The sequence below is a fragment of the Diadema setosum genome, chromosome 11 (assembly GCF_964275005.1).
Source record: "Diadema setosum chromosome 11, eeDiaSeto1, whole genome shotgun sequence".
In the NCBI taxonomy this organism is placed as follows: Eukaryota; Metazoa; Echinodermata; class Echinoidea; order Diadematoida; family Diadematidae; genus Diadema; species Diadema setosum.
Genome location: NC_092695.1, coordinates 7986740 through 8130918, shown reverse-complemented (window position 1 = coordinate 8130918; position 144179 = coordinate 7986740). Strand labels below are relative to the sequence as shown.

General features: G+C 38.5%; 5 protein-coding genes and 1 pseudogene across 5 annotated transcripts; 3 read left to right on the top strand and 3 right to left on the bottom strand.

Annotated features, from left to right (window-relative positions):
* Positions 1-29341: 29341 nt before the first annotated feature.
* LOC140234850 (PDZ domain-containing protein 8-like) lies at positions 29342-53524 on the bottom strand. The gene is made up of 16 exons (XM_072314896.1): positions 53378-53524; positions 51874-52065; positions 50379-50471; positions 49147-49323; positions 48209-48289; positions 46797-47016; positions 42752-42936; positions 42160-42242; positions 40836-41490; positions 39020-39246; positions 37817-38059; positions 35417-35507; positions 33413-33507; positions 31998-32301; positions 30584-30646; positions 29342-29570 (listed from the first exon to the last, which is right to left on the bottom strand). Exons 1-16 carry the CDS (start codon positions 53522-53524, stop codon positions 29370-29372), a joined length of 3057 nt encoding a protein of 1018 aa, XP_072170997.1. The 3' UTR covers positions 29342-29369.
* A 7351-nt stretch (positions 53525-60875) lies between these two features.
* LOC140234722 (methionine adenosyltransferase 2 subunit beta-like) lies at positions 60876-68276 on the top strand. The gene is made up of 5 exons (XM_072314759.1): positions 60876-61063; positions 63255-63369; positions 64170-64322; positions 64992-65185; positions 67222-68276. The coding sequence occupies exons 1-5, from the start codon at positions 60887-60889 to the stop codon at positions 67486-67488; spliced, it is 906 nt and encodes a 301-aa protein (XP_072170860.1). The 5' UTR covers positions 60876-60886; the 3' UTR covers positions 67489-68276.
* Positions 68277-74354: 6078 nt separating this feature from the next.
* On the top strand, positions 74355-84072 carry LOC140234641 (aminoacyl tRNA synthase complex-interacting multifunctional protein 1-like). Its single transcript, XM_072314673.1, has 7 exons — positions 74355-74604; positions 76764-76906; positions 77783-77884; positions 78899-79066; positions 79742-79956; positions 80803-80971; positions 82373-84072. Coding segments are annotated over exons 1-7 (969 nt in total). The 5' UTR covers positions 74355-74602; the 3' UTR covers positions 82543-84072.
* Positions 84073-87061: 2989 nt separating this feature from the next.
* On the bottom strand, positions 87062-92846 carry LOC140234998 (ubiquitin-fold modifier 1-like; annotated as a pseudogene).
* A 4877-nt stretch (positions 92847-97723) lies between these two features.
* On the top strand, positions 97724-106032 carry LOC140235505 (nucleoside diphosphate kinase B-like). Its single transcript, XM_072315529.1, has 4 exons — positions 97724-97978; positions 101233-101334; positions 102014-102073; positions 104938-106032. The coding sequence occupies exons 1-4, from the start codon at positions 97799-97801 to the stop codon at positions 105106-105108; spliced, it is 513 nt and encodes a 170-aa protein (XP_072171630.1). The 5' UTR covers positions 97724-97798; the 3' UTR covers positions 105109-106032.
* Positions 106033-113644: 7612 nt separating this feature from the next.
* Positions 113645-132423, bottom strand: LOC140235128 (kelch-like protein 12). The gene is made up of 10 exons (XM_072315167.1): positions 132076-132423; positions 127410-127568; positions 126160-126288; positions 125322-125517; positions 124538-124773; positions 123507-123668; positions 117249-117455; positions 116520-116656; positions 115180-115319; positions 113645-114315 (listed from the first exon to the last, which is right to left on the bottom strand). Exons 1-10 carry the CDS (start codon positions 132248-132250, stop codon positions 114090-114092), a joined length of 1767 nt encoding a protein of 588 aa, XP_072171268.1. The 5' UTR covers positions 132251-132423; the 3' UTR covers positions 113645-114089.
* Positions 132424-144179: the final 11756 nt, after the last annotated feature.

Sequence of the window (144179 nt, the reverse complement as noted above, 5' to 3'; positions counted from 1 at the left end):
TATCCTAATGAAACTTGGCATGTATGTGTATTAGGGGGTGAAGTTGTGCCTATCAACTTTTGGGTGCACATGCTCAAGGTCAAAGGTCAAAAGGTCAAGGTCAAATACATAAAATTTCACTATTTCCACCATATCTATTGAATGCCTGAAGATATTTTCTTGAAACTTAGTGTATACATGTATTACCCAATTAAGATTCTCTGGTGAAAGTTTGGGTCATGAGGTCAAAGTTCAAAGGTCAAAAGGTCAGGGTCAAATACATAAAATTTCACTATTTCCACCATATCTATTGAATGCCTGAAGAGATTTTGTTGAACCTTAGTGTATACATGTATTACCCAATTAAGATTCTCTGGTGAAAGTTTGGGTCATGAGGTCAAAGGTCAAAAGTCAAAAGGTCAGGGTCAAATACATAAAATTTCACTATTTCCACCATATCTATTGAATGCCTGAAGATATTTTCTTGAAACTTAGTGTATACATGTATTACCCAATTAAGATTCTCTGGTGAAAGTTTGGGTCATGAGGTCAAAGGTCAAAAGGTCAAGTAAAAATATTAAAACTTCTTTTTTTTCTCTGTACCTTGGAAAATTGTTCAAGGTATCTTCATGGAACATATATACATGTACTGACTGGAAGTGATTATCTAGAGAATGTAGGGTTCATGGGGCCAAAGGTCAGGGGTCAAAGGTCAAGTGCAAGACTTCAAAATTTTACTATTACCCTCATATTTATGCAATGCCAGCAGGGTTATTTTTTTTACACTTGGTGTATGCGTGTGTAACCTAATAGAAATTCTCTGGAAAGTTTTTTTTTTTCTCTTTTTGCCTCAGAGGTCAAAAGGTCAAAGATCAAGTGAAAGTGCTGAACTAACTTTTTCCTCCATATCTCGGAAGTGGCTCAAGTTACCTTGAAACTTAGTACATATTATGCATGTTCTACCTGAAAGTAATTATCTTATGAATTTTAGGGTCAAGGGCCAGATGAAAATGGTAACAATGTATTATTCAATTCAGAAATTGCACTTTTTCTCCACACCTGTACCTTGAAAATTACTCAATGCCTAAATGTATGAATGGGTCAAAGTCAAGTTAAAGTCCTTAAATCCCTAGATACATGCTCTCCTATTCATCCAATTAAACCTATGTCAAGGAAGGTGAACATTCAACACATTTGTGACAAACTTGTCATTCCAATATTTTGCCAATTTTGTGAAAATGTAATCACAGTGTCCACATGTACTATCTAGACCTATTGGGAAAATCATGCATTATGGCGGAGGCATACCAGTCGCCAAAGCGACATTTCTAGTTTTTAACATACAGTCCGACATATTTTGTGGGGTTTTTTTTCAAAGCATACCATGAATAAGAAAGATGACTTAAAATTTCAGAAAAAGCTATCTTGATCAACTTAATAAAGCCAATCCATATCTGCTCATTACATAAAAACGCCTTTTTTTTTTTAAAGATATGCAACAAGTCAAACAATCTTACGTACATTACGAAAACTTGATGCACTCGATATTATTTGTGACATAGCACAGTAATTAAAATTCTGTTTGGTAGATAGAAAATGTGAAATTTATGAATGATCAATTCTGTTGTTTTTCTTTTTCCTTCCATGTACTACCTTTGATATTTTCATACCACCTTTGATATTTTCATACCTAGTAAGCCTGTTATGCTAAGAAAACTTGCATTTATTGTTTGTGTTTGAATACCTTGGATTTGCATTTAAGATTGCTGCACCTATTTTCTACCTACTTTTCGACCTGCTATACACCTTGTCTTTTTGCTCTTAATCAAGAGGTCAACTTATGGTCAACATTTCCAAACAACACGACTTATGCCTTTGAACCACGGCTTTATCGATTGCCATGATTTTTTTATAGCACAGCAGTTATGAAATCGGGGATTGAAAGAATATTTTGAATCAACGGGGCGAGAGAGGGACAGACAGAGAAGAAGGAGAGAGAAAGATTATATCAGTTTTATGACAGATAAGTTTTATGAAAGGTTTGATCGTCTTCCTCTGATAATGAATATCTGTGAATGTTTCAACGCATGTTCGCGGTTTTTACACTTATGTTGATATCTCACCGCACTGACAAACAAATATTAGTTCTTCCCGTCCACACTTTTTTCCCTATCCTATAGTTTGCATAATACTTAGCTTGATGTGTTTTTCTACAGATACAAGATTTGACGTTCACCATCGATGACTCCGAATATTATGATAAACATGCACCCTCTGTGGACAAACATTTGGCCCAATTGGTGTGCACAATGCCTCGTCTTTCGAGCTTCAGTGTGGAATGTTTCTACCTGCTATACGATGATTTCTTCTCAACAGCAGTCAAACTGGCGCAATCGTGTCAGGTATGTTACCTTAAATTTTGCACCGTGAAAATGCTGCATATAGCAATATATTATCATACTTTGACAATGAAACGTATTTTCCTTCCTTCATTTTTTTTTTTTTTGGGGGGGGGGGACGGGGTGGGGGCGGAGGGATACCGCAGAGAGAGGAAACTGCTCACTCCCAACTAAATCAATCTGAATTCTAGTCAATGCTTTAAGCACGAGTAAAATACATATTATTATACAGCTCATATTTTCTAACCCCATTTCATATTTTAATATTTGTGTAGAGATCAGCATTCCTGTTAATAAAATGTCTGATTATCCCGATGTTTGAAAAGTCATTGACAGGGAAAAGGATAGAAACGTATTTTTTTTTTTTTTTTTGGGGGGGGGGGGGAGGGGTGCTAACTCATGGGCCCCCTGATGTGTACAATTGTGTACATCATCCTGCTTGCCTGTCATTAACTTGAAATTATGAAGAAAAAAAAATGCCTCCCCTCCCCAAATACATATGAAAGAACCAACAAGTAAACAAACAAAAACAAGAAACAGAAATGCTTGCATTCCAGTATACCTCGCAAGCTTACTTGAAGATCAGTCAGAGAAATAAATCTGACCTTACATCACAAAACCAACAACCCATTGAAGTCCATATGCGCTCTTCTACATTTTCTTCTACAAAGAGAAAACTCGGTTTGTTAGTGTCTCAGCTGAAGCTAACTCTTTGATAACAAATACCAAAGCCAAGGTAGAAATTCACTTTACGATGCGTACGATGAAGGAGAGGTGTGTTTATTCATCCATCTTTCATTTTCTTTTTCGATTTATTTCATGGAAAAGTGATATCAAAACACCTATATTATGTAGACCTTTCAAATTTATCAAAAGGAACCATATCTCCAACATAAATGGTAGGATGGGGAGTACTAGTAAACAGTTTGATGCCGGTTTCGCATGGCGTTACGTCTTTCCATGCAGATAATCTCTGCCATAATTGTGAACCCGTGTGTACAGCAGAAGAATCTCTCTTTCCATTGCAACACAAAAGATAGCTCGAGAGAAAAAAAAAAGAAGAAGAGAAGAAGACAAAATAAAACAAAGCATAACACAATGACACTTCTCAAATGTTGGCACTCCACTCCACTCAATGCTATCTGTCAATGAGACTTCAAAATCTCGAGACTTGTAGTCAGGAGGCCTATAAGAAGTCAAAGTTAATCTTCCTGTGTACAAACTCGGGTCTGTTGGAGCATGACAAAATAAACGAATCTGCCCTGCTGTTTAACATGAGCACCATACAATACGTATACATGGTCTACGGTCGATCATTTTACAGACTAATACAACGTTAATTCAATTCTGATGCATTCTGCCGTGCATTATGATAAACTCATTGCTTGGTGCTAAAAGGCGTATCCTTTTTGTCATTTTGTTTTACTCGCGTTTTTTTTTTTTTTGTGTTTTCTTAGTCTCGCTTTTCGTGTGCATTGGAACCCTGGTGTTAGTAAAAAGTCGAAAATGGATAAAGTCGACCCGTATCTACAAATATAAACCGGATAGATGTATTTAGCTGACCGTTTTAAACCACATAAGTACTGGAAATGAAATACTTACTTAATGGGGAGGATGTGAATGTATCATGGGGGTCATTGGCGGCCATCTTGGCAGCCATCTTAATGGATTTCAGGGAAAATCATTAATTTCCATAACTTTTGAACTACACGGCATAAAATTACAAATAAAGCATTTCTTCAGGGTAAATGTGACATGAGGAATCGATTGAAATGTTTATTTACATGAATAAAGCAAGTTTGAAAAAAGAAAAGCCCCAAAATATGAAAAATTCAGTGTCATTTACACCGAAAATACCCAAATAGTTTAACTTTTGAATTACGCAACATACAGGGACAAATAAAACATTTCTTCAGAGTAAATACGGCATGAGGAAACGTTTGAAATAGTTATTTACATGATTAAAGCAAGTTTCTTACAAGAAAAGTCCAAAAATGTAAAAAAAAAAAAAAAAAAAAATCAGTGTCGTTTACTCTGGAAATTGCCCAAATAGTCCATATACATACATAACAATTACATACCCCATAAGAGTGACTAACCACTTTGTCTTAGTAGTCTGGTAGGAATGGGGGCCCTCCATGTACCCTCCTTTTTTTTTGTATCCCTTAGGGTGTCTAGTTAATGATTTTCTTTTTGTTTCCAAGTAAATATCGTGTCCGATGGGGGGGGGGGGGTCATTGGCAGCCATCTTGGATTTGCGAGGAAAATTATTAATTTCTATAACTTTTGAGCTTCACAACATACAGGACAAATAAAACATTTCTTCAGGGTAAATGTGACATGAGGAATCAATTGAGATGGTTATTTATATGACTGAAGCACGTTTGATACGAGAAAAGTCCCAAAATATGAAAAATTGAGTGTCGTTTACACTGTAAAGTACTCAAATAATCCGTCTACATACATGACAAACTACCTCACAAATGTTACTTAACACTTTGTCTTTAGATCAAAGCTCAAATATGGTGTTTTGTATTTAAAAAAAAATCGACAGAATCTGAAAAAAAAAATGAACTCCAGCATTTTGATGAAATCAAATGAAGAATGTAGGCACTATGGCAATTCATATGCAAATACCCCTAAATAACAGGTCAAAAGAGGTGAACATACTAATTTTGATCACAACATGTGAAAGTGACTAATCGACAAAAATAAAACCTAAAATGAAATTTGACACTGAAATTTGTGCATTCTATTTCATTTAATTTTGTGTTTAAAGAGTTTGAGTTGGGATATTTTCATGAAAGCAATCACTGTGCCAAAATGTTATCATTAAAACTTATTTAAGATTAAGTTCAAAGTGGTTCATTCAAACGTACTTGTTTCAAGCCTTCCTGTCTAAAAATAAACATATGAATTTCACCTGACAGCAAGAAATCCACTCTGTGAATAGAGACTGCTATATCAATGTGGATTGCGGCAACTGATTTTGAAATATTTGCATATGAGTCGCTATTGTGCTTACATTCTGTATTCAATTTCAACAAAAGAAAGTTCAAATTGTTTGAAATTAATTTTTCTTTCAAATTCTTTTAAAAGTTGTCTGATACAAGACACAATATTTAAGCTATGATCAAAGGACAAAGTGGTTAGTTACATTTTGTGACTTGTGTTATGTTTTCCATGAAGTATGGAATTAACGTATATGGAGAAAAGTAGCACAATAATATCATGACTTCACTTTATCAAAAGTATTCTGAATTCTCATCCTGTGTAATTATACAAACCACAGAAGCGGTAAGCGATATGTTAGCTTTTCGTTTCACACTTCTGTAATTTCAAGTCATTATCAAAACGATCATCGTAATCAATGTCTAGTTCCGCCTCCTCCTCTTCACCCTCCTTCATCTCCTCAGTAATTTTCTGAAGCAAGTCAATGAGGGAAGTGGGAAGGATAGGGCCATTTGACCACACCGGATCCATGATACCGAAGGCAGTCTTCTGCCACCCTTGTCCAGGATCAAAGGGGTTAGCGCACCAGAAGATTGGCTGGTCAGCTCGCTTGAAGATGGCAAGGTGGTGGTTCACAAATTGAAAGTGTGGAATAAGGTTGTCTCTGCCAGGTGGGAGCATGGATGAATCCACCTTGGATTTGGTCATCAGTTGCTCGCCCTCTCCCACCATCTACTTCAGCGTGATGCTGCGGACGACATTAATAGACTTCTTCAGGGCCTGGCTATACATTTAAGGCATGTGAATGCCCCAATGTAATATGTCACCCCTGGCTCTACCGACCACCCATCACCAAGATTTCTGAGGGAGACAAAAACATTGGCACATTATAAAGTCATGTTTTAAGATTTCAGTAGTGTTTATTATGATATAATACTGAACAATTTACTAGATTTCAGTAAAATACTGCTGAAGTTATGATATCAGACTACTCTCACCTGAATGCTGTGTAGTACATGGGGTGGCTTTGTAGATTCTTTAGGGGTCTTTGCCCTACCCTTGAAGACACTTGTTAATCTTCCCCGGTAAACACATGCAGTCCAAGTATTGTGGTACAGTAATCAGCTCCTTTTGATTCTGTATGCCAGTTCACTGACATTCACAATCTGGCAATGCTTGACAGTCCGTTTATTAAGGAAGATACTACATTGTAGAAGTGAGGGCGATGGATTAAGCATGGAGCAAGAGGATCAAGAAAATGTCTGTGTCTGGAGTCTTCACCAAAGCTACCTTGTACCCAAGCTTAGCGGCGCACTTGAGGTAGCGCACGACCCTGGTGTCCGTCTCCTCCTGGTTAGACAACAGCTCATGGATATCGCGAATCATCTCCTGGAACACGTCATTGTGTAAACAAAAGGAATGTAACAGAAATCACATTCTCTGTAGCTCAAGTGATTCCTGTTTCATTGTTTTTGTTCCCACAATGATGCGTCCAAGGAGACAATAAGCTCTGTCCATGAGCTGCTGTCTACCAGGAAATGGACATCAGGGTAATGCTCTACCTCGAGTATTCCACTAAGCTTGGGTACAAAGCAGCTGTGATGAGGACGCCAGACCCAGACATTTTCTTGATCCTCTTGCACCATGCTTACTCTGTCACCCTCACCATCTTCCCTGATAAACGGACTGTCAAGCATTGCCAGATTGTGAATGTCGGTGAACTGCCATACAGAGTCAAAGGGAGCTAATTACTGTACCACAATACTTGGACTACATGTGTTTACCGGGGAAGATGTAACAAGTGTCTTCAAGGGAAGAGGCAAAGACCCCTAAAGAATCTACAAAGCCACCCCATGTACTACAGTAGTTTGATATCATAATTTCAGCAGGATTTTACTGAAGTGTAGTAAATAAATATTGTTCAATATTACATTATAATAAACGCAGCTGAAATCTTAAAACATGACTTTATAATGTACCAATGTTTTTGTCTCCCTCAGAAATCTTGGTGATGGGTGGTTGGTAGAGCCAGGGGTGTATGGCCATGAGGCCTGGGATAAGTATTAACAGCAGGATCATCCTGAGGCAGATGGTGGAAGGGGGCTAACAACTGACGACCAACTCCAAAGTGGATTTCTCCATGCTCCAACCTTGAAGAGACAACCTTATCTCATTCATTAAATGTGTGACCCATCGCCTTGCTATCTTAAAGAGAGCTGACCAGCCAATCTTCATGGTGCTCTGTATATAACCCCTTTGATCCTGGACATGGCAGAAGACAGCCTTCGGTATCATAGATCCGGTGTGGTCAAGTGGCCCTATCCTTCCCACTTCCCTCATTGACTTGCTTCAGAAAATTACTGAGGAGATGAAGGATGAAGAGGAGGAGGAGCCAGACATTGATTACGATGATGGTTTTGTTAATGACTAAAAATTACAGAAGTGTGAAAAGAAAAGCTGACATATCGCTTACCGCTTCTGTGGTTTGTGCAATTACACAGGATGAGAATTCAGAATACTTTTGACAAAGTGAAGTCATACTGTGTTGCTTATTTTCTCAATATACGTTAATTCCATACTTCATGGAAAATATATACACACGTTAAGATGTAACAAACCACTTTGTCTTTTGATAATAGCTTAAATATTGTGTCCTGTATCAGATAACTTTTAACAGAATTTGAAAGAAAAGTTAATTGCAAACAATTTGAACTTTCTTTTGTTGAATTTGAATACAGAATGTAATCACAAAAGCGATTCATATGCAAATATCCGTAAATAAAAGTTGCAGCAATCCACATTGATATAACAGTCCCTATTCACAGGATAGATTTCCGGCTGTTGAGTGAAATTTATCTCTTTGTTTTCGGACAATAAGGTTTAAACAAATACATTTGAATGAACTGCTTTTAACCTAATCTTAAATAAGTTTGAATGAAAACATTTTGGTACCTAAATGTTTGAAATCAACTTAACATTTTGGCACAGTGATTGTTTTCATGAAAATACCCCAAAATGAAACAAAATTGACCGCCCACAAAGAGTGTTAATTTTCATTTCAAGTTTTATGTTTGTCCATTAGTCACTTTCACGTGTTGTGATCAACACTGTTATCACGTGTGACCTCTTTTGACCATTTATTTTAGGGGTATTTGCATATGAATTGTCATAGTGCTTACATTGTTCAATCGATTTCACCAAGTGAGGGGTCACAATGCTTGGAATTAATTTTCTCTCCAGATTCTATTGAATGTTTTGATACAACAAAAAAATAGACCTATCTGGGCAATGATCTAAAGACAAAGTGGTTAGTCACTCTTGTGAGGTATGTAATTTGTCATGTATGTAGCATGGACTATTTGGGCAATTTCCAGAGTAAACGACACTGAATTTTTCATATTTTTGGACTTTTCTGGTATAAACTTGCTTTCATCATGTAAATGACCACCTCAATTGATTCCTCATGCTGCATTACCTCTCAAGAAATGTTTTATTTGTCCCTGTATGTTGTGTATAGTTCAAAAGTTGAACTACTTGGGTACTTTTCCGTGTAACCGACACTGAATTTTTAATATTTTTTGGACTGTTCTTGTATCAAACTTGTTTTAATCATGTAAATAACCATCTCAATCGATTCCTCATGCCACATTTACCCTGAAGAAATGTTTCATTTGTCCTTGTGTGTTGTGAAGTTCAAGTTAATTATATAAATTAATGATTTTCCTCGCAAATCCAAGATGGCCGCCAATGACCCCCATGGGACACGATATTTACTTGGAAACAAAAAGAAAATCATTAACTAGACACCATAAGGAATACAAAAAAGGAGGCTACATGGAGACCCCCATTCCTACCAGACTATTAAGACAAAGTGGTTAGTCACTCTTACGAGGTATGTAGTTGTCATGTATATATGGACTATTTGGGCAATTTCCAGAGTAAACGACACTGATTTTTTTTCTTCACATTTTTGGAATTTTCTTGTAAGAAACTTGATTTAATTATGTAAATAACTATCTCAAACGTTTCCTCATGCCGTATTTACTCTGAAGAAATGTTTTATTTGTCCCTGTATGTTGCGTAATTCAAAAGTTAAACTATTTGGGTATTTTTCGGTGTAAATAACACTGAATTTTTCATATTTTTGGGCTTTTCTTGTTTCAAACTTGCTTTAATCATGTAAATAACCATTTCAATCGATTCCTCATGTCACATTTACCCTGAAGAAATGTTTTATTTGTAATTGTATGCTGTGTTGTTCAAAAGTTATGGAAATTGATGATTTTCCCTGAAATCCAAGATGGCTGCCAAGATGGCCGCCAATGACCCCCATGGGACACGATTTTTTCTTGGGAACAAAAAAAAAAAATAATTAACTAGACACCCTAAGGTTTACAATAAAAAAGTAAGTTAAAAAAATGTTTTCGGAGGGTGCATGGGGACCCCCCATTCCTACCAGACTATACCAATCGCATGTTAATGAATGTTATTATCGCAGATTGAATTACAATGTAAAGAATGTAAGGATGAAAACTTTGATATTTTTTTTTCTCTGGTCATCATTACCTTTTCTGATGACCCGGAAAAGAAAGTAGGGGAGTGAAGGGAAGTCCGAACAATCAAGTTAATTGAACTGTCTTTAGTATAGCGGAAAAAAAGAACTGTTCCCATGAGAATTCATCAAGAATGGTGTACAATCGATGTTGTGGCCCCATTATTATCCTGTGCTTCTAGCAAGTCATGAGTCTTCTCAACGGGAAAGTAATGTATCTCTCGATATCTGGATATTTTTTATCGAGTAAATGATAAGTAATATGGAATCATGACGAGGATGGAGCAAATGCAATGGGGTATTCCTGAAAGCGTGTCATCTTCTGTGTTTGTTTGTTTGTTTGTTTGTTTTTTCTTCTTCTTCAGATCCGCGAACTTTCGATAACGTGGAGGTATGCTTTGATGACATTGTCAGCATCATCAGCTACAGACCTTGTTGAATTTCTGTGTCATATCCCTCATCTTAAAAGTGCCGATATCGCATGTTCCAGCCTGCCTGGAGTATTCTTCACCGAAATGGCCTCACATCCCCGAATCTGTAGAGTAAGTATGAAACATTTCAATTTGTTTACTACTTGTAAAAAGGGAGGCATTTCTTTGCGACGGAAATGCTTCCTGATATCTATCCTTCCGGGGAAATGGTATGAGCATGTTTTCAGTTTGACACCTGGTGATAAAAAAGAAAAGAAATATTGCTCCAAACGCATTTACGTCATAATTTTCCGGCATTGCCGTTTTCCCTTCGCTGCTACACTAGTTCACAATTCGACGCAAGTGTAGTATGTTTACATTTTGTCAAAATGAAGAAAAAAATTGATCCGACAAGCTGCCCAATATTCCTGAGCAAGATAACAGAGTGAAATGTTGCCATGCAGCAATTTATCTTAGAAAAGAATATGTTTATTGTGGTATCTTTTTAGACGGACTGTTCTTATTACTCCTGTATGTGTTTTGTTATAATGTACCTGCTACAGAAGGCCATTACCATCAATGGACAGCCGTTATACTATAGTGGCCCAGTGACAAGTATATAAGGAGACAACACACTGGTATGTTCGTTGTTTTTTAGTATGCTGCATGCTTCTGGGCCCCGTTTCATAAAACTTCTTATCAGTGACTGATTGGCTGAGAGCAAATTTGTCGTAGAAATGTGGCAGTTGTCACTGATAACAAGTTTTATGAAACGGGGCCCATAACGTTTTTTATTTGATCGTCCAGTCCTTCAGACTTATGGATAGCTTACAGAACGTATTGGCATGGCCGGATGGGAGAAATATGAAAAGAACGATATCCTCCCGTGAAACACTGCATACACTAAACTGGAACATCTCTTCCTACTGCATTTTTTTTTTTTTTTGTATAAGCAAATTTCTCGCGTTTTGAACATCAGTATTGTCTTTGCCATGAGACAAATGAGTAGTGAGAAAGTGGGTGCACTATTGCATAGTATACTTACGATATTTTTTAAATGAATTATTCTTACCCCTACCTACATGTCCTCCTAAATTATGTTGTTATACTTCAGTTTTCTTTCAACCTTTTATAATAAGTCATAGCTTTTTAGTTGGTAAGATGTGTGGTGCTCAACTTCAGCTGAGTCGCCTTTTCATATTCCCTATCCCTTCCCTTCCACTGTGTATGTATTACTGCATGTATGACTGCATGCATGCTATCCCTTATATTCATTCTCTCTGCTTTAAACTTCCCTCAGGACTGTCCCCCTATATGTTTCTCCTCTTAATGCTTGTATAAGCCTATCTGTCCATAATCGCCTCTCTGCAAGTAACTCAACCCCTACCTCCCCGTGGTACCAACTGGATAGTTGGGCTTTACGGTTTGGGTAACAGACAGGGGCTCTGGGTCGGGAGGGGTAGTGGTGTCCCCCTCCTAGAAATCAGCAGACCATCGCTTCATCGGGCTGGGGAAAAAAAAAAAAAACTACCTCAATATGAATCACAACCTTAAGCCACGGCCCCAAGTCCTGGTAGCTGCTCGTAGACAGCAGAGCAGCAGGGGTGCTAAAATATGCCAGATGATTCCACGCTATCATTCCAACCGACAGGTACACATCGCTTGAGAAACATCATCCAACAACGCAGGGACTAGGACGATATCTGAGGAACTGAGGAAGAAAACACAATTATCTGGCGTAGAAGCAATTATGAATCACTGGGAAAAAACACGCGGCAATATTTATCCTTAGATTATTACACCAGTTATTGCCATTATTTATCTGTAAAAAAGTAGTTATCAAAATAGATAGATATAATTTACGTAATTCACGTAATATCATTATACTTCCAAAACCCAGAACAAATTTCATGAAATTTGGATGCATTTATTCCAGTGTTAAAATATTCAATAGCCTCCCCGAAAATGTAAGAATACTAAGTAATTTGAAGGCTTTTGAAAGAATGCTAGAGTATGTGTTATAGTGTGGATTTCATAACTATGTTTGAGCTAATTTGTCTGAATTTACGTGAACTTGTTTGTGTCACCCTCTTTTGTAGCGTTTGTGTTTAGTGGTTACGTTTATATTCCTCTTCTTCTTTTTTTTTGTTCTTGGTATCAAGTTTCTGCTATATTGTAATGTATTTCATTATGTTATGCTTGTTGTTTGTTATGTTGTTTTTTTATTGTTAATTTACCTTGATTGATTTGTTAACTGTTGTGTTGTTTTTGTTGTTGCTGTAACACTGTACTCACGGCCTCTCTGAAAAACAGCCTCATCTGGCTGATCGAGGGCATTTTATCCCGTGATTAAATAAAATAAAACAAAGAAACAAACAAGCACCAAAGGAAGGAACGGATTCGACTGAAGGAAATCCGGACTCCCCATGGAGTGAAACATTGAGAGTAAGTGAAGTAGCATGACAGCGACGACAAACATACCAGATATGACAAAGGATGTATTTTCCAAGGCCCCACCAATGTCTGAGAGGAATAACAAGGCCAGAACACTTGGTATAGGCACTTGGAATGTGCGGGCCTTGAGAACATCAGGTCACTGGGACTTACTGATTGCAGAAGCTAGAAAATTCGAGCTGGATATTCCGAGAATAGTGAAACCCACTTTACCGACAAAGAGACACTTGTAAATAAAGAAGACATTCTCTTGTCTAGCAGAAGAGACATCAGTCGTGACGAAGTTGGTATCCTGATTTTACCGAGAATGCTTCAGTGTTTGATGAGTTACGATGCAGTTTCACAAAGAATTATCACTGCAAAATTTAGACTCAAAGAAGGAATCTTGAACATTTTACAGGCCTATGCTCCCACAACAACCCACAGTGATGAAGACAATGACAAGTTTTATGACTTGGTGCAGCTGCAGATCCAGAAGACACCAAGGAATGAGAAAGTGATGTTACTGGGTGACTTCAATGCCAAAGTAGGCACAGAATACCAAACCTGGGCTCCTACACTAGGCAAATATGGGTTGGGCCATATCAACAGTAGAGGGGAGAAGTTACTGGATGGAGTTTTGTATGCTCCACAAACTCACATCAGTATACAACACACGCTTCCAGCATACGACTTGCAGAAGAGCTACCTGGATTTCGCCGAATTACCAATATAAAAACCAGATTGATTTCATCATCACTAATCAAGACAATGTTAGATTCATCAATAATTGCAGATCATATGCTCTGCAGACCTTGGATCGGATCATAACTAATTCATAGCCAATGTTAGGTTTGGACCGATTAAGTCAAGAAGAGTGAAAAGCCTCCCTAAACCATTCGATGTAAGCAGGCTTAGCAATCACTCCATTCCTGAAGAATTCCGAGCACGCATTGGTGGAGCATTTGAGCCATTGCTGCTACTTGAGGACACTGATGTAGAAGAGGTATGATCAAAGTTCCATGACACCACAAATGCCATCACGAAAGAAACAGTTGGAATCAGAAGAGCTAAATTGGTAACTGGGCTCCCGGAAGAAGTCAGAGAAGTATATGATCAAAGAAGGAGAGCAAGAATTGTCAAACTCAATCACCCTAGTACATCATACTGTCATTAATAAAAGATGCAAGAAGCTGAAAAAATCAGTCAAGTTTCAAGTTAAGAAGTGGAAAAGGAAAAATCTACTGAGGGAAGTGGAGGAAATGGAAGCAGCACATGCTCGAAAGGATAGTCACGAACTCTTCAAGAAAGTGAGGAGGTTGGCTGGTGAAAGAGACACAATACAACCAATAGCAAAGAACAAGGAAGGAACCCTTAAAACTGCCCCTAGCGATGTGTTGGACTGCTGAAGAGATCATTTTAGCACACATATGAACACACAGTTCCCAAGAGATGACAGTGTCCTGCAGTCAATACCAGATCCACCTCTTGCTGTTAATACTGAGAGTGAACCTCTCACAGTGGTAGAGGTTGAGTCAACTATCAAGACCCTGAATAATCACAAAGCTATTGGAGTTGACAAAATTTCAGCAGAATTAAGTACTCAAGACAGGGGGGCAACCTATGGCACAAAATGATTATTAAAGATTGCTAATAAGTCTCTCTTTCAAGAGAAAAAAACCAGAGGACTGGAGTAAAGGCCTCATCATTCCGGTGTATAAAAAGGAGACAAATTAAACCCTGCGAATTATAGAGCTGTTGTATTACAACGTCATACAATGGAAAACCACCTTTCAGGGGAACAATGTGGATTCAGAAGCTCCAGAGGTACAACAGATGCAGTATTAGTCCGACAAACACTACAAAAGGCCAAAGAAAGACGCATTCCCATACATTAGAACTTCGTGGACTTTGAAACTGCCTTTGATTTAAACTGTATGGAGGGAAGGACTGTGGAAATGTCTCTATGCCATAGGAGCGGAAAAGGATATGGTTCATCTAATCAGATATATGTATATGTACTTTGTTCCAGTTTTGTTACTTATCTTTTTATCTTGCCAACACGTGGACTACCTAATCAACATCTATATGTATTATGTATATATAAACGAAGACATTGCGTTTTTAAATGCGTCTGGGTCTTTTAATCTCTCATTCACGAAGAGAATACATTTGAAATTTGCGTTATATTTGAAATGTAAATATACGCGAGATTTCTCTTGTCAATCTGTTTTCCATTTATGTATGAATTTTGATAATGACGCATCGCCAGGTACGAAGTAGTACATTACAGAACAAGTACAAACACACGTATTAAGTAATTTGGTTAAGCACATGCATGCATAGACCCTACAGATTGCCTCATGCGTTGTTGTATTAAATTAAACCTATACACTGTACAGATGGTACTGATGTGGGAGTAAGGTATGTTGACGTATCTATTACAACATAATCATGATCTCGTTGTTGCTTGGAGAACGTGTTATATATATTTGTACATTCTGCATTCCATACGTGAATATTTTGAACCCGACTATCTTGGATTCTGAGAAGAAAAAAAAAACCTACTGGCATATAACATTTATAACATATATATATATATATAACATTTTTCATTTTGCGTCATTATTTCGACAAAGAAAACTTGATAACACTATTCATGATACCCCATTATAAACATATATACGGGCCCGAATTCACGAAGGTGGTACAAATGAAACCATGGTTTAAACCATGGACAAAAACCGTGGAGCGCCAAGTGTCGCATGGAATATTTTGTTACGAAATCAGTCATTTCGTCGATGAAATGAGTATTTTGTAACGAAATGACAACATTTTGTAACTAAATGATAATTTCGTTAACGAAACAGTCATTTTGTTGATGAAATGACCAATTTCATAACGAAATATTCCTTGCGACATTTGGCGCTCCATGGTTTTTGTCCATGGTTTAAACCATGGTTTCATCTGTACCACCTTCGTGAATTCGGGCCACGATGTCTATGTGATGATGCAACGTGTATTCGGATTCATGTTATATGCATATTTCATGTATATCAGTATATGTACCATTCATTATGATCTTACAAATCTGGAATTTGCATGTTTTGTATCATCGTATGTCTGTATGTTTTGCGTAGAGGTAGATCAGTGCTGGAGCCAGATTGTATATTTTAAGTGTTTGTTCATGTACTGGTATACTTTAAAGAGTGATAATGGAAATCATCATTATCCTACAAACCATGCAACATGACCCGTGGAGATACAAATGTAAATATTGCAAATACGTTGAAATAAGTTGTATATTTGCGTGGGATTATGGCATAATGAACACTCTTTATATCAAGTCATCGTTGTGAAAGATATTATCAATTAGATATGTAAAGACGTGCTGACAAGAGGATATGACTCCCGTGTTCGCATTTTTAACGTGAACAAAATGGAACTATTTTTTTTTTGTGGTTTGTGTGGTTGTGGGCGTGTGTGTATGTGTGCGTGTGTATGTGTTTGTTCATGCCTATTATTGCATGTAACTATATATAGGCAAAATAGATTAGACCAAAAAGGTAATAAGATCCTAATGCAATGTAACAATTAAATAAAATGTTGAACTTTGTCACAGTACGAGCAAACATCATGGTACGACTGGTGGATTGTCTTCTCTTTGTCAGTATAAATGGAATTAATATGTCTGCAATATCAGACACGAGGCACATGTGCTTATAGGGCAAATCATGCTCAGTTGACACAGGTGAATATGTTCTGCTTTTTACCTCGAAGGGAATTCCCTTATCGCTAATGAAATAAAGGATCGACAATCAAGAGACTCATGATCCTCGTCGTTAGGACTCCTTTCACAGTCTGCCTGAGCTATGAATGAAAGACAATTAAGATCAACCAAAAAATGAAAAAAAAAAATGAACAATGCAACCAGATGTGAAGAGATGAAGTACTACGTATGGTCGTTACTCAAACACTGATTCGAATGCATGACAATATTAATAGCAATGGAGGGTAGGGTAAAAAAAAAAAATGTTTCAGGACCATCAAAATATTCTCATTCTATTTTGAGGACTGTCCGTTTACAATGTAAATTTGCAAGACACATCCATCCACTATTCGATGCAGCTACAATGTTGGTATTTTCTTTTCAATTTTGCTAAGTACGTTGAAATATCTTCAGACTGATATCAAGAAGACTTGACCGCAATGCAACTTCACTGTGCATGCTGTCAAAGCCTTGGCCGTCGCGTCGTATATAGACATGATAGAATGACGGTATAAGAAATATAAGAATGCATTTTGTGTTTGTGTCCGTTATCGCGTATTAAAGTGCATTGTGACTTTAAATTGTTAAATGTTTCTGTTCCTTTTCAAGTTAGATAATATGTACTTAAGACGAATTATCCTTTGACTGTTTACACACAGGTCCATCATTATGTGGACTTGAACGATGTATATATATCACGCTGTTAGTTAAGGTTGATACTGTCTTCCATGATAATCATTTTGATACCTACCTGAAGACAGGTGGTCTATGAGTTGATTTGAAAGTAAGAAGCTTGATAGAACAAGCAATACATGCAGTAGTCAACTTGCAAGCTGCAGGATCACTTATCGCGATCACTCATCGTCACAGAATTATTACGAGTTTAATAAACCAGGACCAACAAGGGAGAGAAGACACATGAAAAGAGTGAGAGATGGGAGAAAGGGAAGAGAAGGCTGAGGACGTCCGTGAGAGCCAAAAGGGATTGGGCGAGAGACACTAGACAAGAATACATTAGTAAATATAGAGCAAAAGGAGATATTGCGGGGTACGAGAGGATAAGAGGGACGAGAGTGTGTTATGGGAGCGAGTGAAAAAGACACCAAAATTGAGGAACCACATAATCCACAATGAGACTTGGAGGGTCTCAATTACCGGCATGACTTGTTATATAAACAAGGGTACTTTGTAAACTCTACATTTATGTCTTTTTTTCACATCTCAGAGATCGACTCCTGATAGACTGGTCTTGTGGACACATCTCTCACGTATATCTCATCAACATGCTATTTTGACTTCTTTTAGTTTATTGCTTTTGCAAACATATACACTCAACTCGAACATTTTACTGGCTTCCTTTACATGGTTACAGCCAATAAGATTTGACGAAAATATGAATAATTCACCCACGTAAACTGTACATACATGTGGCAATGTACATCGCAGTGAGATGAAACAAAACAAAACAAAACAAAACAACTGCAAAATCAGGGTGATTACAGTCATCTCGCCTTAATGAAGGTCGTGGGCGGTATTTCTTAACACCCTCCGAGAGAACAGCCTTATAGTTAGCATAAAGATCTATTTTCTGTTGTAGTTCATAATTACATCTGAGAAGACACACTTAAAGATCCAATATTAAACTTTTGCTTTTCCAACAGGCCAGCTATATTATAGTACTACATGATAAGGCTATACCTTCGAATATTCCATCCCGGCATTTCGAGTCAAAGTAGCATTCCAAGAAACGGTGAATGCAACCATGCGTGACAGCGGCAGCGTGTAACGCTGTAGGCCTATGTATAGGCGGCCCCGGATTACATTGGATTAAAAACAAATCAATGAATACTGAGTGGGTTTTTGACCGGTTTGAATTTCAATGAAAAGTGTGCAATTGATCGGTTTTCCCAGTCAATTTATACATATGTCATTCAAGTTCCTATTCCGAGTATTTGATTTCACGCATTCCATGCTCGCAGCACTGAATCAGCAATCAAATTCAAAATCCGGTCATTCGAATACACTATCGGAGCATTTGAATTCATTGTCGGAGCATTCAAATTCACTTTCTGAGCATTCAAATTTAAGAGAGGAGCACGCATTTCAGCAATGAGCATTCAAATTCATGTCAAGCTGGCGACAGAATCTCGTCGGTCATTCAAATTCGTGAATAGGCAACCATATTCCAAATAACTGCATTCAATTTAAAAGAAGTCCTGAATTTAGTTAGCTTGGGGCCGTGTTTGTGTTTCTTTTTCATTTAGCTTTGAATATATTGGGATATTGGGATTTATGTTGAAGATAATTCATTTTGCAGTAGAGGTCTACCTGTTCACTCAAAATTTTGAACTCGACCTTCACGAAAAGGAATAATCTCTATGCAATCAATATCCCTCGGATAGGACATAAAATAGAAGTGCCATGTGTGAGAGAGTCACAAGTCGTGCACGTAAGAGATCCCGCTTCATTCATCGCACAGAGCAGGGTGTTTAACTTGGTGAAGTGGTCCCACCTTACATCCAACTGGACCCCCCCCCCCCCCCGAAGACCAGCTATTGCAGCTGAATATGGGCTATCCAGCCATCTTCTTAGATGGAAAATGAAACAAACAAACAAACAAACAAACAAACAAATATTAGGCACTGATAGGCCCATAGAGACGAGCATGATATGGAAGGTTGGCTCTCTCACACACACACACAAAAAAAAAAAAACCCACCAAAACACTCCAATGTCGACTACATAGTATTCATGACATTGAAACTGATAATATGAACATTGTATACGTCTTGTTTCTTGTTTAATGCTGTTATTGGTTTACTTTTGCAGGACTCTGTGAGATCATTCTGTGTCAGTTTGTCTTTAAATTGATACATTGTCATTGTGTGGTTAGTGTTGGGGAGTTGTCAGCATGCAGTATCATCAAGAAAGATGATTAGATTGTCGTTGTGTTGTTTGGATGCACTGCTAATGAAGCTTAATTTACAATTTAATAAGATTAAAAACAAAGAATACATGAACAAAGAACAATGTAGAACCGTTAAACAATCATAATTACACTATATGTAAGCCTTCATTGGTCGTGTATGCCCTTTCTCCTTTCTCAAAAAAGTCTACTCCATTTTCCTCGTTAATTTGGTTGCAAGAAGTAGGAATTTGATCACCTGACTGCCTGAAAATGAAATTGAACGCTCCAAACAAGCTCATCGGGACTATCACATGACTATCGCATGAATTTGAATGCACAAGTAGGAAATACAATGCTCGCATCTAGAAATTGAACGCCCAAGCGTGAATTCGATTTGACGAAAATAGATAATTTTTAAGTTAGTCCGCGGACATTCCTAGGAATGTCCCAGGACAAGCCGATTCGCACACTTATTCCGCGTCTGACGCGGACAGGGTGCCGAAATGACAGAATTTGCTTCCGCAACCCTTCCTAGGCTTGTCCGTGCCCTAGTGGACGTCCGCCTTTAGATGGGAGTGTGTGTCCCGGAGTTTGAATAAACAAAGAATACATTCTGATTTGGACATAAAAGACATAAAATATGATATGACGTGATATGATATGATATGATATGATATGATATATGATATAATATAATAAGATATAAAATAATATAATCTTATATAGTATAATATATAGATTATAATGTGATATAATATAATATAGTACATTATAGTTTACCACTTAACCCGAACTAGGCCGGGCTATTTAGGTAGATCAGAGAGCCGGCTGGGAGGCCCCCCCCCCCCCCCCCCGGTCTCGGCCGTCGACCGCGCGATCGCGACGAAAATTGGCACACACACTGCCTATGATGTAATCTAAAGGACCACGAAGTTAAAAAAAATATCATTTATGCTAAATTATGCTAATTTATGCATCACGATGCATGAAATCAATTTGGTATAAATCACTAAGAAAAGCTCAAAATGGGCACATTTTTTGTGTAAATATTCTTTTTAGTGTCTTGAGCAAATATAAGGACAAAAAATTGTGCCAGCAGAAAAAATTTCTTAAGTATTTTACTGTTTTTTGAATTTCTTATGCATTTCTTTGTTTTTTCGACTTCATATTTTTCATTGTTTTTTCAATGAAACTTTTCCGCGACATTGTTCCGAACAAGAAAATATGTTATTGATTGATTTTAATCAATAAAACCCCAAAATAATCATGCTTTTATGAAATTTGCCTGTAAGCACAGTTTGCATTGAAATTGTACACAAATTCACGTTTTTGAGCAATTTTGGGTCTGACCAAGGAGGTACTAGGCGAGCTCGCCTAGTACCTCCTTGGTCTGACATGCACGTACATATTTATGCGCAACTTCGGAACCGCGTGCCCGGGCATCACAAATTTGGTGTCAAAAGATGCGGGAGACTCGAAAGAAAGAAGTTATGAAACGTCGCGGAGATAGCTTTTCGCGTTAGCGATATATCGCGCGGAACATCGGGGGGGGGGGGCCTCGGAGCCCCCCCCCCCCCCCCCCCGGCCTAGTTAGGGTTAATGGAGGACCTGCGTGTCAGTAGGACTCGTCAACCGAGGACTCATTTGTATACACTGTATTACCATCCAACCGAGGACTTGTTACTATAATGCTAATCAAAAGCATGCAAAAGCAGACCGTTTGGAATGGTCTGCGTACCGAGGACGACCGAGGACGTCCTCGGTTCTCTGTGTCCTCGGTTTAAATATAGTTTGTATGTGTGTCCTCGTTTTACACCATAGGTGAGTGCACACAGATACACACACGAAACATGTGTCCACTCAAATTACCCAGCTTGTAACCTTTGAGGGAATGGTATTAACCCCTTCCCCTCTCCCTCGACCGTCCCTCGCCTCGTTTCACTGGCTTAAATCTAAACCCATTTGTCATTAAACAAGCATTCTACTCATGACAGGAAAGTACTACTTCTACTCATTTTCAACATTTCTTAAATAATGATTGTGCATAATTACTGAAGAAACTTTCAGGACCAATAGAAAAACAGCATAGGATGAACACAAAGTCTCAACACAAACATAATACAAGACTGTCATGTTTTTTAAACACTGTTATGCTCACTTTGAAGCACAGCTGTTTATTTGCAAAAAAAAAAAAAAAAAGAAGAAAAAAAAGTCAGTAATTACTTTGTAACACTTAAAATTCCACAATACACATAGTAGCATATCTTCTCTTTTGAGTTATATTGCACATATTCATGATACATGTATTAGCTTGTAACAGATATGGATAACCACACCAGCAAGATTTCACGACACCACTTGCAATTGCTACTAATGGATATTATGCACATGCAGCCCAGACTGCTGATTGAATGCACTAACACAATACTGTATTCTCACTGGTGGCGTGCAGTCTGGAAGGATGTTTATCTGGGTCATGAGCTCACAGGTGCGGTATGAGGTCACCGAGTTAGATCTGACCAGAATGACTTCAAGTAGTACATTGCAGATCCACATAACTAGTTGTCAAAAGCCAGGTCAATTAGCGCATTCAAAGTTCACGTATACCTTTGACATCAGTTGTTCCTGGCAACTAGAAGGCCTGTCCAAGACCTGCCTGACATGGCAAGAACCAATGCTAGCAAAACTGTATTCAAAGTAACTCCAAAATTATCATAAATCACAAAACTGGAAAGGGAACCTACGTCGTGCAACGTTTCGCATATAAGGACCATTTTTCCACTGGAAGGACGCCAAAAAAAGCTGATTGTTAATCGGCGAAATGTTGCACGACGTAAGTTCCCTTTCCAGTTTTGTGATTTACAATAATTTTGGAGTTACACTTCGACTGGATGAATGATAATCTACATCAGTGTATTCAAAGTATTGCAATGCATTTTGTGGGTTCTTGGTCAAATTCTCCATGAATTTGAATACACCATGAACAGACCCGTTAATGATGATACCCGATTCATTGCTCATGCGCAATATGAATATTAGTATCTAGGAAGTCAAACGTTCCTTCTCCACGTATCATCTCTATCATACACAAATATGAATGAATGATTACAAACCATCTGGACATACCCGTTAGCCCACTCCATACAACAATCTTAAATCTCCACACACTTTGTGTACAGGACTCAGCTTATTTCCTCATACAACGAGTTAAGAGTCCATCAGTCTGAAATGGTACCTTACAGTCTGTGGCTATTCGGCAGATAAAAACTCCTTCAAGAACTTGCCATTCAACATACTACACCTTATGTACTAGTAAACTTGCCGACAGGGACACTTTGATGTATACCCCCATGCCACATTTTTCTCATTGGTCACTCGTTAGAAGCAAAGATTGTTGCTTCCGGCCACCCACTGAAAGATATCGTATTGCAGTCTGATGAATCGACTTGGTTCGTTGACTATCAGGTGCATGTTAGCCACGTCACACGTGATCCTCATCGGACAATCTTGTTTCATTGGATCATCCCCCGACATGTCTGACACTGACCTGAAGGTCATCCATCACAAGTCGGATTCATCAGACTGCCATTCAATACACCTCGGTTAGTTGCCGAAAGTGATAAACTTTGCTTCCAATGAGTGACCGATGAGCAAAAATCTCTGTGAAATAGGAGTATTACTCTTGACTGGAACACAGCATGTCACGATATCAGCTGAAAGCGGAATGACATGTGATGTGTACATACATACACTGCTTACAGAAGTACGACTGCTATCTGATAAAAGCCTGCTTGCAATTGAGAATACTACTCTGTACATACTACCATGTGCAACAGAGCACCAAAGTGTGATGTCATAGCCATGCATTGCCATGGAGACCAATTCTAAACAACCTCACCTGACCCCGAATATCTGTGAACACTATTGTTGCTAACCATGCTTGCACCTGGTTCCAACCAAAGCTATAACAAAAGACTGTGACATCATCACTATACAGATAATTAGTATACTTAAGACAGCTACTGCTCAATTAGAATCTTGCACACCATTGAGTCAAATGGATGACATAGTGACTGTAACACACAATAAATCTTTCGATTCAATTGTTTCGAGTTGAGGTTCTTTGGGAAGAACTCCACTTATGAGTTGTATTTCATTCCTTACATTTCTTTTTTGATAATTTCTGAAATATACAAAGATACTGCAGCTAGACCATAGCAACATCTCCAAATATCCATTTGCAAGCCCTAGATGGGTTGAATGAAAGTCATCTTTGTGTAACTGTTGCATGGACAACATACAGTATATTACAAAACATAAAAAAAAAAGACCACTGTCATGCACCTTTAGGAGTATCCTTTACAAACATATTACTGGCATTTGATATGAATAAATTAATCCGCAATACTCAAGATGTCATTCTCACACACTGTATACAAGCCAGGAAATTCCTGTGTGCCAAGTACCTTCTTTTTTTAACAAAGAGACAGACACATAATCTCAAAAACAGGGAATATATAATCATAAGAAATATATACAAATGCATATCACAGACAACATTGACAAAAATAAGTTCAACTTCACGAAGGTATTTTCTTCTTCACGTAAAGAATCTCCTTGTATTCACAATTAAGATAAATAAACTTATATACTTCTCATATATATATATTCTGGACTCTTTACATTATGTCACACTATGTAGGAATATGACCAGGTACTGTCTTTGACAGGAATCTTTGTGAAGTTTGGGGAAAGTAACTTGTATCCTTTCAGGGAATGTCAAGATAAGTTCGAGACAAAACTCCACACTGTTGGCTCTTTGACAGAGCAACATCTAATTCTTCAGTAATAAGCATGACTTTATACTGAAATATCCTCTGAAACATTTCATTAACAGGTCTTCAATTCCATGTTTGCAGTGATTCTAAGCCATGATTTCAAAATTAACATGACAAACACAGAACATATACATTATGCCTTTGAAGACTGCTTACATTAAATTTGCAGATACCCAGAAACCACCATTCATTTTTTTTTTTCTGTATTATGTTTTGAAAGCTCAAAACCTGCATAGAATTTGGGAAAAGTACAAAGGACAAAAGAAAAAAAAGAAGAAAACATGGCCAGGCTTTCCTAAGAGAATGTAATTTGGTGTGATTTCAGCATGGACATCTTGACACAGCATACATATTGTATTACACACTCAATAGAAACATACATTTGTACTTCACAGCATGTCGATGGAGGAACTTCGATGTTGCAACTTGAGCTGTTGCATATAAATGTGTAATAAGCCATATTTCTGGACAATTACATCAACAATTCCATGACCCCAATACATCAAACCAAAGACATTAACTTACGCGCCACATTGCAGCAATTGTAGATGTCACGCAGCAGTAGAAACTATAGACAAGACTTTGGGACAACATTTGGAATGCCTTTCATCCATATATAAAAGAAAACGATGCATTATTTTTTTTGGTCATTAAACTGCAAACCAAAGCAGACACACAACGAAAACCTCTTGCATGTACAAATACCATAGTATATACACTACACCTGTAGTTGCAATTGCAGCTGTTACAGCACAGCAAATCATTCTATTCTCTCTCTCCCTCTCTCTCTTCCTAGAGGTTGCTATGATAGTTACAATACTGATGCCCATTCCCATACAATGACATCAATGATGATGACGGCAACCCTGAAAACGACGATGATGATGATGATGACGGCAACACTAAAAACGACGATGATGATGATGATGCTTAGGACTATACTGTGCAGTGTCTTAAATTGTGTTTTTGCAACACCTATACAGCTGTCTTAACCATGATTGTAAAACGAAGAATGTTCGCATGCATTTTAATTTCGCGAGAGCAAAGATTCAAGAAATTAAAATGCACATGAAGGTTCTTGTCTACACTATATGTATTGAATGCCAGCTGCCATTCGCGAAAATTTCATGCCGTGAATTGCAGCTGGCTCCTATTGGTGAAAATTTCATGCCACGAATATACCATGTTTTACAGTATCACTTGTTACAATGGTAAATGAGCTGATAATGGCAAGTTTTCATGCAGTTGGGTTAAATGAAAAAAAAAAATTACACATGGAGTATCGAGTTACAATAGATTAACACTGGTCACACCCTTTTTTTTTTCCCATTATGCTCACTTTTTTTTTTTATAACAAAAGATAAATATTTAACACTAAGGAGAAATTGTACTACCTCAAGATACGAAATCTCTGCAAAATCTCCTTCCATGGAACCGATCAAATTTGGGTATGTTCCTATCCTGGGATGACCACGGAACTTATCATTATGTTACCCTGAAAAAGTCGCAGACATTACAGCTGAGAAAGCATGTGATTTTGCTGTAACTGAATACATTTTATAAAAATTCAAAATATATATGTTTGACAGCATCACTACTTCTTGTCCATCTTTTTAAAGTTTAAGTTCTGGAAACAGAAATTTGTTTTGTAGAAAGTTGTTATCATATCATGTCTCTTGAATGATTGACACGATCTGAACTTCCAAGCCTACTTTTTTTTTCTTGTAAAAGAGTGTTCATCTGGTGGCAGACTCTCTTACCATTCATGTGTGTGACAGCATGTGTGTTTAAACACATTAAGACAATTCTAAATCATTGGAAAGGCCTAGAGTCTGCAGAAACTAAAGGTAAAGCAGTTTCCATATGCCTGCAGAATTTGCTGTGAAATGGAAATATATGCATATGAAATGTGTGAAATAGCGCTGTGGCAACTAGATTTCAGTTGGGGTAGCGATAATAATGCAAAGTATTAGCCCAAAAGGTATGCCAAAAGTGTTGCAATCTGAGAAAATATCTAATCGTGGTTGCTATGGAATGTTTTACAATCGATTATTGGTAATCAACAAATCGGGCAAGAGCAGTAGCCATAAATATTCCGGGTTAGAATAAATCAAATGTAGCTTGAGAAATATGATTGCTAGGGCATGATTGCTCATCACATAATGTGCGACGTATATGCCCACTACTGAACAGGGAAGGCTCTTGTGGACTATAAGTCATGTATGCCGATCAAAATTGTTTTACATGTTTGATCTCAAAATACTCCATAACAACTCATCCTGGCAAATCATGTTGGCCAGATGAGTTTTTTGGTAGACCCTTTGATATATTGGAAGCAAATTTGAAGTGGTGGAAGATTAATTTTGAGCCCTTCTGAGAACTATGCTTTACATTAAAAAAACAAACAAAACAGTTTACCTGAAATACAAAATTGAGACAATTTTAAACCATTGGAAAGCTTACAATTTAAATATGACAGGATGACTGTTAGGTAACGGTATCGGGCTTCTGAGGGGACAGCTTACATACCAGCTTCACAGTGTGTGGAAAGCCAAGCTGTAATGTCACAATCTACAACTGTCTTGTTGACTTAAAATTCTGTCAGATATACGACGTCGCTTGCCATGACAGTGTTTTATGAGCCCATGTTAACCTGTCTCCTTGGAGATCTGGAAGCCCAATAGACATTATAGGAGATGCACGATGTCAAAGCAGAGCTATATTATGAAAATTCAGTGTATCATACATAAGTTAGCATGAGCATTGTGCTGCATACGGCACCAATACTAGCAATGCAGGTATGGGGGAGATGTTCTTTCAATAGCACGAGGGCTCTTGAACTTTATTATGGTTAAGTTGGCGATAACATTTTTTCCAAATTCATGAAATTCTTCCGTCGAGGCGTTTTTCATTGCAACTGATTGACAAATTGCCCTACATCAACGTAAATAAGCATTGAATTGATCAGTGTTTTAGTAGTAGCCATGATAAAAAATGTTAATCTTTGTTTTGAAGTTATTAGCTTCTTGTCACGGATCTAAAAAGAGAAGCGTAAAACACTTATTTGAAGAGAAGAAAAGATTGAAAGCATGGAAATTTCCTTGTAACATGCAGTATCTTGTTATATAAATGTTTGTTACTGTGAGTTTTTCATGCATTTCCTTGGTCATATTTGTCTTTTTAATAGCGTTTGCTTACATGTAGTTTGCAAACATGAGGAGGAATAAAGGCTATCTGTAAGTATTGTGGGCTGCAAAATGATGGGTTCTACATACAGAACACATAGATCCAAATCTTTCTTTGGTTCAAGTTTACATTAATAATCAGCAATCTCCCCAAAAGAGTGAAGCAAATTGCTTACAATGTATGATACTGTGAAAAGAGACAGGAAGTTGTTGATTTTCGGGCAAAACTCCTCACAAGAATGTCAAATGCCACCAACATGCATATCATAACCTCACCGAAAGGTATGTGAGCTACTGCACCGCTCATTCTGGAACACGAAAATAAAAAAGGTTAGCCGTGCAGTTGGACTACATTAAACTGTCTGAAGCAAATAAAATATGAAGCTGTCATTCACACGGGATGCCTAACATCAAATTTCATTTCAAGACTTGTATTATAATCTCAATAAACATCTTTGTTGTCCAACCCACTTGATAGGCATATGCAGACTTTAAGAAGTGAGTTCGTAATTGCAGTTTGTGGTGGGGACTCTAAACGTCAAGTTGATTAATCCAATGATGGTATACCTGAAATCCTTCGAGTTTAGAAATGAGTTGCGTAGTACATGGAGTACACCGTGATCATCACTTTTTCACAAACTTGGCTTCATCGCCAGGTACATGTCACACTTTAATATGGTACTCAGTACTGTTAGAAAGGAAGTAATAATTAAAAGGAGTCTTTTTACCGCAACAAGCAATCATCTTCATGCACTTATTAAATTGCATAAGGCTATTAAAGTGGACTGATCTGCTACTCCAGGGCTTCTGAACTAGTGTTATCAGGGCAATTACCCCCAGAGGACAATTATCCTCTGGCTAAATACTGGTTAGTGATAAGGTTAGAGTAAATTAGGGTTAGGGTTTGGTTTAGGGTTAAAGTTTGGGTTAGGGTTAGGGTTAGGGTTAGGGTCAGGGGAAGGTTCTGGGGTAATTGCCCGGGGGTATTTGCCCTAGACCCTTCGGAAGTATAAATACTTTAGTGCAATAGGACTTCATCAATCTAGCTTGTGGGGCAAAAGTAAGGTTTGTATACAACCCTACCCCCTCCCCCCCCCCCCCCAAAAAAAAAGAAAAAGAAAAAAAGGATGTCATTGGTATCCTATATAGTTAAAAAGAAAAAGAAAACAGAAAATAAATCATGAGCAGTGCCATACTCAGTAACTTGCATCCAAATATTTGATTTCACATACAATGTATAAAAAGACTGATATGAGCTCACAAACATAGAGTATAAAGCAATCACTGGCTTATCAAGTCTGGTACTGCATGGCCAATTGCAAGTATTTGGACCGGTGCAATTGGTCACTGGGCTAGTAGACATTCTGACACACTAGCCCCAGTGGGCAAGTGAAAATGTAAAATTCCGCAGAACTCTGGCAAATGGTTCAGTGGAAGTATCACATCAAAAAAATCTATCTTTCTTTATTTTGTTCATTTTTTCTCTTCCTAACACCCTCTCCCCCTCTGTTCTCATCGTGGGACATCTGGGTAGTCATGTGACCAAGGGTCAAGGAGAGTGGCAGCTGGAGTGAAAACACACCAACAATCCACATACTTTTCAGACCAAATCATCTACTTTTCTTGTGTAATTGGTTTCAAAATTCTGTGAAACTGTCAGACATGGTCCGTCTTGACATTTCTGACAGCCACAAGAAATTTTGTTGATAAATTACGGAACAGAATGGTAAAACGAGGGTTCTGAACGCAGACAGCCAAAGCTCCCGAACACCACACTGTGCCATCTTTATCACCATGTACATTTGTACACTGCTAGTGTACACTGCATTCACACTCAAGCTCCACATACGTACAGGCAAGCTGTTTGTTTGCACTCCAGCTACCGGAAGTGATGTGCACGCCGACGTGACCATAAGAATATGCTCCACCCTTGTTTTGCTCACTTCACAGCGTCTCGTTGCAGTGCTGTATTCCAGCACAGTAGTGCAGCATGAGATTGGCTAGCGTCTGCATGCGTTCCTCGCTGTGCGACAGCGCGTCTTCCAGGGCCTGCTTCTGCTTGCGGCGGCGCGACTGCTGGACTTCTTTGGCCAGCCGGAGCTGGCGGTCAGCCTCGTCATCGATCTCTGTCTGCAGCTTGCCGATCTGAAGAGAGAATAACGAAAGCAAATAGCATAAAAAGGTTGAAAAGGACAAGTTCACCTTCATAAACATGAGGATTGAGAGAATGTAGCAATATTAGTAGAACACATTACGGAAAATTTATGGAAAATTGGACAAATCCTTCAAAAGTTATGAATTTTTAAAGGTTCTCTGAAGTCACTGCTGGATGAGAAGAATACTAATGTGTATGATGTCACATGCACAGAACGATATAAGGAAAATATAAGGAGAATTTCCCAAAATTTCACTTTTTGACACATGTACATATTCCCTTGACTTGTTACTGATATTATGGTAAGGGTAATATTATTCACCCAGCCTTCTGAAAGAGGAAAGTCAAGTGCTCTATTATTATGTGAGCCAAGTGAAAATTTGTTGAATTTCCTTTACATTTTCTTTCCACCGTTCTACGCATACGACATCACAAGCTGTAGTAGTCTTCTCATCCAGCGATGGCAGCATAGGAACTTCAAAAATTCATGACTTTTGAACGGATTGTCTGATGTTTTTCAAACTTTCACTGATGTGTTCAACAAATATTGCTGCATTCTCTTAATCCTTATGTATATGATGTTGAACTTGTCCTTTCAGTCGATGTTCATCACCTTACAGGCAACTCGGGCATTAGTTGAATCAATTGGAAAAAGCAAAATAAACCCTACAAAACAAAACACTTTAAACTCGGCAATATTTGACAAATGTAAAGCACACACGTTTTTAATTTTGATCTGAGAATTTCCTCTCACTTGATCAAAAGGTGACACTTCATTGCAAAGGCTTACAAACAGAGTGATGAATCATTTCATATTTTTTCATATCATCATGTGCGAGGAGGAAAAAAAAAAACAGCATGCAAAACCCACAGTAATTTTCTATTGTAGCTTGAACATGTGAGTCTTAATCCATTTGTAATCATCCTGGCTAACCGCAAAGTATGAATTTTATACAATTACACAAATGAGACATAAGATAATGGGAAAAAAACTAAAACTTACCATAGTTTCCAGTTTCTGCTTTCTCACATCAACAGGCATCTCGATAAAAAGCTCGCGACCCATCTAGTAGCCAAGAAAAATCACAAATAGAAGAAACAAACAAGTAAGATGAGACTCTGCACAAGGCAACATGCATCAACAATGTTTTCTTTTGTTCTTTTTTCTTTTAACTGTTGATTTTATTCAAATGTAACAACTGAGAGTGGCAATACACTAATCCCATGCAAACAAGTTCATTGGGTCACCCTGTTATCTGTCACTGCTTGGCCACCCTTACTCAAAATTAAGATTTGCATCCACTGGGCACTGAGGAAATTTATTAATGCAAATGTTCCCATACATTTACAATTTTTTAAAATTCCGGCACTCAAATATTTGGATATTGGTATCCAAAAATTACTTTTAAGAGACCACCATTTCAATCCAGCCTCTTCCAACCCAACCAATGAACACGATACTGAGAGTCATGAGTGTCAGAGTACAATTATTGACCAAAGGTGAGTTTCACGAGCTTTATATGGCTAGAAGTGTGTCACATATTACTGTAGACGTATAATTTATGGATTTTCCTGAATAATACAGTATAATATTCAGTTTATTTGTATTCTTTTAAGAAGAAGAAGAAGAGGATTCCAAGACCTGTTATCTAAAATTTGAAAACACAATGATCTTTGAGAGTCAAAGATCATGATACATGAACACACTGTACAGAAGATGTCGCTATACAAGAACTATGCACCACTGGAGGAGGTGTACACCTTGCTTGCATCACTAATTTTACTTTGGGCACACAGCGTCAGTGCTGGTTACTTCTGAGACTGATCAAATAAGTCATTCATCTTCAAACATTGGAAAATAAAAATGACATGAGATGCAAACCCCCTTGGAAGCAACATCTCCTCTCCTTAACTGTGCTCACGCACATGATCTGCAGCTCCTGATAATAAGTGGAATTTCTCAGAGACATATTAGCCTTAATTAGTTGTTCTTCAAGGGGAATTCTGGACCAGTTAAACATTAACTTCAAAAGAAAGAGTACAATATTACAAGCGCAACAGCGAAAATTTGATCAAGATAAGATAAAAAGTAGAGAAGTTACGAAATTGTGAAATTTAGCTCATTTTCAGCAAACAGTTCTCGAAGCAAATTTTCAGCAAACAGTTCTCAAAAAATCAATATAAGTATGCAAATAGTGAGTTGAGGATATCATTGCCTCACAACTCTTCATATAGTTTTTATGTAAAATCTTGAAATTCACGATCTTTTGTTAAAATGCAATTGCGCCCCAGTCTTAAATCCCGATATATCTGACTGATCATTATTTTGAAGTTATTAAGCCAGAAAGAACATTATGTATTTATTACATAGTCCACAATTCTCTTTGAATGTGAGTAGACTGGAATGTAGAACAGACCTCTCTAACGGCAGTCATGACCATTGCATCAGTGTCGTCGACTCTGCTGCCCTCAGCGGCGTTCAGCTGCCTCAGTCTCCGCTTCAGCTTGCTCAGCCGCCTCACCATCATCTCAACGTTCTCCTCTTCATTCTCCTTCTCGTCCTCCGACGAGGCCTCCGACTCGTGTGGCGACGGCACCGGGGAGGGGTTCGGCGACGGATGCGGGGTGGGCCGACGCCCGGCGACGGATGAAAGGCCTTGGTTGGTAGCAGCTGCGTCCTTGACGGGCGAGGCCTGATCCTGGCGGCGAAAGGCCTTGTTTCTAGAAAATGTTGTGCAACAGAAAGCAATTTCACTTTCACGATCAAAAAAAAAAAAAAGGCCGACGTGCATTTTTCACCATTTGTCACCTCCTTATCCACTTCTCATAACATCAGGGCGTGCTATATATCAAGGCAATGAGAATTACCACAACACCTCCTTTCTGCATTCCAGCAAGCAATGTACACTGCAGACTTGCAACAGGAAATTACATTCACAGTCCCCTATAACCATGCTTTCAGGCAAGCATCAAGCAAACACAAGTCATTGATAGTCAACACAGACGTCCATGTGAAGGTAAACATTTTCACAAACAAATTTTGTTTCTGGTCATTTTGCCCCCAACAGATTCTGCTAAGAACAAAAGCTCAGGTCCCTTTTGACTCCAAATTCTGTTTCTCTGACAGAAAGAATACATAATACATAAATCCAGAGCATCAGAAAACTGATGAAAGAAAAACATTATGGTAATGGTAACATTGGCTACCTCGGTTTATCATTTGGGGTATTAAATTTTGTGGTATGGAGAATCAAAATTGTAAACAACTCATTATGAACTAGTATGCCTCTCTGGCCACTATTCAACAAGAAAAGCATCCTTATCCTCTGGTTTTAGGAAAGAACTTGACCGGTTGAAGTTCATAACGAATGACCACAAGTCAGAGTGGACAGGCAGTTGAGTCTTAACTGACCATTCTCCCTCTGCCTGACTATAATCCTGATGTGTTACAAGGAGATCCTAACCAAAGGTTGGAAGTAAATTACTTAATCCAAACAGATCACTTCCAAGTCCCCATGAATGTATGAAGTGAATACACAACCCCAGTCTACTGACTGGACTGAGTCTTACTGCTCATTTTCCCTGCGCTTGCCAAAAATCCTGACTTACGTGTTTAATACAAGGAAATTCTTATCACAGATTTCACGTGAATAATATAAACCTTACAGAAAACTTCCAAGTCTTTATGAACGCATGAATTGAATAAACCCACAATCTCCTGATTGGCAACAGTAACCAAATATGATAACGATCAGTCAAATCTATTGTACATTGGGAAAAAAGTGAGGGGCAGGGCAATGAAGACTGCCCAGTAATGACAGTTTTTGGTTACCTGTCACACGGAATGCTGGCTTGGGTTTTTTCAGAACACTTTTTGTGGCATATCAGTTTGCACAAGTTACATCGAAGAGCATACTTTGTCCACACCTGGAAGAGTGAAACACACAGACAATGCAAAGGGCTTTTGTTTTTTATACATTTTCAAGGGACTGATGATGATTATGATGCACGGAGTGATACAAGACAAAATGACCTGCTCATGTCTGAAGACATGCCTAAGACACTTTAGGTGAAGATTTAGCAAACATTCCCAGAAAAGGTAAAAGCAAACTTGAGAGTAATTGTCTGCTCAGAAACACAGAAAAAACTAGAAATGTCGCTACGGCGACTGGTGTATGCCTCCGCCATAATACATGGTTCTCCTAATAGGTCTATAGTACAATGTCTTGACAATGTGTGATGACAGTTTCACACAATTGGCAAAATATTAAAATGACAGGTTTGCCACAAATGTGCTGAATGTTCACTTTCCTAGAACTAGGTTCAATTGGATGAATGATTAAAACGTCAGAGTGCAGGTATTTGGGGGAACTGATGATTTTCACTTGTCTTTTGACCCTTTTACAAGTTTATGCATTGAGTAATTTTCAAGGTATTGAGAAAAAGTATAATTTCAGTATCAAATGGTAAAATAGTATTATCGAAACCTGGCCTTTGACCTTTGACCCCACAGTTCCAAAGAGAATCACTGTTAGGTAGAACATGCATAAATATGTAAGTTTCATGACAATACCTTGAGTTATTTTTGAGATATGGAGGAAAAAGTGCAATTTAGCACTTTCACTTGACCTTTGACCTTTTGACCTTTGACCTTTTGGCAAGAAACTTCCCACAGAATATATATTGGGTTATACATGCATACATCAAGTTTTAAAAAAATCCTTCAGGCACTGCATAAATATAAGGAAAGTAGTTATATTTTGAGGAGTTGACCTTGACCTTTGACCCCTGACCTTTGACCCATGACCCCCAACTTCCCTAGATAATCACTGCCCATCGGTACAAGCATATATACTAAGTTCCATGAAGATACCTTGAACCATTTGTGAGATATGGAGAAAAACATGAAATTTCAATTTTTTTTTTTCACAAAATAACCTGTGACCTTTGACCTTTGACCCTGTGACCCTAAAATCCACACAAAGTATCAACCCCCAAGGATATACCCTCATACCAAGTTTGATGCAAAACCACCACACGGTTCTTGAGATATCGACAAAAACAAAACGGGACGGACGGACGTACGGACGGACGGACGGACGGACGACCCGAAAACATAATGCCTTCGGCCACTTCGTTGGCGGAGGCATAAAGATAAAGGGAGAGAGGACCTGAAAATTAGTTTGCTGAATACTGATGCTGAATTGACACAAATCTAGCCATATTCAACATATCATAGTTAGCTTGCAAGGGGGGGGGGGGGGTGACAGCTAGAGGCATGGTTGAAACAACTAACTTAGGACAATCTAGAAAAGAAGTATTTCATGAAAAAAAAAGTACATTGACAGACATGGAATGGCCAAAAAGTATGTTTCAATAACTTCTTGCTCTCCACAACATCCTGTGCACACTATGTATTTCATATCTTACATGCATTTCTATACTAATGATGATGACAACATTATCCCTTCAAAATGTGTCGTGTGCAAGCTGAGCTGAAAATCAAGGACCAAATTGATGTACAGGCTGGAAGAAGCCTTCAGTGGTTAATATGGGGTTGGGGGAAGAAAATGTGATTGATGAAGTGATTGCACAACAGGGCATCACTAACAATATTTCTTCCACTGACCACGCTGGTTAAAGTGGGTTTATAGCACCCTTTGCCAATGCGGAATTATGACAAAGTTACCAATACTACTTTTAAAATGTTTGCTCTTGGCTCACTCATATGCCAAATCTGTCAATCACACTGATGATTTTGATAAAAATAATTTTATACAAATGTGATATTTTGCTGTTCTGCATCATTGTTGAGGTACATGTGCCTCATCCTCACCTTTTTGCCGCAGAAGTCGCATCTGGTGGGGGCTGAGAACTGAGTGCCCACCAGCCGGTGGGGCTGGGCACCAGCCGCCGGAACATGAAGACTGGTATGGCAGCAATCCAGTGGGCAAGAAGACATGTCAGGTGGGCAGGCAGACCCCAGACAGACAGAAACAGGCGCCAAAATTCATGACGATGCCAATGAGGATGGGGGAAGGATAAAGGTAGGATGGGTGGAAGACAGTGGTGGAGAAGACGGGATTGACAGATCGGAAAAGGAGAGAGAGAGAGAGAAGGAAGAGGAGAGGAGGTAAGACAAAATGCAATTAGATCTATGTTTATCATTGCAGAGAAATACTTGAAATTTAAAAGAATCATGCAGTAACAAGAAAGCACATGAAGATTGATACGGATGAACCAGAACATACAAGAAGAGCATGAAGAGATAGATAGACAAATGGAAAAATAGATATATGGAAAGACAAATAGATAAATAGAGAGAGAGAGTTGGGCAGAATGGACAGAATGAGTGACTAACAGAAAGAGAGAGAAAGAGATATATGAAGAGACAAATTGATGACAGGAGGAAGTGAGAAAAATTACATCCCATGGTGAGCACAGAAAGAATGACAGAAAAAAAAAGAGAGATAAAGTTGAGAAGCAAATCATACCAAAAACAAAATGCACAGCCAGTCACCCTTCAAAATGCAATTCAGGTGAATGAAACGAACATCTTTGGCAACAATATCCATAATAAACAAATTGCCAGAGTAAATAGTTGCAAAAGGGCATTAAAGTCAAATGCAAAGGTAACAATACAATGACCTCCCCAAAAACATGGAAAGCATATAAAACTGTCACTGTTGCAATGCTGAGCTCATTCCAAATTGCAGATCTGACTACTGTGATATAACATGGTGCTGAGCGACATTCAGGGCACTATCGGAGCAAACTTTCATGTAAAATGCACAGGAGCATGCTAGTGGCCAATCTTGGAAATGCTTCACTCACAAATGTCACGCACAAAATACCTACTGCCAAAGTTCAAAGGGACCTTTCACCCAATACACCCCTCTGATACTGCTCATTGTCTGATACAGCAAGTCAATAAAAAAGAAAAAGAAAAAGAAGAAAAGAGACAGACACACAGACAGACAGAAAGACAGATGATATGAGAGGGAGAGAAAGAGGGTGAGAGATTTTTAAAAAGGGATAAACACAAGGAAGGTATAAAATGTGGAATTTCAGACAAAAATCATAAGATGGTAAACAGAGCATATTTTATAGTCTTTGAAGTACATGATATCCATGCAAAAGAGTAACTAAAATTGGATACAACAGGATAGCAAATAAGAGACAGAAGTAATATCAGTAAAATCAATTCCACAATGATTGGTAGGTGAGACTACAGTCTTACATGAGAATCAATCCCAATTCAAAACATTTTGCTGAAATGAGACAAGCAAATAAGAAAAATATTTCTTGCCAAATGAAAAATTGTAATTTCAATAATTTCAACAACCAAACATCACAACAATCTGGAATCAACAATAAAGAAAGTGTGGTAAAATTTGTGCACATAAGGTTTTACATTTGATGTTTCACAACATAGCTTTCACTATTAAAGCTGGATGCACCCTAAAATGAATCAAATATGTGACATTTTCAGCAAATACTGAGAGATAACTGTTTCATCTCTCCTTTTATCCCCCTTTTTTTTCATGTTTGTCTTCTCTAAAATTTATTGTAAAGAGTGCTTAAAAATGGGGTATCCAAGTTTAAGGCATACGTACATGACTTCAGGTAAAAATGAAGAGTTGAATCTATTCACACACTGTACATCATACATGTGTTATATAAACATCTTGTGGTTCATTTTCATGGTTCACTAGTGTAATATACACATGTTGATGGTTCATTTTCACTTGTACATGTTTGTTGGGTTCGTAAATGGCTGTATGGATGAGGTTTTATGCACACACACACACAAAATGCAAACAAACGAGAGTGAGAAGATTCACTATTGGTATTAGTGAGGACACACACCGTACACAGTAAGGACAAATGTCACATAAACATACAGATGATAGGAAAATGACATCAAGGAAAAGTAGTGAAGCTACAATAAAGTTGCATGAGGCAGAATAAGAAGTATCAACGAGAGGAGTTGTTCACAGGGCGAACATTTATTACATTCATCTTTGAGAGGGTCTGCAGTGCAAACTTTGTAAAACTTTCTGCAAAACATTACATTCATGAAACCAAGATGTTATTTAGAGGGGTGAAGGTTCAGGTATGAGACAGAGGGAGATAGAGGGAGACAAATTAAAGAAACTCACACCTGAACATTGCATTCATGTCTGCTCTCCTGCATCAACTAATGAGCGAGTAGACCCTGCACACCCCTACTAACCCTAAGTCATCTGGTCTTGAGGTCTTCTTGGAGGGACCGGCCTTCCCTTTGTCTTCCCCGCCCGACTTTGGCTTGCTCTGACCATCGTAGGGAGAGAACTCGGGGCGGTCCGCTCCAGCCTCCTTGGTAAGCTTGGTGGGCTCTTCAAAGGGCTGGTGGTGGAAGAAGAGGGAGATGTCTCCGTAGCTGAGGTTGCTGTCAAACCCGGGATGGGTGAAGAGGTGCATCTGGGACGGGATCCTCCTGTAAAATGAAAGTCAGACCATCATCATGAGCCTGTTTTATATACCATAAAGCTTACTGCATTGACGTAACCATGGCAGCAACATGTACACAAACAATTAATGTAAGTATCTATTTGATGTTTGCCATTCTTGCTCCAGTAATACAATCACAGCAACCTATTATTACTTTGAACCTCTTTATGAAATGGTCCCACAAATCCAGTTAAGCATTGCATGCATGCATCAACAGTTTATACACAACTTTTTTAAGATGAAACAATGAAGACAATATGCAGAAAATTAAAGAAAAGGATGTGCTAATCTAAATGACATGCTGCTGTATGCTTTAATAAATTCCATTCATTTGATCGAGTAATGCTTCAATTTTTCTGCAGTTATATAGTCAACAAGGCTAACATATCGACAGGATGTAGTGTTAGCAGGGACTACAATGATTACCCAAATCTCCATAGCAGTAAGTGTAGCATGTAATATCATTTTTAAGTCCTATCAGAGGATGTTAACTCTGAGAACGAAAACAATTCTAGCAATATCAAATTTAATTGAGGAAAGCAGTAAATATCACACTATCAGTGTAAAGTAGGCTGACATATGGATGGTATGAATCAGGCAAAGACGCTAACATTTTGAAGTATCCACAATCCACATCAGCACATACACAGATACACATACACGCATGTATGAGAGGTAGCAGGCTGTTGAGTGATTTTCAAGAAGGGAAACTGTAGGTACTTCAGGTGCTCTATGGGGTTAACACGTTCAACTCAGTGTTCATGCTAGGTTTACATTATATTTCCAGCAGCCATTGCAAACATGTTTCAGGCCACCATGAACAAATTGGGTAGGATGTAAATAAGGAGGAAAAAATGGCCTAAATCCCATGCACTACATAACGGGCAAACAGGGCCCCCAGGAACATAACAAAAAACTGGTATTCTGGCATCAATCTTCTACTCACGTAGCACCGCCTCTCTGTTCTGGAGGCTGCAGTTTGAAGAGCTCCAGGTGTTCTCCAGACAGTGTACTGACGCATTGGAGAGCTACGTCAACCAGGCACACGCTGGTGTAGCCAATCAGCATGTCTCGCTCCCCGACAGTCATGCCCAGCCTGTTCCACACGCACACATTCAAGTAGCTGTCGGATTCACCGACGTTAAATGTGAAGGTCTCGTCCCACTTCGGGTCCTGCAGAGAGTAACCAAAGCCTTTGGATATCATAAGCATGAACAGGAAACACAGCAGTATCTCTCCCTAACCCCCCCCCCCCACGAAAAAACAAATAATCAAACAAACAAACATACAAACAAGCCACAGATGATGACAGTGTTGCAAGAATAAATCATTACATTTGAAAGAAAGCATCATTAAGAATAATCTTTGGTTCAGTGGGCTTCAACGTATGAGGTAGTGCAAACTTTACTTCCTTATTATTTATTTCATTTAGAACTAGAAATGTCGCTATGGCGACTGGTATGCCTCCGTCATAATGTATGATTCTCCTAATATGTCTACAGTATGTCTTGACAATGTGTAATGACAGTTTCATCTAAATGGCAAAATACTAAGTTGACATGTTATAATGTGTGGAATGTTCACTTTCCTTGAACTACGCTTAATTGGATGAAAGGCTACATTTTCTAAGAGAGCCTGTATTTGGGGGATTCGGGGACTTTTACTTGACTTTTGACCCTTTTATAAGTCTCTAAGCATTGAGTAATTTACAAGGTACAGAGAAAAGTGTAATTTCTGTATTAACAGTAAATTGTTAGCATCTTGACCTGGCCTTTGACCCTTGACCTTTGACCCTATGACCTTATATTTCCCAAGACAATCACTGTCAGGCACAACATGCATATATATATTAGTTTCATGATGATACAATGTACCTTGAGCCACTTCAGAGATATGGAAGAAGAAGTGAAATTTAGCACTTTCACTTGACCTTTGACCTTTTGACCTTTGACTTTTTGGCCAAAAACTTTCCAGAGAATCGCTAATGAGTAATACATGTATACATCAAGTTTCAAGAAAATTCTGGCAGGCATTGCAAAAATATAATGGAAAAATGAAATTTAATGAGTTGGCCTTGACCTTTGACCCCCCTGACCCAAAAATTCCCTAGATAATCACAGCCAGTCAGTACATGCATATGTACTATGTTCAATGAAGATACCTTGAACCATTTCCAAGATATGGAGAAAAAAGTGAAATTTCAACAATTTCACTTGACCTTTGACCTCATGACCCTAAACTCTCACTAGAGAATCTTTATTAGGCAATACATGTATATATTAAGTTTCAAGAAAATACCATCGACATTGCATAGGTATGGGGAAATAGTGAAATTTTGAGCATTTGACCTTGACCTATGACCTTGAGCATCTGCACCCAACAGTTGAAAGGAACAACTTCACCCTCTCATACATATACCTGCAAAGTTTCATTACAATACCTCAAACGGTTTTCAAGTTATGCTGTCCACAAAATTGATTACGGACGGACAGACAACCCGAAAACATAATGCCTCCGGCGACACTTCATGGCGGAGGCATAAAAATCAAAGTGAATTCATAGATAAGCATCAGGAAATAACAATAATTGACCCTTTGAATTTCTGTTTTTTGGTTTTACTTTTATGACGCTCCCTTGGGATAGCTTTACCAATTAGACAGTGTACAAGAAGTGCATTTTTTATTGCTCTTGATCACAATTGCCATGACATGAACATTTGGAGAAACCATATTGTCTTGACAAGAATCTCAAAAAGAACTCACACGTGCACTTTTCACCAGGCAAGTTTCTTGAATATCATCCACTGCCGTCCCCGCCTCAGCAGGAGTGGCACCTGAGGAGGGCGGACCACCACCCGGTGCATCCGTCTCCTCAATCTGAGAGGTGAAACTGGACACGCTGATGGTGTCAAGGTCCATGTCCGCAATCTTGATGGCATCAGTCTTTTGTGTCAGACACAGACTGGCTCCTTCCTCCTTGGAGGCTGCCTTGAGGCTGGGGTGGATGGTGTCCTTGATGACCCTCTTAAGGTGGCGCAGCCGGTCCTCATTGTCCTGCTGTGTCGACAGCTGCCTCACCGTCTCATAGTCCAGGCAGGACGATAGCCGTCTTCCATCTGACGTCGTCGGCTGTTTGTTCTTGCGCTGGGACAGTGGCGAGTCCAAGCTTGGCACCTGGAGCCTGTGAGCTGCAGCGGCTTGCGGAAGGTCGCTCTGGGCCAGGTCGCCCTGGGCGACGTCGTCAGCGTCGTCGTCCTTGATGCCAAGTTCATTCATGATTTTGACGTTGATGAAGTCCTCATAGTCATTGTCCAGGGTCATGTCTGGCACAGAGCGAAGGTCAGGCTGGTCATAAGCTGCAGAGGAGGCAGGCAGTGTCTCCATCTGATTGATGGGCCGCTGAACTTTTATCACAAACCTTGAAGAAATGACGGAATATGCCATGAAAAGTGAAGAAAAAGAAAACAAAATGTGGAATGTTTTCTTTAGAATGCTTCACATGCATCAAAATTTAGTTCTTCACAGAGTGGTTGATTATTACATCCTAATGATGAAAACAAAACGAGTCTTATTCTGCACAGGTTGAACTTGACAAATTCAGCATCAAAATATCAGTACATACTCATGTACAGGCAGACAAAGTATATTCTATCCTATTAGGCATTGACCTTTGACCTTACATCACAGCACTTCACCTCAATGTCTTCAACTTTACAATCATGTACAGCATACTCTCCCTCAAACCACTTTACAGGGCACTTCTTCTTGTTGTAGCTTGGCTGAAATGACCCAAAGATCACCAACAGCAACAATCAAATCTCAATCCTCACCTACCAAGGCATGCATGTGTGTGTATGCTCATTAGTTATTATTTTAGACAAAAGAATACAGGTAACTTATTTTATTTTTCTCTGCTAAAATGGTCCCTGTTCACTGCACTGTGCCTCTCTGGAGACAAGAAATCAAAACAATGCTTTGTTTGTTCATTTGTTTTGTTTTTTTCAAAATACTGCAGCTACATGTACCTTGGGCTCAACCTACATTTATATCTTATGATGTCACAATCTTGGCTCAAGGAGTTACTCACTTCTCTTTCGCTTGTTTGACGACTTTAGAGGCTTGTCGGGCTGATGTCACTTTCACACCATCAATGTCAAGAACAACATCTCCCTGGGAGAATTGAAGAAAATTCAAACATAATAGGGATAATCAGCTCTTAAGATATCAGTTGAACTGCTCCATTTTCTTCAATGGTATTTCTCCTGGCATTTCATCAACAACATTTTGTTCTAGAGTTGTAGGATACTGTGCTTGTAATTCATACCCCTAGATAAGAAACCCCCCCCCCCCCAAAAAAAAAAAAAAAAAAAAAAACATGCTTTCTCCAAAATAAAGGTAATATGTGTAGACAGAAAGAGAGATAGAGAGGACATGTAGGTATAGCCTTTAGTCAAGAAATTAAACAGAAAATATATGACATATCTCAAATTTTGTTTTGTGAAAACACAATGATAATGAAAGTATATTGTTTATATGCACAATGATGAAAAATCTAACACATTAGAACTAGGAGGAAAACGTAAACAACACAAAAATGCCACAAGGAAAAATACAGAAGTGATGAAGAATTTACACACAGAAAGCTACTAAACCATGAAATTACTTCAAGCGACTGCTACCTTTCTTAATTCCGTCTGAGCAACTAATGAGTCTGGACTGATGCTTGCCACTACAACTTCCTTGTTGTATATTCCACGGCTGAACGTCACGCCCACATTCTTCGGATTGGTTTTCTGGATGATTATTTCCAAGGAGTCGCCATGGAAACGCTGCTCGATGTCACTGTGAGTCCAAGGATGAGTGTCTGCAGGAGAATAGAAGGGGAAGAGAAATCTGAATGGTGACAGAGTTTTTGAAAATCTTGGATGAATATTTCCTTAAACCAGGATAAACAAACAAATTCATACCATGATCAAACTACTTCATGCTCCAATTAATACCACATAAATTCATAATGACATCCAATTTCACAATTGTTAGCTATCTAGAAGAAATGTGGATGAAGTTCTTCCACAAGATTGCAGTTACCATATACTAACATGCATATTTTGAATAAAATGCAATACATAGCTAATGAGTAACAGAAATTTGAATCTTAACGAGACATGAAAACTCGTCACATTGAGGACGAGTTAGGTGATACGCTTGTGGTCATCAGATGACAGTCATCTGTGATCGACAAAGAAAAGAATGCGATATAGGCACCTTGAAGTTATATTGAGCGTGCATGCGAAACCGTTTCTGTAACCACTCGGCCACGGGTCATCCACGGAAATGGTAAGACAAAAAAAAACAAACAATGTATAGATATAACAGGGGGAAAGCCAATGCCCACTCAACTAACGTTGCCGTGTGAACATCTATTGCATTGCTAGACGGAAAAGCGGCCTTGTAACGACTGAGGTCGCTAGGCCATTTCTGGCATCTTGGGAAAAATACGTCCCGCAGACATACAATCTATAATCGGCTGGTTTTGATACCTTGCCTTTAATCACCATTTTCAGTGTGATGACGTCATCAAAGTACAAAACAATGACATGGACTTGAAAGAAAATTGTTCAAAGTACAACACCTCCGTCGTCGTACTTATTACATACTATGATCGGTTTGACAAACCCAGCCTGCAGAATTTTGCAGCAGTCTAATCATTGTGGTCTCCAACACAAAATAGTGTGATTTTGTGTATGGGTGTGTGTCTGTGTATAGGTGCGTTTATATACGAACGTGATTTCTACATGGACGAATGTGTAATACACCATTGAAGAAAAAGAGTAAAATAGATAAGTATTTTGTTTCGTGCTCTTATGGGGTTCGAACCCGCACGTGTGCAACCTTACGTCTCTGAGACGTCGCCTTTAACCTCTCAGTCATACGTCTCGACGAGAAAATATGAGGAACGTAAGCTTATAACTATGTGAAAGATGAATCAGGAATCGTTTCATCCACCTTCCATTCTCATTTTTAGTTTTGAGCTGCAAAATTCTCAACTTGGTGAGAAGATTTGAAAAAAAAAATAAAATGTATGATTACTGCCGCTTATTGTCTCAGCTACAACATACTTAATTTCAGAGGAAATGAAGCAAAATCAAGTGAGGTACAGGCGCTTGAGCGTTATCAAGTCAATGCATGGTTAAAAAAACAAAAATCCCCTCTCATAGCTAGACATAACATATAACCCTCGCTGATTTTGATATCTTGCCTTTAATCATGCCTTCTAGCATGATGACGTCGTCAAATTAGCAAACATCAATATGGACTTGAAAGACAGTTGTTCAATGTATAGACATATTCATCATACGCTGTCAGTTTGCTATTAACATGACTATCGATTTCACATACATGAGGCAGCTATTAGTACCTGTATGAAATTATTATAGGCATGGTTATCAAATTCCCCTTAAATTTCCTTATAATTGCCTTATTTTTACACACAGTTCAGCTATCCCTTTAAACTCGTCACAGTTTAATTAGAATCATTAACATCATACATTAGTGCCATATTCAGTTCCATAGATGATCACGTTTGCTAATTAATTAAGATTAATTGTCTAGAATGTGTCATATGGCCAACCTGTATACACACGTATATACACACACACAATGCTAAATGTATGTATCAAACCTCTGTAACACAACTTTGAACTAACTGTAGGAATTATCGCTGCACTTATCATCCATACTTTTTATCACTATCTGAAACTCCACAAAAACCACTACTTGACAAATAATTATCAATACTGAAGAGTGACTTAAAGGAATAATGCAAATACTTTTTCTTACAATGTATAGCTTGTTACATGTATAAATCAGCACAAAGTAACCACGACTACATTGTGTTACTGAATTGATATGAACAAATTCCATGTTGTTAGAATATGCAAGATCAATTTGAAAAGCCCAGCCTGCAAAATTTTGCAGCAGTCGAAGTAATGCAGTCTCCAACGCAAAACAAAGGGATACTTTGTGAGTGTGTGCGTATAGGTGTGTTTACATGCAAACGTGATTTCTACATGGCCGAAGGTGTAGTACTCCATTGAAGAAAAAAAGTTTTAAAAAAATAATTATTTTCTTTCGTGCTCTTGTGAGGTTCGAACCCGTACGTGTGCAACCTCACGTTTCTGAGACGACGCCTCTAACCACTCGGCCATACGTCTCGACGAGAAAATTAGAGGAACGTAAACTTATGTACGTGAAAGATGAATCAGGAATCGTTTCGTCCGCATTCCATTCTCATTTTCAGTTTTAAATTGCAAAATTGTCAACATGATGAGGAGATTTCAAAGAATAAAATGCATGATTACTGCAGCTTATTGTCACAGCTACAACATACTTAAGTTTCAGAGGAAATGAAGCAAAATCAGCTGAGATAAAGGTGCTTAAACGTTGTCAAGTCAATGCATGATTTCTAAAAAAATCACCTCCCATAGACATAACACGTAAACTTGTCCGATTTTGCGTCTTTACCTCTAAACACAATTTTAAGCATGATGACGTCATCAAATCTCAAAACTATGGCGTGGACTTGAAAGGTAAATGTTCAAAGTACAACATATCTGAATTTGGGATAATATTGAGCTTAAACAACAGAGATACGAGCAAATGAATGTCAGAAACAGTACCTTAAAAAAATTAATTCCACTTTTTTGATTTCAGATGATGATATGATGACGTCATAATGTATTTATGGAGATATTGATACTTGAAACGTTATTTCCAATCCATATGCTTTTGTAATATGCAATAAAAACATAGGGTAACCAGACGTTTTAAAGAGCTATGGCGAAATAAACAAAGACATGTTTTTCGCTATATTTGCACATAGACGCGCACACAAAATTTCAACTTTGACGCCAACGCATTTCTTTGTTATAGGTCAAAATTGATCGAAAATCAATGGATATTGTTACTTAATGTATCAGGAATCCAAATCTGTCAAAAAATGTGCATTTTCATTTTGCTTACGCGCACTACGCGCGAAAATGTGCGGACGGACGCGAACGCGCGAAACGCTTAAAATTGTCTGAAACTTCGAGATTTCCCATTGGTAAGTTGTTTTGAGCCTTTTAAAAGTTTGACGCGCGCGTACACGCGCTTAATTATGTCGTAGGTAATTAGCATTGAAATGTAAGATAGAGCGTGACCTGAACTTAATGTCCACCGAAAATGATACAGAAATGACCTTTAGTTATGAAGTTATGATCGGTCATGTAACATGGTCCGAAAATTACAAAATGGCGCCTAGATGACGTCATAGATATGTTACTGTCATGAAAACCTTATTGTGGCTAGATATTGTCATGAGACATGTTCCCTGAAAATGTCATGTTATTCCGTAATGTCATTCTTGAGATATTGATGACACAAAATTGTCCAGAAAGAAAGAAGAATAAAAAGAAATAAAGAGAGATTTTGACAATCACAATAGGTGATACGCTGATAGCGTATCACCTAAAAAGAACATGCATATTTTGAATAAAATGCAATACATAGCTAATGAGTAACAGAAATTTGAATCTTATAAAGTAAGCTGCAATATGATTTTGTATGTAAAATGCCGATCAACTTGCATGGTCAAGGTATGATTTAACTAAGTCAGATTGGAATATCACAACGTGACACTGATGGCACTGACATTCCAGAATGGCAGAATTTCACCATACTCACCCAAGCACAATGTGATGTAAATATCGGAGTTGTGGCCAAGCTCGTGATTAACTGGCAAACGGCTGCACTCGATGACGGTGACCTGCATACGACCCAGGGTGATCTTGGCATCGTGGACGTGGAACTCGTTATCCGTTGGGACGGGGGGCTTGGGAAAGAAGGGCTTATTCCGAATCTTGTAGGCAGGCAAGATGTGCTTCTTTCTCAAGGTCTTTCGCAGCTGTGTTGGGGGAATAAAAACATGGCCCATGGAATATTGATGGCTATGTTTCAGTTCTTTTCAGTTCCTTTTATTTCTCCACTTGTACAGATGAAATCATTAAGATAAATGTCAACTATGTTCACATCAAAATAAGAATAAGAGTACTTATAAGACATCTGATATACGATCATGTGTACACACGATCACATATGTCGTGGTATGTTATCTTATATCTAAATGTTGAAGTTTTTGCAACTATCAGATTTCATGTGTTATGTTCTCAATATAAAACTCGTTCAGGGGAAGTGTTATAGTAGACAAATACAACATTTTATCTCAGTAAAATTTTTATGATTTCTTTGACATACACATTATTACGATTCGATTTCACCTCTCAAAAAGAAATAACTACTTAGAAATCAATACTTCACTCTGCATACGGTATGTTTGGAGAAACTAGACCCTAACACCATTTCATTCATGTTTGAGTGCTTTGCAGGAAAGATGACTGAACCCAAACGTGCATGTCGCAAACAGTATGTGTAAAAATGTGAAGACCTTCCACAGAGGTTAGTTTATCTAAATTACATCATCCTAAATTTCAGCGGCCATGGTATGTCGGCATACAGGTCCTCAGATGATCTATATTAGTTGCTCACTGATTCGCTTATCGTGAAGGCCATCATGTTAATCTTGTTTCATATCACATGATTTACAATGCTGGCAGTAAAAGTGCTGCTTCCAGGCGCACTGGAATCGCTGCTTTAGGGCAAATAACTACTACCATTAAAATCACATGATGCATAATTGAATTTCAGTCTAATGATACGTAAAGATGAATGCTTGCCTTTCACTAGAACATTCCTAACAAACTCACACGTCTAGTACAAATATGATGAAAGAGAAACAGAAACAGATATCAGGAATATGATACTGTATAAGTGGTTATTTTTGCGAGGGTTTAATTTTCGCGAATTTCGCGAATCACAGTTGGATTGCGAATTTAACAACATGCGAAAATGTCGCCATACACTAGAGTAACAATACATGCAAGATTAAGTGTTGGTGTCAATTCGCGAAATCAACATCTCGCAAAAATGTCTGTCACTTTCTAATTCGCGAAAATATCTGTACGCGAAAATAACAGCTTATACAGTAGTATAAAGTCTGTCAATTCTACCAACAAGGTACCCATCAATTTGCAGCTTACCTGATTTAAGATAAGTGATCCCAGCTGGTGGACTGTGCGGCCTTCAAAATGAGTCTCGATGTCAAACTCTAGTTCTGGTTCCTGAATAAAAACAGGTAAATCAATGCTGTCAATGTATAAAATCTACTGACACACCAATATCACATATTAATGGTCTGACAAATTAAACATACTGTATTACTGAAACACAAACTTATCCATGATGTAGGAGAAAGAAAAAAATTAGAAGGCAAACAACATTCTACTTGAGAAATGGGCATTTGCTCCCTATTTATGGTAAAGCATGCTAAATCTTTTGTTGTTTTTTTTTGGGGGGGGAAGGTTGAGGAGGCAGAAAACATATTAATAAGCATCAAAATACATTTTTGTCATCTTGGACTACAAAAAAAAAAAACCACCCAACAAAAACAAAACAAAACAAAACACACCAGTTTGCAATTCAGTATATAAACCACATCTTAACTGGTACAACAAGAGAGAGCCACAAATTCAACATTCCCTATCTCATCCAAAACTCACTTTAATATTGTTTTTTTTTTGAATATTGAAAATATTTTTCACGTTACCACCACATCTCGAAAGAAAATTTGAGTGTAGTAAGCTAATATGAGATTCTATTCAAATTTATAAATTACTAACTAATAAATGATTACTGAAGTATTACCCTGTAATCATTTAACTAAGGTATGTTAAGGAAAACATGACTCAAGTGTTGCTTAAACTTCATCTAGATTTATTACAAACATCTATAAATTCCTAAATCTGTCCATTAGTATAGTATGAGCTGTCAAACAATTCTAATGTAGATATCTTTCCTTTAAATGTTGACACTCAGCTCATATTGCCACACAAGAAATTAAATAGTATCAGTTTCAATTGATCATTCACAGCATCAAAAAGGGGAAACCAGCAGTGCTCTCTCAATGAACTCGGCTCACCTCATAGAATGAAAATGACCAGTGTGTGTACGGCTCACGAGAAAACTGCAGTCTGGCTCTCCCCTTCAGCTTGGTCACAATCACTGAAATGTAGGCCGATGTACCAAACACAAGGTCCACGTCCACAGAGACTCGGAAGCCCCCTCCGTAGTCAAGGTCAACTGCTACATCAACAACCTAGCATATTTCATAAATACAAAGGCCCTTTCATTAGATATTTAGAATTAATAAACAATTAAAAAACACATATTAAAATCACCAAATTTCTTTTTAAGGATATGCAGTATTTACACCTGTACTGATAAAGCTGATTACCCTTACTACCAACTCTATGAAATGAGCCTACTACGTAACAACATTTAATAGCCCATACATACAGTACATACATACATGATAGCCGTCTGTAGCAAGAATGGATGTCGAATTACGAATTCTGTAATACATGTATATTCAAACCATAGATAAGTCTATTCCAGCTTGGACAAAACAAAGTGGTTTTGGGTGTGAACTGCTCTATATCACACATTGGTTAGTATGCATTTATTTACACCTCAAGACCTGTATCATAAATGGTGTTCTACAAGAGTAATATTATCAAGAAATCACTGATACATGGGTTAGCAAAAATACAATAGCATGCACTGTCAATTAAAACACACAAAGATGTAAAAGAAATCCATGAATGATGCTAAGTATTTGACAGCTGAGGCATATATGATATGTAATATGAAATCAGAGCAAAAAAAGATAAAATATATATTTTTTTAAATATCATTCTTCAATGTGCATGGGTGCAAGGATTCATTAGAGAGAAAAAAAAAAGTTCTGGGAGAATCACAAAAAATCTAGTACCACATACTCTTTACAAGATTTTCGTTTTGGCAGTTCAGCAGAAACTTGTTGTCTTTCTATGGCACAGTAATATGCAAACTGTAAATTGCAAGGCACAATATTTCGCAATGATAATGATCAAAATTTATTCGAGTGCTTTTTCTATACAGACTCAAATTGCTTTGACAATACAAGAAATCAGCAATTTTCACTGAACAAACAAAAGACAGAAAGAACAACTTACGCTGCACTACAATGTCCATAGCGATTTACTTCTAGGTTCAAGCTTTTACTGCAAGACCAATCTAACTGATTCTTCTTAACTCTTCTTGGAAAAAGAACAACTAATGATATCACACGTGCAGTACACATAATGTATGTGCTTCTCTTTATCATATTACCTGTGGCATTTGTGACCCTTCCTCCAAGGTGAATTTCATGAGAGTAACTCCATCAAGAATAGGAAATGAAGATCCAAGACAATAGTCTCTCACCTTGATATCAGAAAAGACAAAAGTGGAAATTTTTGCGGGGTTGAAATTTTTACACATTTTGCGCAACTAGAGACTTGCGCAAAAAAAAAAGCATGTGAATATTTTTGCTTGCCATATGTTCCAGTAGTTGATTTCTTGATTCCGCGGAATTAAAAACATGCAAAACTCATCTTACCAGGCCAAGCACAAAAAAAAAAAAAAAACAACAAATTATTTGTGTGAAAATATCCACTTTTACAGTAAATCACTAATTTAAGATTGTTGGGAGAGGGGGAAGCATGTCAAAGTTTTTACTCCATTTCTATGGAGCACCTTCACAAAGCTATACAAAGGTTCTTAAGCATACAATTTCAGAGAGAGCTAAAGGGGAACCAGTGTGCTTTCAAGGGAATGTGATCCTTGGGCAATGTGCCCAGTCAGGAATATATGTAATACAGTGTATATGGAGATGTACTGTACTTCACAAAAGTAAGAATTTGATTCAAAAGCAATGGTTGAACAATATTATGACCTCTGGATTAGAAAGCATCACACAGATCATAATGAAAACTCATCGTCACAAAAATGACATTTTCCTAAAATCTATACGCCTGATACTGGAATCATTCTTAGCAGGTAGTCTCTTTATTCACTTTCTTTTACATCACTTAAAGGCATAATTTACCATTTGCAGATGGAACAAAAACCCAACATTAGTGCTTTAAAATAGATCTAAAATGTGAGTTAGGGATAGAAACAACCACTGTAAAAATTTGAATCCGTATAATCGATGTTAAGTATTGTTAAGTACACAAAATGTGAACAATAGTTATAATAAGAATGCTTCCAGACTAAACCGTATACAGTTATGGTTTATTGAGAAGCATGCTGATATCTCCCCATATTTTAGGCTTTATTGCAAAAATTTTACATGGTAGGATGTTTTGTGATACAACAGACCTACACATATGCATCAAATGTGATATCTTGAACATTTTTGAAATCACTGCTCCCAAAGGTAAACTGGACCTTTAATGAAAAAGAACAACAACATTTAAAATGTATATTGCATGAAAGCAACATGCTAAATCAATGAACTTTGACACCATCATGTGAGTGAAATATTACCACCCCTGGTTCTGTAAGTAAGCAAATAGATCCTACACACTAACAGAATGCAAACAATTTGCACTTTCATACATATCATCAACACACTCTAAATAATAACATGTTTATTTATTTATTCAATTTAGTATGTGATGGGAGGCAAAATATATGCTTTTCTCTTCGGCAGCTGTGTTTAAAAGAATGATGTATGTTACTAAATTGACAAATTAGAGTGACTATACCTTATAGTCATCAATCTACTTTCTCAAAGACACTGAACATCTTTAGTACAAATTTCTTAAGTAACCATACTCACGGTAATCTGCTCCAATATCTTTCCTGCAGTCTTGGCATTAAGCAGCTCCTGAAACTCTACGTTCATCTTCTTAATGATCCATCGGCGGACAAAGACAGTGTCCTTGAGCTCACAGAAGAGGAAGCTGATGAGAGCATTGGCAGCATGGCAAGACTCCTTCTTGAAAAGGAGTAAAGACGGATTGCGCAGCTCCTGAACATGCAACAAGATCAGGGAATACAAAAGTGTAGAGTGAAAGTGTAGAGCCATCTTGGCTTGTGGGTGTCCCTTATCAGAGCATGTCCAATATCACTGGTATCATTACTATCAACAATGCCAGTTTTCTCATGGAAGACTCTACTATACTCTACACAAAATACTGTAAAAGTGGAAATTTTCACGGTGCTGAAATTTTCGTGCATTTCGCGCAACCAGAAACTAGCGCAAAAATAAAAGCACGCGAATATTTTTGCTTGTCATATGTTCCAGTAGTTGACGTTTTGATTCCGCGGAATTAAAAACATGCGAAACTCTTCTAACCCCGCCGAGCGCGAAAAATTAGTCGCGCGAAAATATCCACTTTTACAGTAAGCTTTGTGACTAGCATATTTTGCCTTGCCTTTCTAGTGCCTGCAAGGAACTGATCAACTTGACAAGATGGCCGTTTATTTCTCAGCTGTTTTTCACTAAAGTGCAGATGTAACACAACTGTACAATGTGCAGACTCACTGTAAATTCAAATGACACACTGACATACATAACAATACATCCACTAAACAACTTCAAGAGAAGAAAGTGTAAAAAAAAAAGAAGTACAGTCCGACCTCTCCATCCAGCCTCCCTTTATCTCGATCTCTCAATTTTCTGGACGCAATCTTGCCATTATTTATTTTCTTTTTTTAATGTATACCTGTAATTATGGGGGAAAAGGGGGATTTCAAACTCAAATGAAATTCCTACACAAATTCATAAGAATTACATATTACTCTCAACATAATTAACACACATTCACATCTAATTTTCATCTATGATAACATACCTTCAGACATTCACTACCCCCAAATCACCACAAGAACAAGGACAGAAAATGCAACTAAAATGCAACTGATTGACAAATTGCCCTACATCGATGTAAATAATCAGTTGCATAAAAACCTCTTGACGGAAGAATTTTGTGAATTTGAATAATTACGCCGTACCCTCTGCATGCTGTAAGGATTAGAACCAACACTTGCTGTCAAGCCGAAGCTCGGTGGTCTAGTGGAGATGACGCATGTCCGGAGATCAGGAGGTCATAGGTTCGAATCCTGCTCGAGTACGTGTGTCCATAATTTTTCATCATAGCTGCTATACATAAACACTGATCAATTCAGTGCATATTTATGTCAGTGTAGGGCAATTATATCTGGCCAAATACCTCATCCAGATTAGCTTGGCTCCAGACATGTTCAGGATAGGAGAGGTCGGACTGTATGCAAAATTAAATGGGGGGGGGGGGGGGAGGAGGTTAACAGCAGTGGCTTACCCCTGCTTGCTGGACTCTGTCATAGAGGTGTTTCTTGGGGATGGGTTTTTGAGGTTCATGCTTAATGTACCAATAGAGCCAAGAGGCCTGGAGAACCAGCATCAAGACTCCCCCAAAGAGGATAGACAGGATGATCGCAAACAACATGGCCGCTAGATCACTCTGTTCTCCTCCAGAGAAGCACTGAATAGAATGAGACAGGTGAAAGACACTGTTGTTTGAGGAGTGATATCCTATTAATGTTACAGCACTTGTTATTGCGTGAAGAATATTGAAACATGTGGCATAATAAAAAATGATGTTTTGATATTTAAAGGGTGTGTACAGTTCTGGTCGAGGTGAGGATTTAGCTTTCAACGTTTTGCGAGATATTCAGAAACCACTCTATGAGATGTCAAAGAGCATGCAATTCTAAGGGGTATCAAAAGTTTATTTGATGAAAATCGGTTTTGAAATGGCTGAGATACCCCAAAACAAGGTGAAACAAAGAGAGCCTAATAAAGTTGTGGCCTGTCGCCTTTTATTATTATCACTTTTTTTTTGGATATCTCGGCCATTTGAAAACCAATTTTCATCAAATAAACGTTGAATCCTTCTTAAAATTACATGCTCTTTCATATTTCTTAAGAGGTTTCTCATTATCTCACTTAAGAATGTGCAAGACATGAATCCCCACCTCAACCAGTACTGTACAGTCCCTTTAAATACGATCTGAAGATGCATTCCTTACACACAAAAAAAAAAACCCACAAAACAAAACAAAAAAAGAAAAGAAGAAAGGATGGAGGTATGCACAAAGTGCGGAGTAACCTGCAATTCTTTTTTTTTTCCTTTTCTAATGCCTATCATATTCTGCTCTTGCGAGTCTTTATTGCGTAAGAGCTGAAACAAAATGCACAGCGGCTGAGGACATCTTCATTTCTCGGCAGCATGCATTTTTTCAAACCCTGTGCGTAACTCAATCACCTGATCTGTCATAATACACATGTATGTGTAATTCTTCTTTTCTAACAGTCACATGTGGACTGCATTTAAAATGTTAGTCTTTTATACAGTGGTGGATCCAGAGGGGGAGCACCAGGAAGGTGCCCCCCCCCCCTTTTTTTTTTTTTTTAAAAAAGAAATAAAAAGAAAAATGGGGGGGGGGGGCGAGTGCACTCCCCTTTAATTTTATAAAGGTGCCTCCCCTTTATGGAATTCCTGGATCCACCCTTGTCAAAGAATATTTTCTGATGGTGAAAGACATCTTGAATAATGGTTAGAGTGGGTATGGTAATTAACATTAGTCACTTAGAGAAGTACACACATGTCACAAGGAAGCCTATACTGTTCTACCGGTAATTAAAAAAAAAAAATCAATGAAATAATGTATAAATACGGAAACCTCAAATCCCATCACATGTTCTAATAAAAAAAAAAAAAAAAATCAATCAATGAAACAATGTATATGGCAAATACGGAAACCTCAAATCCCATCGCAACCGAAACTGTAGGCCTACCACCTCTTTAACATGGACTATGAGTATGAGGTCGAGTCCCCTCCCATGAACACATGACATGGAATTGAGAGCGCTTGTCTGTAGTACCGGTTATCAACGACGACTAATCGATTTCAATTATAGGAGTATTTATAAAGGGAACAGCGTAGCAGACTGCACATCATAAAGTGGAGGGATCATACATACTGCAGATACTCTAGACTAGTAGTATTGCATTCGATGAGAATTTAGTAACTTTTGTGATCGAGAGACGAAACCACTTCAGATAAATTTTTAACTATACCATACAGTAATAGTAAAGTGAGTAAAGAGCATACAATTCTAGAGGACTTCAAACTTTATTCGATGAAAATTGGTTTTGAAATGGCCGAGACATCCAAAAACAAAGTAAAACGAAGCGATCCTATGGTGGCTCCCACCTTTTTTTTATTACTTATGTGACATCCTTCTTATTATATGATCGCTTTGTTCTGAATATATCTCAGCCATTTCAAAACCAATTTTCATCAAATAAACTTTCATCATCATCATCATCATCATCATCATCATCAGTATACGGAAGTAACTAGGTAGTCTTGTCGAGACTTCCGGTCGTTCCTTTTTGGTTGTACATGATCACATGATCCTACCTAATAAAACTTGGACATGTAAATTTACGTGCATGTGGGTGAATGGACTAGATTCTAGAATTTGTGGAAAGTGTAAATAAGTAATAACTTTGAATTTCTATTAGAATTTAATAATAATATGGCTGCCTAATAATATATGCTCTTCCATATTTCATAAGACGTTCAGCATTATCTAAAAAATCAAATTTTATCATTAAAAAAATGTCGGAAACTTGAAGCCCCATCTCAAGTGAAACTGCATCATTTTTATTTTGAGCCGACACAAATGCAATCACCGTGCATGCACCAGCTGATATAAACTAACGATTGGCAGCGTTAATAACGTTAGTATTCTGATTATTTATTCTGATCACATCACTACACTACCAACTGACTACAGTGATCCCTGTCTTTTGGCAAATCTAACGTTACAACTAAAGTAGTATCGACGCTATCGCTAATTTAATCATTTTCTAAAATCTTCTATTTACTAGTAACGTTACACTGTACTACTCCAGCAAGCATCATACGTACGTGGAGGCAGCAACTCGGATCGGGAGATCATCAGATGCGACTTTTCTCTCCTGTTTAAATAGACGCCGTATTGTTCATCGATCGGAAGGTAAATTTATGAGGCGAAAAGTGTTATCTGCGTATGCGGTATCCCATTCGCCGCATGCATGCGATTCCCACAGAACTGTGTGTATGTATTCTGTGGCGATTCACCTCACCTGCTGATTACAAGGAATTGCCGAGCATATGTATTTGTCATTTTTGTTATATTTTTCGCTAAATTAAACCAATTTTCAAAATTATGGACACAGACGATAATACAAATATTTCATAAATGTGTTTGGTAAATAAAACTGATTTTAAAAGGAGAGGAATATATATTGATAACCACATTATTTCTCCTTACAGCTCACTTTACAGGAACGAGGCATATTTATATCTGTACACTCGCGCTCCGATCCCGTGGCCGCACGCGCGCTCGTCTCCAACAGGCACTGGTCTCCAATATCCCGCAGTTCTTTTTATTCGGTAGTGATACCTGGGTTTGCTACCCACACCACCACCCGCCACTAGATCGACCGCCACTGTAACCGGCTGCAGCAGCAGGACGATAATAGTCGTAAACCGGGCAATCCGGGCAAGGGTCAATTGCTAATTGTGTGTGACCATGCTACAACAGTGCAAGAGAACGAGGATTCAGACGCCTCAGACCTGATTTCCTCTCGTTATAAAAAGACAATCATAAAGAATTAGACTCCTTCCTGAGGACAGGTTCAAGCCAATTAAAACTTCAAAGGTGAGACATACTTCTCTTCTTCAGACTTCATTTTCCCTTCACCAGTGCAGTAAATTACTAGAAAAAAGGTCTATATCTACTGATCTAGTGTATTATCAATGTCAATCAGTGACCACAATTAACAAATGAATGGCCATCCGGCATCCGCATGGGGCCGCACCCACCATCATCTGGGGACCGTTTCATGAAACTTTTTGTCAGTGATTTACACTGACAACTGTTAAAAGCTACTGAAATCCTTACGTCTCATTGGCTGATAGCAAATTTGTCGGTGAAAACCTCCGACGAACTCGTTGATGAAACGCCCCCCAGATCATCATGGCAACTAGTCGAGAGATCTCTAGATTGTCTTGAAATTGTACTTTGTAGAATTGATGACTGATGTAAACTTGTAGTTGTAATTCACCTGGGAGAATAATGTTGGTTTTACATGTTCCTTTGTGTTAATTTTATTCAGATTATTAATACTGAATAATAACCTAAATTTTACTACGTTTAATCAGTGATATAAAATCAGTCCAGACTTAGCTAGATTTCGATCTCTACTCTTTTAAATAATAGACATTTGCTAGAGGTCACTGCCCATCCAACAATGCAACATATTTTGTCAGTTCATCATGCACTTCAGTTGATGTCACATGCCCTGTGTTCAGACGATTCCCCGCTTCGAGGGGAATCTCCTGTTTGCCAGGACATCCCCCGGCAATCCCATGGTGTGGACGCTGGGTGGGACATTCCCCTGTCCCCCAGAAAGCTTGTCGAGCCCGGCAACAAATTCTGGTGGGGGACAGAGCGCGCAGCTCATGCAGCTGTTTTCCTCGTAAGTGCGCGTGCTCAAAATGCCATTTTGTACGCGCATACGGTGACCTATAACCACTAGCCATGATTTGTCCCCCGTTCAGCGGGGGATATCAAGACACGTGTGGACGGTCGATCGTAAAAAAGATACAATCTCTCCCTCTCTCCCCGCGAAGAGGGGGATCGTCTGAACGCCGGGTTGATGTGGGCATGTGGGTGACAATTTATATCATATGATGTGGGCTAAATTTACATGTGTCAATAGATATTTAGACCAGTAGACCTACATGTTTTTTTTTTCTTTTCTTTTTTTTGGCCTTTTTTTTTTTCTTCTTTCTTTCTTTCCTTCTGGTGGGTATGCCCATTGGGCATAGAGGGCCCATAGAGGGCGAGGGAGCCATGCCAGATACACACAGCACAGGCACGAACCAAAATAAATGCTACCCACAGAATTGCAAAAAGGATTTATAAGCAATGCTCTCTGGCTTAAAGTCTGGGTGAGATTCTAATCTGTGCCCAGTAAGTCAAAGTCTTGAAGATTAGAGGGCAGTTCAAGAGATCTAATCCTTACCCCGCCTGGAAAGGTCTTGTCATGTCATGCACAAATTGTGTACAACTCTGCAAATTACAAACTTCATAAAATCTAATGATTGTTTCCTATCAAGTGCTGCATATGTTGAATTAGAATGCACTGAGCCAAACCCAAAGCAAATTGATTTACATTTAGTGAATTTGACTTTGTCATTTGTTAAGGTGGTTTCAACCTCATCTTTTGCTTTTTCTCCATTCTCAAGTCATGGTGCATAAGAACTCAGAGGTAGCCATCATTGCCACCTTAAATGAATACTGGTAATGAATCTTTGTAAATATTAAGTTAATTTTTATTAGGTGCCCTGTACCCATATTATATGCTAAGAATATCAGGGATCACAAATAATTAAATAATTTCAAATTCTCTTGATCTTGAATTGGGGGGGGGGGGGGGGGTCCATGCTCCCTAAACTCCCTTTAGGGGGAGTCCATGCTCCCTAAACTCCCTTTAGCTCACCTGAGCCAAAGGCTCAAGTGAGCTATTGCGATCGCCCTTCGTCCGGCGTCCGTCGTGCGTAGTCCGGCGTCCGGCGTCCGGCGTCCGTTGTCCGTCGTGCGTAAACTTTTTACATTTTTATCTTCTTCTTGAAAACCCCAAGACCGATTTTCATCAAACTTGGTAGGTAGCATCCCTAGGGGGTTAGGAACTCAGTTTGTTAAAATGGGCACCATGCCCCACCCAGGGGGCCCCCAGGGGGCCCCAAACCCCCCAAAATTAAGGAATCTGTAAAAATCTTCTTCTCTAGAACCAGAAGTGATAGAGCTAAGTAAATACTATGAGTTAGTACATTGATGACTGTAGTTTCAAGTTTGTTCATGGCAGAATCAGGGGTGCCCCCCTTGGGACCCAGGGGAGGGGGGTGGGGAGGGGTCCTAATAGGGCCTAAATTATACATTTTCATCTTCTTCTTGAGAACCCCATGACCAATTTTCACCAAACTTGGCAGGTAGCATCCCTAGGGGGTTAGGATCTCAATTTGTTAAAATGGGCACCATGCCCCACCCAGGGGCCCCAGGGGGGCCCAAATCCCCCAAAATTAAGGAATCTGTAAAAATCTTCTTCTCTAGAACCAGAAGTGATAGAGCTAAGTTGATACTATGAGTTAGTACAATGATGACTGTAGTTTCAAGTTTGTTCATGGCAGAATCAGGAGTGCCCCCCCCCCCTTGGGACCCAGGGGAGGGGGTGGGGAGGGGTCCTAATGGGGCCTAAATTATACATTTTCATCTTCTTCTTGAGAACCCCATGACCAATTTTCACCAAACTTGGCAGGTAGCATCCCTAGAGGGTTAGGATCTCAATTTGTTAAAATGGGCACCATGCCCCACCCAGGGACCCGGGGGGGGGGGGGGGGGGCCAAACCCCCCAAAATGAAGGAATCTTTAAAAATCTTCTCTAGAATCAGAAGTTATAGAGCTAAGATAATACTATGAGTACATTAATGACTGTAGTTTCAAGTTTGTTCATAGCAAATCCAGGGATTGCCCCTCTTGGGGGCAGGGGGGGGGGGGGGTTGGGAAGGTCCAAATGGGGGCCTGAATTGTACATTTTCATCTTCTTCCTGAAAACCTCATGATGGATTTTCGTCAAACTTGGCAGGTAGCATCCCTAGGGGGTCAGGATCTCAATTTATGAAAATGGGCACCATGCCCCACCCAGAGGGCCCCAGGGGGCCCCCAATCCCCCCAAATTAAGGAATCTTAAAAAATTTGGGCCCTTATTGTACATTTTCATCTTCTACTTGAGAATGCCTGGTCAAATTTTAGTAGAGCTGTGAATAATTTAGATTAGTGACTGCGTGAAAGGTGAACTTGCGATACTCAGGTGAGCGCTAGACCCGCGGGTCTCTTGTTAGAAATTGTGAAGAATCCTTATTTATTCATTTATCTATTTTTTTTTTTTTTTTTGCCTGTCAGCCAATGAAACCCAGAAGTGGCATGTCAAGGAATGAAAAAAAATTGCATGGGGGAGCCTTTTTTTTCCCAGCTTGTCAGCTGATTAAACCCGGAAGTGGTACCAGAAAAATTTTTTTTTTTGCACCTCCAATGTGTAAAATAAGGGAACTTAAAGGGACTGTATAGAACTGGTTGAGGTGGCGTGGGGATTCATGTTTTGAACATTCCTAAGTGAGATAATGAAAAGCCTCTTATGAAATATGAAAGAGCATGTAATTTCAAGAAGGATTCAACGTTTATTTGATGAAAATTGGTTTTCAAATGGCTGAGATATCCAAAAAAGTGCTAATAATAAAAGGTGACATGCCACAACTTTATTAGGATCTCTTTGTTTCACCTTGTTTTTGGATATCTCAGACATTTCAAAACCGATTTTCATCGAATAAACTTTTGATACCCCTTAGAAACTGCATGCTCTTTGACATCTCATAGAGTGGTTTCTGAATACTGTGTATCTTACAAAATGTTAAAAGCTAAATCCTCACCTTGACCAGAACTGTACACACCCTTTAACATAAATTTGAACTAAAAAGGTCCACTTTTTTCTAATTATGAACCCTCCCCCATGAAAATGCTAGTTATGGGCCTGCATACATATGGTAGAAAAGTAAGAACAAGTAAATGGACAGTTTATAGTGACACTATAAGATGCTACCTGGCCAGTCTGCTCCTTAAAGCAAAACACTGTGAGGCCTTTCTTTTCATTTCTTTGTCCTTTTGTGCATAAATTTAGTTTTCATGTAAAGCCATGAGGATTCTAGTAACAGGTGCATCTGGTCTTCTGGGGCGTGCCCTCATGAAGGAGCTGCAGGCATGTCCGACCACCGAGCCTCTTGGACTGGCCTTCTCTCGCGCCAAGGGTGGCCTGCGGAAAGTGGACATTAGAAGCGAAGAGGAGGTTCGAGCAATCATGCAGGAATTCAAGGTAACAGGACCGTCATAAAACAGTGATGATAGGAATACATTTTGAGCTAAATTGTGTCAACTGCATGTAAATGTACACAGGGTATGTGGAAAATTGTTAGAGACAATATTAAAATAAAAGATCATACAGTCATCCATCGCAAATACAAGTAAATGCACTACAGTATTCAGTATAAATCAAGCTGTAGCTGTAAATTGCACTCTACATGAATACAAGTGTACATCAGGAGCTTCCCTTTGGAGTAATGGTATCTACAGATGTATCATTTCCTAGCCTTTTCAGGAAACTGAGTAGATCAGTGTTTTGATATCAAGAAATGTTTCTTAGTGTGTCCCCCTCTCTTACACAGACACAGACACACACACACACACACACACTCACACACACACACACACACACACACACTAACACACACACTATGAATCTATGTTTTCTGCCTACAAGAATACAGTTAAAATCAGAAGAAAAATACATTCAACCCATTTAAAGCTGAGGATTTTCAGTGGGTTCCGCCCCCACACTAGCAGTATGACCAAGCTCATTTCATTAACTAATCAAGTATCACATATGGAACTGACTAGTGGACTCTGGTGAGAATTTTTATGAGCAAGAGCTAGTGAAGGTCATCATCAGGCTTGTTTGTTTTGAGATAAGGTGCTATCAGATCTGGCGGTCAAATTCCATATTCTGTAACATATAAAACTTTTTTCCATTCCTTTTGATCTCGGAGAATGAAAGAAAAAAAAAAAAAAAAACACCGTGACCTCAAGATTTTGATTATACTCCAAATGCCAAGTGGTGTTTGTGAGTTTCAGTTTAAAAAAAAAATAAATAAATATTAACCAATTTAATACATAATGCTGCATTCCTCACCTGCTGATAATCCTGATGTACTCATTCATTGCTGTAGGCTCACCCTGATCTTTTGATATTTTCTGCTTAAGATAATTTCTGCTTCATTAAAAACAAAAAATGATGAAACAGACCAGCAACAAAGGTCCCCAAAGAGGACAAGTACTGCATGGTGTGTGCAGTCGTAAGTTATTGTTGCAGCCTTCAGTATAGAATGTGCAATGAATTTTTTGAATTGTGTACAAATGGGTCAGCTCAAATTCAGACTGATCATTAGGCAGGGTTACACACTAACTCATTTTTTCTACTGCTCCGACATGTCTGTCGGACCAGTGGGTACCCAGTTTTTCCCATTTTTTGACTGGTTTATTCCCCCAAAAGTTACTGGTCCGCCCGTGATTTTTACTGGTCCTGGACCGTTGGACTAGTGTCAGTGTGCAGCGTTGCATTAGGGCTGTACTGACCGATGATTGCTCTGCACAGCCTACTTCCAGGGTTTTTGACCTAAAGTTATCTCTAGTAGAGGTACTGTAGGTTACAGGCCTACGAATGTTATCACATGGCGAAGAAACTTTAGTGATGTTGACAACTGCAACAACTCTACTTCAAGGACATGGGGGTACACCCCAAAGTTGCAAGGTCACAAATACATTTTCATGTGCAACTATCAGATGGCACTCAAAAATCCTTTCTCATGATTTACTGATACCCAGATGGTCAAATTGAGTCATTCTTCGTTGTGACACCTACAAAATATACTTCAGCATCTACTACCAATGATGGAAATTTTACTGCATGGAAAAAAAGAAAAGTTAGTATTTTCATGTACCCGGTAAACTCATTTATTTTCTCAGAGAAATAAAGTTCAGTGATCTGTACAGATGCTTACAGATTTTAGAAGTATGGCTGTTCTGCTGCAGCTTTTTATTTGTTATCATATGTTGGCACACCTTGTAGCAAGAGACTGGAAAATGGAACTTGTTATCACTGTGAAATCATCATACAGCCCCCAGTGGTGAGTGATTGTTATCCCAAGAATCCATTGGGTCACCTTTCTCAATATCACTTCTTCTAACTCTCTCATGCAAACATGCCTTGTAAATGATGACATAGACACTGATCCCACATATAGAAATTCCTGTCCTCCCAGTCTGTCCATAAATTATGTTACTCGACTTCAGACTTCATAGTCGTCATGACAACTGTCCAAGCTGTTGTAAAAACGGCCAAAGGGTTTTGGAATGCCATCATATTCCCATAAACCATCTTCCAGAAGGGAAAAAAAATATTATATTAATGTTGAATTGTTCTTTTTTACTCTTTCTTTTCTATTTTTTAGCCAAATGCTGTCATCCATGCTGCTGTAGAGCGCAGACCAGATGTTGTCGAAGTGAATGAAGAGAGAGCTAAGAAAGTGAATTGTGATGCCACTGAAGTCATTGGAAAATTAAGTGGTATGTTCGAGGGTGCATTCTATTTTTTTTTTTTATTATTATTATGACTGCATTTGATGTTCACACAGCAGTCAATGCAAACAGATTGTGAATGTATATCGCTGATTGTTGCTGTCATCATAAGAATTTCAAGGATTTTATTGGCATATTATGTTTTTCTCTCTGCGTTTTAGACTTGGCAGCAGTCATAGTTTTAAGTCAGCAAAACCTCTCAGGTGTAGCTATGAACCTCAGTCCACAAGAAGACCGTGGTGACACAATGGGGATTAGATAATCTGTAATCATCCTAAATTAGTCTCCAGACATCTGAGCCAATCCACAAAGAAATAAAGCACTCCAGTATGTATGCCAACCAGCGGCCAGTGCGTAGTAAGCATTACCCATATTTTTGTGGAGTTATTAGACAGTGTGGAGAAGGTAGATTATTTTAGACATGCCATGGAAAAGCACTTTAATAGAGTGAGTCACTTGGTATGTCCAACTTGATATTTGTCGTAGGTGTTGCATCCACATTTCTCAGAAAAATTGGCCTTTAGATATGCATTTCCTCCTTTGGAGCTGTAAATCATTTTTGCAAAAAGAATGTGATGTTTCATTGCAATTTCAAAAGCATCCATGCTCAGGAATATATAGCCTTATTCAGTGGCTTGATGCTGAAACTGAGCTTGTATAGATCATGTACATGTCATGTACCAGTATTTGATAGAGTTTTACCATATGTTGGAAAAATGCTCTTTGCTTTTAACTGATTGCATGTTTTGAAGCTCTTGTTTTGTTGGTTTTTTTTTTTCTTTTACCAGCTGAATTTGGTGCCTATGTCATTTTCATCAGCACGGATTATGTATTTGATGGCACCTCACCGCCTTACAAACCGTCTGATGCCACCAACCCACTCAACAAATATGGCTGCCAGAAGCTGGAAGGGGAAAAGATTATCCGTGCCACAAACCAAAGTATGTTGCTTTTCCACGGAACAGTGAAATGTACAGTACATTTTTGTAATCACTGAAGTCATTTCATATTGTGATTCTTATTTGTGCTTGCCAGTTTGAATTTGAGCCCCCACCCCCCCCCCCCAAAAAAAAAAAGTACAGAAAATCCATTGATATATAGGAAAGAAGCCAAATTTCTTAGTAGAGGAAGAAGTATGTGCTTAGCGGATATTTTCCTCGAATATAATTTCATGACAAGGAAATGCTCCCTTTATCTTTTGGATTAAAGCAACAAAGCCTACATGAACCAAAGTTTCAATTGAAGGTTAGCTCAAGCACCTTTATTTACACTTTTGAAACTGTCTGTGGATGTGTACTTTTATCTCCTGTGCACTTTTGTTTTTGTGTCAGTGTATTTCTTCAGCTGTCACCTGACTTGAGAATAATTAGGAAGGATATTTTCTTTTGCAAAATGACCACTCTACGTGTATTTTTTTTTTTCTGCTGTATATACTACACAGCACAATTTTGATTGTCCATCCAGTCCTTTTTCCTGCAAGTGTTAGGTGTTGATTTCCTGATTAAAAAAAAAAATAAAAAATAGATAAATAAAGAATGTATGAGATTGAATGTTCACTATTCAAAGTGAAGATTTTCTGGAATATTGTTCAATATTTTCAATGTGATTAGATAGCGCCATTCTTCGAGTGCCCATCCTTTATGGACCACTGGAGACAATCGAGGAGAGTGCCGTCACGATACTGGTCAAGACGATTAGAAATAAAGACAAGAATGACCTGATTGATGACATCTGTACTCGCTGCCCCACCCATGTCCAGGACATCGCTGTGGTCTGCAGACAGATGTGTGAGCACTGGGAAAAGGTGAGTACTGATGATGACGTCCTTCGTCTTATGCCATACTTCTTCTTGGGAAGAAAAGTGATTAAATCAACTTTTTGTCCCTGCCGAACGAGTTCGAGCAGGGGACTATGAAACGGGCTCCGTACGTGTGTGTGTCCGTCCGTCTGTCCGTCCGTCCGTCTGTGCGTCCATGTGTGATCAAAATGTTCAATTTTATGAGCCAATTTTGATTCTGTTTGCTTTATATGATAGCACTACATGGGAGCTTTGAAACTTCTACACAGAATTTCAGTTGTGACCTTTGACCTTGACCTTTGACCTATATTGTACATTTTGCTTCAAAATGCTACTCCTTCGCCATTTCTAACCCGATTTCGATTCCGTTTGCTTTATGTGATGGCACTAGGTGAGGGCTTCAAAACTTCTACACAGAATTTTGACCTTTGACTTCTTTGACCTTTGACCTTGATTTTTGACCTATATTGTACATTGGCTACAAAATGCTACTCCTGCGCCATTTCTAACCCAATTTCGATTCCGTTTGCTTTATGTGATGGCACTAGGTGAGGGCTTCAAAACTACTACACAGAATTTTGACCTTTGACTTCTTTGACCTTTGACCTTGATTTTTGACCTATATTGTACATTTTGCTACAAAATGCTACTCCTTCGCCATTTCTAACCCGATTTCGATTCCGTTTGCTTTATGTGATGGCACTAGTTGAGGGCTTCAAAACTTCTACACAGAATTTTGACCTTTGACTTCTTTGACCTTTGACCTTGATTTTTGACCTGCATTGTACATTTTGCTACAAAATGCTACTCCTTCGCCATTTCTAACCCAATTTCACTTCCGTTTGCTTTATGTGATGGCACAAGGTGAGGGCTTCAAAACTTCTACACAGAATTTTGACCCTTGACTTCTTTGACCTTTGACCTTGATTTTTGACCTATATTGTACATTGGCTACAAAATGCTACTCCTTCGCCATTTCTAACCCGATTTTGATTCCGTTTGCTTTTTGTGATGGCACTAGGTGAGGGCTTCAAAACTTCTACACAGAATTTTGGACTTTGACTTCTTTGACCTTTGACCTTGATTTTTTTACCGATATTGTACATTTTGCTACTAAATGCTACTTCCGGCGGGGACATATTTTACGCACCGCGTAATTTCTACTTTTCCTTGTTACCTATGGTCAAGAAAAATTCAGACAGTGTTTAGAATTCGGTTGATTTTTTGTTGTTGTCTTGCCCAAGTAGCAGAAGAAAGACATCTAAAGGTGTCAATTTTCTGTCGTTGTCGTAGTTGGCAGCGTCATCATCGGCATTGTCAACGGTTTGTTATACTCTCTTTAAATTTCCACAGCTATGAGCTTTGACCACCAAACTGACACCACAGGTACATAACCTAAAAGTACAGGTCAAGTTCTAATATATGGGTGTAGTCTGACAAGGTCAAAGGTCAAAATGTTGATGAAATTTCCCTGATGAGCACTGTCGTTGTAGTTGGCAACATCATCATCGGCATTGTCAACAGTTTGTTATACTCTCTTTAAATTTCCACAGCTATGAGCTTTGACCACCAAACTGACACCACAGGTACATAACCTAAAAGTACAGGTCAAGTTCGAATATATGGGTGTAGTCCGACAAGGTCAAAGGTAAAAATGTTAATGAAATTTCCCTGATGAGCACTGTACTCACAGCATTTTGGTGTACTCAAAATAACTTTCCATAGATTTGAGCTATGACCACCAAACTCACACCACAGGTATATAACCTAGAAATACCAGTCAAGTTCTGTATGGTGAAGTCCAAGAAGTTCAAAGGTCAAAAGGTCACTGAAGTTGCATTGAAAGAACACTATAATCACAATTGCGGTATGCAGAAATGTTAGACATAGCATGGCATATGCTTTGCTAATCAACCAAATGCCAGCAGCAAATTGGAACATGCCAACATATTTAGTATGTTGTTTGAACATCATGTAGTGCCGACCTGTTTGACGAATACATGTTGTCAATAGTGTCTTTTTCGTAATCATCTTCCCCACAGGATCCTGCATCAGTCACCCAGATCTTCCACTGGTGTGGCGGGGAGCTCATGACCAAGTACGCCATGGCGACCACCATTGCCGACCTCTTCCAGCTACCCCACGAGCACCTCCGGCCGAACCCGGTCCAGCCAACTGGTGGGACCCTCAGACCGAAGGACTGCACGATGGACCGCTCAAAGCTGGAAGAACTGGGTATTGGTCAGACCACCACCTTCAGGGAAGGGATGAAAGAAGCCCTGGCTCCGTTCATGACGACAGAATCCTGATATTGTGATCAGGCCTAAATCTATGATTTCTATGGTTGCTTTGTCAACAGAAATTGTACACGCCGAGGTCCTATGGGTGATCTTGTGTATGTTGTCCACGATTAAATACACATATTCATCCTTCCTTTGGTTGTTCCTTTCACTCCACACGTACACACAGTCACAGACAGTAGGGGGGTATTCGCCGTACTAAACAGCTACACGCCTACAGGCACTTTACACACTCCCATATACTGACATCGATGTTTCTTCCGTGCTATGTACCGGCATCCTAAACCTCCAATAGTTGTACTGCGTACCAACACACTGATCGTGCACCACACGTAATCACATGCGACACACACGCAGTGATAGTAATCACAAGTTTGCATCTCATCTGGCGGTCAAATAAACAGCTCCCTTCCTTTTATTTGATCCGAACCAAGTGGCAAATATCACACGATATGAGTAATAAAAGCAATGTGAGCAATGAGAGGTTAAAGGAAACTTGTAGGTTTCCACCCCTACCTCTGGTTCTCTACCTTCTGCTCCTTATGACTCTTTTCCTACCTATTTCTAACAACAGGTCTTCACTTCACTTCTGAAGCTCTTTTCTTACCCTGGAACCTCACCTCTCCTGTCTCTCCCTAACAACCAACATGTGTCTTTTCCTATATTCAACACTAGATGGCGCAAATGAAACAAATGAATGAAACGGCTCCTACAGAAATCTTGATATATTTCATTATATCGTATCATGTGTATGCGCAACAGAGTAGATCAACCAAGGAGGTACTAGGCGAGGGCAGTGGGGATCGATGTCGGTATGATACAATCAAACCTGTCTATTGCAGCTCCCTAAGGGATACAAAAAGAGTGGCCTTTACAGACACGTGGCCACTTTAGACAGGTTCTCACACATTTTATGCGTATCACATACATATACATGTATTGTTGTTGCTATACATTTTTAAGTACTTACTATGGCACATGTACAGTCAAACCTGTCTATAGCGGCCACCCAAGGGAAACGGAAAAGGTGGCCGTTATAGACAGGTGGCCGCTATAGACAGGTAATCCAACTTTGTGTGCATTGCTTACATGTACATGTATCATCGTTGTATCCTTACATGTACATGTATGTGTGCACGTATGCACACACCGTGTGTTTCACGTCGGTGTATATGAAATTGTTGCGCACTAGTATGTGTATTGTCGTGAAGAAAGCTTAACACTAATGCATTATTATGACTGAATAAGGGATGGATGCAGCGGTGGCGATCACTGAACGTTGCCCGCACGGCTACAAAGCAGAAAAACACGCTAAATTATCGGCTCAGCTACGGCTCCGTTGGGTTTTTGGCCGCTATAGACAGGTTAAAATCTACCGCGGGAAACAAAATTTGTGGCCGCTGGCCGCGTTAGACAGGTGGCCGCTATACACAGGGTCTTTAACAGGGATTTTCTCTCGGGGGGATTTTTCAGTGGCCGCTATAGACGTGGTCGCTACAGACAGGTGGCCGCTAAGGCAGGTTTGACTGTATATGTATATCTATTAAGTATCAATGTGTATGTGTACGAATGAGCTGATATCTGTTTGTACATTGAACAGTGGCACTATTGATTTTATTATTGCACACAAGCGTGCACACAGCAAGCTAGCTTTTTACCTGTGCATTACTGTGTGCCTGAATGCTGGATGAATAAGCGATGGGGGTCATCAACTGTTTGCCGGGCGTAAATTATTAGCTCAGCTGCAACTCTATATGTGTCTGTGGCTTTTCAATAGAGTTGAAAATCTACTGCAACATGCAAAATTGGTGGCCACCGGCTACCTTAGATGGATGGTCACTGTGCACAGGGTCTTGAACATGGCTTTTTTTTCTCCCTCAGGGATTTTATAGTGGCTGCAAACAGCAGAATGGCTGCTATGGACAGGTGGGCCTTAAGGCAGGTTTGACTGTGTCGTGTTTTGTTGGAGAAAGACAGAATTTTCTGATAGGAACCCATACTTGCCAACTGTCCGTATTTGATGTGGGCATTCCCTATTTTTGGCAATGGAAAGTGCTATCTTTTTACTTTTTAATTAGATTTTGTTCATTTTTTTTTCAAATTTTGTATGTAGTTAAGTATGGGAAATGCAAGAATGTCCCTGCTTCTCAAGATAGTACTCTAAATTGTCCCTACTTCTCAAGATAGTGCTCTAAATTGTCCCTACTTCTCAAGATAGAACTCTAAATTGTCCCTATTTCTTAGTTTTTAAGGTTAGCAAGTATGGGAACCTAGTAACATGTATGAATATCACACACCTTCCCATTTTCTCATCATGTCTTCTGTGGAGAACTCGCTCCTTCATGTGCCACTGCTATTGCCACTTTTTTCCTCATTGGGTCACGAACCCACATCTAGCACATATTGCTTGGCAACCCTTCCTCTCTTCTCCGTCACATTTTGATCATATGACCACCAATTCTGAAAAGAGACATTGAAGCACACTTCAAGTTTCTGTATAGTCTCTTGTCAAGCTGGTACAGCCGATACATGCTTCACTGATCTATCACAAAAATGATAATGTGAATATATTTTTGAAATATTACTTTATGTTTTAAAATACTTCTGTCCACAAAATCATAAACAAGTGAAACTGACATTGGCTCAACAACAATAAAATGATAATGATAAGAGTAATCAATAATTGTGCAAAAGCTTATATTCATATGCCATTGAAGGTTCATTTAATGCAATGCCAGCCCACATCTACGGAAATTTAATCAATGCTTAGTGTATGTGAAATCACAATATCATGAAGTGTTTGGAACAAAATTGAGCAGTCACAAACATAAAACTGCATTTAACTTGGTTGAAGGGAAAAAATGTAGACCCCATGAACATTGCTTATTACAGAGACAAAAAAGCAAGACATAAGCATAATCTTTTTCATTCTAGCAACATATATCTCTGATGTATGCAATGCTTATTTTCATATTCTGAGGCAAGTATACATTGTAACTATGTTTCAATTAAAATCGACGATAATTTGATAACATGAATGAATATAAAGAAAGCCTTTCAGTATTTGATAGCCAGTTGGTTGCCATCGCCATCAGTGAAATTAATATAGTACTTATTTGCTTATGACGATATGCTAAGGTGTGAAAGAAACTAAGGAAAGTATAGAAATTGAGAGAAACTAATTGATATGAATATATAGTACTTTAATATTTGCTTATGACAAGATACTAAGAGGTGAAAGAAACTAAGAAAAGTATAGAAAGTGAGGGAAACTAGCGAATACAGTCAACCTCGCCGAAGTTGAATTTATTCAGACTGAAGAAATAGCTTTGCCTTAGAGAAAAGTCAGTTTATGAGGGATTAAAATCAGTAGAATATGAAGAGAAGAGGACCTGAAAAGGCCTTCGACTTAGGCGATTATTCGACTCGTGTGACATTGACTTAATTAAGCAAGGTTGACTGTACATGACACAGAGTAATGCTTTTCAGTGAGTCTACGGTCATCATAATCAGAATTTGACTGTGTACATCGTGACTGCCTTTTATACTGCCATTTAATTGTGAATGTGAAGTCACCTTACAGTAATTAAAGGACAAGTTCACCTTTATAAACATAAGGATTGAGAGAATGTAGCAATATTATTAGAACACATCATTGAAAGTTTGAGGAAAATCGGACAATCCGTTCAAAAGTTATGAATTTTTGAAGTTTTTGTGCAGCAACCGCTGGATAAGAAGACTACTGCAGTGTGTGAATAACTTAGATGTCCCATGCGTACAACAATATAAGGAAAATATAAAGAGAATTTCACAAAATTTCATCTTCTGAAAAAAGTACACATTCCCCCGACTCGTTACCGACAACTGTTATGGGTAATATTATTCCCTCTGCCTTTAGAAAGAGGCAAGTCAAGTGCTCTTTTATTATGCAAAAAAAGTGAAAATATGTTGAATTTTCTTGACATTTTCTGTATACTGTTGTATGCATATGACTCACAAGCTGTAGTAGTCTCCTCATCCAGCGGTTCCAACACAAACATTTTTAAAAATTCATAACTTTTGCATTGATTGTCCAATTTTCCTCAAACTTTCACTGATGTGTTCTACTAATATTGTTGCATTCTCTCAATCCTTATGTTTATGAAGGTGAACTTGTCCTTTAATAATTGCATATCCAAGTAGTCTAGATGCTACTAATGCCTTTTTTTCACATTCATATATCTGTATGAAATCACTATTTGTAAAGACTCTGATAAGTGATATATTGCAATGAGCAAGCCTCTAATTGTCCCTGCTTTTCAACAGCATTGAACAGATGCACTCCAGTTAATGATAGATTCAGGTTTTCATCTTAATTTTGGATTGATGGTTTCTTTGTGTGTTTGTGTGTGATTTTCTTTCAATTTGATGTTTTTGGGGATCTTTAAAAAAAAAATAACCCAAGTTTGGGATACCACAGTTCTGCAAATGATTTAATCTATGCCTTATTTTGTTATCTCCTATGTGGAAGTAAGAAGTCTACGAGAAGTATTTTGTTTTTGTTGTTGTTTTTTTTTAACTTCAAAATCATGTTGCTGTATTCTGGAGAGAAATGACACCATAATGTGAGGCCACACATTCATCAATTCAGAGACAGTAGACCAAACTTCAATAGGCATAGGGCCTACTGTCCATTTGTTTGTTTGATTGTGTATTCATTTTTTTATCAGATATCGATGTGCACTTAAATATTTCCGTGTATCATATCTCTAACAGAAGATGGAGTTTTTTCTTTAATCCTTTCAGTACAGTGCAAATATGAAATTTAATCTGATGATAATTAACATCAGTTACAGAATTGCTCAGTACTGCTTGTGATACATGTCATTGTTGATGTGAGAAAATAAAGTTACCTATTTTACATCTACCATAACAATAGCATTCATTAGAATTCAATTTGGTCTATTTCAAACTTTCCTGGCTGCACATCTATTCTGTTAGAGTGCAAGTCTGTACTGTGTTCTGTTTGGCTGTGGTTGATAAGGGGAAATTCAACAATGATTATAATGATATGATAATTATGATGATAATAGAATATTATCATAAATTGGCTTATCTTAATGTACAGAACAATATACATGTACAATATTTTCACATTAAAGCCATAGTTATTACCCTCTGTTGGATTACTGCATAAACAAGTGTATAACTTTGTGTAAGCATTATCACAAACAATATAGATGTATACTGTAAACAATATTTTTGCGTGATTATTTTTTCGCACTGCGCAGTTCAAAAACATATTCACGGGTTCTTAAATTGGCGGCGTGCAATTGACAACCCATTCAGCATGTGCACAGAAAATTTTGAAGATATTTTCATGGGTTTTAGAATTCGCACTGGCCAGAAGTAGCACAAAATATGCGAAAATTAATGTACCACAAAAATTTCTGTGTTTACAGTACTTCATTTTTTACTGATTTCAATCACCATTCATATGCAACACTACAAATTATATTAACTGTGCCATTAACAAAATCTTCGTACTCCCTTTCATTCTACCTAATTTAAATTTTGATATTTTCATTCATTTATCTATTCAGTTTTATTCAAAAGGTGAACAGGGAAGTCACGTTCAGGGTCCAAGAACCTGCTCTTCAAGTGAGCCCTACTGTTACAAATAGCAAATATGGTGAATATAAATCACAAAATACAACAGCAACAAAAAGAGAAAGTAAATGAACATGTAGAAACAAACAAGATATGATATCAACATAAGTAAAAAATGATAAAGATTAGAGCGGTAAGAAATAATCAAATGCAAGGTCATATAAATCATGTAACCAAAATGTAAAAAAACCAATGAGCAAGAACCAACGTGATACGGTAACGAGTAGAAAGTACACTTATAAACTTGGTTAAGAATATTGAAAAATTGCAAATACAATGTAGGTTCACACAGTGCTGTGCAACACCAACAACATCAACAACAAAACGGACAAAACAAACAGACAAAAAATATCTAAATGAAAATAACGACAAAGAGATGAAATATCCATAATTGCTTGAAACTATACAGAGATACGGAAGTTTCTCAACTGGCTGGGAGTGAATAAGGATTGGAGATCGGAGGCAAGGGGGGGGGGAGGGGAATCCTTTCCCATAGTAGGGAGCTTTTTCATTTTGGGATTAGAAATTCAGTGGCAGATCCAGGGGTGCATGATGCACTGGACACAGACACCCCCCCCCCCCCCTTTATTCTTTTGTAACAAAAGAAATAAAAAGAAAAATGAAATGAAACCCAGAAGCAGCGCCAATTTGTGTGTGTGTGTGCCCTCCCCCCCCCCCCCCCCTTTACGGAATTTCTGGATCAGCCCCTGAAATTGTGCAATTTTGTGCATACCTATATACAATTTTACGTGCATATTTCTCTTCTACTTGTAAAATATGAATGGTGGGCCTGAAAGACATTATATTATTGAAGCAGCTTTTAGTGCTTTTCCTGTGGTGCTGTGTATACAAAGTTAATATGGATCATAAATTATCATCGAATCCTAACCCAAACTCATAACCCTATCTATAATAAACATAACTAATCCTTCACTCTAACCGTATCACTAGCCAGTATTTAGCCAAGGGGCAATATTGTCCTCCCGGGGTACTGAGTACTCGTAATTGCCCAGATATGCTCCCCGACCAACCGCCCCCCCCCCCCCCCCTAAAAAAAAACCCCACAAAAACAAACAAAAACAAACAAACAAACACAAAAAGTCGTTCCGTTGTCCCTGATTTTATACACGATGTGCATATGCATTAGCGCGTTGAGTAAAGACTAGCGGGCGTCCCCATGCCGCGAAGCTGACGCAATGCGTTGTACAATGGTCAGCTCGTGGGTGTGCATCTTGCCTGCCTGAGCCTGTGCCAGCCATGCCAGCGGATCGGCGGCGGGCGCGGCGCGGGCGAGCGGCGGTGGTACGTACACGGCAACGTTTAAAGACGGAGAGAGGTAGGCATCAATTCAAGGTTCCTCTGTCCTTTTCTTCTTGAAAACTTCTAAATACCAACCGACGTTATTGAACAACCATAAATCCCGTGACTGGAAGACGGCCTGTAGCACAACTCATCCAATTCGAGGAAAAGTCACATGTAAGTGTTTATGAGACTCCAGTCTTACATTTTGGCTCTGCCATCTGTTTAACTGTTACTACTGGGCCTGCCTGGGAAGGGTGGGAGGGGATATTTAAACCAAAGGCAAAGGTGTGTAGGTCTATTTGTATAACGTTAGGATCTTTGGATAAACCAGGGAAGGGTCAGGCAGGCAAGGAGGCCCTGGTACATATATGGATTACATAGATAGAGCATTATTTTCACATCACATCACATCACATCACATCTGACACGGAAGTATTTTTAGTATTACTGTCTAACGTTACTGGTCCTGTAACCCCGTCGCGGGGCGCTGTAACACAGTAACAGCCCTTTACGGTACGTATTTGTCCGTATGGGGTCGCTGCTGCGGTTAAGGCTTGCTGTGCGACCCCTTTACGGTACGTATTTGTCCGTATGGGGTCGCTGCTGCGGTTACTGGTCCTGTGACGGTGTGTATACAGTAGGCCTATTCCAGTCTTAAATGATAGAGAACATGTCATACAATTGCCCAGTTATTTTGTGGGAGCTTCGCGTTGGGGCTGGTCACAGTTCAGGTCCAACTAGACCTCTACTAGCACACTAGTCCAGCTCGTGGCAGTGGCAGTGGTCGTGGTGGTGGTGTCCTTTATGATATGGCAAGGCACTTTATCCCACACGGCCACCGAATTCAAAGACACTTTAAATCTTTTATCTTGTACAATTCTTACACAGTCACAGCCTTGTTCTACTTCTAACGTTAGTATAGTCATAGATTTGATTTCAGTTCATGCATACTTTTCAATTAAGATACAAGTAAGTTCAACTAGATCTAGAGTAAACCGACCAGAATTTGGCCACCTAAGCTTTTCTGCAATACCGGTATTTATTCTTGAAACTAAAATGATACAAAATCATTCATATCTGTCAATGCATGTTAAATTGAGATCTATATAACTTATTTTATTATCTCAAATTGATTTTGTTTGATACATCATGGAATTTCAGAAAATCCAAAATTTGTTGCTACATTGCACCTGTAGATGGGATGATATCTGACTAGAAATAGAATGCGTCCGCCCCAACCAGCATATTCAGCCGGGCGTTATGTGCGTTCAGCGCTGCTGAACAATGCACCGCGGCATACCTTGTTGGTGCAAGGTTGCATCTGGGACATTGTGGCGCCCGTTGGTGGACGAATTCTGGCAAGATGGCACTTGCATTCAACCCCTCTGCATTGATAGTCATTGCACCAGCTTGTACAAGATTTTGTTTTTCTTTTGCATTTTTGCCAATAACCATCATACTCTGAGCTTGCGATAAGCAAAAAATCTTGCAACAGAATGGCACATTTCTCAATTTTTAGTGCTTTTTTGGTGACCCTGATTTCTGACACTATATATAGACAGCATTCCCGCACGCTTTTGACAATTTTGCCTGATTTTGCATTTTCGACGGTGAAATTAGTGGATTTTTAGTGGATTTTTAGTTTTATTTTGCATTTTCGACGGTGAAATTAGTGGAGTTTTAGTGGATTTTTGGAAGTGACTAACGGAGCGTCCTGTTGTGAATGACGATGCCAGTGTGTGAAATGATGTGATACGCCTGTGTTGTGACAATAGAATTTGCTGGCTCCTTATCAGTGGAAGGATTCTGGTAGGTGGACGAATACTGGTTGGCTTACTCTAAATCAAGTCTGCTTTGCTAGTTTGTTTTCCCATGGTCAGGCACTCCAGACATTACGTAGATGTACACTGTATCTTTACTTGGTGCATGCTGTTCACTTCCTCATGGCCTCCGCCAGTGCCTTCTTCTTCCAGTTTGATATTCACACTGCCCATGGTTCTACCTTCTGCTAGGTGCTTAGACCTCATGTGCATGCAGTGTGCCAATCCAACAACTCCAATCTGCCCCCTTTACTCAACATTGTTTATTAACCTGTTGAGGACGAGTCCCGAGTATACTCGGGCAAATGTCTATGGGAAGTGCATTTTGTAGCAAAAGCAGTCCATCCTCAAGGGGTTAAGTGATCACTAACAAGTTGCAAAATGATAAATGTTGTAAGAATACAGGTATCTCATTATAATGGAGCTCATGTGATTTCCATTTCATAAAATGTTTGGCCCTTATCTTTACTCCCTACCCCCACCCCCTCCCCAAAACTGGTGATTATCATGCAGGTTTGTAGCTAGATTGTTGGCGACTCCTCGTGTAATGGCAGCATCCAGTGCAGTGATCCAGCGCCTTGAACAGCGGGCACAGCTGGCTGATGAAATCATCCTGAGGCTGCAACAAGAAGTGCAGGCTCTGCGAAGGACTGTCGGTATGTTATTTAGTGCTGCCAAGCCCCTGAATTTGTTTTTCCTGATATTCCATTTATTATTGCCCCTTCATGTACTGTATTACATTTCCTTTGCACTTGGTGAGTACTGTATGCATGACTAATTCCATTGGTCAACTGATCTTTAATAGTCTTCTCAAGTGTATTTGTTTGCCAGTAAAGAAATCCGGTCAACCCAGATTCAAAGGAAGGAGTGTGACAAGCAAAATCCAAAACTGAATTGTCAAGTCAGTGAGAATAAAGCAAGAGAATTCATGTTGTGATTGTGTAGTCCTGGCCCATAATGAGAGTGTGCGTTGCTATTCTTTCAATTACTTACCCTTCAGACATTGTACATGCTTGAGACGATATATTCTGTACAAAAGCTTCCTTACTTTCTCATGGCATGATTCAGTTGTGCCTCAGTGAGATCAGTATTTGCCTGGGTGCTTGCTTTCTAGTACATCGATGCCAGTCTAATTTTATTAGCCTCAGCTTCAATGCCTAATAAAGGCAAGTGCATGTACATGTTTAATTCATAAATTGTCACTGTTGTTATGGAAATATTCTTTTTCAACACATAGAACAGGGTATCTGTAACCATTATCACCCTGTTGCTATTTGTTTTTATTACCCAGTCAATATTTGTGCATGAAAATGGGAGTAAGAGAATGTGAGTTTTTTTTTTTTTTTTTACTTTTTTATGGGCGAGGATGGTTATTTGCATTCCTTTTTTCTGACATAAAAAAAAGTAATCGTATTATGCTAGCACATACACTGTACCATACAAGATTTGTTGAAAGTAGTCGTTGTAGGACACAGGTCTTTTCCATCAGTAAAGTGCTAATGTTATGGCGTATCTTTGCGATTCTGTTTCAGCAAGCCGTGAGGAGCAACGACTTGTTCAAGAGAACACTCGACTCAAGGAAGATGTTAAACAGCTGAAAGACCAACTCATTGCTGCCGAGATTAGAAATGGATGTGAGTAAACATCTTTAAAATTGTACTGTAAAAGTGGATATTTTTGTGCCCCTAATTTTTTGCCCTTGGCCCGATAAGAAGAGTTTTGCGTGCTTTTAATTCCGTTGAATCGAGACAGTAAGTACAGGAACATATGGCATGCAAAAGTATTTATTTGTTTTTATTTTCGCAATAGTTTCTGGTTCCGTGAAATGTGCGAAACTTTCAACACCACAAAAATTTTCACTTTTACAGTATTGAGCAGTTCTTTTTCTTCTTCTGATTAAGTCTGCCTCCTTTGCCTCCTTCAATAGGCTGAAGATTCTTGCAGACTGCTATTTACATTGTAATACAGTTTATTTACAGATATTTACAAACACATAACAAATTCGAAGAAAATAACTAGCCACTGTGATCAACCGTTAGTCGGTTACGGAATGAACCCACAGATGGCGCTGAAACAATTTCTGATGACAGGGAATTCCAGCTCCTTACAGTTCTTGGGAAGAACGAATGGCGATGCGATTCAGTTCTCGAAAGTATGGTACCTGATATGAATGTGGTTGCGTGGCTCTCGTGGTTCTCTCAGTTGCCTAGTGACAGTTTCACAAAAGCATTCCCAGTCGCAAAATTTGGATTCTTCCCATCACTGGCCCTGGAGAATCTCAGGGATATTGTGAGAACTTCATCAGTAGATCAAGCTGTAAGTAAAAAATGAGTATGTCCGTCTTAGTATTGTTGTGATATTGTTAGTGTGTCAGTATAGTGATCACTGCAAAGTAACTTTCATGTACCTTTATCTCCATATTCTTGTAGAATATTGTATTATGCACTTCTTGTGACATGTTTGTTAGAGCTGTAGAGTGTGTTTTTAAGCAAGATAGTATTCTGTAGCTTATGAATTTACAACAGTGATAGAAAATATCTTTGAAAGGGACAGACTTAACTTTGCGGCAGCATGTGTAATATTGTTGGTTAATTCTTACTACTGACGTACCAAGTTGATTTTCTTGTGGATTTGTGATGGGTTTGCAGTGACGCAGGTCCCCCTGCCAAGCTTGGCACAGAAGCCTGCTGCGACTGTTATGGCTTCACCCGCTCAACCTCCTGCTCAGCCTCCTGCTCCTGTGGCTGAGAGCAAATCAGCACCTACACCAGCAGCAGAGGGAAAGGGTAAAAAAGAAGGCAAAAAGCAGAAGAAAGGTAATACATGCTACTGAGGTTGTCCATATGTGTTAGTCCAAAATCCCATCAGTGAGTGGTATAATTTCTGAAATGTAGATTGTATTGTGGATTTTAAATGTAATTTCCTCATATCGTAGTGTATTGGCTGTGTGGCCTTCTCTGAAGGCAACTAAGATGAGAACAGAACTAAATTCAAAAGTAGCGCATGAACAAGCTAATAATCTTTGAATCTTTACATGTTGACAACTTTGTCAGCTATGTCAACTATGTCAACTGTGTCGGCACAAAATGATCACATCCATCAGAAAGTATATTTCTTCAAAAGAAAATTAATTGACTGACTGTTAGAAATCATGAAAAGGTCATGTGGACTTGAGGTTGTACTGATGTTTTGCTATTGTTTTTACTGCTGCAAACTTTTGTATTGTTTTGATAAAAGACCATACCCTTGAAATAAATATATTTATAATTTGGAACTGTGATGTCATGCGATGAAATCCAAGTCACAATTTTATGCTCATCTTAGACAGTGCAATTGCTCATCACCCACTGTCAGTGACATTTATTGTGTTTTTGAAGGAAGCAAAAGTACATTTTGACGAGAATGAAAAGTATTCATTGGGCAGGGCATCTAAAGTTGTTTCTGAAGGGACCATCAGTAAAGTTCCCCTCGTGCTTCTGTTTGTCATCCAGAAAAATCAGCAAAGGAGCCCAAGAAGGATGGCAAGCAGGAGGCAGCAGCCAGCGACGACGTTGACATCCGTAACCTCGACCTCCGCATTGGGAAGATCGTCAACGTGAAGAAGCACCCTGATGCAGATTCTTTGTATGTGGAAGAGGTCGAACTCGGGGAGGCACAGCCAAGAACAGTGGTCTCAGGGCTGGTCAAGCACATTCCTATTGAACAGGTAGGACTGTCTCATATAGACCGGACAGCTATTGAAAATATGTTCTGTAGACATGTGGGACTGATCAGATCCCATGTTTATGTCTAAAATGGTGGTTAATTTCTGACGTGCAATCTGGAGTACTTGATGTGACACAAGTTTTGTTTATTTAGGCATGCTGCATGTTTTGTGCCAGCGGAGGCTAGTTGCTCGACCAGTGCTCGATGACTTTTGAAGTTATTGCCCGTTTCAGATTGCTCTAGGCTCAGTATTGTTCCTTTATGAGCGTGGCTACAAGCATAATGCACCAATGAGTCACTTCAATGGAACACTTCATTGGATTGAGACAGCTTTGAGCTTATGTCCACTTCAGAAAATTAGTAGTTACATTGTAGTTGGATCCTCCAAAGTCAGCTGCTTTTCATTTCTGTGCGAATGGGATATGCTAGCCAGTCATGCAGGATAAACCCCCCAAAACAAGAAAATAAGTATTGATGTGTTTTGAAAGTGTGACGGCACTAATTAAACAATATCACTGCACAAATATCAAAGTGTGTTTGTTTGTACTGTTACTTTAGGGTAATTTTACCTCTTTGGTTAGAAGATGGATGTGACAGTCACAACCAGTCTGTCATGCCACCCAGCACTGAATAAAGAGGTTTGGTTGGAAAGCTTATGGGGATTGCCCCTCTGTAACAAGTTCTGTATAAGTGTTCAATATACATGGGCATTGCGAGACAAAGGAAATACATGTATAATTTATGGGGTGTGATGACAACATATGTTTTGATGTTGTTGCTTGTTTATGCATGTTTTACTTCATCTCCATAATTGCTATTACTGTCTTGCTTCACCTGTAAATCACAGATGCAAGACCGGATGGTGGTTCTATGCTGCAATCTGAAGCCAGCCAAAATGCGTGGGATCCTCAGCCAGGCAATGGTCATGTGTGCCTCCTCCCCGGACAAAGTGGAGATTCTACAGCCACCGGCAGGGGCTGCTCCGGGAGACAGAGTCGGCTGCGAGGGATACGAATGTGAGTGTTGTGTTTAGGGAGCATTAAACCTGTCTAGGTAGATGTATGTCACAGTGATGGCGAGATACAGTAGCAAGCCCATATGGCCAACTGCATTGTAGAATAACTGTGAGCAGTGCATTTTATTGTGATGAAAAAAAAAAAAAACAGGACAGTTTACGCACATGACGAAAGTGATACTTGGACTGCCATTTAAAGTTGTGACTGTAATCACTATTGAAAGACAATTTTTCACTATGTGGACACAAAAAAAGACAAATGGTACTGAGATTTTGATCGCGATTTAAATCTCACTTGACGTAAGATCATCTGCCTCCACACCAGTGTTCTGGAGGCGTTATGCCTCAGGTTGTCTATCCCTTTTTCTGTCCAGACATTCCATATTTTCTTTTGAACACCTGTTCATGCTAATTCACATTTGAGCCTTCATGTATGAACAAACAGTTGTTGGAATACAGTGCACTCCCGTTACAACGAACACGGTTATAACGAAATTTCGTTATAACGAAGTAAAACTTCCGGTCCTAAAATTATCATCATTAAAGTCTGTGGTACAAAATTCGCTTATAACGAATACAGTTATAACGAAATTTTTGTTGTAACAAGTCTTTTCTGAGCACCACTGACAAAGAAAAACAAAAGAAATGTGCTCCGTTATAATGAAATGAGGATTGCTTGCGAAAATACGTAGCGGAACAAGCATTTATAGCGTCTCTGCACGGGCGAACGCGTCACATCACTGTGTGTTCACTTGGTGTGTCACGCACAGTTTCCGAGGGGAACTTGCGCTATTGTAATGCAATAATCTGAAATTGAATAACTATTTGTTTTATTGTTCACATAGCTTTCCAGTGTATGATGAGTATTCAACAAACAGAATATGATATATGCGTGGCTTCCTTGTTTTCGTTATACAATTGTATATTGTATTTGTTCGGTTAAAAAAAATTTCGTTATAACGAAAGAAAACTGCCGGTCCCAAGCATTTCGTTATAACGGGAGTGCACTGTAACAGTGTTTTAATCTCAAATACATCAGGACTGCATGAACATGAAGGTAATTCTAGTATGCTCAATGGCAAGGAACTGGAAGCAAGAGGTAGCACTCGTACCAGTGACCATGCACTCTTGTGAAAGCCTGCGAGCTTCCTATAGTCCTTCTTTAGAAGTGATAATATCCATGTGCAGCAGTTTAAAGCATTTTTTTTTGGGGGGGGGGGCACTGCAGGAGGGGATGAGGTTTGTATTGTTTTGTTTTCTGCTTTGCTGTGTTTTGAACACACAATTTTGAAACTTCAATGTTCAGCCCACTATCCAGATCTTATTCTCTGACATGTGTGTGGATGTACACAGCACCTGTAAAACCAAATTTTGACATTGTCTATCTTGTGCTTCTTCACAGTGGGTGACTTCCCTCCTCAGATGAATCCAAAGAAGAAGATATTTGAACGAATCCAGCCTCATCTGTTGACCAACGATGACTTGCAGGCCACGTACAAAGGGGCACGCTGGCATGTGGAGGGCAAAGGTCACATCATAGCTGCCACCATGAGCAAATCTGGCATTAAATAATTATCTGCAAAAGTTGGCAGTGTTATGAAACATGCCAACTTTTGAGCGACATATGAAAACTTCCAAATTTATAGCCTGTAGTGTATGTACCTTTTTCCCATTTCAGAAAATGTTTACATAATATGTACATGTACTTTCGGCGTGAGTCACTTGTCATGTGAGGAGATCATTGAACCTTTGTGAAATTTCCATAAAGTTTTTTTTCTCTCTTTTTTTTTTTAAAGGGATAATGGGAAGAGTCTGTAGTGAAAGATTAAAATATAACTAAACTTTACTTGTGCTGAAGTATCACCCGTGCTTTCACATTGTGTAAGTAATACAGTATGCCTACTGACTGACACTTTCCCATTATTTCAAACTTAATTGAAAGGAGCGAAAGTTTCTTGCAGATTTTGTAAGATTATGATGGTGAAGGTTATGTCCATCCCACGTAAATATCACCATTAGAGATTTCGACAAGGAATTTCATCAGATTTCAACTTCTGCTAATAAATAGGCGCATCTACAGACTCCTTGCGCTATTGAAATGTAATACACATTTTTTTTTTCACAAACTTGTGTGTGATGCCATGCAGTGGCACGAAGAGAATGCTCTGATCACACTGAGTATATAACACGAAATTGTGGAAAAAGAGTTGCTTTGCTACTTCATTACGTATATTTGAAGGAGTGTTGTAAAGGGGATAGAGAGTAAATGAACCTCTCTGAAACTGATCCAATACACACACACTCTTGTTTCTTTTATTCAGATGTGGGTTCACCACTCAATGTGGTTGTCAGCACAAGTCTGGAAAAGTTCAGCATGAGCCTCAAGTTGGGCTTGAAGGAAAAAGTTAACCCTGAGGAAGTGGTGCTGTACATGCAAGAATGCGAATTTTGAATGTAGTAGTTCATTGAAACTTCTGAGTAATGTTGGACATAGCTTGAGAAAGTTCATCGCATTTTCAGTACGTTAAAACCTTGGCATTTGTTTGCATTTTTGAACTACACGTATTATCCTTATCATGTGACATACCGATCTCACTCTCATACATATACTAGACATGTATATCATTTTCTGTGGCTAACACTTGTATATCAAGATGAGGTTGGAAATAATCTTGCATGTATGACTCCAAAAATAAAATTATTTGGATGGAAACAGAGATTATTGCTCGTCTGAAAGAAAATGAAGGATATACAGTATACCTGTATCTGTAAAGGACATTGTTGATTTTAACTGGAATTTCCCATCATTTTTGGCAAAATTCATAAAAGCTGTTTTGCTTTTTATCTACAGTCATGACTTTGAGGGAAATGAAAATGAGCATCTTTGTTGAATAAAACATCACATACGACGTAGGTACAGCATTTTAGTTTGTTTTAAAATCCAGTTAAACCAGACACTCCATCAAAATTCAGTCAGCATTCACCGTATTGTAAGGTCTCATGAAAATATTTTTGTTTGTATTTTTTTTCTTCCGTCATGTAACATGAAAAAAGAGTTACAGTATGTGTATTGTACTTACAATAAACAATTTTCTGATTCAATGTCATTGTCTCAGTGCTGCTATGATTAATTATTTAAGAATGCCAAGTTTAGTATTTTAAGACTTGAATGTCTCAAAATTAATGTCTTTTACATACACTGCATGCCAGCAACTACATTTGTGAAACACATTCTGTGGAACACAAACGTTAAAATACAATTGTATTTGCACATGTATTTTATATATCATTTACACCTGCAAAACACACACACACTAACACAGTAACACAAACACACATACGCCAACTCTCAAGTGCAAAAACCAAAGGCCCAAGTGATAAATGAACGCACAGGAGAACCAGTACAAATGTATTAAATTTTAAGAATGTGAATGTTTGGGTGTATTTTATAGCAATTTGAGCTTGTACTTTCTGCTAAGAAGGGAAACCATTTCTTTTTTCTCTCTAAACAAGAATATGTTTACTTGCGTGATTCACTACACATGTAATAAAAATCCAAGAAATTGTTATATGGTGTTATGCTTCTGGCATAAAATCTTTTGTGCAGTGGCAAGACAATGGATTTGAATGATCAGAAATCTTTTGAGTGCCTTGAAAGCCCTTTAACAAAAATCCTAGATAACATTCTTAATACATAATATGGTACCATAAGAACAGAACATTTGCGCAATTTTGAATGCCCTGTACAGTCAACCTTGCACAAGTTGAATATTTGTTGTAGTGGAAGATCTTTTCAAGTCCTTTATATATTTATTCTTCTGGTTCTAATCCCTCATATGTAGAATTTTCTCTAAGACGAAGCTCTTTCTTCAGTCCAAATAGATTGGCCTTTAAATAGGCAAGGTTGACTGTACATGTATTTGTTTCTCAAGGCAACTTTCCCTTGAGGGACTGTTGAAAGAGACGGGAGTTCACCAGACACAGAAAGTCGGCACGAGTTAGAGACAGAAAGGTAGTGTAATACGTAATATTCTACCCAATTTTTTGTCTATGATATGCCTACAATATACACATTTAATGCAGTCTGATATGCCTACAATATACACATAATGCAGTCTGATAGGTCTAGTGGGCAGCATGACCAAAGTCAAAATTTACTCTTCTCTCCCAATTGACTTAACTTGTGCAAGAGTTGATTGTACATGTATAATTTACATGTACGTCGGTGTGGATAAGGGTCGTCAGATATCTAAAGTTACTTGCAGATGATGCACATACACTGGCCTGAAGTTTTTTACTACATACTGGCAGTAGCACATTGCTTTCTTTACTTTGCACAGTACAATTTTACAATACATGTTGTACAACATGTAAAGTGTACCCCAATTTTGGGGGAAGAAAAATGAAGGGCTTGTAAACCCCTAGAGCACATTTCTTTTTTTCTTTTTTTAAGATTGCATCAGGACAGTAAACCAAATACAATGTACACATGTGAGTGATTTACACAAGACAATTTTCAATGAATGGACAATTACATTTTGTACACCAGAAACACGAACAACAATTTTTACAAAACCAGGTCAATTAGGGTTGTATGATAAAAGAAATACCTCTTTATGAAATTGTTGAATATCTTGAATGGAATTCTTGAATTAGCTACATGGTCAACAATTGTCAACTAAGTGATCTCTCATTCTATATGCCTACATTAAATACCATTTGTGTACCTTTAGCGCATTTTGGCTGCTTTCATCCTCGGCAATCAGAAGATATGTACATTGTATCAACTGAAAAATGAAAAAGGAATGTCATCAGCTACCTGGGTATTAACTGTGTATCTTTCACAGACAACTGCTAACCCTTGAATAAGTTCCATTAGATGACAAATCTTTTCTTGTGCACACACTGCATACAGTTCACAGAGTGTGTACAGTGCACTCCCGTTATTACGAACACAGTTATATTAAAATTATGGTTACAACAAAGTAAAAATTCAGGCTGCAACATCATCCCCTCCATGTTTCTTCAACAAAATTTATGATAAAACGAAGGAAAACTGTTGACCCCAAGGACTTCATTACAACAGGTTTGCCTGTATAACAAAATCCTCTTGGAACAAATCCTTGTACTGTATTTCTTTGTTTTTACCACTATATTGCAGTGAGAAACCTGATATAACAAGGCAATTGTCGTGGTTTTTAGTCTCCTTATATCAAGGTTCCCTGCTACATGTACCACTGTTAAATGTAATAATCCACTGTGCTTCACTTACAACTGACAAAGCACTTTCATTATAGATTGCATAAACATTAACAATTCTCTTAAAGGTCCTGTTTACCTTTGGGGGCAGTGATTTTTAAATGTTCAAGATATCACTTTTGATACATATGTGTAGGTCAGTTGTATCACAAAACATCCTACCATATAAGATTTTTGCAATAAAGCCTAAAATATAAGGAGATATCACTATTTTTCTCATTAAACCATAACTGTAGACGGTTTAGTCTGGAAACATTTCATTGTCAATATGGTTCACATTCTTAATATTAAACAGTACTTAACATCGATTATACTGGTTCAAATTTTTACATTGGTTGTTTCCATCCCTAACTCACATTTTAGAACTATTTTGAAGCACTAATCCTGGGTTTTTGTTTCATTTGCTAATGGTAAATTATGCCTTTAACTGATGTTTTCATGTTTATAAATAAATAAACAATGAATCACTCTAAGATCTGTACCAGAGTGTTGTAGGATTCTTACAATAATTCCTTTTAAGTTGATAGGACACTTTGAGGGTTTAATAATATACTTTGTTTAAAATGGGATCTTAATTCAATTATAAGGTACAGCAACAGATGACATGTGTGAAGAATGATTAGTAATAGAACAACTGGCATTCTAGCAATCTAACTCCTCACAGGCAGACACAATACGTACATGTATGGATGTGTGCATGTTCATTATTCATGGGCAGTCCGGCATACCATGTTCTTTTCTTTTTATATACTTGGGCTGATCTCTAGACCCGCCCCCCCCCCCCAAAAAAAAAAAAAAAACCTAACAAACAAACAAAAAACAAAAAACAAAGAAAAACCAAGTACAAAGTACAGCATGAATAATTCCTTTTCATTATCTTCCATTCCTTGTAAGTTTAAAAAAATAAACAACTGAAAAAAAAAAATCATATTATTTGAACCACAATATAATCAATATTGGAAGTGCAGATTCAGCATTGTCCGTAAGAAAAAAAGAAGAAAACAAAATGAAAACAAAAACAATGACTTCATTTAACATTTGTACGTGTATCTTGTATCACTGTATGCAACAGGTGCCACTTCAACACTTGGAATAATGACATCATTTGACACAACTGTTACTCCATTCACACTAATTACTCTCACACTCATAATGGACACTGAGGTCATGCAATAACTGATAAACAAGTGATTACCATAGAAACTATTTGTTTTTTGCTTTTTTACAATGGATATATATCTATATGCATACAATAATGATAAAAATAATAATAATAATATGACCTATTATCAAGAGTTCTTGTCAGTTCAAAGTTCAACCAGCATGCTAGAATATTGCAGAACATCCATCATAGCTTTGTTCCAACTCTGTCCTTGGTATAAGTCTCAGCTCTGATCCATGCTTGAGAAACAATTGCCTGCACTCTGCGCTGGATTGATCCGATGCCATCTGAAACCATCAACAAAAACACAGTTTTAGAATGCGCACACTATCAGTTGAGAGCTGCGGAAATGTTTACTGAAATGGGATGGTAAACTGCATCGAGTAACCAGTAATGCAGTTATGCCAGAAAGATTAATCTTTACATACTGATGCAATTGCAAGAATATTCCAATTTCTTCATTTTTTTTTTCAAAGATTCAAAAAAGAAAGATGTGATTCAAAACATACAGGTCATTAACTATAGCAAGTTTGAGCCCCCCCCCCCAAAAAAAAAACAAACAAAAAAAAAACCCCAAAACAAACAAACAACAAACAAAACAAACAAAAACAGCAATACAACTACATGTAGTGTCTGTACACATTGTAAACTGTGGTTTGACAAAATTACCTCTGACACTTCATTGCTACTGAAAGACAGAAAGCAAACAGGCTACCGGTAGTGTGTGTGTGAATTTGTTTGTTTTGATTTTCTTGCTTAACTTATAATATCAGCTTCCTCCATGTTTTCCATAAACAACACTTATGAATGTACTACTCGAACAATCCCCCATCTCATCCAATACTACACCACCCTTCAAGCACTGTATTACAAACCTGAATGCTTGAATAGTTACGGTTTGAGAGAGTGCTTAGAGTCACATAGAATGTGAGCAGTAAAGATCTGCATGGAATTATGACTCACTGCCCTTAATCAAACCAACATTAACAAAATGGCATAATCCCCTCCCCATTTTCTTATGTGGCAAAAACAGCATCCCCTACATGTCAAAGATGATTGAGTCTCAAATCTTACCATTTGTGATGATCGCACTAGTGGCTGCAGGAACTCTGAACTGTTGAAAAGAAGAGAAATATGAAAGTAGAATTATGCGGTACATGTAGTTCCATTCTTGTTAAAGGTAGGGAATCCCATTTGCATGCCTTAAATGAAGAGTTGTATAAATACAAAGGTATGTTGAAGAGAGTATCATTTTAGAAACTCCCATAAAGTATTGAAAGTGGAAGGTAACATTTAGTACATTTTTATTGACCGTTAGATTTTGAATTGAATTTTTTTCGGCTCACCGTAAATTCAGTACATTACTAGGCTAACTTTGCAGATCCATGCACTGCATGTGTGTCCATCATGTATATTTTGTGAAGAAAGTTCATCAAACTTACAAACATTTCTATATACATTCTTGCCACACATTCTACATTTGTATATGTTATTACATCAGCTCGTATACTTTTAGATTTGTGTTTATAGATAAAAAATGCAGAAGACTGCAACAAAAAGGCTTAAGTGTGGCTGACACACAGAACTACTGAGTAGTTGAGTTTTGTGCATTATTCAAATTGTAGATAACTGTTGACTTGCAAATTTCTCAGCAGTGGACTAAACAAGTCCCCTGAGGTTCATATTTAATGTTTTGCTGCATTTTGGGAGGTCTGTAAAAGGTATCCCTACCTTTAAATGTAAAAGAGTATGACAGATGTACATGTTATATGCAGTTCATACAGCTGGCAACTGCAATACTTTTTTTTTCTGCCAAATTAACTCTGTATTAAAGGCATAATTTACCATTTGCAGTTGAAACAAAAACCCAGCATTAGTGCCGTAAAATAGTTCTAAAATGTGAGTTAGGGATAGAACAGCCACTGTAAAAACTTTAATTGGTAAAATTGATGTATACAAAATGTGAACAATAGATATAATTATAATAAAAATACTTCCAGATTTAACTGTCTACAGTTACGGTTTATTGAGAAAAATACAGATACACCATCTCCTTATATTTAAGGCTTTATCATGAAAATTTTATATGATAGGATGTTTTGTGGTACAACACACCTACATCTTGAACATTTTTTAAATCACTGTTCCCAAGGTAAACAGGACCTTTAACACTGGCTTTAGAAATCCTCTACTTGGACATTCTATGTGCATACATTACATTGTAAGGTTTTGAATAATTAAGAATAGAGTCTTGCACATACATCAAACACCCTGATGAAGTGATGGTGTAACTTTTCCACTCACCTCTTCCGCTGCAAATTTGAGAACAGCAGTAAAAGGAGTTGCCTCTGGTACACTCAGTCTATCAAAGCAAAGAGAGAAAAATAACAGTACATTTAAACAAAAATACTACAAAAGCATCACAAAAATTCAACAAAACCCTTTTTAGTGAAGTAACGAATAACTTGATAAGTACAAGCAACTACATATCATGCATTTCAACAGCCAAAGAAGAGTGAATGTGTACAGAGTACAAAATTTACATTTATTTCATGATAAAGACCCTGACCCTAGACTAGAGCTAGTGATAGTGTGCACATACATGTACAGTGGACTCCTTATATAACCAAGTCCTAAGGACATTTATTTAATTTTCTTTTGTTATATCAAAATTTCAATATAACCAAACCAATAAACAATAAAATTAAAATACCCAGAGGTGTTGCGTGGCAGAGTAGGTATTGTTACGGTCTGAACTTTTATTACTTTGTAGTAACCGGAATGTCGTTATAACCCTGTTCGCTATAATGGGAGTGCTTTGTAACCACAAAATAAATGTACTAAAAGATGAGGTTTAGAAAAAAAAATGTAATTCTAATTGTGACTTTACTTTGTTCCACCATATTTTTAAATATCGAAATAATCAGTAATTTACCAGGGCAGCACCGTGCATGCACCCGTTCCAAGCTGCAAATGTGCGCAAAAATACATTGGTTTCTACACGTAGCAGGTCGTCAAATTTTGGATAGCGTTGTTGTGGAATCATGGGCTGGCAGCTTGCATACCCAGACTCTCTTATTCTCTGAAGACTAAATTATAAGACTTAAGACTAAAGAGTTCACTTTAAATTAATATATCATGATCATTCAAATTTTGCAATCAACCCGCGCCCGCTCGAATTTAACTATACACAGCCCAGTCGCTGTACATGGTACGTCGCAGCGTACCATGTACAGCGCTTGGGCTGTGTATAGTTAGGCCTGGCGTGAAAGATTGTGTACCGTGTGGACATGCTGGATATGATGATCAATTTCGGTAAGTTTCATTGCGTACATTTGAATACTGATAGCATTAGATGTAGAGTAAATATTGAAGAGTATACTCGATGAGTTTGAGGTGACAAAAATGATGTTAAGTATCAAAATTCAAAGCTATCGTGATACGATTACGTCGCTCTCCTAGTGGTTGGTGGTCGCGCTCGTACAGCCCTGTCGCGACGTACCATGTACAGCGACTGGGCTGTGTATAGTTAGCTCGAATTATGCAGCTTTTGTGGTGATCATGCACATTAATTATTTCATGACAATGTTTTTATTTGCACAGTTGGTGTTACACGTCCACCAACATTTTTTATTTGTATCCTGGCCTGGCCACCTACCACACCTACGACCTACTTTCTACACAGTAAACTTTACTGTCTTTACAGAGCATGCAGTCCAGTAGCCCGACCAGACACTGTTACGCTATGCGAAAACAGCGTCTGACGCGCACGGCATGCAGCCTCGAAGTGAGGAACCTCAACACAACTACAAAACTTAGGAACATGTATACTTTTCTCCTTTAAACAGAATACTTTACTCACGTTAAATGCATGTTTCTATTACAGAAGAATAGTTCGCCACACTGGGTCCATGGAGACCACTGGAGACCACTTGCGATAAGTCCGTGGAACAAATAAATGACACTTTCTGGCGCAATTCCTGACCGTCGGGCTTCGTCGTTGCAGGATTCAAAATGGCGCCTTGACTTATGCGCATGCGTGACCGGATGTGCTCCAGAGCGAGCGCGTGTGCGTTGAAAGTGTCGAACAAACCTTGGCGTCTGCTACACAATAACCCAGTACAGTTTATAGCTGTATACTAGTAACCGTGCGTACGCTGCTTGAAAGGGCATTCACATCACGTGACCACCCGATATCTAAGCTTGGCCTGGCGTGAAAGATTGTGTACGTGTGGACATGCTGGATATGCTGATCAATTTCGGTAAGTTTCATTACGTACATTTGAATATATATAGCCCGACCAGACGCTGTTAATACGCTACGCGAATACAGCGTCTGACCAACGAGCGGGCACCTTCATAGTGGGGAACCACAACACAACTACAAAACTTATGAAAATTTATACGTTCTTTATAAACAATGTACACGTTACCAAACGGTACTCACCTTACGTGCATGCTTGTATTACAGAAGGTTCGTAAGTCCATTGAGAGCCCTCGTGATAAGTCCGTGGAACCAAAAAATGATACTTTCTGGCGGATTCCCTAACACCGTCGCGGTTCATCGTTGCAGAATTCAAATGGCGCCTTGATCTCTGCGGAAATCTTTTGCGTGCGTGCGATGCGCTGCTTGAGTGTTGATGTAGCAGCACGGTCGACAGCGCGACCTTTGAAAGGGCATTCAGATCATGTGACCTCCCGAATATTGGAAATGGCCTGGCGTGATAGACGATGTACCGTTCGTGAACCGTTCACACATGCTGCATATAACCATCAATTTAGGTAAGTTATTGAATCTAAATTTCAATACTCATAGCATAGATATGAAGTCTCATCATCATTTTGTTCGTCAGATGAGTTTGAAGTAGCAAAAAAATGATCTAAAGTATCAAAATTCAATCCGATCGCATGCGATCGTTGGACCCTCTTCGTGTTTGGAGCTTCGTTGGTACAGCCCTGTCGCGCTACGTATGTACAGCGGCGACTGGGCTGTGTATAGTTAGAATATATATAGCATCAGATGTAGAGTAAATATTGAAGAGTATACTCGATGAGTTTGAGGTGACAAAAATGATCGTAAGTATCAAAAGTCAAAGCTATCGTGATACGATTACGTCGCTCTCCTAGTGATTGGTGGTCGCGCGCGTACAGCCCTGTCGCGACGTACCATGTACAGCGACTGGGCTGTGTATAGTTAGCAGTCCAGAGACCCGGGTCACAGAACCAAATCAGCAACATAATAATCAATATGTGGGACCACATTGTGTAGAGAACATATGTTTATCTACTCACACTTTGAACGGTAATTCGGATCCGACGTTAAGGTGATCTTGAATGTTACTTTATTAGACCTGGATAAAAGAAGAAAATAAAATAACATTGTACAAATATGCACACACAAAAAAATCCGCGATAAAGTGTATATTCAAGATAATACGACAACAACTCACGCCATGTTGCAGTTCTCTACTCCACTACGAAGGGCAACCTGTGATAGGCGCGCGCGGTGGTGAGCTAGCTAGGCGTACGTACGTACACGTGTGCGTTTTCCCCACCCCCACGTACCACCACCACCACCACCACCCGGTCCACCACCCCACCACCTGCTGCTGCAACGCCCCCCCCCCCCCCACCACCACCACCACCACCACCACCACCACCACCCCACCTCACCACCCAGACCTACCCACCCGGGGTACCCCTAGTTTGCAGGCACAAACCCTTGTTGGTCGTAAAGGAGTCTGCGCAAAGACTACTACATGCACCACTTTGGCACTGTCCCATAGGCCCTGTGTTGAAGCTTCTCCCATGTGAGAGGCTGCAGTGTAGTGGTGCGTGTATTAGTCTTGGCGCATGCAGACTCCTATACGACCAACAAGGGTTTGTGCCTGCAAACTAGGGTACCCCCAACCGTCTTCAACGCCCTCGCCTCCAGCTCAGCATCCACCTCATCATCTGCAAAATAAGAAGAAGAAGAAGAAGAAAATTGGGACCTCCTTACCATGATGAGGAGGGGACTATGATTACTGGCAGTTGGGGCGGGTGCGTCGGGTTCGTATACGCACCCCCCAAAATGTGCAAAGTTCCACTTTTTGGCAACGTGCCAAAGAACGTATTTTAATGATAACCCTCATTACCGTTGGCACTAGTCCAATGGGTAACTTTACATTTTTTATTCTTTTTTTTTAAGTTGGGTGTATTCATTGTGTTAATTCTGTATTCTACACTTCACACAATGATACATTCCATTGATTTCATTAAAATAGAATAGAACTTTGAACAACACAAGACTGTCAAAATGTGATGAAAATAAACAAATAAAATAAAAGCAAATAAATATGTTATAATATGAAGAAACTATATAGGAGCCTCAGAGCAAAAGCCGAATGTAGATTCCGTATTTATTATTCAAAAGTTTAGAACAATGTATCAGTGACAAAAAAAAATGTGTAACTAACACTTGAGAGATGAATGAAACGCCTTTGTAAGTACATAGGGATGTACTGTATAAATATAAACGCACGCATCTATCACGACACGACCACAAAAGCACATGGCATGCAATACCCAACATCCGTCTGTCCGGAGGAGTTATTGTTTGTTTGTTTGTTTTTGGGGTTTTTTTTTTAAAATGACATACAAATGCATGTTGATTTGTGTTAAATGATTCATGATACCCTCAACATCACTTTTACGGTGAAACGAATATCTAGAAAAATCCATATATTTTTGAATGATTTTTCTTCTTTTTTTCTGCAGATTACTTGGATATACCCCCCCCCAAAAAAAAAAACCCAAACAAACAAACAAACAAACACACACCTTGCAAACCAAGATTCTGATCGTGACCTCAAGGCAATCATGATTGCGAAAGTACTACGGTAGTACTGACAAAAGACATATTGGAATGCACCTTCCCCTCAGCATAACTTGCATGTTTCTGTGATATTAATGTGAATAACAAAAGAAATGGCAAGGAAACATGTAAGTTATGCTCGTTCTCGGGGAGGGTGCATTCGTAATCATATTAGTACTTTAGCAATGATTGACAGATGAGGTCACTGACCAGGATCTTGGTTTGGAGGTTTGTTCGTTTGTTTGTTTGTTTGTTTGTTTGTTTGTTTGTTTGTTTGTTTGTTTATGAGTGTATCCAAGTAATCTGAAGAAAAAAAGGAGAAACATTATTTAAAGAGATATGGAATGTTTCAAGATATTTGTTTCACGGCGAAAGTGATGTTGAGGGTATCATGAATCAACACAAATTAACATGCATGCATTTGTATGTCATGAAACCTTTAGGCCTAATCATTTTTTTTTTTTTTTTTTTTTTTTTTTACTTTAGGGCTCTCGATCCTCCAGAAAACTGTCTTTTCTTACTTTTGGGACCACATCGCTGAAATTCAATTCTATCAACATTGTAAAAAGCCCCCTCATGTGGCCCATTGAGTAGCTCCCCCTTTGTTCCCCCCTCCCCCGTACGAAATATCAAAAAAAGATGCACATTTTCATCTTTCTATGACCAAGTTGTTCACATAAGAATTCATGGGAAGGAACAAGATAACTGACCCATTTACATGCATGTTGCATAAACGCTATCAAAAATATCCACGGTTACACCAAGGAGGTATGTTCTCTCATACCTCCTTGGCAACGGCGTAGCCAGGATGTCATCTAAAGGGGGGGGGCGGTTAGTCTGCGAGGGAGCGAAGCGAGGGAGCCTGAGCGAGCGGAGCGAGCGAGGGGGGGGGGAGGGTGTGGGAGGGGGGTGTCCCCCCTCCCACGGTAAGAACTTTGTGCATTTTGATGTTGTAAATGGTGCAATTTGATGCATGTTTTTGCACGTTTTATCGACGTGAAACAGTCCCACTTGTTTAAGGTAGCAGTATATTTGAGTGTAGATTATTATTGAACAATTTGCCTATAAAATGGTACCATTTAAATACACTTCTTGTATTAATTCTTCTCACTGAATATCATGAACGCGACTGAACCCGAGCGAGCGGAGCGAGCGAGGGGGGACGGGAGGGTGTGGGAGGGGGGGGGGGTGTCCCCCCTCCCACAGTAAGAACTTTTTGCATTTTGATGTTGCAAATGGTGCAATTTGATGCATGTTTTTGCGCGTTTTATCGACGTGAAACAGTCCCACTTGTTTAAGGTATAGCAGTATATTTGAGTGTAGATTATCATTGAACAATTTGCCTATAAAATGGTATCATTTAAATACACTTCTTGTATTAATTCTTCTCAATGAATATCATGAACGCGACTGAACCCGAGCGAGCGGAGCGAGCGAGGGGGAGGGAGGGTGTGGTAGGGGGGTGTCCCCCCTCCCACGGTAAGAACTTTTTGCATTTTGATGTTGCAAATGGTGCAATTTGATGCATGTTTTTGCGCGTTTTATCGACGTGAAACAGTCCCACTTGTTTAAGGAATAGCAGTATATTTGAGTGTAGATTATTATTGAACAATTTGCCTATAAAATGGTATAATTCAAATACACTTCTTGTATTAATTCTTTTCACTGAATATCATGAACGCAACTGAACCCGACCGAGCCGAGGGGGAGGGGAGAGTGTGGGAGGGGGGTGTCCCCCTCCCGCGGTGAGAACTTTTTGCATTTTGATGTCGCAAATGGTGCAATTTGATGCATGTTTTTGCGTGTTTTAACGAGTTGAAACAGTCCCACTTGTTTAAGGTTGCAGTATATTTTAGTGTAGATTATTATTGAACAATTTGCCTATAAAATGGTATCATTTAAATAATCTTGTTGTATTAATTCTTACACTGAATATCACGAACGCTGTCTGCAGTTCAGCAATCAAACAGAAAAAGCATGCACACGAGGGTGTAGATAGGGGCATATCCCCTCCCACACGAAGGTGATTTTGCGTTTTCAGACCTGAAATTCAGCGATCTGGTGCAAATTTTTGGTGCAATACTTTTTCATAAGTGTTAAAATCACGGAATTTAGCTTTTGTTCCGAATGTGCACCATCTGTGTGTATGTATAAAGTATAGTGAGGTAGAGCTTAGGGGAAGGGGGATTCCCCCTCGCGCTCGCGGAGCTTTTGCGTTTTTAGAATTGAAATAAAGCGATCTGGGTATAGCCACAGTCTACTTCTATGCATGGCGGAAGGGGGGGGGGGCGGGCGAGAAGGGAGAAGGCGTGGGTGAGTGTTATCTCCACCCTTCCCTTCCGATGGAGCTTTTGCCTTTTTAAGGTTGAAATTGAGATATCTCGTTTACGCATATTTGATGGAATCAACATTGTTGGGAAATCACCAAAGGAAAAAAAAAACGGATTGGGGGGGGGGGGACTGAGGGAGGAAAGGGTCGATTAGAAGGGGAAATTCCCCTTATACATGAGGGAACCTTGAGTTTTCGGAATATAAGTGATAAGTCTTGTGCACTCAGAATTATTCATAATTTTTTGTTGTGTGTGTAAATCTAAAAAGTGTATTAAGCTAGGGAAAGAGGCACAGAGGGGGAGGGGAGAGATTTTGCATATTTTGAATTGAAATTCAACGATCTGGTGCACACTTTGAGTGAAATATTCAAAAAAATATCTTATTTGATGAAAGGTTGCAAAGGAGACCCGCTTCATGTGCATGCATACAGTATACACGCATTTTTTTTTTTTCGCCTCCCAAATTCCCGGTCCAAATCTTAGGGGGGGGGGGGGCGACCGCCCCCATCGCCCCCCCCCCCCCCCCCCGGCTACGCCCGTGCTCCTTGGTTACACTTTGCAGGCATTACATGCACTGCTTTCTAACGTCACTCTGATGAAAATCGGTTGTGAAATGCTGAGGTATCCAAAAACAAGGTGAAACAAAGAGATCCTAATAAAAGGCGTGGCCTGTAGTCTTTTATTATTATCACTTTTTTTTTTGATATCTCAGCCATTTGAAAACCAATTTTCATCAGATAATTATAAACATTGAATCCTTCTTAAAATTACATGCTCTTTCATATTTCATAAGAGGTTTCTCATTATCTCACTGAGACTAGGAATGTTCAAATCATGAATCCCCACCTCAGCAGGTATACTGTACAGTCCCTTTGAGATGTAGAGGTGTCTGGCTGCCATTGTAACACGTGGCCAGGTACGGAAATTGGTGTTTGTTTGCTCCGCGTGGATGTCCAGCTTTTACGAACGTGATTGTGCGCTCGTCATTGTGCAACTTTTCCGTAGCTAGCTCTCGATCGTCCGCTCCCTCCGCGTATGCGCTACATGCACACAAACGTATGCACATGGCACACCTTTACAGTTATATGCACGCATTTATGAAAATTTCACCGTGCTTTACTTTGCGTGTGTGTGCCGGTAGTAGCTGAATGGGCTTGTGAATAGAGCTGGAGGTACAGCGATAAGAAAGTCTCTTTGCAACGAGCGCTTCGTGTATCCCACATGGTCTGCACTCTGCTCTCTGTATTTTCTGCATTTTCTGCATTGATAAACGACACAATGGCGGCAGAGCGTACTTTTATCATGGTAAAGCCTGATGGAGTCCAGAGGGGACTCATCGCAGATATCGTCAAGCGTTTTGAACAGCGCGGATATAAGATGGTTGCTGCAAAATTCATGAAGGTATTAAATTAGCAATCCTGGATTCCTGATAGTAATTTGGTACATCCGTTCACCATGTTGTTCACATGCTATGACCAAAGTTCACCATTGCAATGTTCACATGGTCATGTCTTGTAGAAGTATTAAAATCAATCCCTTTTTTGCTTTTACAGCTCATTCCCAGTACATAGAGTATCGTATCTGAATTATTTTACTCGAGCCACGTACCCATGCCATGGTACCATGCTGTCAGTTGATGATGCTATGAATGATGATCATGATACATGTAGATCTATCTGCCAGTAATATGTGTGGGAAGTTGAAGAGTAATTTATGCCCATTCATTCTGAAAGATCAGCTGTGGTGTGGGCTGTGGGTGGGCCTGGGAGTGCGTGTGCAGCGCAAGGCTTGGGCTAACTGCGACAGCCGCCACACGCAGTGTGGCGGCTGCGCCGTGCTCCCATTCAGATCTTCATGTTGAACAAATGGGTGCCTTTGCGGCGCTATATTTCCTTAATTTTTCAACAGAAACTACTAGGAATATTTACATGGGTCGATGAAACCTAAATGACTATCATCGGCGACTGTTTGATGCATTTCATTGCTTGTGATGCACAAAATGTCTTATAAGCAGCTCACCGATGCGATGTTCACAGAATTCACAATCACTTGCACAAACGCACAGTATTGCTAGCCTTTTGTCAAGGCCCTCTCGCTGTAACGGAAGAGCGAACGGACGAGCGAAGCCAGTCCATCCGAGCGCACAGCACTACCCCACTCGGCTGGGCTCTCCACACCATACAGCGAGAGGGCCTTGACAAAAGGCTACGTATTACTTGCTACATGCGTAGATGCGTGCAAATGGATACACGTTTAAAAGGCTCTCCTACTACTAGTACTAGTACACCTACTGGGGCAAAAATTTTGCAGTGGAAAATTTTGCAGTTTCCAGATGAATTGGTGAGAAGAACCAAGCCAATGAAGTAATCTATACTTCAATTTTGATTGTTACTGTGTTCATTATCGAAATTTAGTTATTGTTTATTTGTGAAGTCGCCGCATGTGGCAATAGGGGAACTATTCGTTACTCACATAAGCGAAACTGCGGGGAAGCCGCCAGGACCGCGCCTGGCGGCGCGGTCTCCGGGGCTAGGCTTGGGCCTACTGAGTACACACAGTGTCTAGCTAGCTAACGAGTTAGTGCCCTTGCCTCTACTATCAATGACTATCTAACAAGTTACAGTACATGTAGCTCGACTAGCCGACAGCAACGTTTGGATAACATTGTTTACATAACTGATAATAATTGTTAACGTTACTTTGGGCAGTTACTTGTGTTATTAGAATAAAAAGTGTGTGGAAGGCGCAAGTAAAAGCAAGCACCATGGTAACCCCGATGCGGGGCGCAGTAACCAGTAGGCAGTAACATAACAGCGCCCCGACGACTTGTATGCAATTTAGTGAAGGAGTCAAATGCACCGCGATGCTTGCAATTCAAGAAACAAGTCGTCGTTCAAAACGACACTTAGGATTCGCAATGAAAAGTCACATGTATAGGCCCAATGCCATATTGTTGAAATATTATACTCCTATGCAACTACATGTATGTATCCCTCACCTATCCCTCACCATGGCATTACCTCTGAAAACAAGATTTATCGTCATCTTTGAGACCATCTCCGAAAGATGCGAATCACCATTTTGAACAGATCATGTGAATTAAAATGATCTGTGCATGCGCGAATTAACATTCATTTCGGTACTCAGCTAGCCGTCCTTTTTTTGTTTTTTCCACATACGTGTATGCATACATTGTGTATTAAAGGGAATGGCTAGTAACTGATCAGTGGGAATCAGTGGAAATGCTGGAAGATGATTGTTCCAATCCTTGTGGGATTCATTTAAGAGTGCCTTGAGAGTACATTTAATATATATCTATTGTTGTGTGAAAATCATTTGCTCCAGAATGGTCTCATATTCAAGTAATGTGCAGTTTAATGTTTCCAGGTTAGCGTGCCTGGTCAGTGACGAGGCATTAATTTGCACATTCTCGAATACTTGAATATGAGACCGTTCTGAAGCAAATAATTTTCACACAACAGTAGATATATAATGTACTCTTAAATGAATCCCACAAGGATTAGAACAATCATCCCTCAGCATTCCCACTGATTCCCACTGATCGGTTACTAGCCATCCCCTTTAATATGTGCTATGTTTTATCCATACCTGATCGACAGCAAGGCTGTTAGCACATGAGATGTGTATGTACAATTGTGTATGTAAGTTGTTCTACGATACGAAGTGTGGAGGGACTGAAACCTCGGATAAAATCCTTCACTGGGCTCTCAAAACAGATCATATTGTAAATCGATTTCTGCGGCTCTGATTGTAAGTATCTTATCTAACAGTATGGCTACGAATTTCAGTGTAAAACCCTGTATTTTGGTCTCTGGTCACCAAAATGCTAAGCCGTATGAGGCGGTTCTTCGATAGCCATAGGGCTGCCATGTGACCCCGGCTCGGTACGCATGTGCGGGTTGGGGTCACTGGTGCGGTTAGGACCAAGGCTTATCAGTTTACAATACAGGATAGGGTCTAGGTAGCGATACAGGAACCAAATTATGCAGGCAGTTGAACGAAAGGTCGGTCTTTAATGTTAGTAGGACTCTTTCCTGTTGTTGGGGATTGTTCCGCAGAGACTACGTCTGGCCTCACAGAATCCCCTCCTATGGAGGAGGGCCAGAAAAGTAAAAAAAGAAATGATAGATAAAAGACTCCTCCAGACAGACAGATCTTTTGTCTGATGACCCCCTTGCTGCAAAATTTGTGACCCCCTGTAATGTGTAAAAATAACTTGTGACTGATGAGGTATGCTTTCTCAACAGAGTGCTAGAAAGCTCCAAAAGTCCAAATACATTGTAGTAGCACAGCACAGTACGGTTCACTTTGGTTCACTTTTGAGTGCTCGCGATGCACACTATAGACCATTATATAATATGCAATGAGCTGGGAATTTCAGGGCCTATTCTCACGGTTCTCAGATTAAAAGGCAAAACAAAACCAAACAAAAAAGACTTGTTTTTGTTAAATTATATAGCAACAACTCTTTACAGCCTCCCCTAACCACATCACCCCCCAAAAAAACAAAGGTTGAAATTTTGCCATGTTCTACATCTTACATGAACAAGTACGTAGCTTTGACCCAGCAAAAGGGTATCTTCTGTCTAAGGAATAACAGCAAAATTATTTGTTCATGTCATTTATCTTAACAGGCAGATGAGGCTCTCTTGAACCAACACTACGGAGATCTGAAGGACAAGCCATTCTTTCCTGGTCTTATCAAGTTCATCTCCAGTGGACCAGTGTTTGCAACGGTAAGGCAAACTTATAATTACACTGTACCACTACCAGAAAGGAAGTAGTCATCAGTTTGTCGTGCTTTCATTTTTTTTTTTTTCCTTCTTGGTGGCAGCTTTATCTACTACATATACAGAATTTTGATACACCGCTCATACTCGGTCATGTTATGGTGCACTCTTTTTCTTCTTTTCTGAAATTTGTGCACTGTAGGCAGGTTAATAAAACCTGTTCAGTATTTCGTTATTTAATTTGTAATTGTAACTGTTTGTAGTTTGAAACAGTAACCTGCAAGACTTTTTTTTCCCCCCTTTTGCTTTCTTTTCTACCCTACTCTGATATGAACTTGAACATGTTGTCAGAACAACATTGAGTAGGCAGCTACTGGTAAATGAAATTTCTTAAATTCCACTCAAACTGTAATGTGGGAAATGCTACCAGAATGATGTTATTAATTGATGAGTCTTTATCATTAGGCTTTATATAATTGTGTCATCCAAGAAAATATTATATACACTATAGTTTAACAGAGTTGAGCCACAAGTGCTGGTGCTTTATTTATTTATTTATTTTGTTATTTTTATTATTTTAATTAAATGGGCATTAAGTCAGCAGCAGATTTTAGGCATAATGACGTGTGTTTCATTGATGTAAACAAGTAACATGTTGTTATCCTAATTCTGTTGTACCTGCTAGGTATGGGAAGGAAAGGATGTTGTGAAGCAGGGACGTGCAATGCTTGGCGAAACTGATCCGGTGAGTGTTTTGAGAGGCACCTGCTGCCTTTCAGTTTGGAGTTTCTATTGCCCTGCTGAAAACAGTGATAGTGGTTGACAAGACACCAATGGTGATTTCACCATTTTGAAGAAAAAATTGAAAAAAAAAAATGTTAAAATCCCGAACTAACTTGGATGCAAGTCCTGGTCAATCCCAGGCTCCCAGGGGACAGGACTACAATTGACAAAATAAATGCATTGTACAGTGAAACCCTGTTATAACGAGGTCTGTGGGAACGGCGACATTACCTCGTTATAACCGGTACCTCGTTATAACCGTACGCATCATGAACAAAGAAAAACATAAGCATGACGTCATATACCCATCAATCAAACTGAAGAACATCCTTTGCGTTGTTATGACACGATTATGGATCATTATTATCGAGAGAATAAAGGGAAATTATTTGTGAATTGATAAAAAAGGACGAAGAAAGTAGGGGTTGAAATGCGTTAATTCTTTATTTTTCTTCCGAAAATCTCTTCGCAAAATGTATGTTGCACATTATGTTCGTGACAAGTAGGCCTATATTACATTCGTGATTCTTTCTACACCTATCTCTTCCTCTTGTATTGAACCATTCTGAAAGAATATTTTTCGTTTATAAAATACAGTGTGAAATGACAATGAACAAAATCAGATTGTATACAATGCGTTTGTTAAGTTTTTCTAAACATCAGCAGCGCAAATAGAGTAACATACATGCATTGTTTACCGTCACTTCCGATGTATTTTACGCTGTTGGTGCTCAGCGGGAATGCGATGATTTCATGAATCATTTCGGCTGTAATCTTATACAATGTATGATCGTTGCGCCAGAAGGGATGTAAAATACGTTCTTTATTTTGTTCCGAAAATCTCATCGTGTTTTGTGCATCGGTTCTTAAAAAATATGCGACAGGGAATTTGGAAGGTTGTGGTCCTTTTTACGCAAATCTGTACCTCGTAGACCATTCTGAAAGAAAGAAAAATCTTCATTGTGAAATGCAGTGTTAAAATTAATGATAATGAACAAACCCAGATCTATTCTAACTGTTGAATGCGTTTGTTTCTTTTTCTGAACACCAGCATCGCAAATGAGTAACATACATGCGTTGTTTACCTTAACTTCCGATGGTATTTAACGCTGTTGGTGCCCAGCGGAAATGCAATGATTTCATGAATCATTTCGGCTATAATCTTATACAATGGTGATCGTTGCGCCCGAAAGGATTAAAAATGCGTTCTTTATTTTCTCCCGAAAATCTCTTCGCATTTTGTACATCCGTTCTTGAAAAATATGCGACAGGGAATTTGGAAGGTTGTGATCCTTTTATGCAAATCTGTACCTCGTATACCATTCTAAAAGAAAGAAAAATCTTCATTGTGAAATGCAGTTTTAAATGATGAACAAACCCAGATCTTTTGAAACTGTTGAATGCGTTTGTTTCTTTTTCTGAACATCGACTCAAGTAGATTAACATGCGTTATTCAACTATTTTTACGCTACTTTTACCCGCCGGGATCGCGTTGATTTCATTAATTATTTCGGACCTAATCATGCACACTCATTTTGCATTATCATTTGTTAAATGATAATGAACAAAACCAGATCTATTCAAACCGTTAAATGCGTTTGTTTCTTTTTCTGAACACCGACTCGATTAAGTAGATTAACATGCGTTATTGAACTATTTTACGCTACTGTCACCCGGCGGGATCGCGATGATTTAATTAATTATTTCGGCTTTAATCATACACACTCATATTTACTTACCAGCAAAACAAGTGTAAGTCAGAACTAAGAATGGAAAGGATATGATGATGAGTTACACACGCATTCCAATTGTGCATTTTTGGCCACGAGTGTCGCTACATGAAAATTTTTGAATGTGTTATTTTTTTTTTTCTCTCGTTGCGATGTGGTGTGACCTATCACGCACCTGTATCTCGCGAAAAAGAAAATTGAATGATTATATTCAATGACTTAGTAGGAACATCAGAAGGTACGTGTATACAGGTGTCTTCGCGTGGAAGAAAACATGGAAGGTACTCTGCAAAACGGGAAAGAGACATGGAAAGCGTGAATTCGGTTTTCAATGTTTCGTTTGTCACGTGTTTGAAAGCGGCAAGTCAAGAAATGGAACCTCGTTATATCCGATCAAATTGCTTATGTTTTTCTTTATCATGATGCACCGAAATTGTCCTCATTATAACGGGAATCTCGTTATAACCGATTCGTTCTGCCATAGGTTTACACGCAAAGGAAAACGGGACCAACGCGATCACCTCGTTATAAGCGGTTCCTCATTATAACCGAACTCGTTATAACAGGATTTCACTGTATAGCATACAATCTAACAATTTATCTGCATAGGTCAATGTGTGTAGGAGAAGATGACTTACAATGTATTCTTTGGAATCCATAGAAGGGCACTTCTATGGGTGACTACAAATGAACTGACTATTCAATGACAAAATGTATGTAAATGTGAGTTTACAATATAATACTCATGCTTACAAAATTTCTACAACCATATTATACGCTGTCTGAATTCTGTGCATATGATGGAAGCATGCTACAAGACAAGTTTCACACCCACATGTGGGGCTCAGTGTGCTAGAAACATCTGTGGTCCTACGTAGTGTACATGTGTGTATTCATGAAGCAACCTATGGATCTGTTGTCATGAGGTATCGTTCAAAAAGAAGAAAAAAATTTTGTTCCAAAGTATCTTGTAATTGGGCTCACCTGTACTTGAAATTTATTATGAATTAAGGGAAGCAGATTTGAGTTGATATTTTCAGTTTTTGTGAGCATCTTTTGTTATATTTGGTGATCAATTTTTTTGTTATTTGCACAGCTCAAGTCCAAACCAGGCTCCATCCGTGGGGATTATTCCATCGATCTGGGCCGTAACATCTGCCACGGCTCAGACAGTGTCGAAACAGCCAAGAAGGAGATCGCCTTGTGGTTCAAGCCAGAGGAGGTCTTTGACTGGACGCTCCCTACTCACGGCAGTATATACGAATAGAGCAATTTCAGCTGGCCTCTCCAAGAGAGCCTCAACCTCAGAAAGATTCCATACCAACATTGCCCTACATTAGAACCTGGTAATACTCGGTGAAAAAAAGTTTTAGTTTCATAATCCTTTTCAACACTGCACGAAACCCAAGACATGACACGATCTCAAAACGCGCAAAACTGGGTGTGCCATTGTGATTCTGTTCATCCACGTGTGTCACTGCATATGACAAATATAAGACAGACACACACACATGCACACACATGTATTTTTGTGGTAAATTCATGGCATTAGATACTAGGAAAAATTGCGAACATTTCATGCCGTAGGTGTGCAGTGACAAGTCACTTCGCACAAAGGCAGGGATGACATCCCAGTTCAATGCATTTCCACATCTCGTGGGTTGCACATGAAGCAAAACCTCTCATAGTTAATTTTTATTGCATTGCTATGGGAGCATTGCTCAATATTTTACATTCTCTGTTGAGCTGTATGTCACCCAAAATATTTCAACCATTCTTTAAAACTGACAAAATAGGGGTGTTATAAAGACAAGAACATATGGAAAGCATGAGCCCACTAGTAACAGGGAACAGCAATCTGTTGGCTCAAGAGACCAAACATGAGTTTTCCCACAACATCTGATACTTTTATCATGAAGTGTCTTTTCATGCACAAAATTTAAACTGTGAGGTGATTGGTGAGATAAGCTACAGTGCATGGATGACGGTTCACTGATTACTTGCTCGTCTGCAAATTAAGTGGACCACGTACAAGTGGTCTACAAATGGATAGAAAGCAAGTATGCATGTAATGGCAAAGTATCTTATCATCCCAAAGTACACTAACATTGTATGTCATAGGACAAAAAAGTTTGGATTGCAGATCCTTGTCCATCGTGGAATGTTAAATATGTCTACTCTTGTTATAAAACATTTCTCTTTTCTTGTGTTTCTCAATGCCGTGCACATCTTAGATGTGAATGCACTGAAGTTGGTAAACCTCTTCATGTCCACCAATCATGTCTCGTTGATTTATTTGTATGTTTCAGGGAGAGATTTATGTCTGACTATTGATATGCACTGTTTTGTGCCAAAACTTTAACACAGAGAGCAATTTCAAATGAATTGTTTTATTTCCAAAAGTGCTTGTGGGTAACCTGTTGGTACAGGTTTCAACCCATTTGGTCTACTTAAATGCTCGTACAAAGTTGAAGTCAATTGCTGTAAGTGAAAAAAGAAAGAAAAAAAAAACAGTAAAACCTGCTGATATGTAGTTGAATGTGTAACCTGTATGAATTTGAATCAAGTTTAACATTAAAACACCACAATCAATCTGTATGCCTGCTGGAACAGTAGCCCGTGTTTTGTTTTGCTCTGTGGTATGCGTGCACTAAATCTACTGAGAGAGAGAGAGAGGGGGGGGGGGGGGAAATTAATCCGACTACCATGTGCAACATACATTGTACATTCAATGTACAAAACAGTATACAGTCAACCTTGTAGTCAATCGCCTAAGTAGAAGGTCTTGTCAAGTCCTCTTCGCTTTATATTCTATTGATTTAAATCCCTCATAAATTGAATTGTCTCTTAATTAAGTTGAAACTATTTCCTTTTTTCTAGTCCAAATAGATTTGACATAGGCAAGGTTTACTTTGCATTTTGAGGAAGAGAGGTTTGCGATAATACTGCATGTATGTGGTCCTTGAAAGGACTGGCAAAAGAAGACCCTAGAAAGAGGAGAGTGAATTTGATGCGACTGTGGATTGAAAGTTGGATGTAAGGAGAGGTTGAGTAGAGGATTACTGAATAATGATTACCTGTGACAAAGAGGCTGTGCTTGTTTGTTTGTTTGTTTGTTTGTTTGTTTGCTGGGTGTGTGTTTACTAGAGTGATGAACAGTAAAAAAAAAATAAATAAATAATAACAATAATAATTATTATTATTATACATTGCATTACAATTGGACCAAAAAGGGGTAATGGAACTATAAACAGTCCTCTTAAATCTTCACATACAGTGATGTCAATCACACTAGCATTTTCATTGGATGAGGCAACTTAGTCATTATATCACACCATGTGAATTGCTATGTTACAATTCCCCTGTTTAGATCATTATAGCAGTTAAATCACCATTTAATTCCAACTCTAGAATAATTTGAGGAGGATATAGTTTCTTGTTGGTTGAATTTTCTTTGAAAGCCAATGAAAATGGATGTGTAAGTTAACAAGGAATTTGTGATGTAGTGTCCTCATTTTTCCAGCCTACTTGTGATTTGCTGTCAGTACATATATCACTATTAATTAAGCATGCGTAAAACTTAACATGCTTTTTGTCAGATTGTGAATGCAGTGAAGCAAATTGTGATGAAAAAATAATAATCCTCAAGGAAGAAAAAAAAAACTTGTTTGATACTTTTTTTCATGGTTTTTTTTTTAAACATCTGTATCTAGACTCTCTTGTCCACATATCTATGACAGGTGCACACATTTTTGAAATGCATGAAATCACATGGAGATTTACAGTCTGCCTTCATACATCTGGTATGTGCATGGTAATTCAATGGAAGGCCTTGATGCCAGTATGCATGTTGAGGATACTGGTAATTGCAGACTTTCAGTAGCCGGGTTCACACGTACACCAATTAGCGGGATACAAATCTCGAGATTTGCATCGCGATCGTCATCCCGAGTTTTTTGCACGTGTGGAAAATTAGCGGGATAAGCATCGCGATGCTAATCCCAAGAAATCTTGCGCTGGTTCGTCAATTATCGGGATAATTGGCCCCGCGCTGGTACGTGTGAACGGTCGGGATTAGAATCTCGAGTTTTTACATCCCATCATGCAATGCGCACATCACAACAGCAAGTCCTCTGCGAAGAGGTCCTTCACCTCGTTGGAGCACAACAACAACAGCGCGCGAACCACACCACTGACGCGTAAAAGACAATGGACAAAGGTAAGTGCGCGCAGGCAGTGATAGAGAAGGGCGCTGTGTGACCAGGTTTGCAGGCTTTGCTGTTATCTCTATCGGCAATTAGCGGGATAATTCGGTACGTGTGGACGCTCGCCAAATTAGCGGGATACCGATCGCGATCGCTATCCCGCTAATTTGGTACGTGTGGACGCTCGCAAAAAAACTCGGGATGAGCATCGCGATCGTCATCCCGCTAATTTGTACGTGTGAACCCGGCTAATGTAGGCCAACATTTAAAGGGGGACACGTCTGTTTCTTCAATGAAAAGTGAATGAAGTAGGGGAAAAAATATGTGCAATTCTTTAAAGAAGAAATCCATTCCAAAATCTTATCAATTTCATAAGGGGGAAACAAGTTCCCTGCAGAACAGTGGGAAAATGATCAAAATAGAATGAGAAATAGGCAAGTTATGACAGTGAAATTTCAATTTTTTTTTTTGAAAACACTTCTTCACCAGTCCCTATGAATATGCAAATCAACAAGTTGATGATGTCATGCTCTCACAATTTCGTATTCATTTCATACACAGAAACTACTAAAATCTCAAGCTGAACAAATATAAAACTTGCCTTAAAACCACCCAAAAAAAAAAAAAGATTAAATATTAACTATGATGATGCAGTATTTTAGTATGGAAATAATACACCTGATTTTACATACATATTAGCTAAAAATAACAATTTTTCTAAATTTTACACTTGTATATACAATATAAAAAATTGTGAAGGCATCACTTCATCAACTTGCTCATTTGAATATTCATATGGACTGATCAAGGAATGTTTTCAGAAAAAATTTGAAATTTCAAAATGTCAGTATATTCTTTTTTTATTCGATTTTTGTCATTTTATTAAGGAGCAGTCTGTAAGGATCGAATTTAATACAACACTGACCGTACTGCACTAATGACTGACAGGCAAAAACAGCTAACTGTACTGTGGGTAAAGAAGCTTTATTGAGCTGGGCAGTTCCTCCTTCAGACGGTGAAATTGATTCTTGTATGACTTCTCACAATAATATCAAACATCACGCAGTGTATGGCTTTTGAATACAGGAGCCCCATGATAAAGAATAGGCCTATGGCCCACACAAACATCTTGTTTACTACGTGTACATGTACATGCTTCGTACCGTGAATTTCATCAAGGTGGTGAAAATACACGACACAGTTCACTCTTATCCTTGGATGCCTGAGAAATGCAAATACCAGAAAGTTCAAGACATCATTTCATTTCTCACTTTAACATCTAAATATGATTTGAGGGGGTATTGACACACACTACTCTACAGCCAAACATCTTGGCTCAAACTTGGTCGAAATTCCAAATTACAACTGTACTTGCAGTATAAGAGACAAGCGATACACTATGTACTTGTAATAAAAAAAAAAAAAACCAACAAACAAACAAACAAACAAATTTGTAAGTTCCTGCCTACATGAGAGAACTCTTTATGTACTTTTAAAAGCTGAGCTGTAGCAGAGGGGGTAAGACAAGATGGTGGCAATATGAAGCTAAAACATGTTTCATACAATGCATGGGGCTACAGTCTAGAGGATACATGTACAAGCAAATATGATAAGCCGACATGAAAGTATGGTAAAGAACAGAACATTTCTCCTATTTTATATATATGTTGATCACTTTCACTACCAGTCCCCAACACATGATTAATTCGGAATGTTTAAGTTTTAAAAATTTGATCACAATTGAATAATTATTTCACTTTGTAAAGTGTGGCATGCTTATAATTGTGTCTGTTGCTGAATAAGAAAAAGAACAATGATGGGATCATGATTCCATACACAGTGAGTATGAGGGGAAAAGAAATGAACTTACTTGAGAAGCCATACACACAGAACTACACAATCACATCAAGAACAGCACATTTGATGTGTGCAGTTATCAAAAAGCCTAATGGATGGATGCATTGTAACAGTTGTCAATGGGAACTGACATTTAAGTCATGCTGCCATAAAAAACACTATTCCATCTTATACAAATATCACATTTGTCAGGAGGATACAAAGTACAAAAACAAAGAACATGAACTCCTTGAAAAATGACACTTCAGTTCAGCCTGTTGCAAAAACTGATTAGTCGAGAAAGCTATAAATTAGTGTGTTTTCCCATTCTACAATCTTTTGGTAATATGGTTATTTGCACACACACAGCAAGGTAACATTAACACATGTAATCAACATTTAGACAAATGCCTCAAAGGTACAAGTTACTTAATGCTGTAAGATCAAGCACATCCATGCTCAGATATGAAGGAAAAAGTATGAAGATGGAAAATACGAAAGACCCACTATTTACTAAATGGTATGTCGAGCTTGGAGTGTATGGATGAAACATGAAAATCAATATTTGCGGCATGAGCAAAATCTCTCTTAAATTGTCATTGAGTTCGCCAAAATGCAGCTGTTGAAATCCACGGAGGTAACAGGTTTTATGTACATACATTTCTACTTAATTCGACTTCATAAATTATTATGGTTGTACTGGGAGCTATGTCTGTTCTCACTACGTCGAGATTTACCTACATAGTGAGCATCTACGGCTCTTGCATGTGTACATGTGTATACAGCGAAAGTTATTTCCAAACAGAAAGCACAATAGATAAACTTATGAATAGCACATCATTATCTTGACCACATTTTCATGGATTGCAATGCCAGCGACTGCTGAGCAAATATGATACAATGGTAGGACAGCACTCCCTCATCTCAACGTTTGAACATGGGACTTTAAAGGGATACTTCACAGGGGGAATTCCCACATATTTGCACTCTGTGATACCAACACAAAAATATTTTACACATCATGCAAATACTTGTCAGTAGCTATTAAAGTGTTGACACTCGGTGAAATCAAATCAATGTCAATAGTGTCCTACTAGACAGCGCCTTAAGATTTTTTTTTTTAAAGTAAAAATTTCACCTTCACTCACAATATTCATTAGTGGCAGCAAGTACAGAGGCTTTAAAGGGACTGTACAGTACTGGTTGAGGTGGGGATTCATGTTTTGAACATTCCTAAGTGAGATAATGAGAAACCTCTTATGAAATATGAAAGAGCATGTAATTTTAGGAAGGATTCAACATTTATTTGATGAAAATTGGTTTTCAAATGGCTGAGATATCCAAAAAAGTGATAATAATAAAAGGCGACAGGCCACACTTTTATGAGGATCTCTTTGTTTCACCTTGTTTTTGGATATCTCGGCCATTTCAAAACCGATTTTCATTAAATAAACTTTTGATACCCCTTAAAATTGCATGCTCATTGACATCTCACAGAGTGGTTTCTGAATATCTCGCAAAATGTTAAAGGCTAAATTTTCACCTCGACTAGAACTGTACACACCCTTTAAGCACTGCTATTTAGCGCCAGTGGTGGCATGTGGTATACTGTAAATCCAGAAATATTTTCCGCATAAAATTTTTGCCATTTGGAGCAGATGACCTTTAAAAGTGGCATGAATTTTTTGCGTATTGCCACTGGCATTCACTGCATATAGTGTAGACAAGAACTTTCGCGTGCATTTTTATTTCGCCAATCCTTGCTCTTGCAAAAATTTCTGGTTTTATAGTAATCTCTCATGTATACACAATAACAAACATTTGCTCCTCTTTTCTCCCCTAGTATCTGAATTTATCAATCAAGAAAAATATACTGTAAATACATTAAATCAAGGAAGCACATTCACATTTCTGATTTACATTAGATAACATTAAGATTCAACAGAAACTCAAGTACTGTAAAATTTCATCCACACTTGATACAAAAATATATAGAGTATGTTTCTGCAGTTCCTCACATGGACTGCTGAAAGAAATAGAGATCACCCCTCACACAAACATCCTTAGAGAATATGATAACATAAACAGTCATATACGTTGCAAAAATGATGAATTAAGTCGCATTAATGAGCAATGTACACCACATTCTCTTGAACACATAAGTAAAAATCAAATTATTCATGAGTTTATATCTATAGCACAAATAAAAAAAAAAATGGAGATATCTATGAAGAGATGTGTAATTTTCAACAATCATTTTTTGTCCCCTTTCTTGAAATGTGACATATTTCATTTTCAAATCTCTGGAATAGAATGCAAATGATGCCACAATCATAACACAAAGAGAGAATATTGGTGATGGTACCAAGGGGATGTCATCTTTTCATGATTGACATACAGAAGTGAAACTTCATCATCAGTCACATCTCTTCAAATTTTCACAAATTATTTGTTTCAACATCTTCAATTCAAAATTTCCACTTGTGTGTGACAAACCTTTTATGAAAGCAACAAAAATGATATTAAATCTGTTCACAATGCTATGGTCTTATATCATCAGAATGACCCAGCCGAAGGTTTCAAAGTCCCAAGAACACATTGAAGGACTACTAGCCTCCCTGGAAAAGATAAAAAATAAAAAATAAACCCTCGGGTTAGAACATTCGGTTTACTCCAAACTGCAAACATCATCTAGTAGCTGGGTTTATCTAGTCAAAGTACATTGAGAGTCAATCATACAGTCAATCTGAATATTCTGTTATAGCTACAACTGTATCTTTGCAACATTACCAACATGGCCAGCAGCACACAAATGCAATTTCAGTGTCTATCCACCTCATGCAGAGAGTGCTTAATAAATCTGCACTTCCTCATCTTATCATGCACAGCTGCCATAAATCACTTTTCCGTGGGTGTCCAATAGTTATTGACACTAAGATTTGACCGCTGTAATGAATACACAATTCAGTTTATCGACTACGATTAATTCGCCATAGGTTTGGACAAAATGTTGTCCCATGGGGGAACATCCCTAGTATGTTCTACTTATTGAAGAACATAACAGGGGCATTCAATTTTGAAAACATTCTTATTCCTCATCCCCATCACTATAACATTCTGAAACTCTGTACTCAGTATAACTAATTTATAGTTGTTCAAATGTAAAAGTCTGAAAATCATCCAGAGGTCTCCTTCAAAACTGGTCTGCTATCACATGACCATATTTACACAATTGCCGACTGGTATTTGACTATAAACTTAACTAATAGTACTTGCATAAAAACAATGCATAGTAGCTTTGGTATGCTGCTTGAATACAGAATACTGACCTGATCTTGATGAATGCCTTGTGTCATTTCAACCATTAAACTTTCAGTTTAATAACTTGTTTAAGTCTCAACTTATCCCGGTTGCATACAATGTTTCATTTTCTCATCCCTATTTAACTCTTTATGTGCCATGGTATAAAGCCCCTATGTGCCACATTATATATATATGGAGACAGCAAAGTAGTCATGCTTTGGAAAACATTCCGTTTTTCAAATCATGTAACTTTTACTGATTTGTATTACCCTGGACATGTAATGAGCAAAGTAGTAGGGAAAATGCCAAGCTTTGCTTTGATGTAAATTGTACGATAAATCTATTAGTTGTTTTTTTTTCTTTCAAATGACCAGTAGCTACATTATTAGAGGTATGACTTCTGCACACAAAACAGCAACAGAAACTTGGAATTTACTCCTAATTCTAGTAGAGAACACTGCTTGCTAGTCAATCACCACATAAATGCAAGCTACACGTGATAGGAATAGAAATGCGAGAAACACTTTCATCGCACTGTGGCATTTGGTGATTTATCTATCGGTTTGGGCGAGTCTGTGCGTCTGAGCAGAACATTACAAACTTGGCTTGCTGTCAACTGAGTTGGGTGTGCAAATGTGGCACATAAAGAGTTAAGGCTGTGAAGGGAGAGAGATGAGACAAGTGTTTAACAATATTTCAGAAATAATTTTCCATATTCCTTTTCAGGAAGGGCAGCACACAATCAGTACCCCAAAGGATAATGCCCTCATTTTTCTTCCTTGGGACACACAGGCACAATAAAAAGAAAGTACTAGAATCACTTCACACCCCAGCAGATGACACACATTCTCAAGACACAACCAAAAGTCCTCACACACAGAGGATGAAGGGCTACCATGAATTCTCAGAGAGTGGAGCAGGGGACGTTGTTGAGGATTGCTATTCCCGCCACGGCTCGACTGGTTCCCATGGGTCCCAGACTGTGCCACTCCCCCGAGTGGGACTCAAAGGACTCCACGGTGTTCAGGTAGTGCACCCCATCGTGGCCCCCCAGGGCGTACATGGTGGACCCCATGACCGCCACTCCGTGCCCACTCCGGCATTCCGACATGGGGGCCAGGAATGACCATCTGGGAGGAGGTATAGAGCAGAAATAATCAGTTTACTTCATCGGTAGGGTGTCACTCTCTGGTCAATGAAATGAGTTACAGTAATTAGACAGTGAATTGTGAGCCTTGCTTGTACTGCAAATCATTTCTTTCACAATTTGGGATGTTCAGTGCATCCTTTCAAGTGACTAATACCTAGTACCATCACATTGGTATTCAAATATGAAATATTACTGGAAAAAAAAAAACAGCAGCAGGCATGGTTTACTTTTATCACAATGGAAATGACATCTCATAAAAGCTTTATGGGCACCGTCCCCATAAAAGATAGAACATTTTACCAGCATTTCTTAAATACATTGAAACACAATGCCCCTAAATGCAATGTGGATATGAAGGTGGTATATAATCACAATTGTCGTTCAATAATACTCTCATGAAATTTAGGTCTACATGAATATCTATGGCATCTTCTTTACTTGATGTTCTTAGCTGCAGCTTAGGTGCTTATTACCTTGGATCGATTGAAAGGGTCAGTGTCTTGTGTACAGGTCAATACTTGCTACTTAATTCTACCTTGAGCACAAGAAAAAAAGGATATTGAAAATGTAGATTTCAACCATCTCCTATCATTCATGCAAGCAGAAAGAAAAATCTAAGAAGAAACATGTTTCATAACTACAATGTAAGACAGAGACATTATCAAATCTTTTGGAAATTGAGAAGTCCTGCTGTATTATTTCTATCCTTTTTATTCTTGTAATGCAAAGTGTTCACTATTTGTGGCAATTAATGTTTACTATACACTGAATGCTGTAATATGCAATACAATTTATACTACAGAGTTCACAGCTGACTTCAAATAACACCTGATGTAATCTTTACCTGTCTGCGTCTGGGTAGTACCTCTCTACAGTGTTCAGATTTGATTGGCCGTTGTAACCTCCAGAGGCGTAAAGCCTGCCCCCTACTGATCCGACACCAACACCACCCCTCTTCGAGTTCATGCTAGCAGCTGGCAGCCACTGCAATCAAACATAGAGAAGAAATTATATTTAGTAATAGAAATAATAAGAAAATAATATGGCTGAAAACTCTTAACTAAGTTAAATTCTGTTACTACCATTGGTAACCTAAAAGTGTGCAATGTCTACTGCTTTTTGAGAAAGTGGGCCTGAGCAGAGAGCCGTCTACACAGTAGTCATCTACAGCCAAGAGAAGCTGTTATAGTGGCTTCAGGGGCTGATGTAGCACCCACAAGATTATGAGCAGCAACTGCTTGGTTGGTACTTCAGCAATCCATATACACTTTTTTTAATGGTACAGAAATGTGATGGTTAATTTGTCCTCGGATATTTTAATTGATGCAGCACATTCGTAACTAGAAAAGCACTCGGACAGCACAGACCTCCGCCAAGCCAGCTACTCATTTCCACCCTTACTCGCATGCAATCTATTTCCCAAAATAGTAGCCTTTAGTTTATGTCATTGCACGTTTCATTTTCAATCTGTACACAATTTTTTCAGTTATTTTGCAAACAGACAAGCCGACGCTAATGATCACTTAACCTCCTCCTTCCTTGAAGGAGGTAACAACTGATATAAACTGTTGAATTATATCAACTGATACAAATCTCAGCATTGATACCAATGCAACAAAAGTAACTAAATCCTACACTAAATTCGCTGCCACATTGTTAAAAGATATAGGGGAAAGTTGACAGTAAACAAACTTTAATACTTGATTGTGTGGGAACCAAAAGAAAAGCAAATCACTTAGACTATCTTGCATGCAGCAGCCTTCAGTTCAGATTAAGCAACTATTATAAGTAAGACAAAACATACATTCCTATAAAGTTAATGATGGACCAAAAAATAGACTTTAAGAATTTTTATATTCTATGAAGAAGAGGTACAGTGTATATACCACCTAATAGTATATGCACAGTTCAACGTTAGCAGTAGTCTGGTGGCTTGGGACCACTAAAAATTTATGTTGGGCCACCAAACTAGACAAACTGTCATCTTTTGATGGCTGATTGGGTGACTGAGATTCAAAATGTAATATTTCCTTTCATTCCAGGCAACTAAGTACATTTCTGTCTTGTACTACCAAAATTTCAGATTGTAAGATTTAAGTTGCCGGAATGGGCCACCAAAGAGAAAGATTAATGAAGAGCCCTTGTACATGTGCTTCACTTTGTAACCCCCCCTCATTCCCTTACCCTGTTCATCCTCTGGTCATACTTCTCACAGCTCTTGAGATAGATGGAACCGTCACTTCCCCCGACTGCATACAGGCAATCATGGACCGCAGCGACCCCAGCGTGGCGACGGTTGCCCTCCATACTGGCTATCCTTCCTGGAAATACAGAGTTATTGTAGCAAACATAAAAAGATGAATGCAGCTGTCCTGTTTTTGTTTGCTTTTTGTTTGTTTCATTTCCATCTGAGAAGATGACTGGATAGCCCACATTCAGCTGCAATAGCCGACTCTCCATGGGGTCCAGTTGGATGTGAGGCAGGATCACTTCACCGGGTTAAACACCCTGCTCTTTGCAATGAATAAATGAAGCGGGATCTTTCATGTGCATGACATGGCTGACTTAAAGTGAATGCAAAACTGGAAAAACAGGGCAAGTTTGTTCTGTCCTTTTATGGTAGTCAAGTTACATGGTGTGTAAGTACTATGCAACTAATAACTTCTGCGACAAGTTGTATGACTGCGAGAGAATCAATGCATACATTTTCATTCTGTAAATTCATCATCATGTAGCACATTGGAATTATAACAACAGGAAATGACACAGTGTCAGGCTGTATACATCTTGTCATTTCATCAGTGTTTTAACAGTGATCGCTTCATCAATAAGATTCATGATTTCCCGTACATCCCTCTGTAAATGCAGAGAAGAATAATTTTTGCTGAATGAGAGAATGTATAGACTACTTACTCCAGCGGTTTGTGCGGGGGTCATAGGCCTCCACTGTGTCGAGTACTGATACACCATCATAGCCGCCGATTGCAAACAGCTGTCTATCAAGGATAGCCACAGAGTGGTAACGGCGGACCTGCTGCATGGAGCCGACTCTGTGCCACATTCGGGTTGAGGGGTCAAACATCTCAACCGTGCTCAGGTATTTGCCGCCATCATAGCCACCTAATCGCACACAAACAAATATAAAGTATTCCTATTCAACCAGTGAACAGTTTGTTGACTATACATGAAAGCAAAAAGTGTAATCATGCTAGAGCAAGTAGCACAGTTACACACTTCATGGGCCTCAAATTATTCTAAACAAAGCCATTCACAATTTCTGTGACTTCACACAAAAATCCCTTATATCAACACTGTCTTTTTCATGCATTGGATAAAAGGTTGAGGTATATACACTGTACATCAAAATCTCTTGAGTAGTGGGTAAGAAAACTTGTGCACAGTAAAAATGAAATATATGGCATGATGAAAATACTGTACAAAGAAAACATGCTTAATTATGCAAGCATAAATTTTCAATTTTAAAATATTTCTGACTCTTCCATGTCAATAGTACATTCTGGTGGTCTTCATTTCTTTGAGAATCAAACCATGTGAATCAAACATTACATTCAGAGCCTGTAAATAGTCTCTTAGCTCCTTTCACGATGACTTTGTTGATCTCAAATATGACAGAATTCAGTTGAAACTAACTGATAACAAACCACTCACACACACAATTCAGAGACACTCTGTGCATGACAATGATCAAATGGAAAGTTTGCCTCATTACACATTCTCAACACCTTTCTAAGTGACAGGCTCTAGCTCTGCTGATTTGTGATTTAAGTCTTTTTGGTACTGGTATCAATCCTACAAAGAAATGTCTCATTCAACATTTTGATAGCTGTGTTCAGTGTAATCCTGACAGGGGTAAAGAGCATCAGATAGGGTCATTCAGGGTTCATACACTTTCACATTTTCAAAATTCCCTGACTTTCCATGACTTTCCAGAGCAGAAAATGTAAATTTCCATGACCATTTTACACGATGTACACATGTTATTCTAAAGTGTGTAAAAATACATTATCATAATACTAGGAAGCAAAATAAGTGTGTATACAGGGCTGTACACTAACCCATTTTTCTGCCGGTCGAACCTGTCTCTGTCGAACCAGTATATGCCCCGTTTTACAATTTTTTACTGGTCCGAGCAGAAAATTTACTGGTCAAAAACAACAACCAAAAAAAAACATTAAATGACTTGCGAACTTATTTTGTTTTTAATGGACTACTATTATTCCCCCCCCCAAAAAAAAAGTACATTTTACAGATTAGTATTCTGTAAACTTGCATTGTTTATTGCACAAGAAATTGAAAAAGAATAAGAAAAAAAAATGAATGTTTGTTTGTGAATTATAGTGTAAAATCAGATCGTATCAAATGCGTTTGTCACTTTTTCTAAACATCAGCGCACGTATGCGTTTCTTAACTTGCTGCGTAATTCACACTCTTGGTGCTCAGTTGGATTGCGATGATTTTATGAATTATTTTAGCTGTGATATTTTCTGATGCACGCGCCACAAGGGGTTCTTTATTTTTCTCCCGATAATCCCTTCGCATTTGTGCATGCGTTCTTGAAAGGTACACGGCATGCAGGGCCGAATTCGCAATCCTCTTTGCGCCTATTTCTACCTCAAATATCAGCGGGATTGTGACGATTTCATGAATTACTTCGGCTGTAATCTTTTATAATGCACGCGCCAAATGGGGTTGAAAATGTGTCCTTTATTTTTCCCGATAACTCTTCGAATTTCGTAAATGCGTTCTTAAAAGATGTACGACATGGCCGAATTCATGATACTTTTTGCGTCTATTTCTACCTCAAATATCAGCGGGATTGTGGCGATTTCATGAATTACTTCGGATGAATCTTTTGTGATGCACGCACCAGCTAGAATGGTTGAAAATGCGTTCTTTATTTTTCTCCCGATAATCTCTTCGCATTCCGTATATATGCGTTCTTAAAAAGTATACGACACGGCCGAATTCACGATCCTTTTTGCGCCTATTTCTACCTCAAATATCAGCGGGATTGCGATGATTTCATGAATTACTTCGGCTGTCATCTTTTATGATGCAAGCGCCAAAAGGGGTTGAAAATAATAGTGTCCTTTATTTTTTCACGATAAACTCTTCGCATTTCGTAAATGCGTTCTTACAAGATATACGACACGGCCAAAAATCAAAAAATTCCTTGTGCGCCTAATGTTTCCTTAATCTTCAACGGGATTGCAATGATTTTATGAATTATTATTCGGCTGTAATCTTTATGATGCACGCGCCAAAAGGGGTTGAAAATGTGTCCTGTATTTTTCTCCCAATAATCTCTTCGCATTTCGTACAGGCCTATACGACACGGCCGAATTCACGATCCTTTTAGCGCCTATTTCTACATCAAATATCAAAGGGATTGCGATTATTTCATTAATTGTTTCGGCTGTAATCTTTTGTGATACACGCACCAGAAGGGATGAAAATGCGGTCTTTATTTTTCTCCCGATAATCTCTTCGCATTTGTGCACGCGTTTTAAAAATTATACACTGCATGTAGGGCCGAATTCGAGATTCTTTTTGCGCCCAATATGTTTCCTCAAATTTCAGCGGGATTGCGATAATTTCATGAATTACTATTCGGCTGTAATCTTTATGATGCAAGCGCCAAAAGGGGTTGAAAATGTGTCCTTTATTTTTCTCCCGATAATCTCTTCGCATTTCGTACATGCGTTCTTAAAAGGTATACGGCACGGCCGAATTCACGATCCTTTTTTGCGCCCATTTCTACCTGAAATATCAGCGGGATTGTGGCGATTTCATGAATCAATTCGGTTGAAATCTTTTGTCATGCACGCACCAGAAGGGTAAAAATGTGTTCTTTATTTATTTTTCTCCCGATAATCTCGTCGCATTTGTGCATGCGTTTTTGATAACTGAATTCAAGATCCTTTTTGCGCCTATTGTTTCCTCAAATTTCAACGGGATTGCGTTGATTTCATGAATTGTTATTCGGCTGTAATCTTTTGTGATGAACGCACCAAATGTGTCCTTTTTTTTCTCCTCTATAATCTCTTCGCATTTCGTACATGCGTTCTTGAAAGGTGTACGACGTGGCCGAATTCATGATCCTTTTTGGCCGATTTCTAGTACCTCAAATATGTCAGCGGGACTGCGATGATTTCATGGTGTTTTTTTTTCTCCCGATTATCTCTTCACATTTTGTGCATGCGTTCTTAAAAAGTTCACGGAAGGGCCGATTTCGGGATCCTTTCTGCGCTTATCTTCATTATGAGACCATTCTGAACAAATGAAAATATTCATTAATTTTGTGAAATGACTGTGTAAAATGTAAATGAACGAAGAAAAGTAGGTGTATCAAATCACACGCAACTTTTGCATTTAAACGCAAGTGCGTTGCTGAAAAGACTTGCGTTTGATAATGATATGAAACTAAATTGTACGAACCTGAAACTCAATTGCGTTTAAACGCAACTCTAAAAATCAAATGCAAGTCCATCAAATCACACGCAACGATGTATTTAAACGCAAGAGCGTTGCAGAGAAGACTTGCGGTTTTCGTACGAAACTAGAAACTGCGTTTAAAAGCATCTCTATACATCTACGGAAGTGCGTTATTGTTGAAAAGACTTGCATTACCTTTTTATGTCGTAAGCAAAATAAAAAATTAAACGCAACTCTGAAAGCCAAATGCAAGTCCATCGCATCACACGGAACGCTGAAAAGACTTGCGTTCGATAATCATACGAAACTAGAAAATTGTAGGAAACTTAAACTCAATTGCGTTTAAACGCAACCCTAAAAATCAAATGCAAGTCCATCAAATCACACGGAACGCTGAAAAGACTTGCGTTTGATAATCATACGAAACTAGAAAATTGTAGGGAACTTTTTTAAAAAACTCAATTGCGTTTAAACGCAACTCTAAAAATCAAATGCAAGTCCATCAGATCACACGTAGCAGAGAAGACTTGCGGATTTTGTACGAAACTATAAGAAACTGCGTTTAAACGAATCTCTAAACATTTACATACGGAAGTGTGTTATTGTTGAAAAGACTTGCATTATTTTTTATTTCGTAAGCAAAATTATGAATTAAACGCAACTCTGAAAATCATATGCAAGTCCCTCAAATCACACGGAACGCTGAAAAAGCTTGCGTTGATAATCATACGAAACTAGAAAATTGTAGGAAATTAAACTCAATTGCGTTTAAACGCAACTCTAAAAATCAAATGGCAAGTCCATCAAATCACAAGCAACGCTGTATTTAAAACGCAAGAGCGTTGCAGAAAAGACTTGCGTTTTTTTGTCCGAAACTAGAAACTGCGTTTAAACGCATAAAAATTTGCGGAAGTGCGTTATTGTTGAAAAGACTCGCATTATTTTTTATTTCGTAACGGAACTTTCGCCGTGACCGAACTTAGTCTTCACTTGCAGGGGAAAGACATCGCAACATTTATACTGACGTTTCAAACCACCGAAACGCATGCTGCTTCACGAAATGTCAATGAAAAATGATAACAAATTATTGTTAAAGTTCGCTATGCCGCAGGTTTAAATCTCAGTCCAAAGTTAAATTAGTCCGACAATGGAAAGAGGTTTGTTTTTACGAAGGTTAGTAGTCCGAAAGATGTCGTTTTCGGATGAACAAACTTTTCTTCTTCTTTTTATTTCAGACGGGCCCGCGCCGTACAGAGCGGTAATTAATGTTGCAAATCGGAGCGCGAGAGCAATTCATTTTCAGAGTATGGCAATAGAAATTTAAGTAAAACAAATATGGCGACTTAGGGAAGGAAAATCACACATATTTCAACTCAGTCGGCACTGAACAGAATCATACGAAATCATACAGAATCATCTCGACAGAATCATACGAAATCACACGCATATCTTCGCAGCGACGCACTTGAATTTAAATCGCAAATTTAATGCAATTTGGGGAATTTGCGTTTGATATTTCAAATCAAGTTTAAAACGTGAAGTGTCTAGAAACGGGCCTCAGGTTTCCGATCCCGCTCTCTCAAAATCTCTCTACAGATTGGGAAATGTGCGTTGTCGTTACTAACCCGCGCGATATTTATGCATAAACTAAAACATTATGTCAGTTGGCATGTTTTGGCGGCAAAAGGAGTAAGATTTGGGTAGCGATCCGCATTGTGATCCAAATCTTACTCTGTACAGGGGAAATTAGTTTTCATTTACAAGTCGACATTCGCGTAAGTCGACGTATTTTGCTCAGTCCCGATTATGTCGACTTATCATACGCGAGGTTGACTGTACATGTACCTACAAAAAGGCAGACTTGCGGAAAACAACCATGAGATAGGCCGGTCGCACTGCAGCAAAGTAGCGCTAGCTACATATGTAGCTAGAGCTCGCATGCGCGGTATATGCGCAGGCTAAATGCGGACTTGCGATAATTGCGCCTTTGGAAATATAGAAAGCAACCACGAGGTTGCGATATCGTCCGTCGAGTAAGCTAAGCAGACACGATTTTTTTGAGAGGTTCTGAAGAACACATGAGTGGCATATGATGCAAAATTATTTACATTGAAATGATTATGTTGTCAATATTCTGTGGTAAAATGCTTTAATTCAAATTTTATATCAAAATCAAAGCACTATCTCGATCCAAAAGTAATCATACATTCGTGTTATTAGATGACTGACGCTTCGATCATGCACGCAATTAATGCCGATCACATCGCCAGCAGCGCTCGTGTCACACATACATGTATGTGTACACAAAGGCACCACGGCACCTTACACCACTGCCAGTCGATAGTCCTGTATACACACAAGTACACGTGCATATGCACATGAAGGACGCAAACGAAAACGATCTTAATACGAGAAACCACAAATTTGCCAAACTATTTTTCCTTTGTTGATAGGAGAAATCAAATACCATTTCAACAAATATCTTGAAAAATGATTTTCCCTGACTTTCCAGAAGAAATAGACGGATTCCCTGACTTTCCCTGACTTTTTGCTTCTGGAAAAAGCATTTTTAAATTCCCTGACTTTCCAGAAATTCCCTGACCCGTACGAGCCCTGGTCATTCGTAGGACCAATAGTCATCTACGAATTCAGATAGAAGTGGACCTGACATCACAGGGGCTTTGCCTTATCATCTTGTCACCCCCTACCTCCTACCTATTGCATAGAGTTTCCCATCCAGGGCGGCAACTCCCACTCCGCTGCGGGGGGTGTTCATGCTGGCTTCAATGGTCACCCTCCCATTGCCCAGATTGAGTCTCTCCACGTGGCTAAGGGAGTGGCCTGTGCAGTCCATCCCTCCAACACAGTAAATGGAACCTGTCAAAAACAAACATTGAGACAAAAATGAACATGTCCTTACACCTGGTAGCATTGCCTGCCTAAGATGTAAGATATCACAGGCTTAATGAGAAAATCCTCACACAATATGAGGACATATGTGACCCGCTACAACAAAAGGATCCTAAAGTCGCTGACAACTGAGCCGAGAAAATCAAGTTTGAAGTCACACCATCAAAATTGGTCAAAACAATCGGATTTCTGATTTTGGCATAATTTTGTAGTCTAATGTTTTGTCTATCATCTGCCGAAATTTCGAAGCTAAATGATCAAAGAAAAGGCAAGAAATCAGCATTTTTCTGGGCCATGATTTTCCGACTTTCAACGCAACAGAAACGTGTCCGAAGATTTGGATTTAGCGCCGCAGCTAGACTCCGCCCCTAGCAACGAGGGAGTTATCTTATTGGTCAGTGGGTGGCATCCTGATTACTGATTGGTCGTGCGGGGACTGTCGGAAGGTACACTTTGAGGGCGTTTTTCTCGAAACTCTGATTTCCTCAATTACTACTTGACATGCGCTAATAAAATCACCGATATCTCCGCAACCAAGTACTCTTATGAGTTGTGCATGCCCGAGTGCATCCTCACTAGCACTGGAACATGCATGCACTAGCATCACATGCACTCACCAGCATCATATGCACTTGACTTTGCATTCCAACTTCAAGCAGCATTTATGATTCATATAGCCTTCTAGCATGTCAATATCAAATAAGGCCAGCCGTTTTTACTATGAAATGCTGAACATGGCGGATTCAATATTCAATTGCAACAGGTATTACATGCAAGAAGTGCAGAAATAAACTCTTTCCTTGAATAAGGAAGCAAACCAACCAACTATTACTCACCGACTGTAGACTTCCTCGGTGTGATCTGCGTCGGCCTCATGCCGGTCCGCCTCTCTGGGAGCATGTGGTAGTTCTTGGCCTCATCCAGGAGGTCCCGGCATTTCATGTCCTGCTTGATGAGCTCCTCTGCCTCAACGATGTCCACCAGGAAGCGGGGGGACAGCAGCGGCATCCGCGTTTCCTGCAGGAGCTCGGCGATGTCTGCCCTGCGGTTGGCTTTGTCATGATACACCCATCTAGGGGTTTCCATCACATCATGAAGTTAAAATAGAATACATCAGACACTATAAATGTTAGCTTGGATGCATATGTGTGTAAATTTTGGAGACTTTGTGTATATTTTCTGTACAACATAGTACATTACACACAAAAATATTTCAGAGCGACTGTCAATTGTATGCTTTCCTTCTGTCCATTTTCATGAAAAATCTTTAGTTTCAGTTTCAGTTTGTTCTATTTTTACACATGTGTAAATGAAATCATTAGGATTATATCCAAAATTATAACATCAAAATATGAACAAGAACACTCAAAAAAAAAAATAGAATGTGCATATTATATATTAGTATGTACATACACATTGTGTGTTTCATCATGTCTTCAGGCATACAGGTAAAGAGACCATTATTAATATGCAATTCACTTGACTTCATGGTTTCAATGAGACAGAAATAAATCAATATAGTGATGATGCACCCCAGCTAACTTGCAAATCTCTCAAAGAATTTATGGCAAAATAAACTGACATTATGTGTGCAAAAAAATATGCTAAATTTTCTCTTGCCTAATTATTGCATTGTAGACTTCCTCTTCACTTTGGACATTAAGGTCCTCACATCGCAGCAGGTCTGCTAACTGGGACTTTGTTAACTGGAGAAACTCTTCTTCATGTGCCACCTCATCAAAATGTGTCTCCGCATACCGTCCAGACACCAATTTCAGGTCCGTGCATGTGTGGGCATCAGCAAAATTTCGGATACCTGTGCAACAAAACAATTGTTGATATTCACTCTCTATTTCTTCAGTTTCCTTTATATTCATGATGATCTGCCAGTTTCTTTAACACAACTACTGATCTGATTTGTAGTCTGAACATCATCAATTTAATTCCGGCAGTACTTGTAAATGAATGCTGCATTAATAGTTGAATAATGAAAGAAGACACATTTTGGTATAATACATTTTCAGGAAATCACACAAATTATAATCACCAGAACTATAATTACCACAACTATTTGTACTTCTTTATATATAAATTGATTGTGCTTGGATTGTCAACCAGTTTCTTTCATGAAAAGCTAATATCAAATCAAATTAATCAACCCTTGAATCTACTCATCTACCAGCCATGAAAGTGTCACTCCAGTATGATCTTATCTAAACTATTCAGTTCCACCTCACATGATATTTCACAGTGCACAACATAAAACCATGTAACTTGTACAAATGTATCACAAAGAATCAATGCAGTACATGCTGTATATGGTCTTTGTAAGCTCCTTGGTGCATGCTGTCTTTCAGTCAAACAGCTGAAGGTTAATTACAGCAACATCAGAAATTCAAAGAGAAAATGAACTAGAACTCCAGGTAGAATAATCACTCAGCTGGTGTAAATACGGTACCTAGACAGTTTGCTGGATGGAGTTGCTTCTTCAAGAACTCCGAACACGACGCCTGGACATCTGAGAGTTGCAGCATGGATGCCGTGTTCAGTAATGCCTGTACTGTGTCTATGTGGATCATCAGTTCTCCTGCAAAAAAACACACAATACAAACAATAATCACATCACCACTCAAGTGTGACATGAAGTTGGCATTCACTTCATCTGACAATTCATTGTTGGCACACATGCTATGTATGTTTGTTTGCCTAGTTAACTGCCACAGACTGATTTCTCAGTTGGTATTGTTTTTCTTTTATTGATTGATATGCTGTATGGTTGTCTGTTGTTGTTGTTGTTGTTGTTGTTTTGTTTTGGTTTTTGGGTTTTTTTTTTTAAAGGAATGCTAGACAAAGGGGCTGAATGATGAATTGTGATGTGCCATTTGTCCTGACCTGGTTGGTAGTAAAGCATTTAAAGCATACCTTATTCCCCTACAAATGGCACCACTTTACAACAGCAGTACTTGCTTAGTTGTACATCTGAATCTTGGTACGCAAGGCTGCCAACACTGGAAACTAGTTGAGAGTGAGACTCCCATAGGCCAATGCTATAATTTAGGAGTCAAAATGAGTGAGATCAATAGAAATGCATGCAAATGAAATAAAGTTTTAGAGTGAGAAAGGACCAGAATGCGTGAGTCTCACGCTCAATGCGTGAGAGTTGGCAGCCCTGGGTACGGCTTAGTCACCTATGATTCAAGTTAAATGTCCATTCATGTTCATACTGACTTTATCAACAAAAGTAAACTAACAGTAGATGACAATGGCTGATTTTACAATTTACAAGCAGAACAGTCTGGAATACAACAGGACTCTTGTCTTTCAAACAAAAGGAGCTGCAAGTATGAGCATGACATACACATACTTTGCACTTTCAGCTCCCTTGACCTAAGGAATACAACTAATGTATAAACCACACCAAGCCAACGGACAGTTTCAAAAATGAGACAACAGAATCAAATTTCATCAAGATACTGGCTTGAATATAATTACTTTGTACAGTGGACTCCCATTATAACGAAGTCCTCGGGTGCGGCAGTTTTCTTTCATTATATCAAAATTTTGTTATAACTGAACAGATAAACAATAAAAATACATACATGTACAGCAGATGGTGCTGCAACTTGAATTTTTACTTCATTGTAACAGGAATTTTGTTTTAACCATGTCCGTAATAACGGGAGTGCACTGTATAAAGGAAAATCTTACCTGAATATGCATAGTCTATGAGTTGCTCCATGGCCCTTGGGTTGACCTCTTTCATGGTAACCACGGGAAGAGTGGCCTCCTTCATCTCTCCAGTGAACATGGCATAAAAATAGCGGCAGAAGGACGCCAGGACGATCCGATGGGCAGGAATCTTGGTCCCTGCAGAGGTAAAGGGGTAGAGTTTTTTTTTAGTATGTATTGTAGAAAGGGATACATGGTGTAGCTCTCATTTACACGCCACAGTGTCTTTAAAGGACAAGTTCACCTTCATAAACATAAGGATTGAGAGAATGCAGCAATATTAGTAGAACACATCAGTGAAAGTTTGAGGAAAATTGGACAATTGATGCAAAAGTTGTGAATTTTTAAAATTTTTGTGTTGGAAGCGCTGGATGAGGAGACTACTAAGGCTCGTGATGTAATATGAGTTCAACAGTATAAAAAAAAATGTACAGAAAATTCAACATATTTTCACTTTTTTCGCATAATAACAGAGCACTTGACTTACCTCTTTCTAAAGGCAATGGGAATAATATTACCCATAACATGTCAGTAACGAGTCAAGGGAATGTGTACTTTTTTCAAAAGAAATTCAGAGACTCCAACCCAAAGTACCTTCTGATCTGGAGATTCTCCCGCCTGAAACCCCTAGCAAACGGGAGATTCAAAGTTGATGTGTGCGAAACGCGAAATTCCCAGGGATCTAGATGCTCTCTGGTGCTATCTAAGGCTTATTTTTTCAACATACGATAGAAATATGTAAAAATCCTTTCCAACGGGAGACAAAGAGCCAGGGCGGGAGAAATTAAATCTCAAACGGGAGAACGGGAGATTTTGCAAAAATGGTTTTTCGGCGGGAGATCTCCCGTCGAAAACGGGAGAGTTGGAGTCTCTGGAAATTTTGTGAAATTCTCTTTATATTTTCCTTATATTATTATACGCATGTGACATCATACCCTGCAGTAGTCTTCTCATCCAGCAGTGACTGCACAAAAACTTCAAAAATACATAACTTTTGAACGGATTGTCCGATTTTCCTCAAACTTTCAGTGATGTGTTTTACTAATATTGCTACATTCTCTCAATCCTTATGTTAATGAAGGTGAACTTGTCCTTTAAATGTGCTTTCAAGAATATACAAAATTTGAGCATGCACCTTCTACAGGAGCGGATCCAGGAATTCTGTAAAGGGGGGGGGGGGGGGCGCAACTAATATTTCTGGCACCACTTCCGGGTTCCATTTCATTCATTTCTTTTTATTTCTTTTGTTTTAAACGAAAACTAAAGGGGGGGGGGGGGCATGCACCGGTTGCGCCCCCCTCTGGATCCGCCACTGTTCTACGCTGGGAAGACAGATTTTAAAGTACAAGATATGTACAACATGTAAGTTCCATCATAATGACAGCATACACCCCATTCTTTACAGTCAGCCTGGCATTATCATACACTACATGTATACATGTATACTTGTTAGATTATAATTACCCGTCAATTGAAATTTCTATAAAATGCACAGGGAGGATAGTATTTGGGTAACTTTTCTTAACTTTCATTTTCATATTTCATGACTGTAACCATTGTAGAACCATTAACAAAGAGGGGAAAAAAGTTTCTGCTAGTGCTCATGTTTGATGTATTTATGAGGGCAAAGTGTGCATGCATGTCCACATTTTTACATGGCATTGTTCACTGGCACACTGCCTTCCGACAGCTTGCACTAACTCACTGGTAGGCATAGTTTTTATCACTACATTGTCAGAACACTTGTGATACTGACTTTAAAGGACAAGTTCACCTTCATTAACAGAAGGATTGAGAGAATGTAGCAATATTAGTAGAACACATCATTGAAAGTTTGAGGAAAATCGGACAATCCATTCAAAAGTTATGAATTTTTGAAGTTTCTGCTCACTCAAGGCTGGATGAAAAGACTACTATAGCTTGTGATGTCACATGAGTACAACGATATAAAGAAAGAATAAAGAAAATTCAATATATTTTCACTTTTCTCGCATAGCAAAAGAACACTTGACTTCTCTATTTCAGAAGGCAGGGGGAATAATATTACCCTTAACATTGTGTCAGTAACAAGTTGAAGAAATGTGCACTTTATTCAAAAAGTAAAGTTTTGTGAATTTCTCTTTTTATTTTCTTTAAATGGTTGTACGCATATGACATCATACGAGTACACTGTAGTAGTCTTCTCATCCAGCAGTGACTACGCAGATACTTTAAAAATTCATAAGTTTTAAACGGATTGTCCGATTTTCCCCAAACTTTCACTGATGTGTTCTTCTAATATTGCTGCATTCACTCAATCCACATGTATAGGTGGTGGACTTGTCCTTTAACTGATTGGGTTTGTTGAAACTGGGCTAATATGGAAAGGCAGTGAAACCAAATAATGTGGTTAGGGGGCAATAAAGGCTATTATTGATCCGATGATGATTACATCTTGAGCTATGTTCTAAAAACAACCCCCCCCCCCCAACACAAAAAAAAGAACAACAACAAAACAACAACAACAAAAAGAAAAACAGAACCTGCACTGAACTGACAATTTGAGTCAGTGGAGACGAGTGTGATATTGGATTTCACTCTATACTTGGGTACCTAAGGGGGGGTCACCGTGCATCCCCCCAGGACTCCTCGAAACTTACATTTTCAGGATCCTCATGACATACTAAAACATAATCAAGATGTTAACAGGAACGAAAAGTGGCTGTTCTAGGTGAAATTTAATGTATTCTATTGTTTTTCATAATTATGTATTTCTTTGTTTTTCAACTTTTGTTTTTTCTTTGTTTTTCTATTGGAAATTGTCACTGACCACTTTTCTACCATAATTAGCACAAAACTAATCAATGAAAGTGATTAATTGTAAAAATAATCAACTTTTCATGACTTTCATGACAGAGCACTGTTTTCCATAGGAAATGTACACAAAAGCACAAAATTGTGCCCGTTTTGGGACGACATTCCGTTACAAAAATGGGCGTGACTTCGCAAAAGTATACGCGGATGTTGCAAATTTGGTCTCAAAAGTTGTGCGAGACTTGACCAAACAAAGTCAAGAAGCCTCGCGACAGATTTATAGCGCGAAACTTCGAGGGGGGGGGGCGGATCCCCCCACCCCCCGTCCTTATGTATGTATACAATATGTGCTTACATGTAGGGCCTACATAGTAGGGTACCTAAGGGGAGGAGGGGGTCACCGTGCACCCCCCAGGACTCCTCAAAACTTACTTGACTTTGTTTTGTTCAAGTCTCACGCAACTTTTGAGACCATATTTGCAGCTTCCCCGCATACTTTTGCGAAGTCACGCCCATTTTTGTAACGGAATGTCGTCCCAAAACGGGCACAATTTTGTGCTTTTGTGTACATTTCCTATGGAAAACAGTGCTCTGCCATGAAAGTCGTGAAAACCTGATTATTTTTACAATTAATCACTTTCATTGATTAGTTTTGTGCTAATTATGGTAGAAAAGTGGTCAGTGACAATTTCCAATAGAAAAACAAAGAAAAAACAAAAGTTGAAAAAGTTGAAAAACAAGGAAATACATAAGAAATTATGAAAAACAATAGAATACATTAAATTTCACCTAGAACAGCCACTTTTCGCTCCTGTTAACATCTTGATTATGTTTTCGTATGTCATGAGGATCCTGAAAATGTAAGTTTCGAGGAGTCCTGGGGGGGATGCACGGTGACCCCCCCTTAGGTACCCGACTACTACTTGTGTACTTCACAAATTTTGTTCAGGCTATGAATGTCATTAAAGGACTAGTTCACCTTCATAAACATAAGGATTGAGAGAATGCAGCAATATTAGTAGAACACATCAGTGAAAGTTTGAGGGAAATTGGACAATCGATGCAAAAGTTATGAATTTTTAACATTTTTGTGTTGGAACCGCTGGATGAGGAGACTACTAAGGCTCGTGATGTCATATGAGTACAACAGTATAAAGAAAATGTAAAGAAAATTCAACATATTTTCACTTTTTTCGCATAATAAAAGAGCACTTGAGTTGCCTCTTTCTACAGGCAATGGGAATAATATTACCCATAACATATGTCAGTAATGAGTCGAGGGAATGTGTACTTTTTTCAAAAGATGAAATTTTGTGAAATTCTCTTTATATTTTCCTTATATTGTTGTACGCATGTGACATCATACACTGCAGTAGTCTTCTCATCCAGCGGTGACTGCAAAAAAACTTCAAAAATTCATAACTTTTGAACAGATTGTCCGATTTTCCTCAAGCTTTCAATGATGTGTTCTACTAATATTGCTACATTCTCTCAATCCTTATGTTAATGAAGGTGAACTTGTCCTTTAATAAAGAAGGTAACACTCAAATCTTCCCAGCCATGGCAAAATGCAATTCTCCCTCTTTTTTTTTTTAAATAAATTCTGACAGAGTTTTAAGCTTCCTGTGTACATTACACATGAGCAACCTTAGAAGACTCTATGCTACCTCTACCAAACCATAATTTAGATGGAGTACAACTTGAGTTGACTTATTGGTACATGTTTGTGACATATGATACCACCAAAAAAAAAAAAAAAAAATGACTGATGTTGGGAATGATGTAGAGGATGGTGGAGAAACAAGGCCTGCTACTATAACAACCTATCAATATGCAGGAGAAAAATGCTTACCTTCAACATCTAATACAACGTCACACAGTTTTCCAACTTGTCTGAGATCATCCATGGTGCGAAGTGCATGGTTGCCATAGAAACTGTCCGCTCGGTGAATCATGACATCATTATTTGTGCCACCACCACCACCACCACCTCCACCATCGGCCTCAAGTTCATCAAAGTCCAACATGATTGCACTCAAATTGTGATGACCATCTGGTTAGACGGAGCTGCCTATCCACACAGGAACAGACTTTACCACCTCACCTCACATATTTCCTTTTTACACAAGATGAAAATATGAAATCGATGCCACCACAAGCTGCCGACTACGATGTCCTAAATGCAACGTGAATCCTCATTCGATATCTGAGAAGATAAAATAAAAGTGCATATATAGAAAATATAATTCAGCTTATTTTCTTACCTCTATCAGATGGAAAATACACGTAAAACATTATACCTTTGGCACCTGATCTGCTTGCAGCCATCCTTGTGTGTATGTGTGTGTGTGTGCATGTGTGAGTGCAGGCATGTGTCTGTGTGTGAGTGCAGGCATCTGTCTGTACGTTTTTATCTGTGAACATGTTTGCGTGTAGTTAGTATGAAAATGTGCTTGGTTTTGTTTTGTTTTATACAATGTATATATTTTTGGCTGGATCATTTTATCCCTGTATCTCCTCACTCTTCACTTTAATTTCCCATGACAGTGCACAAGTCACAGCTGACTTCTGTGAGCAGAAATTTACATTGTCAGAAAGCACTGCAAGAAGTTTGACATGCAGAAACATTCGCACCAAACTTAAAATCCAATACCTATAGACAATGATAAGTGCACTGATGGGCTTACATCCCATTCCCAGATCATTCTATAATACTCATCCCCAAAAATGATATTCAGGGTTTCTGGCTGTCAAAAGGAGTTGGTGTTGGTATCATAACGATGACACTTTAACTATATCAGCTCTTTCTTGCTCCCCTCCTTTTGCACTTGCACTTTGCAGCCTCAAATCATCTGTTTAGAACTGCCGGTATCGCAAGCTGGGTCCCTTCTGAAAGTTTAGCCAGCAGGGCAGCACACGTACTGCATATCCGATATCGCTAACTTTGGTGTTGAATACACGTGCGTGGTTATGCTGTATAGTGTAAGTGCCCCCTTGAAGCTCTCTTCCGGGCTATTAAATTTCCTGATTTTCTCTAGAAGTTCCTGATTATTGCCATGCTTGTCATTTATTCACACTTCAGGCAATAAAACTTCATTTTAAGCACATATCCAGGGTTCGAAATTGGCAATGGTCCGCTGGCCATTGGCCACCCAAAATCACATCGGACTAGCTAAAAATCATAAAATTCTGAAGTTACTAGTCCGTCTGGCTAGCCAAAATATTGCGTCAGTGTCAAAATTGATTCTAAGTAGTCCGCCTGGCTAGTTAAAAAAAAAGTTAAGTACGACCCCTGCTATCACACAAAGTGTGACTTACAGTAAGTGCAAATTCTACTAGAGTAACGACAAATGTGTTAGAATAATGCACATCACATGCTTCCTAGCTGGGCCCAATATAACTACACGCAGCCGCGACAAAACGCGGCTACACCTTTATTCCTTCGCAGACGTTGTCATTTTTCAGTGTGGTTGTGCGACTCCTTCATGAATATCTTTATTAATCGTGGAAAACTAAAATACAAGGAATTATCGTAATCTATGATAATCATTCAATAATCGATATGCGATTTTTTGTTTAATTACGTCAAAAACTCACCGAAATCTGTGGCTGAAATCAGGTCTGTAAACGTCCTTATTGCTTCACTCCTCATCTGCGTGTTATTATGAATGGCATTCACTCTCGTATGCTACAACGTACAACGTAGGTAGTCGGAGAGGCGCCCTCTAGCTCTCCGACTACCTACGACCTACGTTGTACGTTGTAGCATACGAGAGTGAATGCCATTCAAATAACACGCAGATGAGGAGTGAAGCAATAAGGACGTTTACAGACCTGATTTCAGCCACAGATTTCGGTGAGTTTTTGACGTAATTAAAGAAAAAATCGCATACCGATTATTGAATGATTATCATAGATTACGATAATTCCTTGTATTTTAGTTTTCCACGATTAATAAAGATATTCATGGAGGAGTCGCACAACCACACTGAAAAATGACAACGTCTGCGAAGGAATAGAGGTGTAGCCGCGTTTTGTCGCGGCTACGTGTAGTTAGGCCCAATACACATTTGGATTGTACTTGATCAGTTGATGTGTGAAGTGTGTTATAGTTTTATTGATATGCTCTACCATAATCATACGATACATTTGGTTAGATGAGAATGGAAATAATGAAAATCTTACCATCACTCACAAAATTCTTCTTGCACGTCAGTCAAAATTAATACTGTACACTGTAGGAGAGTAGGCCAGGCTGTCCAATGACCCCACGAACAATCTTCTGCAGATACTAGAAGTTAAAATTCACGATTCTCTAAGTAAATTTAGGATGTGATGACGAGTTGAACGTAGGTAGGAATGCGTCAGCAAAGAGTCTAACGTTTATACACAGCTAGCAGCTAAGCTAACCAGGAAAATGTATTTTAGTTCGAAGATCTAGATGTAGATCGTAATCACGATGATAAGATTGACAGCTAGAAACTGGATCCGACGGGTGCTCTGTAGATCACAGACTTGGAAAACCGTGCATGAGAGAAACTACAACAGTGGCACTATTGTTATAAGGCTGAATAAAAGAAGGGCAACTACCATACATTCACGATGAATCACAACACAAACAATAGTTGTCGCCCTAGACCCTATCCCACGTACGAAGTAAAAACTCACCGTAATGTCAGCTGCAGCTGCCTATTAATAGTAGAATGACATCTCACATTTTACCGGCGGCGGAGACAGATACAGTGCAAGGAAATGTCCTGAAAGTCCCTGGCAATGCGAAGAGAAGATATATTCTAAACTCTGTGGTGGAATAACGGGATTTTACATTTCTCCGTAGCGTTGAGGAGTAACTGCGCAGTTTTTGAGACCCACCCAAAGAAATAGCGGTGCCTGATATGATCGCCTTAGATTTGCCAGTGTACGTGTGTAAACGCGTAACGTCCGTCTCGCTAGAGAGCTCGTATGTGTATCGAAACGTACAGCTTGCGGGCGGCTACGGGCGGGTACCCGGCGTGTAAGGTTGAAAGGGTGGCGACGGGTGTACGGATAAGAAACTACGCCAGCTGTGCGCGTCCACCCTGGTGGGAATGAAACACAACATATCTATGGTGTCCGTAAAACATCTGGCGATTAATGACCACTATTCGTGTTCAACTTTCTCAAGTAGTTTTTTAGGTATGGGTTGTACAAATACTATGTGGCTATTATACAGTACTGTATTATACTCGATGGCTGTACCATAAAACAAAAAAGTAGGCCTACTTATTAGCAGTAGGCTCCTCCTGGCATTATATATTATTCCATTCTAAGTGCGACGACAGAGGGAAAGGCTGGAAGAAGATTACTAAGTAGGCATACTGCATTGGTTGAGTGATTGCCGACCGACAGAAAAGAAAACTATATTTACCTGGTATATATTCCATACCCAATGATACATGTGTTCTTTTCATTTGTTGTTTCTCTTACGAAACAAAGACAAATATCCCTTCGATCCACAAAACTCTCACTATGAGGTGTATAGGCCTAATCAAACTAACAGGTTGCAGCCCTTTAAAAAGGGAGTCTGGATTTTGAGACCATTGATCATAACCATGTGACTTCTTCATACAATAAAAGTCGGAGACGTTTCGATCTGACCGAGGTCAAGGCGCAACAATTTGGCCTAAGGTCTTGATCATGGCCAATGTATAAAGATTATCAAAAAGAAGAATAATGGACTCAACAAGTGTACCTATATATTGGTAGGCCTAATAAAGTGAATGCATATTTGTTTGTGTTTTTTCAGTATCACTCCACATACAGGGATAAAATTTGTAGGCCCTATAGAACTATATAGTTCCATGACGCGACAATCACAACTCCAATGAAATCACTGTACGCTAAGCCAAACATAAATTCGACCCACAAACAAAACCCTAACCCTGAATTCCCACATCAAACCAAACTACAGTTTGGTTTGATACATGATCCTATCACAACCATAACTCGTGAGTCCTGGGAGAAAATAAGACCGGAAGAATTGTCGCAGGAGCAATATTAAATGTCGTGTCACCACCAAGCATCATAATAACTTTTACCTGCATGCTGGCCAGAAAAAGATAGAGGCACACAATCATGTTTACTTAGTACACGTATTCGTTTTCAGATCCCATTTTGTTACATTTAGCAAGTTTTCTAAATTGTTCATGAACAACAAGCAATTTCCAAGGGGATGTCTCACATCCCTCTAGAAATATACCAAAAGAAAGTATAGTATGCCTATAGGGGCTTTAAGTCTCTCCTATTCTGATACCTGAGTCTGTTTGTACTGAAAACATGTCTGTTTGTTTTGTTTTATTCTGCACTTTTCAAAAACTGGAATCATAAATAAATGACATTAAATTTGTATAGAATATCATGCATTGGATACATAACCGAGTATATACAATTACGTTAAAAAATGTCATTTATTACAATGTAATTGATTTTGTATAATATATGACGATTGGATGGAATTTATGTTAATGTTTTATTTGTGTGTATTTGTTGGAAAACAAGATAAATGAAAATAAATGAATGTATGTCTGAAAGTCATATTTTTATTCCCCTCCCCCCCCCAACAAAAAAAAAAAAAAGATGTGCTTGACTTAGAGTTAACAGTGTAAGGGTATATATACAGACCTCCAGCCTACCACCCCCCCCCCCCCTTTTTTAGGGGTAATGATAATTATGAAAAACTAACAGATAATAAAATATACGACAAAAGACAGTATCTCATGTAGGTACAAAATTAAATACAAATCATTGTTTAGCTTGTTTGATTGTGTACGAATGAAATCTGTTACTTTTCAATCTTGTCATTAATCTCGCGGTTATAAGATAGCATATACCATTCAATACTTTACTCAAGTAAATTAAATTATTTTGTTTTATTTCCATCAATGAAAGGAAATACATAATTCAAGGTGATATGTATTTATTCAACTGTTAAACAATTTGGAAGGACAAGTCATCGAATACAATAAGAAAATATATGATACAAAATATATAACAACACAAAAAGACCATTGACTATATTTTGATACCCCTATTAGTAATAGGTTATCAAAGGATTTCAGTTGTAGAACTAATGTAGGGCCTATGTGGTCGAATACATTGAGTATTACCAACTGGTTACGTATTCCGATAGTGTTACTCCGGAGATTCTTTGTGATACGCACCTGTTTCCATTTTCGGATTGACGAATGTTTGGAATAACGAACCTTATTTCATTTTCAGATCAACGGACCTCTAAAATAAAGCTATAAAATAAAATGTTCGGATTAAGGAACCCTTCATTTTTGGAGTAACAAACATCCAAATAAAGGACATTTGTGTGTTTCGGAATAATGAACCTTTGAAATAGCGAACCCTATTTCATTTTTGGAACAATAAACCTTCGGAATTAATCACTCTACCGGCTAACATTGGAAACATGAGGGAATGAATCAACCTGACCTTCCGCGGACGTATCGGTGCAAATCACCACTCAAACAATGTCCAGTGTCAAGAATTTACGACACGAGCTCGACACGCACGAGTCACACAGCCCACGAGCTAGACACGGAATAAGTGAACAAGGCCCACGAGCTTGACATTGATCGTTGTGGACCTTTTGCCTATATACTCAGTAGTATAGCATTCTTGGGTCATTTACCTATGTGTTGAGCTCGTGGACCTTATTTGCCTAATAGTATCTAGCATGGTCCTGCTTTGGTATAAAAGATGAGTCAGATCTGACTCATCTTTTATACCAAAGCAGGACTCGATGACTCAGAGTGGTCTAGCTCGTGGGCCGTATGGACTCGTGGGTGTCGAGCCCTGGGGTGACCCCGTGAAAGAAGACTGGTGGGGACATCCACATTTTAATCAAGTAAAAGAAGTTCTGATTTTGTGTGATTTGGTCTTAGTATGTTTCCATTATTTTATCTTGAATTTGTCCACGTATAACCCCGTACCTGCGATAGCTGTATGCAAAACAGAAAGTATGGGAGATGCCTATCACGGTCAACGCTATAACATCCAAGAAAAAAAAAAATAATTGAAAGTATAATACAAGAGGGAGAACGGAAGGGTGAAGAAAAAACAAAAGGGAGGACCGCCCTTTGTTTTGTTTGTTTTTTGTTTTTTGCTGGGACTCGAACAGATCAACAACAACGAGTGTCAACTTAATTATACACATTATACTGTGTGTATTTGAAAGAGACAGAGAAAATAGTGCAATGGTAATTTCTTTTTCATGTTGATTGTGATTGTGTACCAAGTGTTATCTTTGGATAGAATCGCTGTATATATCACTGACTAGTGACTACATGTGAAATTGTGTTTGCATAGCACATGGTGTAACAGTGCCAGAAAGGCCTATATGTCAAAGTATAATACAGAGAATCTCTTTGGCTTGTATAATACGGTGACATTCTATTGCACAGGCGCCCGGTGTATAAGAGTTTGCGCATGGATGTGTGACACCTGCACTACTAGTATTACAGTTAATACATTATCTTGCAATCTTAATAAGGAAGAATGGGACGTATAGATGTCATGAAATCAGTCTATTCTGTGTATATTGTTATTTCCAATATAGTTGAGAGATGACCAAAACTCGTCACTCAAATGAGTGAGTGATAAGTATCAACTCATCTCAGTGTTCTGCTCAATGAGAAGTTCAATAGCGCCATCTATCCAATATAAAATAGCTTCGGTGTCGGTCCCATAAGCACACATTATCCACTCCTATTATACATCACATTTCTTTTTGATCTGTACATTGAAATATTCAGTCTTTCATATTTCATACAATAAGCAGAAAAACTTTGTTCACTTCCTTGCTGAATTTTTCAAGGCCTTCTCCCCTCCCCCCCCCCCCCCCCCTTTTCCGGCTCAAAGTTGTTCTGCAGTCCTTCAAGAATGATACGATATCACCACTCCAAAATTTATGAATCTACGCCGAAAACTTATGTATGCTACGTATAACATACAACATACATTTGCAGGCTTAAGGTAGTATACGACCTGCACACCTGTAAGCTGAGGTTCGTTAAGCAGAGAACGAATAAAAGGTGCATCCTGATCACGAAGCTTCGGAATTATAACTTTATTTCTATTCGTTTTCATTACTGTATACCAACCTTTGGAATAACGAACCTTTATCGATTTTCGGAACAACAAACCTTTTGAATTACGAACATTCGGAGAAAGGAATCGTTGGAACAACGAACCTTCAGAAAAACACTAGTCTTCGGAATAACAAACTGCAACCGAAACTTCAGACGAGATGAATAGCATTGAGTACAGTCCCATTTCATTTCATTTCATTTCATTTCATTTCATTTCATTTCATTTCATTTCATTTCATTTCATTTCATTTCATTTCATTTCATTTCATTTCATATCATTTCATTTCATTTTATTTCATTTCATATAGGTTTCCACACAAATCATACAGTGTTGTGTTTACAACATCCGTCAATGAAATTGTAAAGTGACACATAAATTATAAGTTATAAGTTCAGTATATACAAAAAACATTTACATCGTACAAAATCAATTGAAATTATTCTCAAGGGTACCTTCGTGACAGATAAATAAAATTGTGTGTGGAAGGAACTTACATAGAAGCAGATGCCTGTAGGCGTAAGGTTCCCCGAAAGAAAATTAACACAGCACTGCACTCACACACACACTCTGCACGCACGCAAGTACACACAGACAAGCGTGCGTGCACTCACACACACACACACACACACACACACACACACATGCAACAAGAGAAGAGAATGAGAAAGAGGAAGAGGAGAAATCACAAACTAGATTTGTTCACGTTAGGAAAAATGTATAGATAAAGGTTAAATTGGTCGGTAAACACCCTCTGTCAAATGGAATGTAATAAATACTAATTCACCATAACTCTTTTATCATTTCAGCTGTTAGACACCGATGTTATCTGTTCTTTTGGTTTTGTTTCAAAATGTGAAATTACCGAAGCTGTTTGCGCATGAGTCGATTAACATCATCACGACATCATCACCTCATGATTTATTCTAGATCGCATTTCATGTGATTAACGATAAAAGCAATCATGATGTTAATAAATGTCTAATTGCCCTAACATGAAAATACAGCTAAGAAGATAATCAAGGAAGACGAGGGGTAAAGTGCAAGCCTTGTATTGTTTAAAGGCCCAGTTTACCTTTGGGAGAAGAGATTTCAAAAATTTTCAAGATCACATTTGATGCATATGTGTAGGTCTGTTGTATCATAAAACATCCTACCATATAAAGTTTTTGCAATAAAGCCTAAAATACGAGGAGATATCAGTGTTTTTCTTGATAAACCGTAACTGTAGACGATTTAATCCAGAGACATTTTTATTATAACTATTGTTCACATTTTGTGTTTTTAACAACACTTAATATTGATTGTACAGATTCAAATTTTTACAGTGATTGTTTCTAGCCCCAACTCACATTTTAGAACTATTTTGAAGCACTAATGTTGGGTTTTTGTTTCATCTGCAAATGGTAAATTATGCCTTTAATATTCTGTGATGAATGCAACCGTGGAAAAAACAAAACAAAACATAATTGCCTTGAAATGAACAGTAGCATTGTCTTTCTTGACGAGTTGTCCATTGACGATTTGGAAACAAAACTCCATAAGAAATAAGGTAAGGACATTCATTTCAAAATTTCTTTTTATGTTCATTAGAGGTACTGTTTACCATTGGGAGCAGTGATTTAAAAATATTTTAGATGTCACATTAAGTACGTGTAGGTTAGTTGCATCACAAAACATCCTACCATATCATTAAAAAATTGGTAATAAAGCCTAAAATACAAGAAGATACATGTATTTATTTTCCTACTAAACCATAACTGTAGACGATTTAGTCTAGAAACTTTTCTGTTATAAATATTGTTCACATTTTGACAATACTTAACATTAATTATACTGATTCAAATTTTTACATTGATTGTTTCTATCCCTAACTCACATTTTAGAACTATTTTGAAACACTGAATCTTGGTTTTTGTTTCATCTGCAAAAGGCAAATAATGCCTTGAAAGGGTATGTACAGTTATGGTCGAGGTGAGAATTTAGCATTTAACGTTTTGCGAGATATTCATAAACCACTCTATGAGATGTCAAAGAGCATGCAATTCTGAGGGGTATCAAAAGTTTATTTGATGAAAATCGGTTTTGAAATGGCCGAGATATCCAAAACCGAGGTGAAACAAAGAGGTCCTAATAAAAGGCGTGGCCTGTCACCTTTTATTATTATCATTTTATTTTATATCTCAGCCACTTGAAAACCAATTTTCATCAAAGAAACGTTGAATCCTTCTTAAAATTACATGCTCTTTCATATTTCATAAGAGGTTTCTTATTATCTCACTTAGGAATGTTCAAAATATGAATCCCCACCTCAACCAGTACTGTACAGTCCCTTTAACATCATCATGATATCATCACCTCATATTCTAATTCCCATTTCATTCAATAAAATCAAACAACAAGAAAACGCACATGTACTGACAAGTGTCTCCTTGCGCTAACATAAAAATACAACCAAGAAACAATCAAGGAAGACGATAGCTAAAGTGCAAGCGTTGCATTGTTATATTGAAATTAAGCAGTCCTGAAAAAAAAAAAAATCCTCAATTGAAATGAACAGTATACCGTTGTCTTTCTTGACGAATTGTATATAAATGACGAGTTGGAAACAAAACTCTAAGAAATAAGGTTCAGATAAGGTATAAGGATGCAAAATGCAATTTTATTTTTATGTTCATTAACTTTTGCCCCCGTCAAACTGAGCATGAAGCATATCATGCTATTAATTGAAATGCTCGACCTTACCTGCGACCATCATTCTCCTGGGTTTTTTTTTTTTCTGTAAATTAATTATTTATTTTTTTTTCTTCTTCGAAAGAACATAACATAATATGACAAAATTAAAAATGACCGTGAATACACAATAGGCCCCATTATGAGGGCCCATCCATTTCTACCTTTATCGCTCACGATGGCAGTCTCCTGCATTCAGTTATCTCTGTTATTTACTGAAGGATACTGTTACATCTAATTTTATGTTCCTGTATATGATATACAGCTCACTGCAATTGCTTATGTTTATATCTATTTGTGTACTGTTATATTGTCGGTTTGAATCACTGCAATTGTTATCCTTAATTGTCTTTGTGCTTTTGAAATTTGTATTCAATTTGTATTGGATATAAATCAAATTAAATCAAATCAAATCAAATACACAATATACAATGTAGATGACTATATCTTTACGATAAAAATTGTATGATAATACTACATAGAAAAGAATGACATCATGACGCAACTATAAGAACACGCAGGTGAAATAGAAATCGGAAATGTAGAAATGTAAATGGGTGACAATAGCAATAGAAAGATAAACATCTAACATGTCTAACCTTCTATAATAGACCGGATAGAAATATAAAGATAAAACATTTATACCTAAGTTCTAATGGGCCGTAGAAATAGAAAGACAGACATCTTACCTTTTATAATACACTGTAAAAACATGGGTGTTAGATTTAACACCACGGGTGTTAAATCTAACACCGATCAAACTTCAATAAAGGACCATACCCACAGGTGTTAAAAATACACTGTGATGGTGTTGAAAAGTGTTCACCTGACACTGCGTGGTGTTAATTAATTTTGACACTGTACCTGGTGTTATTTTGACACTGTACTGGTGTTAATTAAAAAATGACACCACATGGTGTTGATTTGATATTTGTTGGTGTTAATATCAATGGTTTAACACCCGTCCAGCTTCAATAAGGGACCACACCAGCTGGTGTTACTTTGGTGTAAATTTATTTTCACATTTTTTCAAAAATCTAGTATTTTAATGTAAAATTCTTGATCGTCTTGTTTAAATTGAAAATCAACAAGAAGTGCAGTTACTAAGAAACTCTTCAAAAAACAGTTTAAAATTTGGAAATGACACCCGGGGGTGTTAATTTAACACCATAAATGAGCACCGAAAATTTAACACCAGCTCGGTGTTCACTATTTAACACCGGACTTTTTGCAGTGTAGACCATAGAAATAGAAAGATAAACATCTACCCTCCTATAATAGACAGCAGAAATACAAAGATTAAACATCTATAACCCAGGGCTCCACACTAACCTTTTTTTTTTTTTTTTTTTTTGGTGGCCCGATGGGGCCACCAAAATATTCAATTTCAGATTCTTGGTGGCCCGAGAGAAAAATTTGGTGGCCCGAAAAAAAAAGCAATAAAAAAATTAAAAGTTCCTTTTTTTTTTTTAATGAGTCAAACATTTAAGTTTTATCATAGTAAGAATTGGAAGCTGGACATATCTACTCATAAATAAACCTCAACATTTCCGGCGCAAAAAGTTACGAATTTATTGTAATACCGAGGCGGGCCACCAAATTTGCCCTTTTTTTGAAATTTGGTGGCCCGACTTTCATTTTTGGTGGCCCCGGGCCACCGGGCCACCGTTAGTGTCGAGCCTTGTCTAACCTTCTAAGGATACTATAGTATAGGCCGCGCTCTGCCCCATCTATTATTGTGTCGAGTTACTTAGTTATTGTTACTGCTGCTGTTGTTGTATTTACTCGGCTTTATTTCTGATGCCAGTCCTATTATACAATGTTGAGTAAAGATGCATGACAACTTTTGGTTAACTTCCATAGATTTTTTTTTTCAGTTTACATTGCATTTCCAGTAAGTATACATGGTTATGCTTTTTGCTCTTCAGCCATTACTTTTTAACTGATATGTTTTCTCATTTCTTCGTAATTAATCGCTCTTAAATTAATGTCATCATATTTTTCACCTGAAAATGATACTTCATTCCGAACTGTCCCACACATGCAGGCTAAACACAATCTAGAATTGGTGTTGATTGTATAAAGTTCTCA

Bases quoted from the DNA above. Each gene is read 5' to 3' on its own strand.
- LOC140234850 (XM_072314896.1), bottom strand. From the start codon at position 53,524: ATGTTGTTTGCGATCATCCTGTCTATCCTCTTTGGGGGAGTCTTGATG. The intron at 47,017-48,208 runs GTAAGCTGCAAA...CCCCCAACACAG, and splicing joins GATCACTTATCTTAAATCAG to CTGCGAAAGACCTTGAGAAA. The intron at 42,243-42,751 runs GTAGCAGTCGCT...CAATTCTCCCAG, and splicing joins CTCAGACGGAATTAAGAAAG to GGAGATGTTGTTCTTGACAT.
- LOC140234722 (XM_072314759.1), top strand. From the start codon at position 60,887: ATGAGGATTCTAGTAACAGGTGCATCTGGTCTTCTGGGGCGTGCCCTC. The intron at 61,064-63,254 runs GTAACAGGACCG...TCTATTTTTTAG, and splicing joins CAATCATGCAGGAATTCAAG to CCAAATGCTGTCATCCATGC. The intron at 65,186-67,221 runs GTGAGTACTGAT...TCTTCCCCACAG, and splicing joins TGTGTGAGCACTGGGAAAAG to GATCCTGCATCAGTCACCCA.
- LOC140234641 (XM_072314673.1), top strand. The intron at 77,885-78,898 runs GTGAGTAAACAT...ATGGGTTTGCAG, and splicing joins TGCCGAGATTAGAAATGGAT to TGACGCAGGTCCCCCTGCCA. The intron at 80,972-82,372 runs GTGAGTGTTGTG...GCTTCTTCACAG, and splicing joins CGGCTGCGAGGGATACGAAT to TGGGTGACTTCCCTCCTCAG.
- LOC140235505 (XM_072315529.1), top strand. From the start codon at position 97,799: ATGGTCTGCACTCTGCTCTCTGTATTTTCTGCATTTTCTGCATTGATA. The intron at 101,335-102,013 runs GTAAGGCAAACT...TGTACCTGCTAG, and splicing joins GTGGACCAGTGTTTGCAACG to GTATGGGAAGGAAAGGATGT. The intron at 102,074-104,937 runs GTGAGTGTTTTG...TTATTTGCACAG, and splicing joins TGCTTGGCGAAACTGATCCG to CTCAAGTCCAAACCAGGCTC.
- LOC140235128 (XM_072315167.1), bottom strand. From the start codon at position 132,250: ATGTTGGACTTTGATGAACTTGAGGCCGATGGTGGAGGTGGTGGTGGT. The intron at 117,456-123,506 runs GTAGGAGGTAGG...GTGTGCGATTAG, and splicing joins TGGGAAACTCTATGCAATAG to GTGGCTATGATGGCGGCAAA. The intron at 116,657-117,248 runs GTAAGTAGTCTA...CTGTATTTCCAG, and splicing joins CCCCCGCACAAACCGCTGGA to GAAGGATAGCCAGTATGGAG.